The following is a 142,374-nucleotide window of genomic DNA, read 5'->3' on the forward strand; positions in this document are numbered from 1 at the left end:
CCCCTTTGCCACAAGGCTGTGATCCATGAAGGGGAAGCCTTCCATACTTCAACAGAAAAACATCCTCCTGTGGTTTCTTTCTGTACATGTCTGTTTCTCTTTTGCATTTAGACTCTTGACCTTTCTGAAATTTACTCTGATGAGGTATAGACCTAACTTTTTAGTTTTCCATGATGTTTGCCCACATGACATCATTACAGGAAAATCATGTTGCCCAATGATTCAAACACTTTTATCATAAATTACATGTATTTGGGTCTGTTTTGGACTTCTCAATTATCCATTTGCCAGTAACAGAAGCTTAAAATGTAACTTCGCAATGTGTTTTAACATCTGATGGGACTAATTCCTCCATTATTTGTTTTTTCTTTTAGGTTTATCCTGCCTATTTTTTCATACAAATTTAGACTTTATCTAGCTAAAAAGGGTCAACACTTCAGTTGGGAGCGCATGATGTGTACAGATGAACTTGCAGCAACTGGCCCCTTCACGACACGGGCTCCAGCCCGAGTGCACAGGCGCTGCTTTCTGTCCCTATTTCTTATCTCTCCCTAACCACAGCATCAGATAGATATCTTTTTTTTTTAATGCTATGATAAATGAAGCCTTTTTTTTTTTTTTTCCTATCATAGTTCCTAGTGGTTTCCAGACAGGGAGGCTCCCGATTACTTTGTCAGATTCTCTTTTATTTTGTACATTTTTTCCAGCTGCTTCTCTATGGTTTTCTAGATACACAATGAAATAATATATAAGAAATCACTTTATCTCATCCTTTCCCATTGTGGTACTTTGTTTCTTTCTTTTGACTAAACCGCATGAGCTGGAGCCCACAACAGTGTGAGGGTGGCCATTGGATTGTGTGGTCCTGCCTTCTTTCCGATGTTGGGGGGGTGCTGTTTCCAGGGTCCCCAGGGTGCAAGATTTCAAGCTGAGACAGCATTGATGACACTAAAGATATGCTCATCAACCTCTATTTTATTAGGAGCATTTTAAAAGCACAGAGTGTGTGTGTTGAATTTCATTCAACGTTTGTCAGCATCTACAAAGACATTATTTTTATCTTTTGCTCCACTAAATGGTGATTTATATCTAAAGACCTAGTATTGACCCATTCCTACTTCATTGGGAAAAAACACTTAGTCACTCACTAGTATATAATCCTCTTAATACACTGCTGGATTCTGTTCTCTGATTATTTATTTAGGATTTTCACACTGCTACTTATACATTAGCTGACAGCTTTCCTTTTGTTGATCTCTTTGGTGTCAATACTATGTTTGCTTTCTTCCTATGTCTGCGATGGCTTAAACACTGTTGGAACAGACGGGCAAGTGGCACGGTGGGAGTTAGCCTTTTCCACCCTGTACCCAAGTAACCTGGAAATGGGTCTTCTATGTGCAGCTTTTGGACATCAGAAGGTACACAAACTATGAGAAAGAAATTTCTATTTTTAAAAGCAGGTGAGATAATAAAGTCTAAATAGGAGTTCCGCTTTTGGTAAAATTCCAAGTTTGACTTGCTCATAAGGCCATTTGGTATCCAGCAATATTTGTTGATTAATTTGGAAGCTGAAGGCCAGATTTTAATTTTATTTAAATAACACTATGCTCTCAAGCTGCAATGGTGAATGGCCGAGAAAATGTAATTTATAAGCAGCCAAGCATCCGCTTTCCTGTGTCCAGAAAGCTGTAGGACTTGCTTGCTGTCGAGCACCAGGTAGTACGTGTGTTGTGGGCTTTGGAGAAGTCGGGTGATCGGAGGTTGAAGAGAGGCGGGAAGGAGACAGCTGGGGGCCGAGTCAAAGTGCGGCCGGTGAGCCCTGGTGGGCCATGTGATGGGGAGGCTAGGCTGATGAAGCAACCGTGGGACTGAGAACTCGCAGTGACACCAAGCCCCTGGGTCTCAGAGGATGACACATTCTAGAGCCACAGGTGAACCTTTACAGCAGATTCTGCGAAACTTTGGGGGCCCTGCCCCCAGATCCTGGTGCACACCAGGCAGCCCAGGGCTTGATGCTGGGCAGGCACTTCGGGAGGGGCTTGGGGATGACTCTGGCCACAAGGAGATCACTCATCCCAGAGGTGGCTTCTCCTTAGCCCGCGTGGACTCTCTTGGGGGCCCTGACTTCCCAGTGACTCACGAAATGCCCCAGGTCTTGCCTGGGCATCCACTCCTGCCCACACAAAGCACTGAAGGGCCCCAGAAATCCCAGCGTGGACCTCGTGCAGCCCTTCTGAGTGGTTCCACCAACACAAGAATATGAGGGAGGGGCTGCCACGCTCTGCCCTCTTCCGATAAACCTGGGGGTGTTGCTCCACGGGCAGGTCTGAGCAGGGCCAGTGGCAGCACCTTGGACACACATGCCCGTCCTGATGGACACAAGCAGCCCGAGGCCAGAGCTGGTATCCCCAAAGAGAACCAGTGGGAAAAACAAGCAACTCAGTGTCCCTCAGTTCTTAGGGCTCAAAGAAGAAAGTTACTGTAAGCAGACAGGGGGGGGCTTCCCAGGTGGCACTGCTGGTAAAGAACCCTCTTGCCAATGCAGGCAGATGTAAGAGATGCGGGTTCAATCTGTGGATCGGGAAGATCCCCTGGAGAAGGAAATGGCAACCCACTCCAGTATTCTTGCCTGGAGAACCCTATGGACAGAGAAGCCTGGTGGGCTAGTCCATGGGGTCACTAAGAGTCAGACATGACTAAAGTGATTTAGCATGCACGAACAAGCAGATGAGGCAGAAATCCCAGGAGAAAGAACCAGGCATGGCTTTCTCACATAAGAAGCCATTTTTGGCCCAAGTCTTTTGTGATCTGAGTCTGGACACAGTGCCTGCCTTCGAACAGGTCTCAGTCTTTAATGATCTTCATGAAGGTGGGGAACGCAGAAACAAAGGGAAAGCAGCCAAGAAGCAACAGTTCAAATAAAACAGTCCATTCCTCCTGTGAAATATAAGGGACAACCTGATACAGGCTTTGAACTGCTCTGCAGGAACTGAGGCCCCCACCCCGGAGCACTGAGGGATGATGCTGACCCTCCCGACCTCAGTCAGCCGAAGCCCGGCCTGTGTCCAACTTCGTCCCAGTGCTGTGCTGGACTCTCTGTTCCAGCCACGTCACGAAGGTGCATGGGCACTTAGCTTAAAGCTCCCCGATTCTGCTGCTTTGGGAAGGATCCCTGGTGTTTTCCTGACTTGGTGGAAGTAATAAATCCTTCCTTATTTTCTGACACAAATGCTCACCAGGAGAGGAACCCAGTCTGGGGGACTTAACAGAGGTCTGGTTTTGCTTCAGACCCCTCCTTCCCGCTGGGGGCTCTCAGCACTAACACCCGGAGGAGGGCCGTGACTCCTGTGGGGGCTGGGACACCCTCACCCCCTTCAGCAGCGTCTCAGTTCCACCTGAAAGCACCAACTCTCTCAGGAGGACCACAGCTGTGCCCCCAGGGGACCTCCTCTGGAGGGATGTGGCTCCACGACAGGGCCTATGAAATGGTCCTTCTAACGACTGACGAAGCTCACCCATTTGTTCCATTAAACCAGCTCCCTGAACTGCACGGGTGGCAGACGTTCCCTGGCCGAGGGGCAGTGTCCTGGCAGTTGGCGCTCTCCCTGCGGGCAAAGACGCACCCTCAGACACGGGCCTGAAATCTGGGGAATGGTCCACTCTGGAGTCACCGGCCAGGTGCCAGGTGAAGAGAAACACGCTGCCACGCAGCTCTGATTCGTTAACTCCCACTCCGCACGGGGTTGGGGGGAGCACTGGGGGAGGGGGCCGGACCCCTCCCAGCCCCATTCCAGAGCACAGATAAAAGTGAAACCTGAGCCGGGAGTGTTTTTGTTGCCACCGCCAATCAAGGCCTCTGTCGTCATGGTAACAGGGACACTTCAGCAACTCGAGCAGATGGTCAGTGAGCAACAGGCAGCATATGCTCCGCAAGCCCGGCCACGGCACAGATGGAGGCTGGGGGGGCACTCCTCGGTAACCTGACGTTTCCTCCTCTGCTCCCCGTCACGGGGATTAGCGCCGTGTGTGCAGCTGGGCCTCAGCTAGCAGAGCCGGGCCGCTGCACGGCCAGGGCCGGGAGCTGAGTTAACAGTCTTGTCTCTCCTGGGCTGGTTCCCGCGGCCTTTACAGCAGCAACGCACTTCCCTTCGAGATGGGGTGGGGGGACAGATTAAACTCCTGAAGCATTTCCAGGGCAGGGGTGGGGCAGACAGGTGCTTGTGGGGACTTTTTAAACTCAAGGTTGGGAAGCACGTGGTCAGCCACTTGGCCACTAGCTAGTGCATGACCCTGAGATTCTGTGTCTTCTGCTGTTTGTAAACAGTCACTGCGTTTGATTATTAAACCTCCTTTCTGGGAGGTTTAAGTATCAGCCTCCACCCTGGCCTGCAGAATACCCCTGTGCCGGGGAGAAAGGGCCTCAGAGTGGCTGGTGACGACCGATAGCATTACAGCAATTGCTCTTCAGGGCGTACTGGCTACACCCAGATGCTGGAGATGCCTTGGGCCACCTGAGGCAGGGGCGAAGCTGGGATGGCCATGTGGGCCCCAGGGCTTAGGGTTACGGGGCACGTCCTCCTGGACAGCTCCCTGGGGGCCTCTCCACCAGGCCCGGGCAGCAGTCACACTGTCACCTGGCCCCAGGTCTCATCTCCTGCAGCCCAAGCATGGGGCGCACAGTAGCTGCTCATCTGTTGTTGTTTAAGTCTGACCCTGCGACCCCACAGACTGCAGCCTGTCAGGTTCTTCTGTCCATGGGATTCTCCCGGCAAGAACACTGGAGTGGGCTGCTATTTCCTTCTCCAGGGATCAAACCTATGTCTCCTACAGTGACAGGCATTATGACTGAATGAACAAGGGACCAATCTCAGGGTCCCTAGAGCTATGCTGAATTAGAAACGACCATCACCAAGAGAGATGTGCTGTGACTGAAGTGAAAGTTGTGGAAAGCAGACATAACTCAGGCATCCCAGCCACCGCTGTGAACCCACCGGGACTGGAACCCTGCGTGGGCCAGAGGCAGGGCAAGAGCAGCCGTCAGAAGGCCTGAGCGCTGCCGGCTAGAAAAATGAACAATAACATTTATTCCACGTAAAGAGGAGGCATGTGTGGTCCCCACAGAGGGAGGCTCACTTAGACAGAGAGACAGGAAACAGGAGGGAGCTGAACACCCACCAGGCAATCAGGGAGTGTCCATCAACACGTGCTTGTAATACGCCTCCGTGTCAATGATTTCAGTAAACTCCATCACACTTACTAAAGCTTGACTTTAAAAGCATGCTATAAACTATTATATATTGGATGATAAACAAGATCCTACTGTATAGACAGTGAACTATATTCAATATCCTGTGGTAAAGCATAATGGAGAATGTGAAAAAAATTTATATAAACATGTAACAGTCACTTTGCTGTATACCAGAAACTAACAACATTGTAAATCAACTACACTTAAATTAGGAAAAAAAAAAGCATGTGTTGCTTTCTTACTGGTTTGTTTTAAATGGTTATTAGGCTTTGCAAGCAAAAAAAAAAGGAACCCACAAAATTTTACTAATATTCATCCCTAGTAAAAATGATGCAAATAAAATGCTTTGAACTCAGCAGCATGCGGGAGGAAGCAATCTTGGTGCGGCTGGCACTGGGTCGGAAGGCGGACTATTTCCCAGTTGCCACAGGGCCTATGTGGAGGGGTGCATGGCCCTCCACAACCAGACAGAATATCTGCCCCAGGGCGAGCTCTCCAAGCAGAAGTGAGGGCCGAGCAAGGCAGCAAAACCAGATGGATCTAAGGGCTGGGCTGTCATGGTTGATGTGCTTTTTTAGCAATAAACTTACCTGCATAAAAGTCTGAAGTCGTAGGTGGTTCTGAATCAGTTGCCCTAGATCTCTCATGTAACCTGACCCATTTCACAGCCCATCAAAGGTCCCCGAGCTTGAGCTGAATTTACTCCAACTCGATGTGACCAGGAGACAGAGGAAACTGCGGCACAGGATGATCACCTTCTGAGAACAGACCAGAGCTCGTGTCCCATTTCCTTCCTCGGCTCCTGTGGTTGAGGTCGCTGCTGGTGAGGTTTCGGGGATGCCTTCTCCGCAGTGAACTGCTTGCTCCTCCCTTGCCCTCAGTTCTGATGCTTTCTGACCACAGAAGCCACGGAACAGCCTCACGCGCTGTGGGCTGTCAGAGCCGAAGGGAGAGAGCCGACCCTTCACAGCAGCCCTGCGGCAGCATGTGGCCTCGGTGGACATGGCCCCCAGCAGTCACCGACTTCTACAGGCCCTGCCGAATCCGCCCAGCGGCTGACGGGCCTTGAGTGCAGAGGGGACGTGAGGCCTCAGGCCAGGCTCAGAGGCAAGTCCCCTGGAAACTCCTGGTGGCCCCAGCACCTGCAGGGCGAGTGGAGATAAAACCTGACCCCAGCAGCCCCACCTCAAGGGGCTCCGAAACCTTTGCTGCTCAGATAGCGTTTGTAAGATTCAACTCTCCTGAGAAACTCTAGACAACTGGGAGCCCAGGTCTCAGGCATCAGGGCTCCAAGGTCAGGAGTCAGCAGCCACCCTTCCAACGGCGCCCTGGAAGCAGAACACGCCACACATTCCTCTGTTCCAGTCACTCTGAACACGTCCTGAGCCCCAGGTCGGACACTCCCTTCTCTCGGGCTACCTGGCTCAGAAGCAGCTTTGCACAGACAGGAGAGTCAATTCTTACCTGGTCCCTGGGGACAGGGTCTCCCACACAAGCTTCACGTCGGCGCGGCTGCCCACAGAACAGCTGCCCCACGCATGTGGCCCGCCGTGGTCCTGCGCCCTGGGGCTCCGACCCCTCCATCCAGCCTCCTCCAGGTTGCCCTGCATTGTTACAATTTATACCCTATAACTCTTCCCACGTTCCATCTCTAGAGGTGCTAAAGTTGTCATTTCAGGAAAGCAATACAAAAAGTTTTGTTGCCAACAATGAAATTTGAGATTTCAAGCAAAAATCAGAGTTTGGAGTTCTTGTGAGAGTCACAGCTGCCGGAGGCTGTCTACATGGAAGAGACCTCAGATGGGGCTGCCGACAACGCGGCCGGTGTGACTTGTGAGGGAGCACAGTGGCGTTTGGAGCCGCGGGACTCAGTGAGCCCTGTTTTCCACGTGACCAAGCAGGTCACACACCTGCGCGCCCAAAGGGCAGGGCAGACCAGCGGCCGTCACACGCACTCGCCGAGGTCCGCAGGGCGTTTGGGTTCCATGGCAGCTGCCTCCAGAGAACTCCCGCCGGCAGTTTGGGGCAGTTTCCAGGAAGACTGTCGACACGCCTCTGAACAGGCCACGAGGGCCACCTGCCCTCCCCTCAGAGAGCAGCACGCTCCTGCGGGCCGGCGGTTGTCTCTCCTAAACCCAGACACTAAGCGCGTCTGCAGAACAGCAACTGCCGCTCTTCTAATCTCGGGGGCAACACAGGGGTTCCACTGGGAATAAAACAGTTCTCATGTAGTTGGGGTGTTTTTATTTTTAAATGAACTAATAAATACACATTTAACGTTTTTATCATTTTAAATTTCTAATACGGTAACCGAGAGTCCTCCAGGTTCCAGATGTGAAGGGGTCTAAGACCAGCAAGAAGAACTGCCCCTAAGGGGAGGAGAGGCAGGTTTTCCATGATCTCCGTGCACTTGCTGGGGCCCAGCAAACCTGGGAGCCCACCGTGATGACAGCTGCTGCTCTGTGAATGAGAGAGCTGTCAGTATCCGAACATAAGGCAACTCTCCTGACACCTGTCCACACAAGCTCAGAAATACTGTCTGACAGCCAGTTTTTTATAATGTGCTGTGAGCACGTTCATGAGAGTCCAAGACTGAACCTCACTACACATCAGCCTGGTTAAAAACAACTTTAAATCAGCTTTAAGACTTCGAAAGGTCCAATTTTTAGAAGGAATTATGCTCAAACCTAGAATATCAGAAAAGAGCAAAGAAGAGAAGGATTTCTGAGGGGGAAAAAAGGGTATGACTCTTTGTGGAAGCCTTTTCAGAATGAAATAAAATTCTATAACCTTAAGTTGATGATTGTCCTTTAGGACATAAAAAATACTGCTGAGTCACAGCCCCTTCAGCCACTGCAGCACTGTCTTCTCAGAGGCAGCTTGTCTCAGGGCTAACACCAAAGCTTCTGAAGACATCCCTTCTTTGGAGGCGAACGTGCACCCCCCTCCCCTGGGCACACGTGACCTGTCACCATGCTGCGCCTGGGACAGGAAGGTTGGGGTCACACCAGATGCAGGTCAGCAGCTCAGACTGTCTCAATATCTCACCACAAGCGAAAGGCTTTTATCTTCATTTGGATCTGAAGTTAAGGGCTGTGGCTTGATTCAATAGACAGATTGGTGGCCTAAATTAATAAAATTATCTGCTTTTCCTGTATTTCAACAACTACACAGATCAGAAAAGGAGAGTATATCTCATGCCATTTTACACTAACTTATGAGTCAGCTGCTAACACAGAGGGCTGACAGGATGATTCAAACCAAGAAACAGGTCTTGGACAGTGTTTCACTCTCGATCCTAGACGTGCCTCAAAGAACACAGGTTTAGAAGACAAGACTGTAGAAACAGCCAGTGATAAAGCCCACCAAACCTGCCCTGGACTGTGAGTTTTACTGAGTTCAGCGGCTCTAGTGGAGACCAGGGCCCACGTTTGAGGCTGTAGCCAGGGGGCCTGCCCCCTTCCCCTCGCACCCCCTTGCCTCCAGCTCCCATCTCCAGGCAGAGGTGGGCTCTGAGCTGCTGTCTGTGGAGGCCAGTGGGCACCACCGGCACGTGGACCCTTCGTGACCACCCCGTGTCTGGTGGGCCTCTGACCTAGATCTCCAGGAGAGGCTTTCCAGGAACCACGGACAGGGAGACCAATCTGGTTTGCAGAGGCGGCTGCTTCTCCTTCTTTTTAGAACAGATGACTTACCCAACAGAGAAGGCTCAGGGTAGTTTCCCATCTAACCTCTAATGAAGCTGGCGTTCACGATCTGCTTTCTCTAACCTCTAATGAAGCCAGCGTTGACTATCTTTCTCTAACCTCTAATAAAGCCGGCTCTCACTATCTGCTTTCTCACTGAGAACTACACACGTCCTGCAGACCAGGGCTGTTTCCTCAGGAGGCAGGCTTAGCTGGAGGCTGCTTGGCCTGACCTGGGCCCTGGGGACAAGGCACAAATCACCGGCTGGAGTGTCACCGGAGATTGTGAATCACCTAACACAGGACCTCCTTGTGCACGTGGCTCACGTGAGGGAATGTTTGCCAACTGTAGGCTCTGTCACTTTCGTGTGATGGGACTTCACACCAACTCTGCAGAGCCAGCCTCCAAGGCCTTAACACTTCCCAAAGGGCTCCCAGAATGTTTGGGAGATGAAGCCATGGAAGAAGAGACATGAGTCAGCTTTTGCTAAAGTAACAGGGAGGCAGCCAGCTTGGCTGTCAGGCATGTTGGCATCAAACAGGAGGAGGTCACCGCCAGGCCCCTGAACACACCTGGCGGGCAGGCTGGGTCCGCTCTGCCCACATGGAGCTGCAGCTTTCCCAGGGATGCAGCTCCTTGTCTGACATCACGGTCTGCACAGCCTTGAGCCTGCTCCAAGCCGGCGGGATGGGTGGGGTGAGGAATCCACCGGGCACCAAGCCACGCAGACACTGAGGACCTGGTGAGGATGTCTGGCCGACTGCGTGTTGCCTGATGAAGCTTCAGCACCACAGACAAAACACAGACTCGCCTCACATGTGTTTTGTTTTCCTTCTGCAATTTTTTTTTTTTTTTTTTTGTGAACCAGGAAATATTGGTTCTTACTTATTTTTCTTCTTAAGTAGTGACAGAGGCCTGGAAGAGCTTTAAACTTTAAACAAGTTCAAAGAATGGGAAAAAAAATGAACATAACCAAGTTTTGGTTCTGAAACCTGAAATCAGATTTATTAAATCCAAATAATGAGTACTTTGGGATTCTCTGGTGGCTCAGCAGTAAAAGAACCCACCTGCAACGCAGGAGGTGAAGAGACGTGGTTGGATTCCGGGGTCAGGAAGATTCCCTGGAGGAGGAAATGGCAACCCACTCCAGTACTCTTGCCTGGAGAATCCCATGGACAGGAGAGCCTGGCGGGCTACATGGGCTCACAAGGAATCAAGACATGACTGAGGGACACCATCCCGATGAGTACTTTAGAAATACACACTCTAACTGAGATGGACACGGCGTCCCTGCCCCTCAGGTCCCACATGCACCTGCGGCAGAGGATTTCGCCGCACGGCTCCGGGAGGAGCCCTTCTGAAACCCGGGCCCCGAGCTCTCCAGTTCAAGGAAGAAGCAGCGAGGCCGCAGCCCGGGTGCTGAGGGGACGAAGTGAGGATGGCCCAGCACCCCAGCTGCAGGGAGCACGGCCGCTGGGCGGGGTCAGCCCAGCCCCCATCCTGGCACCACGGCTGAGCCTCCGCTCCCTGCAGGGCCCTGACCCCCCAATGCTGCCCCTGTGGCCCCTGCACGAAGCTCACCATGCCGTTCCATAAAAGCCCTCCTCCGAGCACGGCCCACGGGGAGCTGCTGGGGTTGTGACACTGTCTGCTTTGTAGCTCCCTTCCACACATAGGCTGTCTTAGACAGAAAGCTGTGTGAGGGAAGAGCTGCTGAGCCTAGAGAGTCTAATGTGTGTCTGCAAGTATTCAAATAACGTTAGAACAATAAATTGGCACAGGAATCACCTTTTTATGCTTATGGAAGAACACGTGACTTACAATTCTCTCCAACGGTGACAGAAGAGGCAGGTGTTGACCAGACCACCTGGAACACAAGCCAAGTGTCTCCCTGGCACCTGCATCTTCTGGGGCTGCCGGCCCTTCCTGCCAGGACCTGATGGCTCCCTAAGTGGGAGGGCCTGGGCGTGCAGGGGGTGGGCAGGACAGGAGGGACAGGAGGGTAAGCTGCAGCTCCTCCTCGGGGAGCGTCATGCCCGAGGGTGCGATCCATGTGTCTGCACATGTGCTGCACGTGTCTGTGTGTACTGTGCACATCTGCGTGTGTGCTACATGTCTGCATATGTGCTGCACGTCTGTGCTTCATGTGTCTGTGCACGTGCTGTGCACGTGTCTGCATCTGCTGTCAGTGTGTGCTGTGCATGTGTGCGCGCGGCACGTATGCATGTGCTGTGCACATCTCCATGTGTGCTGCCTGTGTCTGTGCGTGTGCTGTCTGCATGTATGTTGCACGTCTGCATGTGCTATGTGTCTGTCTGCTATGCACATGTGTGCTACACATCTGTGCATGTGCTGTGCACGTGTCTGCGTGTCCAGGTGGACAGACGCATGCCCACACCCTCCTACTCCACATCTTCCCTGACATCACTCTCCTCCCATGAATTGCGGAATGTAGTACTTTCATCATTTTTAAAAGTCACTTTGCTTTTTATTTCCTCAATAAAAATGTACTTGCCCTTCAAAGAGGGCGTGTGTGTACAGAATACATAGCAAGCAGAGCTGTCACCTGTGCTTGGGATCAGGGAGCATGGGGAGCTAAGCAGAGAGGCCCAGGAGACCATGTGGCTGGTGGGGCCCGGGACCAAATTCCTTGAGGCTGGTGAGCACTGAGTGTATGGCAGGGTTGGCAAAGGTCGCAGAAAGGGAGCGCGAGGGACTAACTAGGCTGCTGGATGGACTATCGAGTCAAGGCTGTTCAAATCATCCCAAGAGTCACACTGGGAAGACTGAGCCAGGAGCCCACATCTGGAGAATCTGAAGAACAGGAAGCATGGTGGTGGGGTAGATGACATGAGAGCTCAAGTTCATTGTTTTTATGGGGGGGGGCGGGAATGCTCCGTTCAGGAGACTGTTTCCACAAATGGTCACAGCAATACTCCTGTCTCCTATGCTCTTCCAAAAGCCCACTCCTTTCCCACTGATAGTCTACTTCATCTCCACCTGAAGCTGGATGACTTTCTGGCTACTTTATTGGACAGAATATGGCAGAAGAGCATGACTTACTAGGTTATAAAAGGTGATGTGGCTTCTGCCTGGTTCTTTAGCATGGGGCACTTACCTTGGTATCCAGTTGCCATGCTGGGAAGAAGGCCAAACAAACCCTACTTGTGCACATGTCTGCCTGTGTGCTGTGCACGTGTCTGTGTGCTCTATATGTCTGCCTGTGCGCTGTGCACGTGTCTGTGTGCTCTATGTCTGCCTGTGTGCTGTGCACGTGTCTGTGTGTGCTCTATGTGTCTGCCTGTGTGCTCTATGTGTCTGCCTGTGTGCTGTGCACGTGTCTGTGTGTGCTCTATGTGTCTGCCTGTGTGCTGTGCACGTGTCTGTGTGTGCTCTATGTGTCTGCCTGTGTGCTCTATGTGTCTGCCTGTGTGTTGTGCACGTGCCTGTGTGCTCTATGTGTCTGCCTGTGTGCTGTGCACGTGTCTGTGTGTGCTCTATGTGTCTGCCTGTGTGCTGTGCACGTGTCTGTGTGTGCTCTATGTGTCTGCCTGTGTGCTCTATGTGTCTGCCTGTGTGTTGTGCACGTGTCTGTGTGCTCTATGTGTCTGCCTGTGTGCTGTGCATGTGTCTGTGCTGCATGTGTCTGCCTGTGTGCTGTGCACGTGTCTGTGTGTGCTCTGTGTCTACCTGTGTGCTGCGCATGTGTCTGTGTGCTGCACATGTCTGTGTGTGTGCTGAACCATCACTTCACATAGTTATCATTTGTGTGTGTGTAGGGGGAGTGAGAACACTCTATTAGCAAATTTCAAGTATATATTATATTATCATCAACACGGTTGCCGTGCTACCCGTCACATCCCAGGAACTCATTCATCTCGTAACAGAAAGTTATTCATTTTGACATATATCTTCCCATTTCCCCAACCCTCCAAATCCTGGCAACCACCCTTCTATTCTCTTCACAAGTTCAACTTTTTTAGATTCTACATGTAAGTGGTATCATGCAGTATTTGTCTTTTTGTGTTTGGCTTATTTCACTTAGCATATGACCTAAAAGTTTATCGACACTGCCACAAATAACAGAATTTCCTTTTTTAAAAAAAGCTGGATAATATTCCTTTCACATATCACACCATAATTTATTCATTCATTCATAAAATGAATGAATAAAGGACACTTAGGTTGTTTCCATTACTTAGTTCTTGTGAATAGTGTGGAAATGAACGTTGGAATGGAGATGTCTCTTTGCAATACTGATTTAGTTTCCTTTGGATATGTACACCAGAATTGTGACTGCTGGGTCATATGGTAGTTCTATTTTTAATTTTTTTAGGAAACCTCTATACTGTTTTCTATAGTAGCTGTACATTTTACATTCACAACAGTGTACAAGATTCCCTTCTCTCTACATCTTCACTGACATCTGTTGTCTTGTCTTTCTGATGACAGCCATTCTCACAGTTGTAAGGTCGTATCTCCTTGTGGATTTGATCTGCATTTTCCTGATTAATAATACTGAACATCTTTTCATATACCTGTTGTCCATTTGTATGTCTTCTTTTGATAAATGTCTATTCAATTCCTTTGTCCATTTTTTCAATTATTTGCTTTCTTGCTAATGAGTTATAAGAGTTCCTTATATATTTTGGATATTACCTCCTTACTAGGTATGGTTTGCAAATACTCTAAACCATTCTGTAGGTTGGGTTTCATTTTCTTCATTATTCCTTCTGCTTTTGCTTGATGTGCTTCCACTTGTTTATTTTTACTTCTGCTGCCTGTGCTTTTGGTGTCATTTCAAAAGAAAAAAAATGTCAAGATGAATGTCAAAGTTATTACCTACATTTTCTTCTAAGAATCTAAATTTTAGGCTATTTAAGTCTTTAATCCATTTTTTAATTGATTATTGTGTATGGTGTAAGGGTTTAATTTCATTGTTTTGTTATGTGACTATCCAGTTTTCCCAACATCATTTATTGATGAGACTTCTTGGAGACCTTGTGGAGATTAGTTGATCATGTATGAGGGTTTATTTGGGGGCTTTTTATTTTGTTCTACTGATCTATATGTCAGCTTTTATACCAAAACTGTAGTTTTGGTTACTTTAGCTCTGTAATATAGTTTGAAATCAGGAAATGTGACCCTCCAAGCTTTATTCTCATTTCTCAATATTGCTTTGACTGTTTGGGGTATTTTGTGGTTCCATGCAAATTTTAGGATTGCTTGTTCTATTTCTGTAAAATGCCATTGGAATTTTGGTAGAGACTGCATTGAATCTGTAAATCACTCTGGGGGTAGAATGGACATTTTAACAATATTAATTCTTATAATCCATGAACATGGGCTATCTTTCCATTTATTTGTGTCCTCTTCAATTTCTTTCATCACTGTTTCATAATTTTCAGTAAACAGATCTGCTACCTCTTGGTTAAACTTACTTCTAAGTACTTCATTCTTTTTGATGCTATTATAAATAGAATCATTTTCTTAACTTCTTTTCTTGATACTCTGCTGTTGTTGTTCAGTTGATAGGTTGTGTCTGACTTTTTGCAAGCCCGTGGACTGCAGCACACCAGGTTCCTCTCTCCTCCTCCACTATCTCCCCGAGTTTGCTCAAATTCATGCCCACTGAGTCAGTGATGCTATCCAACCATTTCATTCTCTGCTGCCCCCTTCTCCTTTTGTCTTCAATCTTTCCCATCATCATGGGTCTTTTCCAACGAGTCGGCTCTTCACAACAGGTGGCCAAAGTATTGGAGCTTCAGTTTCAGCATCAGTCCTTCCAATGAATATTCAGGGGTGATTTCCTTTAGGATTGACTGGTTTGATCTCCATGTAGCCCAAAAGACTCTCTAGAGTCTTCTCCAGCACCACAATTTGAAAGCATCAATTACTTGGCACTCGACGTTCTTTACGGTCCCATTCTATTGTCAGTGTACAGAAATGCAACTGTTTTTTTTGTATGCTGATTTTATATCCTACAATCATTTACTAGTTCTAACACTTCTTTTTATTTTATTTCTGGGGGGGGGGGGTTCATTTATTTCTATTAGCTGGAGGCTAGTTACTTTACAATATTGTAGTGGTTTCTGCCATACATTGACATGAATCAGCCATGGATTTACATGTGTTCCCCATCCCGATCCCCCCTCCCGCCTCCCTCCCCATCCGATCCCTCTGGGTCTTCCCAGTGCTCCAGCCCTGAACACTTGTCTCATGCATCCAACCTGGGCAGGTGATCTGTTTCACCCTTGATAGTATACTTGTTTCAATGCTGTTCTCTCAGAACATCCCACCCTTGCCTTCTCCCACAGAGTCCCAAAGTCTATTCTATACATCTGTGTTTCTTTTTCTGTTTTGCATATAGGGTTATTGTTACCATCTTTTAAAATTCCATATATATGCGTTAGTATACTGTATTGGTCTTTATCTCTCTGGCTTACTTCACTCTGTATAATGGGCTCCAGTTTCTTTGGTGGAGTCTTTAAGGTTTTCTCTATATGACATCATGACATATGCAAACAGGTTTTACTTCCTCCTTTCCAATGTAGATGTCTTTTATTTCTTTTTCTTGCCTAACTACTCTGGCTAGAACTTCTAGTACTATGTTGCATAGAAATAGTGACAGTGGGCATCCTTGTCACGTTCCTGGTCTTAGAGGAAAAGCCTTCAACCAGTCACCATTATGTATGATGCTAGCTGTGGGTTTGTCATATATGGCCTTTATTATGTTGAGGTACACTCCTTTTATACTTAATTTGTTGAAAGTTTTTATCATGAAAGGATGTTAAAATGGACATATATAAATATAAATGTATAAATGTAAATATATAAGGAAAATATTAACAAAACTAAAGAGAGAGACAGATAGCAATGTAATAATAGCATAATATTAGTATTGACAATAATAATTGCTTTTAACAATGGGTAGTAGAATCATCCAGAAAGAAAACCAATAAACACTGAATTTGAACTGTTTTATATCAAGTGGGCTTAACAGACATATGTAGAACATTTTCATCCAATAGCAGAATATACAGTCTTCTTAGGTAAAAACAATATAATATTCACTAGGACAGATATGTTAGTCCACAAAACAAATCTTAAAAATCTAAGGCTAATGTTACATCAAGTGTATTTTCTGATAACAATGGTTGCTGTAGCTCAGTCACTAAGTCATGTCCGACTCTTTATAATTCCATGGACTGCAGCACACCAGGCTTCCTCATCCCTCACCATCTCCTGGAATTTGCCCAAGGAAAACAACAGTATGAAACTAGAAATCAGTAAGAGGAGGAAAACTGGAAAATTCACAAATCTGTGGAAATTAACACATTCTTGACCAAGCAATCAGTCAAGGAAGAAATCAAAAAGAAAATCAAAATGTATCTTCAGGCAAGCAAAAATGGAAATACAACTTATAAAAAAAATGCAATAAAAGCAGTTCTAAGACTGAAGTTTATAGCAATAAATCCCTATACTAAAAAAGAAAGATCTCAAACCATGTCATGTTACACTTGAAGGAACGAGGAAAAGAACATACTAAGTCCAAAGACAGCAGAGTATGCGTGTGCACTGTTTCCGTCGTGTCTGACTCTGTGCAACCCTGTGGGCCACAGCCCGCCAGGCGCCTCTGTCCACGGGATTCTCCAGGCAAGAGTGCCCGAGTGGGTTGCCATGCGCTTCTCCAGGGGATCTTCCAGACCCAGGGATCGAACCCACATCTCTTATGTCTCCTGCATTGGCAGGCCAGTTCTTTAACGCTAGCACCACCTGGGAAGCCCCAACTTATCAAGAATGAATTACAATGAGACAGACAATCAGAACAGACCAATGAATCAATAACTAAAAACATTCCACCAAAAGCTCAGGACCAGATGGCTTCACTGGTGAATTATACTAAACATTAAAAAAAAAACTAATGCTAATCCTTCTCAGACTCTTTAAAAAAACTGAAGGGAAAGGAACACTTCCAATCTCATTTTACAAGGACAGCATCACCCTGATACTGAAAACAGCCAAGGACACCACAAGAAAAGAAAATCACAGGCCAATATCCCTGATGACTACTGATGCAAAAATTCTCAACAAAACATGTGTGTGCTCAGTTGCACAAACGTGTCCAACTCTTTGTGACCCTATGGATTGTAGCCTGCCAGGTTCTTCTGTCTATGGAATTCTCCAGGCAAGAATACTGGCATGGGTTGCCATTTCTTACTCCAGGGGATCTTCCCGACCAGGGGAAGTATTGGCAGGTGGATTCTTTACCACTGTGCCACCTGGGAAGTCCTCAGCAAAGTTATTATGTTGGTGCTAAAGTAATCGTGGTTTTGCATTGTTGAACTTTGCCATTTGATATTGGAATACGTTCTTAAATAAATGTGGTTATGTTATACATCATTTTAATGTGCATTTCTCACTTCATATTTTTTGCTAATGACTTATTACTTGCTGTTTATGGCAAAAACCACTACAATACTGTAAAGTATTTTATACTTATTTTAGACTATAGAAATGATGCTGGAAAAAAGCAAATTTGAGCAATTTTTTGTTCAAAATGGCTCACAAAGCAGGGCAGAGAACTCGCCACAGCAACACATTTGGCCCAGGAACTGATAAGGAATGGACAGTGCAGCAGTGATGCAAGAAGTCTGCAAAGGAGACGAGAGCCCTGAAGATGAGGAGCGCAGGGGCCCACCATTGGGAGTTGACCATGACCAACTGAGATCCACCACTGAAGCTGACCTTCTTACAACTACACAAGCAGTTGCTGAAGAACTCAACATCGACCATTCTACAGTCATTTGGCATTAAGCAAATCGGGATGGTGAAAAACACGATAAATGGGTGCCTCACGAGCTGACTGAAAATTTAAAAATCGTCATTTTGAAGTGTCATCTTCTCTTATTCTGCACAACAGTGAACCATTTCTTGGTTGGATTGTGACGTGTGACAAAAAGTAGATTTTATACCACAACTAATGATGTGTTTCCCAAAGCCAAACTTGCACCAAAAAAAGGTCATGGTAACTGTGGTCAGCATTTACCATAGTGATCTGCTGCTGGTCTGGTCCACTACAGTTTTCTGAATCCTGCTGAAACTATTACGTCTGAGAAGTATGCTCAGCAAATCGAAGAGATGCACCAAACACTGCAATGCCTGCAGCACACACCAGTCAACACAAAGGGCCCAATTCTTCTCCACAACAATGCCCGACTGCATGTTGCACAATCAACACTTCAAAAGTTGAAAGAACTGGGTTATGAAGTTTTGCCTTACCCGCCATGTTCACAGCAGGTGAATATCAACCAACCACCTACCACTTCTTCAAGCATCTCAACAATGTTTTGCAGGCGAAACACTTCCACAGCCAGTAGGAGGCAGAAAATGCATTCCAAGAGTGTCAAATCCCAAAGCATGGATTTTTATACTACAGAAATAAGCTTATTTCTCACTGGTAGAAAAGTATTGATTGTAATGGCTCCTATTTTAATTAATAAAGATGTGTTTGAGCCTAATTATAATGATTTAAAATTCATGGTCCAAAACCACAGTTATTTTTTCCATCAACCTAATATTAGCAAACTGAATTCAACAGTACGTTAAAAAGACTATACACCTTGGGCACCTGGAACTTATCCCAGGGATGCAGGGATGGTTCAACATTCCCAAATCAATCAATATGATATAACACATTAACAAAATGAAAATGAAAAAGTATATGATTATCGCAATAGATGCAGAAAAACCATCTGAAAAAATTTAACATCCTTTTTCTTCACAAAGATCCCAATATGTTGGATGGTAAAATGCCTTCCAAATAATTTTTTTAAAGTGAATTGTATTTCCTTATGAATAATAATACTTTTATTTTCATTTTAAAACTGATATGTGGAAATTTCATCAGAAGACTTAACTGCAGAGATAATATAACACCAAAATAAGAAAAAAAAAATCACTGCACTGGTTTTCCAAATGTAGTAAAGATTTTATCAACTCAATGGCTTTATTTAAGCTTGCCAAATGAACATAAACATTTTTTTTTAAACATAAACATTTTACTGACAAGTTAGAATTTATTTATGACGGGGGGAAATGATATTCATGGAAGTCTATTCTTCTAGTCTAAGGAATGAGAGATTTATTTTAAAGTTATGCAAATAAGCAACAAAGAAATGAAACTTCTAGAAGCAGTAGTGGTCTCAAATTGGCAAAAACAAAACAAACAGAATGTTAAAAATTTAGACAGGAAATCTACATATAAAAAAAACCTATTTCCAAAACTGGGAAATAAGGCTATAGGTCCTACATGACTGCATGAAAAGTGACTAGACATGCGGATGTCCTGAAGAAGGACCTGTAGGAAGTGAATGGGAGACTATATTTCTTTTTGGTACATATTACCAAACGGGATTCTAAAATAAAGTAAGGAGCCTGCACACAGAGCTGTCAGTCAGGCTAAAGCATCAAGTGCAAAGATACAAACTGCACTGCAATTCGTTTAGGGTTTATTTTGTTTTAATGACATCAGCTGAAGGACATGTCTTGTGAGTGCCAGCAAGCACGACTCAAGAGGCTCTCCTGGGTGTGGGTGCAGCCTGGAAGGTGGATTGGCAGTCACAGCAGCTCCAGGCCAAAAGGAGACAGCTGCTAACCTAATCCCTAATCTAGATTATTTTCAATTATCAGAATACCCAGGGGCTGAGATCAGGACAATCTGGGGCTTAAAATTTCAATTCTTAGATTATGTGAAAATTCTTTCATGAAAAGAATGTCTCTGAACTTGGATTCATTTAGAATATTTTTTAACAACAAGAGCCCTTCAGGGCTCACTGATAAAGAGCAACAGATGTCCCACTTGTTAGCGGCATCATAAATTAGGCTTCCTGACACTCAACCACTGCCTCTCTCTACAGTTTGCAGGCTTCCTGTCTGATGCCTAACGTGTGCTGAATCCAGGTGTGTCTTCACAGGCACAGGCTCTGGGCTGGAGCAAATTCTAAATGAAAGGGTGACCCATGCGTCACATGCAATGTCAAGACCATGCAGCCACCTCTCCCACCAAGAGGGTGAGAAGGAAGCTGGTACATCTTTCTCTGTGAAGACATAGTTGGAAACTTTACTTCTGGTTATAATTTATAATTAGTAAATAATTCCTGGAAAATGATATAGCTTATTAGACATCATGTCTTGAAAGATAAAGATCATCTGGGAAATGTCCAAAGTGGGACATAATAAGATTCCAGTTCATTAAAAGAATCAACAGATGCAGACCGGCGTGAAGATGTATAACCATGGCTGTTTGGGGATGTGGAGTCAGGATGACATCTACAAGTAAGCCAACAAAGGGGTTTTAAAGTCAAATGAGGAAGAAGGCTGAAACAGACGCTTTCCCTCTTGATGTGAGTCTGGGTCAGGAACCCCCAGAGAGCCTCTCCTCAGATGGCGTAGCTCTGAAGGACGGTCCAGAGGGTCCAGAGGCTCCACTCTGGTTTGACAGCCAGGCCCTGCGGCTTCTGCTTCTGTGCACACTGCTTCTGGAAGAAGCAAACTTGCCTTGAAACCAAGTTGGGAGGTTTTAACATCTGAATTCCTTTAAAACTTTGGTACTTGATATGAAAGATTTATGTTATAAAGACAGAAGTTTTACTTCAATCTTTATAGAACTGATTAATACTGAAGATGTTAAGTGGTGGACTTACCCAGATGATGACTAATATCTTCTCCACTGGTCAGGCTCATACTGTCTACTTCCTGCACCAAACAGATAACAAAACAAAAAATAAGAATTAAATTTCTCTAAAAATAAAACAGAAAAAAAAGACACATTTCTAAGTACGTACAAAAACAACATCTGAGTTGTATTTGGGCCAGAACTTTATTCTCTTTTTAGCTGTGGCCACCTGTCATTAAAATTTTGTTCCATAATTATGCACTAAAGTAGGAAGCAATTAATTAAGAGGCAGTCCTGTTGGTAGAAGGAAGCACTGTCAGAACTGCTCCCCTCAACTCCAGGGCCACCGCCTGCACGGCGTCTACATGGCCACTGCTGCCAGGGATGTTTGCAAATGGCCCTTCCTGTGCAGATGGCGCCTGGGATGTTCTGCCAAGAGCAGGAAAGCGCGAGGGTGGCTCCCTCTGCAGCAGAGCCCAAGGCTTCCCTATCCCCGCCCTTGGGGCTGCTGCCCACTTTCTGGCATCGCTAGGGTCAGAAAAGAACCATTCTACAAGTAAAACAGGTGATGGCTTTTCACATTTAAAATGTAACACTTCTCCAGCAAAAGGGACGGGCAGCCTTGTCACCTGCACCCCCCAGGAGGGTGACAAGAGAGGGTCACAGCAGTGGCCAGACTGAGGTTTCCAGGCAGCATCTTTGTTATCACAGATGATCAGAGGCAGCTTTACAACAGCCCAGGCCTCCTAGGAATCACCAAGAAGTGAAAATCTGAAGAAATCACAGGCAAATTTGTAGCTACTAACTGTGGAATTTAACACATCATTTCTCACCAACAGCACGTAGAGGTTAAACATTCTCACTTTAGCTGCCGGCTAGCATTTTAAAAGTTTCGAAAGCTTTGATGTTCACCCCTTGGTGAATAGAGGTTCACACCTCTGCTGGTCCCAGGTCCCCACCCCTGTCTCATTGGCTCCCAGCCCAGAAAGGCTCCCAGCCCAAATGGAGCGGCTCACCTCTCATCAGGTCAGGGGGCCTGGGGGCGGCCATGGGAAACCTGCTTGTTAACTCTGTCCTGAAAATAGTGACAACATTCTGCTTGGACTGCTTGAGTATCTCCGAAAAATACTATAATAGGGGCTCAAAAGTAGATAAAACACAGCAAAAAATGTGCTGGCTAAGTAAAGATGACATAATTCAACCACAGAAAGGAGATAAAAAATGGATTACCTGACCTGAAAAAACATGTTCCTGTTCTAATAAAAGACTTAATGTACACATGTGTGCATATATAAAATATATTCTGTGTGGAAACATACGTGCACTGCAAACATTTTTTGAGCACCTTCCGTATCAGGCAACATGCAAGGACACACAGTCTGCTCGCTTTTATGCGTCCTGTCAGACCTTCCAGTTTCTCGCCCATCCCAACTCCTGAATTCCCAAGTCCGACACCAACGTAGCACTCACCACCTCACTCTGCCTCCAGTCTGAGGCCCCCAGAGAACTGTTTCAGCTCCAAACCCTCTGGCACCAGCACCCCTGGACTTTGGAGGGGCTCCTGCAGCCCCCACAGAGCAGGGGTTTCCTCAGAGACCACCTAGCAACTGTATGCCCTGAGCCTGCAGGGAAAGCACCCCAGGGTGGCGACCAGCTCAGGAGCCACCGGCACCCGGCGTCCAGCCTCGCTCGTCGAGCTGATGGTCCCTCAGGAGGTTTGGCACCGAGACCCACGGGGCCCAGAGCTCAGGTCACCAGCGGCGTGGAAGGACCGGGGAGACAGCACATTCCCCCCAGGACCTCTGCTCTGCCAATGTGCTTGATGCCCATGAGCGGGCTGGACGACTCACCAGACACACAGGCCTTGCTGGCATACGTCCTCGAACCCTCTCGTCAGCCCGAAGTGGTGGCGGCCCTGGCCTTGTGCTCCTGCAGGTGACACCTCCTTCCCTTGCCTCCCAGACCTACCCCTTCCCAGAACCTCAGACCCTGCCAGACCGACAGGGAGATCACCAGGCACCAGCTGCCTGCCTGTCCTCTGGTCCAGGCCCAGGGGGACACCAGGCCCTCAGCGCGACCTGCTCACTCTGACTTGCATCACTGACAGCACTCACCTGACCTCAGCCTCCACGGGCCTCGGCCATACACGCAGGACACGGTACATTGGCAGCCCCTGGGGCTCCGCATGGCCAGCCGCTCCCCAAGGGGCCGGCCATCTAGTTACGAGGGCTCCAAGATAAGACCCCTGCTGTCTAGTTACAAGGGCTCTGAGAGAAGACCCCCACCATCTAGTTATGAGGGCTCTCAAGAGAAGACCCCTGCCCAGGGAGCCAGGGCTGACGTGAGGGTCTGCTCTTCCACCCTAAGAAAGTCTGTTTTCTAATTTGCCTGAGGAGAGATTTCCGAGACACCACCATCTGCCAACAGAATCTGAAGAGACTGTTCACTGTAGATCCAAGGAAAACAGTTCCTCCTTCGATGTTAACATGCCCCTGACAGCTCTGCTATCACAGGGAAGTAAGGCGGAAGCCAATATTCACGCCTCTTCTTCCTTGGCCAGCGACCAGAGGAAACTCTGGCCAGGCTGAGGACAAGGGCCTGGGGAGGGCTTGGTGTTGAAGCGACGGCTTCTGGTCACGTGCTCAGTGACGGCAGAAACCACACAGGCCAAGCCCGCAGTCAGTGTGCTCTGTTTCCTTGCTTTACTTTATGATTAAAAAACAGCTTTAACTGAGGTATAATTGACTTTGCTTTTTAACAGGAAAAACTCTAATAGGACAGGTCAATGTAAGAATATTAAGAGAAACTCTAGAATCAATGCAGGAGAAGAGCAACATCAAAAAGGGACGATGGTGACCTGTGGGCCCAGGATATCAGTCTCTTCCCTCCAAGCGAGAGGTCAGGGAGAGTGGGGGGGGCTGCCTTTGCGGGATCGGAGGCAGCATCTACTTGTCTGGACTCGAGTGAAGTAAGAAAAGAAAGCTTGTAGCATGTACTGTTCTACAGGCTTCAAATTCAAGGCCCACCGGGTCCAAGTCCACCGGCGCAGGCAGCACAAGGCCTGCTCCTGACAGTGTGTCCCCAGGACACGGCCTGCCCCCCACACTCACCCTGCAGGCCCACCGTCCAGCTGCAGAAGAGCAGCAGCGGAGACCTTGGGGCTCGGAGCAGAAGGACCCCAGGGCACCAGGCTGACGCCCATGAGGAGACCCAGGGCGGCGCAGGAGCGGGCTGAGGGGAGGCCCGACAGTGGGCTGCTGGGGTCAGCCACACGTGCCCACAGGCACTGCGGGTCACGGGGGTGCATGCCCCCCGTGGTCACAGCCTTGCCCATCTGTGCCCGTCTTGGCCTGCAGCCTCCCCATGGGGCTTTCTGGAAGCCGGAGCCAAGAAGCGAGGAAAGTGGCTGTTCTCACCCACTCCCGGCCACCACGGGGAGACGGCCAGGCAGGCGCTCTGGGCGGCCCTCCCTCTGCCTGGGACACGGGGGTGCAGGCTCTGGAGAAGGGCCGAGCCGGCCACATCAGGCCAGGCAGCGGAAGACAACTGCGTCTCCACACGCTGCACCGCAGGCTCTAGGCGTGACTGACCACCGCCTCTCCCACGTCTGCCTGGACCCCACAGCAGCCGTGGCCCCGCCCCCACCCGTCTCCTCAGAGCCTGTCTCCTCAGAGCCTCGTAAGGTGCCGGAGGCCGGGGTGAGCCCCGCCTTTCTCCTTCCGGGCCTACACTTCTCCAGGTCCCTCTTTCTCTCAGAAACACCTTCCCTGGACTTCCCTGCTGGTTCAGCGGTTAAGAATCTGCCCGCCTATCCAGGGACGCGAGTTCGACCCCTAGTCTGGGAAGACCCCATGAGCCGCGACCCGAGCCTGTGCCCTGGAGCCCGCGCTCCACATCAAGAGAAGCCACGCAGCTCGCCGCAACTAGAGAAAGCCCTCTCTCAGCAATGGTGACCTAATGGAGCCAAAACTAGATAAATAAAATTCAAAACCAAAACGAAAACCACCTTGTCCTGGCTTCCCTGAGGAGGGCCGTCAGTCTTAAAGAGTTACCAGCTGAGATTCTCCACGCACCACTGCCCAACTGGGGGCCGTGTCCCTACACACGTGCGGGTCTGACAGACAGACAATGACCCCCTTCCACCCCCACCCCCATGTCTGAGGGACTTGCCCTCAACTGTGAGTCCACAGCACTGGGGCCCCTCTGATTCCAGGGTGGACACAGACCTGCCGACATGTGGGGGCCCTGTCTGTGGCTTAGTCCAGTTAACCTCAGCCCTTTCTCAACTGGAAATCCCCTCAGACACACTTGGAACCATGGAAAAGCTGGTATTTCCCGACTCTTGGTGACACTGCACTACGTAACTGTTCAGACTACTTGGCTGGCACCGGGGGAGGGAATCCACACTTGCCCTGGACGGTGGCTCCTCAGGTGTGGGCGCCACCGACTGCTCAGCCAGCCCGCCCAGAGGCCTCAGGGGGCACTGGGAGGCGTGACTGGGGAGCAGACGCTGCAGGGGAAGTGGGGTCAAAGGACAGCTGCAGCAACTGTGACTAACTGCGGGGGCTTCTCTCTCCTCCAGGGGTGGGGCCTCATGGAACCCTACTGTGGACCCCAAATATCTGCTAAGTGTGCAGATCCTTCAAGAACCAGCAGAGGAACACAGCCTCACAGGCCACCCGCGGGACCAAGGTCACACCGGGAGTCCTGGGTCACGCCGCCGTGATGACCGGCAGCAGTCACGCACAGCAATGAGAAGCCGGTGCAGGGCATGCATCTCACAGGTTGCAAAAGTAACAGGAAAATTACAGGTGTTTGCATTTGGAAAGGTAAAATTAGAAATCTTAGGTAATTCAAAAGTCTGTGCAGTTTGGCTCTCAAAACTGCAGAGAATCTGAATTTAAATACTGGTATGAGGTTTTTGGTGTATTTAAAGTATAAATTATATACAAAATTCATCCTCATGTTTTAAACCAGGCGTCGGTATCACACGTGTAGGAAAAGACTCACCATGCTTCCCAGGTCACATTCTGAGGCTCCTGGGTTCCTCACAGGACGTAAGGAAATGATGATACTGGCAGAATGCTACTTTCTGTGTTATTTCATTAGAAGGATGTACGTGTACATAGGGGTTTCCCAGGTAGTGCTAGTGGTAGAGAACATATCTGCCAATGTAGGAGACTCGCGTTCCATCCCTGAGCCAGGAAGATCCCCGGGAGGAGGACACGGCAGTCCTCTCCAGTATTCCTGCTGGAGAGTCCCATGGACAGAGGAGCCTGGCAGGCTACAGTCCATGGGGTCACAAAGAGTCAGACACGACTGCAATGACTTAGCACGCACGCAGGCACATGTGTACGTAACCTTCACAGGAGCCGTCTTCTCAGTAAATTACGAAACTGGGTCTTGGGCAGCTGAATGAATTGACAGAAGATGAATCAGGTGGCAGGTTAGCGCCCAGCACGGCGACTGCCTCTACACTTGAGCAGGTGGGGCTCCCAGACCTGTGTATTTTCCTGCTCACTTGCTTGCAAACATAAAACCTACTCCCAAGTAGCCACGAGGCAGGCCCAGAACACTGTGGGCCTCTTACCTGGCCCCTGGTCCCTCCAGTGCTGTCTGTGGCCAGCCCGGCTGCACCCGGAGCTTGTCCCGTGGGAGCTGGATCCCGGTCGGCCCCACCGTCCTGTGGGGACACGTGACGGCATGTCAGCAGCTACACGCGCCTGATCCCAGGTGGCAGCTGTTCTTAGGAGTGAGCAAGGTGGCCCTGGCTGGTAGCTTTCAAACTCCCGGCATCCCTTCCATCAGAGGGAAAGCCCATGAAAAACACAGGCTCTGGGGCCGGCTTTAAACCTATGCCCAGGAGAGTCTGTGTTGGTGCCGAGCAGGGTGTTCTGTTAGGTGCCTCCAAGCAGGACCTCCTCGATCAGCTGCCCTGGGCAGTGGACCAGACACTGCTGTGCCCGGAGCCAGAAGCCCAGGTCCGCATTGCTGGCCACCAGCATGCAGGCTCTGGGACATAGTAGGCATGCCTGACGGGGCCGCCCTCTCCCAGTTCTTCATGAACTTCATCAGCACGTACCCTCTCACTCTCACTTCCTCTCCTAAAGTCCTAAACCCTGATGCCCTCTGTTTGTCTCTATTGAAACGCAGCACTAGCAAGTCTAAGTACAAATTTAAATGTGATTTTAAACAGTATCTTGGTGCTTCCTGCTGCTCTATAAAGAAAGGAGGCCGAGCCTACCCAGTACTGGCCCCAGGGTGAACCAGCACTCGGTGGACACAGGCAGGCAGCCCCTCACTGGCCCAGCACTGTGACCCCTGCCCTCCACACACACTCTGACCCGGGCGCTGCCTGGAAGGTACCAGGAGAAGTGTGACTGGCACAGCCCTGTCCAGGAGGAGGAGGCAGCATTTGGTACAGGTGACCGAGGATGCTGGGCTGGGTTCAGGGGGCTGAGTTCTGCCACCAAGAACCTCCATGGTGTTGGTGGGTCACTGGGGCCCAGGGGACTGAACCAAAGAACCTCAGGCTGTTAACACTTTCCTCCATAACTGGGGATAACAAGACAGGCCTGCCCTGGTCTGCCATCTGTATGGACACTTCACCAGAGAGCAGTCACAGTTTCCTATCCCTACCAGGAGACACTGGATGGCAGCTTTAACACACCTGACATCTGAGAGACCACAGGCTGTTTTAGGGCCTTAAACAAAACCTGTCCCACACGTGGTCCTCCTGGGCCCGAGCACCCGACTCTGACATACAGAAAGAGCTTCAGGAGTTCACCTCCCAGCGACCACCGTGGCTGAAGCAGGCTGCACCCTGCCGTCTGCATGTCTGTAACCAGCCCGTCCCTGCTCTGCGGACAACTGCACCACTGACGGGAATCCTGGGCCAGGGCTTGCAGGGCACATGCTCTGAGTGATGCTGCCAAGAGATGCGGGGAACAAGTGATCCAGAGAGAACGCTGCCTATTTATTTTGCAAGGAAAAAACTTCCGCTTTGCTCCAGGCGGCAGGAGAAAGGTCACAGACGGCGAGAGGGTGAGGCCAGGGGGGTCTGTCCCACAGGAGCCAGGAGGGGCTGAAGCCACTGCCCACGGCGCTGACCGGCAGGAGCAGGACGGGACCCTAGGCCTTCCTTACTGACCTCAGGGAGGGCACAACATCTCTCGGAGAGAAACGTGCAAGGCTGGTGTGAGAACCAGGACAATCTGGGGGGAAGGAATTGGGGTAATTCTCTAATTCCATCACTGCAGCACCAGGACTGCTACAGTGACATTTACAGATCCTACCCAAATGAGGACATGGGAACATGTTTAAACTGAACTCATTAACACAAGTTACTGAACAAGATGCCCGACTTCACTGATAACAAAGAAGCACCCAGTGAAGGAGACAAGCTTTTTCATCTATCAAATTAGTGAGAAAAGCAAATATAAGTGATGTCAAGGATGCACCCAATGGACACTCTTAATCCTGCTGGTGAAGGTGTGAAGTGACCATGTGCTTTTAGAAAACAAGTTGGCAGCATGAATCTAAAACCTGATTATGTCTGGATCTGTAATTCTGTGAACAATGGAACTCTACTCTAAGGAAACACACACACAAAACCATCATGTGTAAAAAGAGAAAACCAGAAACTTGAGGCGGGGAAGCTATTAGGCGAACGCAACACGTGCAGAGGTGGGGATTCTGTTAAGGGGAGCCTGAGCACCGTGACTACGTGCTGGAAGGCGAGTGCCCTGGAGCAGAGGACACGCACCAAGTACACTCGCAGTGAGACAAACACAGAGAGACGCTGTCAACAGCAAACATCTGTTACCTTCAGGGACAGGTTCAAAGGTTGTTTCGGTTTCAATATAATTAAAACAAAACTTTTTAGTTATGTTCTTTGTATTCTGAGTTCTCCTCATATCATGAGAAAAAATAAACCCAACCTTTGTCAAATAAAGACCCATCAGCCCAGTGGTGCACACTCGAGGGCCGCCTGGAGCAGGCCCTCAGCCTGCACCCTCTGCAGACTCTCTCCAACGGGGCCAGAACCTAACCGCTCAGCAGTGCACGAGCACCTCAGTTCTGCTGCTTCTTCCCGCTGCGCCAGCCGCCCTGAAGCTGCACGCAGGGTGGAGGGGCCAAGACCCACCTGTGTGGTGTGGACGCCAGTGCCGCCTGCTGACGATCGGTCTGCTCTCCTTCCCACAGGCTTTGCACACAACTGACTTCAGGGTGTGGAATCTGGTGACGTGACACCTCTGCAGACAGACACGATGGCAGAGCAGCGTCAGACACAGCAGGTGCTCAGGAGACGCGGTGACGGGGAGGGCAGCAGTCTGGGGCCGCAGGGCCGTGGGGAGTGAGACTGCGGTGGGCAGCAGTCCCAGAAGCTGGTCCTTGCCTGCATGACCTGACGGTGACAGCGGCGGCACCTCTGTCTGCAGTGAGACAAGTGTCTGCAGAAGGGCCTCAGGTCTGCAGCAGCGTCTACACCCTACCACCAACTGCACCGAGGACACCCCTGCTGGTGACGTTGTCACTTCAGTCCCAGCCAGCTCCAAGACAGCAGGCAGACAGATGCCGCCGACAGTGCAGGGACGGGCGACCTTCCTAGCTGCCTCTGGACGGCTGGGTGCTCGCTCCGCCTGTCGTGGAGTAGTAAGTGTAGCCCCTGACCGTGTGCACTGGCTCCAGACATGAGGCGGGTCTGCGGGGGTGACGTGCAGGCAGTGGCATGAGCCCGGCCTCTGGTTATCTCTCACTGATTCAGTACTAAAGCCACGGTCATGGGACATTCTCGCCAGTACTCTGCTTTTGCTGACTGTACCTAATTTTGGCTGCTTCTAAATTCTGAACACTACACTACTGTGACACCCTGAATTGTCTCTGTGCATGAAACAGTGATGCCAATACATAAACGTTTTCTGTCTGACGTGTAAGGTGTGGAGTGCCACCCCGTCACTGACCAGTCAGCTCTCGCCCATCACAGGGTCCCGTGGGTACTGACACTTGTTCCAAATGAGCCAGGCTGTAGCCTGACTTGGAAATCTTCCAGGAACCATGCAGCAACCGTACTTACAGAGCCAGGGTGGTGGCGACCAGCCCCACTAAACTGCCGGCCTTCAGGGAATGACTCAAGGGACACATCAGCACCACGCCAGCTGAATCAGCCCGACACCTGCAGAGCGGGTCTGCAGGAAGTGCACGCTTTTCACTCAAATGGGGAAAAGGAGAAAAGGCGCTCGGAAATATAGAATGTGGAAGACAGTGGGATGCCGTGGCCTGCCTCTACAGAAGCTCAGGGAAGCTCGCGATGCTGGGGGCACAGCCGGACCTGGGCGGCCCCCAGCAGCCTTGCCGATTTCTGGGTCAGTTTCAGAACTCCTCAGTGTGGGTTTCTGGGGTCTGCCCTTGAAGGAGTGACCGAGAGGACAGACAGTGCTGCTGACCCCTGTGACCTCCAGCCAAGGACCCTGAGTTTTCATGATGCATTTTAACAACTGACTTCAAACCTACTAACTTCTCTAATGTGAACAAGACTGTGGACTCACGTTCTGCTCCACGAGCACCTCCGCGGTGTACCCTTTCTCGGACTGCAGGTACTTCTGATGAAACAGCTTCCCATCGAACAGGTGCCAGGGCATGAAGTCGGCCATCTCCCAGGGGGAGCCACAAGCACCGTTGACCAACACCAAGGTGGTGAGACCACGCACCAGGAGGGTGGCCAGCTGCACAGCTCTGGGGTCAATGTGGTCAAGCTGCAGAGGCAAGACGCAGGGAGGTGAGGAGGCAGCCTTCACATGGGGAACCAGAACTCTCCCCAGCGTGGCTGGTGGCTCAGGCACTGCGCCCACAAGGTCAGGACCACCTCTCCACACAGACGCCCTCGGGGCAGCAAAGCTCCATCCTGCCAGGAAGGTGACAGGATCGCAGCCTCAGGCCCACCGGGAAAATTTCTTTAAAAGCAAAGGCAGGAACTTCCCTGGTGGTACAGAGGCCGCCTGCCAATGCAGGGAACGTGGGTTCGATTCCTGGTCAAGGAGAGTCCACATGCTGCGGAACAACTCAGCCCGAGCCCCTCACCATGAATGAAGAAAACCTGTGCGTAGCAATGAAGACCCAGCACTGCCAAAAATAAACACAAAAAGATAGCAAACTTTGCAAGGGGAAAATAAAAAAAAGGAAAGGCGGAGAGGCCAAGACAGAGTCATTCTGGATACTGATGAGTCAAGAGTTCTAATCACGAGCATTACTATAAAAATTTCACATAAATGTCTGTCATTTAAGAACAAAATGGCTTATTATTGAACAGGGTTGATGGGCTGGTTCAGTTCAGTCGCTCAGTCGTGTCCGACTCTGCGACCACATGGACTGCAGCACGCCAGGCCTCCCTGTCCATCACCAATTCCCGGAGTTTACTCAAACTCATGTCCATTGAGTCAGTGATGCCATCCAACAATCTCATCCTCTGTTGTCCCCTTCTCCTCTTGCCTTCAATCATTCCCAACATCAGGGTCTTTTCTAATGAGTCAGTTCTTTGCATCAGGTGGTCAAAGTACTGGAGTTTCAGCTTCAGCATCAGTCCTTCCAATCAATATTCAAGACTGATCTCCTTTAGCATGGACTGGTTGGATCTCCTTGCAGTCCAAGGGACTCTCAAGAGTCTTCTCCAACACCACAGTTCAAAAGCATCAATTCTTCAGTGCTCAGCTTTCTTTATAGTCCAACTCTCATAAACATACATGAATACTGGGAAAACCACAGCTTTGACTAGATTGATCTTTGTTGGCAAAGATGGGCTGGTACCTCTTACAAATTAACATCACACCCATACAAAATTTTTATTTTGTTGTCAAACCTCCTTCCTGTTCTTGGACACTGTGGGGGCTCCATATAGTAAGAAGCTGCAGAGACATCCTTCGCCTCAGCCACTCGTGTTTTTGACATTTGTGGCCTGTGCTGACCATAAACAGTGGACTGACCACAAGCAAGTGTCCACAGGGTTTTGTTAATACAGGAAGTTCCACTCAGTCTGTCAGCATCAGGTGGATCTACGTTGCGCAAAATAAATAGCAGTGATTTTCAACATCACATAGCTCACAAAACTGAAATAAACCAGGAAAAGGGCTGACGTTTCATCCCTTTTCTAAGTCGTGTTTCATTTCCCTATTGAAAGAAACGTGGTTGCGACGTTGGATTGGGGTTGCACCAGGCTACCAAGCCCTCGCTGCCATCAGCACTCTGCCCCCACCACCTACTTCCAGCCACGGGGTCCCGCCCTGTGTGCCCACACATGGCACTGTCCGGCTCGAAAGGCACCGCCCAGGCCAGCAGTAGGGCCCCAGGTGGGGCTTGAATTGAAGTGCAGTAAGCTTAACTGCACCGTTTCGCAGATGCCCCAGCCATTTCAAGTGTTCAGAGGCCTGCCTGACCCTGCAGGATGGTTGTGGTCTCGGGCCCCTCTCTCTCCACCGACTTCAGCCCCTGCAGTGCCCGGCCCTGAGGCGGCACCGTGGGCCCCAGGTCAGCGCACCCACCAAGGCTGCTCAAGGTCTGCTGAACCAATGCAGACATTACGTACTTACTGAGGGCTGGGGGCAATTCTCCCATGAAGCAGGCTTTCCTGTAAGAGAGTCAATTTCTTAATTTCTTATACACTTCTCTGTCACTTTTAAAGTAAATTTTAATAGAAGTACACCACCTCCCAAAGCAGAGATCCTCTGCAGACCATATGAATTTTCAAACAAACCAGGTGACAAGCACCTGGGCCACAAAGCAAGTGTCATCAGCACCGCAGAAGCCCCCAGTATCCCCACAGCCTGAAGGTGGTGCTACAGATGACTCAAGTGTGGACGGGCCTGCTCACCAGCGAGTGACGAACGAACTACAACACACGCAGGCTCGGGCTTCTCTGGGCTGAAACTGGGGTTTCTCTGGCTGTTCACCCTCTGCGCTGTTACCCACCACTGTGTGCAGGGCTGGGGTTTCTCTGGCTGTTCACCCTCTGCGCTGTTACCCACCACTGTGTGCAGGGCTGGGGTTTCTCTGGTTGTTCACTCTCTGTGCTGTTACACACCACTGTGTGCAGGGCTGGGGTTTCTCTGGTTGTTCACCCTCTGCGCTGTTACACACCACTGTGTGCAGTGCTTGGGTTTCTACACTGTTCACCCTCTGCGCTGTTACACACCACTGTGTGCAGGGCTGGGGTTTCTCTGGTTGTTCACCCTCAGCGCTGTTACACACCAGTGTATGCAGGGCTGGGGTTTCTACACTGTTCACCCTCTGCGCTGTTACACACCACTGTGTGCAGGGCTGGGGTTTCTCTGGTTGTTCACCCTCTGCGCTGTTACACACCACTGTGTGCAGGGCTGGGGTTTCTCTGGTTGTTCACCCTCTGCGCTGTTATATGTCACTGTGTGCAGGGCTGGGGTTTCTCTGGTTGTTCACTCTCTGTGCTGTTACACACCACTGTGTGCAGGGCTGGGGTTTCTCTGGTTGTTCACCTTCTGCGCTGTTACACACCACTGTGTGCAGTGCTGGGGTTTCTACACTGTTCACCCTCTGCACTGTTACACACCACTGTGTGCAGGGCTGGGGTTTCTCTGGTTGTTCACCCTCAGTGCTGTTACACACCAGTGTATGCAGTGCTGGGGTTTCTACACTGTTCACCCTCTGCACTGTTATATCCTGCTGCATGCAGTGCTGGCTGGGGCACTCTTAGCGTGTAATCACTCTGGAGACAGTACCACCTTTCAACAGGCAGCCTGTTCTCACACAGAAGTGCATTCTATCAACACAGCTTTATGGCTCTCAGAGTGGGATTCTGTCCAACTGCTGCTTTTCCTAAATGTTTCACATTTTTCCTTGTATGTTAAGTGTAAACACAGCAAATGTGGTGGTTAGCTTTACTTGTTTCTGTTTTTGTAGAATATACTTGAATTATGCATGTCGACTCTGCACCATCCCCTGATAAATCTGTGTAGTGAGTCTAATTGTTGCTCTGTAGATTTGGATTCCCATAAACACAATCACACCACCTGTCAATAATGACAGTTTTATTCTGTTCTTTCAGTGTAAGGCAAGTTGGTGAAAGCAGGCACCCCTGACTCACGCACACCATAGTGGAAACACTTCCACTATTTTACTGTGAAGTCTGACTTCTGTTGTAGACACTCCTTCTTAGATTAAGAAAACTCTCTGCCAGTCCTAGTCTGCTGAGACTGTTCACCACAAACAATAACTGAATTCAACCAATACTTTCTCTACAACATGCATGGTGCTAATGAAGGCAATCACACTGGTTTTCAAATGTTAAACTAAGCCTGTATTTGAAAAATAAACACTTGATTGTGTCAAAAGAGCAAAATGAAAATATGAGGCTTGAGGGCCTCTTCCAGCAACTGGGAGAGTCACACAGCAGCTCTTCCCGAAAGAACCAGGATTTGGGGACAAGTCAGTGTGGCAGAAGGCTGGCCCTCAATCCCGAGTCAGTCTCTGGTAAGCATGGGCTAACTCCATGTGGCTAAGGTAAGGCTTCACCAATAAAATGATAAGAGGATGTGACCCACCTTTTGGAAATAGGAGTTAAGCATGTCTTCATGCTTTGGAATGAAGACAGGGAGGAGCTGATTCCTGAGCACTTCCTGTTGAGGTGATGGACATAGAAACCAGAAAAGCCAGTTCTACTGCTGCAAAGCCTCAGGGTGAATACTGAACAGTAAACACTCCACTGTGTGGTGTTTATCACAACTGGGGCTCATTTTGTATACACTGAAACTGAAGCCCCTAAGTCAGCCATTTCAGGCATTGCTTCACCAGAGCGACTATCTCAAAAGCAGGTGGAAACCCAGGCAGGGAGAGGAGAGTACTGCAGACATTGGACCACTCACCAGAAAACAAAACAAGAGCAAACTCTTGAGTTTTCCTGGTCTGAAAGGCCGGCTAGACTTTGGAGGTTCTACACCGAAGTTCTCTGTGGCTGTGGTTGGGCACAACTGTCCCACACAAGCCCGAGGAGGCCTGAACCTCACCAGGCAGGCTCATGAGGAGCAGCGGCTGCTCCCAGCCCTCTGCCACAGCTTCTGAGGGCAGAAGCCACCCATCCACCGAGCTCCTCCCCTGGAGGTTTCCCATGTTGTACCTGTCCCTTCTCCTTATACTTTTCATTCCCCAAAGAAAGCTTTTATTTGCTGAAGGACACTGTCTGGCACATGCCCACCTGTGTGAGTCACACTCAGACCCTCAGACACTCTGTCTTCAACAGCGGGCACATGGGCTAGAAAATACTGCTGGCTTGAACCAAAGACTAGTATTCTCCTGGAGCCCAGCAGCTCCCCAACTTAGACTTTCAAACCTCCCATCCCTGTCCGGGGCCGCCCCCTGCCAGGAAACAGGATGTGACGCGGTGAGAAAGCGGTGTGCACAGCAGGAGGAGGCGGCCTGGAAGCCGTGGGGCCAGTGGCAGGTGTCTGAACTCCAGTCACACAGCCATGGCCTAGCACGCATCCTCAGGACAGGGAGAGCTGTGGGCCAACAGGCAGGTGTGTGAACACGCAGGAGATAGGCTCATCTGCGTGACACGTGACGAGTGTGTAGGGGAGGAAGACATGAACCATCAGAGCAGAGCCTGTGTCTGTGCCGAGGACCTGGACATGATGTGGTGGGCCCAGGATAACTATGTAATTGTGAGTGAAGAGTAACTCGTCCACGTCTGTCTGACACACGAGCCTCTGAGAAAACGGTGGGGCAAACGTGTCAGCCAGGTCACTGCAGGAGGAGTGCCCACACAGTGGGTACTTTAAAAATAGCTGTTGGGTTCACATGTAAGTAAGTGACACATGAAGGCTGTGTGGGGAAACCCTGTCTGATTCTGTCTCAGAGGGAAAAAGAAATCAGATCGAGGTTTGGCTTAGCAAAGAACCCAGCAGGAACGCATCCAGAAATCTCTTCTTCCTCACAAGGCACCGGGGTAGGGCTGGGTGTGGTGAACATGGCACCTCCATGAAGGACAGGCGCTGCCATGAGAACGCTGAGGCCTGGGCAGGCGAGTGCCTGTTACGCGGCTCCTGCCCCCAGAGAGCAAAATAAAAACCAGCTCTCCTCTGCGCGGTCCGTTCCCATCCAAGGTCACTTTTATGCTTCACCTTTAACCCAGGTAAACGCAAACTGTGTTGAGATACACTTCTAGAATTTAAATGGATACCTGCGAGGAACAAAAGGTGGAGAGGGTAAAATGAAGTAAGAGACACACTGGCAAGGGCTGCCTGTCCTAAGACTGGGCTGGCGGCTGCACCCTGAAAGATCACTAAAATACCACAGTCCCAGCAGACACAACTGCAAGTTTTCTGAACTCACCATACGCAGCAACAAAATCTCCCCCCAGCCAAAGTCAGTGGCTGTCTCAGGCGAGCTGGGTCTACCAGGACTGACAGGCCTCCCAACCGTAACTGTCTTATCTGCAGCCTGATGGTGCAGGACACTGAGGAGGCAGCTTCTGAACACACATGACTTCCAACTTAGTCCTGACCCATGTCTGAGGTTCAGAATGGAGGACTCTGGATAATAAACAAGAAAAACAACTTCTACTGGAGTGTCTGCCCGCTTATAGAAAGAACCCAGGAACACAGGAAAGAAGAGAGCATGCAGCTTGGCCTGAGGTCGAGTGTCTTCCTCATGAAAAATGACATGAAAGAGGAAATAACTTGGGAGCAGTAGAGCCCATGCATGTCCTGCAGCGTGAAGCCTGCCCTCTTAACCATCTCCTCAGCCCAGCTCTGACTCAGTCACCTGAACACACAGCGTCCGAGGGCTTCAGAGCGGGACTGACCTTCTCCATCACCTCATCCCAGGCAGCTCTTCCAGCCTCACATGCCCCTGTCAGAAGGAAGGGAGACCTAGGGCCATGACCACCATGAGACCTACCATTAGGTTTACAAGTAGAGAGTTGCAGAAAGGATCCAGGATTCAAAGGATGGCAAAAGGCAAATCTTTACAAGAAACACAGTAAGATCAAACCTGAACCACTAACCATAATCCCACCCTTCTCCCCTCTCTGTAGTCACCTAAGACTTGGTCCCCATCAATAAACACATGGGGACAGGAGAAGGTAAAATCGTCAAGTTCTGACCTCTGAGTTTCAAAAGCCTCACCACTGGGAGAACCTGAGATACCTCAGACCTGCCCCAGGTGTGAAGAGTCTGAGCAAAGGGCAGGGGCAGGAGCACATGGAGCTCCGAGCTCAGAACAGTAAGTCCAGGCAGCCAGCGAGCTCTGCCTCCAGCCCTGGAGCTGAGAAGAGGCTCTGCACGTGGGCTGGGAGCAGGCATTCCACAGGGGCGGGGGCTGGGCAACAGGCTCCCCCAAGCACAGCAAGTAGGGCATGGTGTCTTGGGATGCCCAGCTGCCCAACCCAGGACACATACCACAACCTACAGGAGAGTGTTTGTAAAAGAAACAAGTGAGGATACCTCAAGCTAAAATGCTCCTGCAGATTAAAAGATACAAAAAAAAAAAAAAGATACGAACTACTATGTACAAAAATAAATAGGCTACAAGGATATATTGTACAACACAGGGAATAAAGCCAATATTTTACAGTAACTATAAAAGCTATAAATGGAGTATAACCTTTAAAATTGTGAATCACTATGGTGTACACCTGTAACTTACATAATATTGTACATCAACTATACCTCATAAAAATGGAAAGGAGAAAAGGAAAAAAAGGCTTCTGCACAGCAAAGGAAACCATCAACAAAATGAGAAGAAAATGCACTGAATGGTAGAAATTATTTGCAAAACATCTGTCCTTATCAAGGGGTAAATACTCAAAATACATAAATAACTCATACAACTCAATAACCAAAAAACCGAACAATCTGATTTAAATTGAGCAGAAGACCTGAATAGACCTTGTTCCAAAGAAAACATATAGATGGTCAACAAGCAAATGAAAAGATGTTCAACACTGCTAATCATCAGAGAAATGCAGATCAAAACCACAGTGAGCTATCACCTCAGATCTGTTAGAATCACCATCATCAAAACGACAAGAAATAACAAATGTTGGAGAGAATGTGGAGAAAAGGGAAGCCTTATGCACTGTTGGTGGGAATATAAATTGGTGAGGTCACCGTGGAAAATAGTATGGAGGCTCTTAAAAATTAAAATAAGAAATACTATATGATCCAGTAATTCCACTCCTAGGATTTATCTGCAAAAAATGAAAATACTACCTCAAGGAGATATGCACTCCCATGTTCACTGCAGCACTATTTACAACAGCCAAGACAAGCAGGAAAACCTAAGTGTCCATCAATGGGTGCAATGGATAAAGAAATTAGCATGTGCATGTACACAGGTGTGTGCATGTGCACACGCGCGCACGCACACACACACACACACGACAGAATATTACTCAGCCATAAAAAAAATGAAACCTTATCATTCGTGACTACATGAATTGAGGGCATGATGCTATGGGAAATAAGTCAGAGAAAGACAAATGACACACTTTCACTTCTATGTGGAATTTGAAAACAAAACAAAAAACAAACAAAAAAAACACAAACTCACAGATACAAAGAAGAGAGTGGCGGTTGCCAGAGGGAGGGGTAGGAGGTGGGCCAAATGGGTCAAGGGGATCAGAAGGCAACCTTTCCAGTTACAAAGTGAGTGAATCATGGAACCTTTCCTGTGAAACAACCAAATTTACAGAACGCTGGCAAGTATGCCGCCCCTGTGGTCAGGCAGGCCATCCCCAGGGTGTTGACAGTCAGTACCTGCAAGTCTGCAAGCTCCACGGTGGGCTTTCCTTGGAGGCACAGGGCCTGCGCAATGAAGGCATGCAAATCCTCCAGACAGAGAGTGTCCACCTGCATGGAGAGAGAGCCAGCATCAGCCCTGGAGAACACAGGCACAAACACATACGCGCACGCGCGCTTGGCAGCAAAGTGCACACACACACACACCAGGGCTGCATGTGCACATGTACAAATGCACGCACACATACATGTGCATACACGCTCAGAGCAGCAAAGCACACACACTACACAATGTGTGCACATGTATACACACACAGACGCGTGTACACACCCAGAACAGCAAAGTGCGCACAGAGAGCTGCATGTGTGTATGTACAAATGCACAGACACACACGTGCATACACGCTAGAGCAGCAAAGCACACACACCAATGTGTGCACATGCACACACACACACACACACACGTACACCCAGGGCTCACACAGAGGACAGTGCATGCACATGTACACACAAACACATACATGTGTACACGCTCAGGGTAGCAATGTGCACAAAGGACAGCATGTGCACACATACAAACACACACACACATATCCATGCACACATACACATACATATATGCATGATCAGGGCAGCAAAGTGCACACACACACAGGACAGCACATGTACACACACACACACACACAATTATACACACAGATACATGCACATGTGCACATGCTCAGGGAAGTAAAGTGCACACATATACACACACAGGACAGCATGTACCCACGTGCACACAAACATGCACACTCAGGGTGGCAAAGCACACACACACACTCTGGACAGCACATGGGTGCACACACATACATGTGCACATGCTGAGAGCAGCAAAGCAAACACACCTCCCTGGGGCAGCAAGGCACACACACACTCTCACATGAGCAGCCGAGCACACACACACACACACACACACACACACACACTCACACCCAGGGCAGAAGAGACATCCCTGAAGGTAGGCGGGGTCTTTTCTCCCCTCATCCACAGCCCCTGGTGTATAAATCTTCATGTCAACCAGAGCCAGGCTGGGAAGCAGAGCCTGGTGCTCATGAGCAAGGCAGAATGCTCCAAAACGCCTATGGGAAGCCTGAGCTATGGTCAAATCTGAGCCTTGGAGCAACGTAGGTCAAGTGTTAACACAAATTTCCAGAGACGACAATTGCGGGGTTTGCAGACAGAAAGCACCCACAGCTAGCCTGAGCTAGGGTGATCAGAGCTGGGACAAACACCCACCCTTGCAAGCCCAACTGTGTCTTTGGATCCCCATTTAAAAGAAACCAGGATTCCCCAAATATGCATCACCTCCCATCCTTTGTGGAATCAAAAAGTCCAACCAAAGTGTGACTAAGAAGCAAGGAGAGACAGAGACACAGAGAGAAAGAGCCTAGGTGGGTGACGCCGGGTCCCAGCAGCACCTCCATGCCCTCCTCACAGGGTCGGGGCTCAGCCACCAAATGCTGCACTGGTCCTGTCATCATCCATCTCCACCTTTATTCCAAAGTAGTTGTTGCCTTTGTATAAATGAAGCTATAATTATGTCACAGAAAAAGCAAGAAATCTACAAATGCGCAGCACTCATGACCAAGAAAAAAGATCTCAACCTACAAAAGCAAGACCAAGCAGAGAATATTTTGTTTTAAACTCATAAGCCCTCACCTCTCTCTTAGACAGGTTTGTTGGCATACAGTTAGTTCTACTTCTTGCCATTAGCATCTTTTGCAGAAAGCTGAGTTTAAAAAACCAGCCTACAAAAAAAGAATCACTATTGGACTTCCCTGGGGATCCAGTGGTTAAGACTCTGTGCTACCACTGCAGGGGACATGGATTTGATCCCTGGTCGGGGAACTAAGATCCTGCATGCCAACAATGCAGCCAAAAAATAAAAAAAAGTAACATTTCATCATACTTTTTCAGTTTATCGATTTCATACTCTTCCACCATCTTTGTAATTAGCAAATATACGCTTACTCCTTGGCAGGAAAGTTATGACCAACCTAGACAGCATATTAAAAGGCAGAGACATTACTTTGCCAATAAAGGTCCATCTAGTCAAAGCTATGGTTTTTCCAGTAGTCATGTATGGATGTGAGAATTGGACTACAAAGAAAGCTGAGTGCCAAAGGACTGATGCTTTGGAACTGTGGTGTTGGAGAAGACTCCTGAGAGTCCGTTGGACAGCAGGGAGATCCAACCAGTCCATCCTAAAGGATATCAGTCCTGAGTGTTCATTGGAATGTTGAAGCTGAAACTCCAATACTTTGGCCACCTGATGTGAAGAGCTGACTCATTTGGAAAGACCCTGATGCTGGGAACGATTGAAGGCAAGAGGAGAAGGGGGTGACAGAAGATGAGATGGTTGGATGGCATCACCGACTCAATGGACATGAGTTTGGGTAAACTCCAGCAGTTGGTGATGAGCAGGAAGTCCTGATGTGCTGCAGGCCATGGGGTCGCAAAGAGTCGGACATGACTGAACAACTGAACTGAACTGAACTGATAACAGACGAGACAAGATTCTTAATAATACCAATTTTTTAAAACTTCACATAGTGGAGATTATTGTGATAAAGTATTTGCTCTACCATAATTATAAAAAATATGCAAACTTTCTATGATGCAATACCCTTCCAGAAAAGTTTCTCAAATAAGCCTCTAATAAAAAATGTTAACTTGGAGGTTGGACTCCAAGTGAAAAACGAGTTAACCAAGCTAAGACTCAAAAAGTTAACAAATGAGGGTTTTGTTTCTTTGCACGCTTTGTACACTAAACAGTATGCATTAATCCTCTGTGGCACCTAATTTAAGCTTAACTATACAAAAGTATACTATTTTAGCCTTATTAATCTAAAGAGAGAATAGTTATCCTTATGAATAACAACACAGTACAGTACCTTTTAATCTAAGGGATAACACTGATGCATTGACTTGTTTTCTACTTTAAAAGTTCCAATTTGAATGTATCCTTTAAAGTCAACCAACAATGAGTCTATCTTTTGCTGACTTATACTAAAAAGACGTCATTTAAAAGGTATTTACTAGTAGTAAGAAGGTAAAAGTGGAAATTTTCCTTCTGATACTTGTCTAGCCTCAGGTTTATATAAATACGTGAGATGTAAAGTGACTATTCTGTGATTTGGGATATTTTCCCGCTGGAAGTGGACTGTCATAGCCAATGGTCACTTGCACAGATGACAAGAAAGCAGAGCTGTGTCAAGTGACGACGAATGGGCTCAAGGACCTATCTCTCCCGCTGGAAAAAGAAATGCAAGACGTAGTCCTAAGAGTGCTAACACAAGGCTCTCCAAGGATCCATCCATATCCCTATATTCACACACAGTCCTGAGAAGAAAACCGCTTATTCTCCTAGAGGAGAAAACTCAGCTGCTCGTCATTGACCAGCTCCCAACTCCCAATATGTCCACCTTAGACGCCTGCAGATTCATAAACAAGGGAAAGAAAGCATTACCTGATAATACATGTATGCACATTTAGTAAAAGTAGCAAAAGAAATGTATTTTTCATTTAAACATTAAATAATCCTGCTACCATTTACTGATTTATACTTTGCTGAGTTTGGTGCAAATAAAGCAAAGTTCTACTGAAAACAAAAGTTCGTCCTGGTGCATGTGAAACCAGTGAGGAGACAGTAAAATTAAAACTCACTAAGGGTGGCTTAACTACACCATGTTTGTGGTGACCACCATCCAAACAGGGACACAGGACAGTCCACGCTCTACAAAGCTGGGCAATTGTGAGAAAGTGCACCAGGGCCTGGACCTGTCAGACACCTCAAGCTTCTTTCATAGGTAGGTGTAGAGCCCACTTCTACGCTGGCAGCTGACAGGGCTCCTCAAATGTACAGCCACACAGAACCCTCACTTTTTGTGAAACAGACACTGGGCAGAGATGGGGCAGGGGACCAACCCTCACACCTCACCCCAGACCACCACACCCCCTAAAAGGTGAGGGCCAGGAGCAAGGGGTGACTGCAGCAGCAACAGCCAGGAGTGAGGTTACCTGCACAAACAGGTAGACCAGGAGGCAGCACAGTGCTTGAAAGGGGCTCTCAACTGCCTGCAGTTCTTCTCGCGAGGATGAAAGGTCAAAGCAGGCCAGGAGTGTGTCCAAGCGCTGGGCCTGGATTCCTGGCTCTTGGCTCAGCCACAGTTGTCTCAAATTAGGTGTTCCCCCTAGTTTAAAAAAAAAAGTCCATTTACCATTATTCTTTGTACTAACAAGTTATAACACGCTTCTCAGAAACAAAGTAAAGAAATAAAGGGCACTGACCTCTTTCCTGGCTGACTTCTTTGGGCTTTCACACTTAAAGCAACTGGAAAGTAAACATTAACAGAACTTCCTGGTTTAAACAAGCAGAAATCCTAAAAGGTCAGCATATATGTATTTCATTGAAAACATTCCTCTTTCTTTAAACGGCTATACTGTGCGGGAAAGGGAGGGTTTTCTCCTGCTGTGCTCAGCTGTGCTGTCCAAGGGAGTGAGACAGACACAGCTGTGATGGGGTGCTTGGTGAAAACACCACTGGTCTACTCAGGTAGTTGGCTCTCTTATTTTCCTGGACTAATGGTTTTCAAAGCACACTGTGCAAAAGAAACAGCTGCCAAAATTGTGTAAGATACATTTTCCTGGGTTTTATATGCAGAAATTATGAATGAATGATTTTCACATTTCGAAATAGTCAAAAACAGCTAAATGAAAATATTTCATAGTATGAGAAAATTGCATGACTCTGCCAGAAAGGATCAAGGGTGGCACCCACACTTGATCCAGAGTCCCGTGGGCAGCTGAGATTTCATCTGTAGGTCCCAAATGCATTGTTCCTGAAACATAACAGCTTCAAAAGTCAAATTATGTCACTTGGCAAAGGCTTCTGTGTGAATTCACGGACAGGAAAGTCTCAGAGCTTCTCAGAAATGAGCAAGCTCCAGAGTGCCGCCCAGAGAAACAGGGAAGGAGGTAATTTCTGTGAATGACAACTTGTTTCATTTTATAAAACAATCGTCTAAGAGGATCTGCAAGGTGCTGGTGAGTCACGTCTTTATACAGTGAAGAAATACTAAGCTTACTCTCAGATTCTTCAATGCTTTAAAAATCATTCCAGATGGACAAACTACCAGTTAGATGTGTGCAAGCAGCTTTCCTAGGTTTATAAAATAAGGATACGCTTAAAATGACCAAAATGAGGCTCTGTGAAGACAGAAAAAATCAACTACATGCTGCCTAAAGAAGAATCTCCAGTTTTGGAGATAAAAACCTATGTCAGACGCTTGCCTGCTGTGTGGTCCGAGACTTGCAGCACAAAACGCAGCATGTTAGTAAGGGAGGCAGCTGAGGATGACGCACAGACACAGGGACCCTGTAAGGGGCAGGTCGGGGGAAAGGAAGCTAAATTTCAAGGTACACCCTTCCGAAGGCCTGTGGAAGGCAAGGATCAAGCAGCAGGAATCCACTGCTCTTAACATACATGTTGTCAGGGTGATGGAAAACCATGAGATAGGCACCTGGATGATCCAGCTTCCAAATGAGTCTAAAAACCACCTGGCATTTTTCCTCATGGACATAGAGATGATTTATATGTAAAAATCCTATCATTTTCTATCGTTATTAACATAAGTGTGAACAGAGCCATTCATCTGAATCACCTGCAACACAAGTTCAAGACCCCACTTCCAAGGTCCTAGTGATGGCTGACGCGTGCCCGCCCTCTGCCGGTGGGTAGGGCTCCCGCTGCTTCTGGAAGCACAGGCCCTGTATGCTGAGCTCAGCAGTGCCAGCAGCCTGTGTCACAAGCCTCAGAAGCAGCCTCTCCAACAACTGAGTGAACTTCAGAGTTTATTAAAACCTTATATCGAGTGGCCTCTAAAATTAATTCATGATATAATAATGAAAGGCCAAATATGGGAAGTGATTTTGGGTATTCTTTAAAAGTACTTCTTGCTGTAAAATGTGTCAATTCATCTTAAATTGTTTTCGTGATAAGTACCTTTAGGTCTGAAATACTGAAATACTAATATTTAGGGTTAAGTATATATCACTTACCAACTGAGAGAAAAAGGAAATACTCCCTCAACTTCTCTCCTTGTACAATTCCACTTATAATGTTTCTTATTTGGTAAATTATAGGCTTGAGTGACAGAACACAATAGTGACTTGAGAGAATTTAAAGCATATAAAAATGGAACATAAATATTTTGGAGAAGTATTTGTTTTGTGAAACAATAAGAAAGGCCACTAAAATAAACCTTAAACTCTGTCCTCTCTTCAAGTGTCTGTGTGCAGAACACTGTCTCCTACAGACAAACATGCTTGACCTTCAGATACTAAGAACTCACAGGAAGAATTTACTTCAACTAATTTTTAGGAGAACTCTGTTTTCTCCCCTCCCACTATGTGTTTTAAGATATGGTCCTTGAAAAAAACTTATTTTTACAGTTAAACACTTTCCTTCACCTCCTCTTCCCAGTTCATCAAGCCCACTTTCAATCGTGGGCTTGAATCTAGATTATTCTTGTCGTGAAGCAAGACAAGAATCGACCCAAGCAGAGCAGCAAGAATCCAACTGTGCTAATTCACAGCTGCTTACTCAGGGGTCCAGGTTTCCTTCTCCCCCTGACGTGACCTTGGGCAGCAGGCAGGGGAGTGAGGCAGGGTGATTCAGCAGACTGGGCCTGGGGAGGTCTGTATAATGCCCTTTCCTCTGCTGTACTAGAACTTCATTATGTACACTGCTCCTGGACCCATGGTAGAAATGAAAATCAGTGTGTGTGCAGTGCTGGAAAAGTATGTTTCCACAGAGATCATTACTGCATCATGTGGTGAACAACTCTGACATTTAATCAAGGAAGTCTGTACCTGGAATGTTCATCTGCAGAGGCCTGACGAGGTCCGGCTGCCTCAGTGGGTTCCCGGAGTACACAAACCACTCCTTGACAGCGGGGCCAGTGCTGAAACCACCTGAGTGAAGACAGCTGCATCAGTGGACGTGCGTACCAATCCATCACCGACACTGAACGAGAACCCCTCAGCCAGACCGATTCCACGCTGGAGAGCCCAGTGAGTTCTCACATCAAAGGTCACCGAGGGGCCTCGGGCATCCACCAGTGGGTCTCTACCCTCTGATCGGATGGTCACCCATCCATTCCCACCAGAACGATGACCTTGGGTGGGGGGTGGCAGGACAACCTGGGTAGGTGATCACTGGGGGCAGAGGTGACCTCTTGATCACCACCGAGACGGCTCCTGTAGCATCCTGCTTTCCTTCCCCACCACCCTCATGCCGTTCCAGAGAACATTTAAGGAGCAGGAATATGACAGTCCTTTCTGCTTTTAAATTCACTACTTTACACAACTATTAAAACTAGTGTTATGTCAGACAAATCAGAAAGCTGGTAGGAATAATCTAGAATAAAGGCACTTCTGTCTATTGCTAGGTTACTAACTGCTACGGAAGTTCAGGCGGCCCAGTCAGCTGCAGTGCTCCACTCAGCCGCACACTCACCGTGCCCTTCCTCACCTCTGCGTTTGGCCACGCTCTGCTCTGCTCCCGCTCCCCTCCACCACTCCCCCAGCCCACCGCAGACGCCCACCTCCTGTGCCCACACTTGGCGAGCCCCCTTTCCTCCCTCTCAGCAAAATCTCCCATGCTCCCCAAACACTGCAGCTCACTCAGCCAGCACTCTGGCTGGAGTCCCAAAAAACTGAGCTCCCTAGAGCAAAAACCATTCTCCATAAAACACAAGGCCCAGAGCAAATGCTCATTAACTGCAGGTTTAGGAGCAAGTTCATCTTAGCCTAAATTTCATACACACAGAAATAATTTAAAAAAAGAAAGAAGATCTGAGTATTCTTAATGTTGTTAAAAATAAAACAACCCAATTTCTATGTAACCCTCTTGGCCAAGGTTTTTATTGCATTAAAAAATAGCCAACTGAGTGAATGCTGCCCTGCTCATGCCAAGAGACAAATGTTACTAGGTTCTGTACTCCTACTCAACCACTGCTATTAAGGGACCTAGCCTGCCAAGTGACTCCTTGGGAATCACTAAAACATTCACAAAACCACATCTGACATTGCATGCAAGTGACCACCTTTTATCTAAGACTGTTCACAGCATAGAGGTTCAGAGGCAATGTCTCAGAGTTTTAACTCTAAGTGACACACACAAGAGAGAGAGGCTCAGGGTGGGCACCGGAGCCTAAATACACCCAACAGTCCTCCTAGCTCTCCGCTGTCAGGACCGAGGGAAGCAGTTTTTGGACCAATATTCCAAGAGACACACAACATCATCTCAGTTCAATTCAGTCGCTCAGTCATGTCTGACTCCTTGCGACCCCATGACTACAGCACCCCAGGCCTCCCTGTCCATCACCAATTCCCGAAGCTTGCTCAAACTCATGTCCATTGAGTCCGTGATGCCATCCAACCATCTCATCCTCTGTCGTCCCCTTCTCCTCCTGCCCTCAATCTTTCCCAGCATCAGTACTCCCAATGAATATTCAGGACTGATTTCCTTTAGGATTAACTGGTTTGATCTCCTTGAAGTCCAAGGAACCCTCGAGAGTCTTTTCCAACACCACAGTTCAAAAGCATCAATTCTTCAGCGCTCAGCTTCCTGTATGGTCCAACTCTCACATCAATACATAACTACTACAAAAACCATAGTTTTGACTAGACAGATCTTTGTCAGCTAAGCAATGTCTCTGCTTTTTATTATGCTGTCTAGGTTGGTCATAGCTTTTCTTCCAATAAAAAAGTGTTTTTGATTTCATGGCTGCAGTCAGCATCTGCAGTGATTTTGGAGCAAAAGAAAATAAAGTCTGTCACTGTTTCCATTGTTCCCCCATCTATTTGCCAGGAAGTGATGGGACTGGATGCCATGATTTTCGTTTTTTGAATGCTGAGTTTTAAGCCAGCTTTTTCACTCCCCTCTTTCACTTTCATCAAGAAACTCTTTAGTTCCTCTTCACTTTCTGTGACAAGGGTGGTGTCATCTGTACATCTGAGGTTATTGATATTTCTCCCAGCAATCTGATTCCAGCTTGTGCTTCATCCAGTCCAGCATTTCTCATGACGTATTCTGCATATAAGTTAAATAAGCAAGGTGACAATATACAACCATGACGTACTCCTTTCCCAATTTTGAATCAGCCCTTTGTTCCATGCCCAGTTCTAACAGTTGCTTCTTGACCTGCATACAGACTTCTCAGGAGGCAGGTAAGGTGGTACAGTATTCCCATCTCTCTAAGAATTTTGCACAGGTTGTTGTGATCCAAACAGCTAAAGGTTTTAGCATAGTCAATGAAGAAGAGGTAGATGTTTTTCTGGAATTCTCTTGCTTTTTCTATGATCCAATGGATGCTGGCAATTTGATCTCTGGTTCCTCTGCCATTTCTAAATCCAGCTTGAACATCTGGAAGTTCTCGGTTAACATAATATTGAAGCCTCGCTTGGAGAATTTTGAGCATTACTTTGCTAGCATGTGAGATAACTGTGTGGTAGTTTGAATGTCCTTTGGCATTTGGGATAGGAATGAAAACTGAGCTTTTCCAGTCCTGTGGCCACTGCTGGGTTTTCCAAATTTGCTGGCATATTGAGTGCAGCCCTTTCACAGAATCATCTTTTAGGACTTGAATAGCTCAGTTGGAATTCCATCACCTCCACTACCTTTGTTTGTAGTGATGTTTCCTAAGGCCCACTTGACTTCACACTCCAGGATGTCTGGCTCGAGGTGAGTAATCACACCATCATGGTTATCTGGGTCATTAAGATCTGTTTTTGTATAGTTCAGTGTATTCTTGCCACCTCTTCTTAATATCTTCTGCTTCTGTTAGGTCCATACCATTTCTGTCCTTTATTGTGCCCATCTTTGCATGAAATGTCCCCTTGGTATCTCTAGGTTTCTTGACGAGATCTCTAGTCTTTCCCATTCTATTATTTTTCTCTATTTCTTTGCATTGACCACTTAGGAAGGCTTTTTACCTCTCCTTGCTATTCTTTGGAACTCAGCATTCAGATGGATTTATCTTTCCCTTTTCTCCTTTGCCTTTCACTTCTCTTCTTTTCTTAGCTATCTGTACGGCCTCCACGTACAACCATTTTGCCTTTATGCATTTTTTCTTCTTGGGGATGGTTTTGATCACCGCCTCCTGTACAATGTTACAAACTTCTGTCCACAGTTCTTCAGACACTCTATCTATCAGACCTAATCCCTTGAATTTATTTGCTACTTCCTCTGTATAATCATAAGGGATTTGATTTAGGTCATACTTGAAATGGTCTAGTGGTTTTCCCTACTTTCTTCAATTTAAGCCTGAATTTGGCAATAAGGAGCTCATGATCTGAGCCATAGTCAGCTCCTGTTCTTGTTTTTGCTGACTGTGTAGAGCTTCTCCATCTTCCTCTGCAAAGAACATAAACAATCAGATTTCAGTGTTGACAATCTTGTGCTGTCCATGTGTACAGTTGTATCTTGTGTTGTTGGAAGAGGGTGTTTGCTCTGACCAGTGCGTTCTCTTGGGAAAACTCTATTAGCCTTTGCTCTGCTTCATTTTGTACCCCAAGGCCAAACTTGCCCATTACTCCAGGTATCTCTTGACTCCCTACTTTTGCATTCCAGTCCCCTATGATGAAAAGGACATCTTTTTTTGGCGTTAGTTCTAGAAGGTATTGTAGGTCTTCACAGAACCATTCAACTTCAGCTTCTTTGACATTAGTGATTGGGGCATAGACTTGGATTACTGTGATATTGAATGATTTGCCTTGGAAACGAACAGAGATTATTCTGTCGTTTTTGAGACTGCCCCTAAGTACTGAGTTTTGGACTCTTGTTGACTATGAGGGCTACTTCATTTCTTCTAAGGGATTCTTGCCCACAGTAGTAGATATAATGGTCATCTGAATGAAATTCGCCCATTCTGGTCCATTTTAGTTCACCGATTCCTAAAATGTTGATGTTCACTCTGGCCATCTCCTGTTTGACCACTTCCAATTTACCTTGATTCCCGGACCTAACATTCCAGGTTCCTATGAAGTATTGTTCTCTACGACTTTGGGGTTGGTACTTCTATCACCAGTCACATCCACAACTGGGCACTGTTTTTGCTTTGGCTCAGCCTCTTCATTCTTTCTGGATTTATTTCTCCACTCTTCTCCAGTTGCATATCAGGCACCTACTGACCAGTGGAGTTTATCTTTCAGTGTCAAATCTTTTTGCCTTTTCATGGGGTTCTCAAGGCAAGAATACTGAAGTGGTTTGCCATTCCCTTCTCTGGTGGACTACATTTACTCAGAACTCTCCACCATGACCCGTCCATCTTGGGTGGCCCTACATGGCATGGCTCATAGTTCCACTGAGTTAGGCAAGGCACCTCAGCATTATCTGCCCAGCTACAATCCAGGAGGACGGCGCTGCCCGTGGAGATGAGTCCAACAGGAGCGGCAGGCCTAGCAGAGAAAATAGGCTCAAAACCAGCACCAACACCAGGACCTCTTCTCTCAAAATTTAGACCAGCACATAAGCCTGATCCCCTCCTTCCTCACTGTGCAGACCAGCGCTGACACCAAACTCCCTCTTTTCTCCATAACTTGGACAACAGAGGGTTTATTTTCTTGGGCTCCAAAATCACTGCAGATGGTGACTGCAGTCATGAAATTAAAAGACATTCGCTCCTTGGAAGGAAAGTTATGACCAACTAGACAGCATATTAAAAAGCAGAGACATTACTTTGCCAACAAAGGTCTGTCTAATCAAAGCTATGGTTTTTCCAGTGGTCATGCATGGGTGTGAGAGTTGGACCATAAAGGAAGTTGAGTATGGAAGAATTGATGCTTTTGAACTGTGGTGTTGAAAAAGACTCTTGAGAGTCCCTTGGACTGCAGGAAGATCCAACCAGTCCATCCTAAAGGAGATCAGTTCTGAATATTCATTGGAAGGACTGATGCTGAAGCTGAAACTACAATACTCTGGCCACCTGATGAGAAGAGCTGACTCAATAGAAAAGATCTTTTTTTTTTTTTTTTAATTTTACTTTACAGTATTGTATTGGCTTTGCCATACATTGACTAGAAAAGATCTTGATGCTGGGAAAGATTGAAGGCAGGAGGAGAAGGGGATGACAGAGGATGAGATGGTTGGATGGCATCACTGACTTGATGGACATGAGTTTGAGAAAGCTCCAGGAGCTGGTGATGGCCAAGGAGGCCTGGCGTGCTACAGTCCATGGGGTCGCAAAGAGTCAAATACAACAGAGCGACTGAACTGAACTGGGGGTTAAGTGCATATTAATTCCAAAGTATTTCTTAATTAACAAGCTAAGAAAAGCTTTTGCTTTTTAAAATGATTAACTGAACACCTGATGAGCTTAACTGAGCAGAACACGAGTGAGCTTCGCTGCATGAACTGTAGCACTTGCAGCTATCCGCTTACAGAGCCTGGACCAGGAAACTCTCAGCTAGCCAGAAGATGAAACTTCAACTGGAACTGCTGATCTTAATTTTCATTCCCTACACAAAATTTTATCAGAAACTGTGCGGAAGGATACAGGAAAAGAGACACAAATGAGCATCTTTTCTGAAGTGGAGGCCAGGTGTCTGCAGGCTCTTCTGCGTCCTGCCACTCCCCTGGTGAGCAGGCAGGTGACAGGGATCCTCAGGATGCCTGTTTCCTCCTTCTGCCAGAAGAGGGTAAAGGGCAGCGCGGAGTGGCCAGAAAAGCCTATCAACATGCAAAGAATAAGTCTTTAGTCTGAATGAAGTCTCTATACAAACCGAGACATTCACTTGGAAGCATTTTCACTGTTAATTCAGATTATCCCTACCACAGACACAGTTACAGCTCCCTGCTGCTACCAAAAGCCACGGCTAGATGTAAAGTGTTACCTGAAATCTTCTTAAAATAAATGCATTTTACTGGAAAATTAGCCCATTCTCTGGTTGCTGTTGTTCAGTCACTAGGTCAAGTCTGACTCTTGCAATCCCTTGGACTGCAGCACACCAAGCACCCGCCAGGAGTTTGCTCAAGCTCATTCCCACTGAGTCGGTGATGCCATCTATCCGCCTCATCCGCTGCTGCCACCTTCTCCTTCTGCCTTCAAACTTTCCCAGCATCAGGGTTCAATGAGTCGGCTCTTCAGATCAAGTGGCCAAAGTATTGGAGCTTCAGCTTTTGCATCAGTCTTTCCAATGAATATTCAAAGTTGGTTTCCTTTAGGATTGACTGGTTTGATCTTGCAGTCCAAGGGACTCTCAAGAGTCTTCTTTAGCACCACAATTCAAAAGCAACAATTCTTTGGCACTCATCCTTCTTTATGGTCCAACCCTCATATCTGTACATGACTGCTAGAGAAACCACAGCTTTGACTCTATGGACCTTTCCTGGCAAAGTGATGTCTCTGCTTTTTAATATGGTGTCTAGGTTGGTCATACCTTTCTTTCCAAGGAGCAAGTGTCTTTTAATTTCATGGCTACAGTCATTTTTGGGGGGAGCCCCAAAAAAGAAAATCTGTCACTGCTTCCACTTATTCTCCTTCTATTCACCATGAAGGGATGGGACCAGATGCCATGATCTTAGTTTTCTGAATGTAGAGTTTCAAGCTAGCTTTTTCACCCTCATCAAGAGGCTCTTTAGTTCCTCTTTGTTTTCTGCCATTAGAGTGGTATTATCTACATATCTGAGGTTGTTGCTATTTCTTCCAGCAATTTTGATTCCAGCTTATGATTCATCTAGCCTGGTATTTAGCATGAAGCATTCTGCAGAGAAGTCAAATAAGTAGGGTGATGGTATACAACCTTGTCACTTTGTACTCCTTTCCCCATTTTGACCAGTCAGTTGTTCCATGTCCAGTTCTAACTGTGGCTTCTTGACCTGCATACAGGTTTCTCAGGAGGCAGGTCAGGTGGTCTGGCATTCCCTTCCCTTTAACGACGGATGTTCCAGTTTGTAGTGATCTACACAGTCAAAGGCTTTAGTGTAGTCAATGAAGCAGTTCATGTTTTTCAGTCACTCAGTCATTTCTGAATTTTGTGACCTCATGGACTACAGCATGCCAGGCTTCCCTGTCCTTCACTATCTCCCGGAGTCCACGGGAGAAGGGAATGGCAAACGACTTTAGCATTCTTGCCTTGAGGATCCTATGAAGAGTATGAACAGACAACGAGACAGAAGTAGATGTTTTTCCAGTCCTCCCTTGCTTTCTCCATGACCCAACAAATATTAGCAATTTGATCTCTGGTTCCTCTGCCTTTTCTAAACCCAGCTTATACATCTGGAAGTTCTCGGTTCATGTACTGCTAAAGCCTAACTTGAAGGATTTTGAGCATGATACTTGCTAGTATGTGAAACGACTGCAACTGTACGGTAGCTGGAACATTCCTTGGCAATGCCCTTCTTTGGAAATGAAATGAAAATTGACCTTTTCCAGTCCTGTAGCCACTGCTGAGTTTTCTCTGAGGTACCACATATTTTCAGAGGTTTAATCTGGCATGTATTTTGAAATAGCAGAAATGTTTGCAATAATCTAGTTTGTCTGAATGAAAATAAAATCATCTTCTTAGATGCCTACATACGAAGAAAAAGAGAAGAGGGGATTGAGTTTGATCATTCCTAAAAGGAAAGCTTGATTTTCTCATTTGAACTTTCAATTTGCTGGTTTCCGAGTTCAAGGAGCAAAGTAAAACTCAAGTGAAAGTTCTTTGTTAGTTTTACTCTCTATTCACACTATAACATTTTATATGAAAAATGAAAAATAACAATCAAAGTTGTTCTTCTGCTATTTCCACATTATACCATTTATAAAAGCTTCTGTGTATAACCAAGAAATGTTACCCTGGGAGCAAAAATGTGGGTCTGTCTACATGTCCAACCTTTCTCCCATTAAAAACTCTTGATTATTTCAACACACAAAGCCTCAAAAGTGCCCACTCCTCTCACAAGATCTGGCAGGTCTGTGAGCACTGGGAAGGGAAGAGAATGAGCAGAAGCAATGTCAACTATAACCTCTCAGTCACAGGGATTTTCAAGTTTGATAACAACTCTCCAGGCTTTAAAAAATATATATTTAAAAAATAATAATAATTAAAAAAAAGTATATATGTGTCTTTATGATCCTACATTTTTTATATTGCTGGATTAATATATAATTATGAGTGGCATTAGTGCTTAAAAAATAGAAAATTCCCCCAAACTTTCTTTTTTATATCTATATTTGGGAAAAAAGGATTACTTTTAGGTCAACCTCTTGGACTGGGAGGAGCTGATGCCCTGCAGGCGCTTTGCAAAGGTGCCCGTAACAAGTCTTATCAGCCTCCTGCAATTCCCATTGGATTCCTGGAATGTCTGCATGGTGAAAATGAGGGGAAAGTGACAAGGAAAAAGGACAGTTAATATTAACAGTTAAAGGGGGCCACAGGCATGGGCTATTCTGAGCTGCGAACCAGTGAGATGGGAGGGGGAAAGCAGACAGAGTCTGCCTTCTTGCACCTTTTTGAGTTTCTTTTATTTCTTAAAATGCATCAAGCTTCCTGATGATTTTATCTAATCTTATCACTAGGGAGACTAAAAAACAGACAGTGTTAAAATCAGTGGTAAGAACAGGCATGAAGCCAAGGACAGGCTGAAGACTGAGTGACTTCAGGGTTTCTCCCCTGTTTTGGCCAAGATGCCACTGAGTTGTCTAAACACCATATGCTCCACTATATAAATACGGGGAGGAGCGCAGTGACCAAGCACTCCCTAAAGAGGCACCCTCCAACATTCCAGATGAACTAGAGCATCCAACAGATCTGTTATCCACACCCTGCCCATAATTAGGGACTTTGAGGGATGAAGTCATCAATTTGGTGCCATGCTCTGGCTCAGACCTCCAGTGTCCACAGCTGCACACCTGCGGGAGCTCTGGTGCGGAGAGTCAGTGACTGCGGAGCTAAAGGCACCTTTGATTCTAAACCTCACTCCAAACAAGTAGCTCCCTGCCTGCCCGTCAGACAGGGTTTAGAGACAGCTGCTCGTGTAGCAGCGTTTGAGGGACCATCGCTCTCCCTCGGTGTCTGAAATTCAACCATCAGAGTAACCCTTTTCCAAAGAATGCCTTGCTAAATGCAAGCACTTCTGAAGAGGCAGTATTTTAAACACACGTATCGGTCACTAACTCACACTGAGACATCTGCCAGGTGCAGCAGGACGCCCCTGACCAGGCCCCGCTTAGCCTGGTGGGGAGGTGGCCACGGACGACGTGCACGGGCAAGTACAAACAGTAATGGGCTGAAGAATGAAGAGTGCACGGTGCCCGCAGAGAGGAAATTACTTCTTTCCAGGGAGGGAGAGGAGACACTGGGTCAGTGGCCCTCTGGGGCACCTCCTTCCTCCCCCGCTTCCCCGCCCAACCACGCCTCTTCCACACGCAAGATGGTTCCTGTGAGTGACAGGAAATCACTTTTGATGAGGGAAGAAGCGAGGAATCAGGGGGAGTTAGAATTTAAGGGCCTGAGGAATAAAGAGAACTGATCAGAAGGATGGCTTGAGTTGGAAAATGCATTTTGTATCTGTCAACATGGATTTGATTCTTAAAGCAATGCAAGTGAAAGAAAGCACATGGGTATAAAGGGAGCAAACCCAGCTCTGCCAGCCTCCCACCAGCGAGGTTCAAGGCTTCCAGCAGGAATTCCACTTCATTGGAGAAGTGTCAGGAAGACGAGTGAGGTCTCAAAGGAGAGAGAAATGAGACAGGAAGGAGAGAGGGAAACCTCTCAAAGAGCTGAGAATGAAGTGGTGAAATGTTCCCCAAATGCAGGAAAAACAAACCAGGAAGTAAGGATGAAGAAACAAAACATCAGCCCAGGAGGTCCAGCATCATCTCTGAGCAGCTCCAACAACGGACAATAGACATATGGATGGGAGAAAGATGTACCAACATGCAGGACAGAGCTCTCCAAGGGCAAAGAAAAGCCACAAAAAAGGTACAAGCGCCACACCAGCACTCACCACCACCGGCACCCACAACACGGGAGGAGGCTGGGTGTGGCCGAGGCAGGGGCTGCGGGCTGCAGCCACGGCCCTTCCTGTGCCAAGGACCCGAGAAGCCCTGGCACCCTCAAGCGGACAGCTCTACCCCAGGGCGCTGTGCAGATGGCAGCCTAGGCTGTGAGAGCCCAGCAGAGCAAGAGAGGAGAGAGGAGCGGAGCGGGGAGCAGAGCAGGGCAGAGCAGGGCTCGGAGAGGACAGGCTGTCCCCGCGGCAGGGCTGCATGCAGAGCCAGAGCCGGCGCCATGCAGAGAAGCACCCTGAGGCCCTGAGGGACGGAGCGCGGCAGGTCCAGGGCAAGGCTGAACGGGGCCAGGCAGACGGCCACGGGCTGTGCGACCCTGAGGCCCCCTGAGGCCGCACGTGCAGGGGCTGGGCTGTGTCAGACGCCGGCACTCGGTGACAGCCCAGGAAGCCCCAGCCTCAGGAACAGAGCCCCTCCATCTCCTGAGGTTCCCCAGACCACCTAACGAGACTTCAGGCAAACCCTGCAAGGATCAGGTAAATGACCCCTAGAGGACAAAAGGCAAGACCCTTCACAGATCCAAAACCTTTTCAAAACAGTGAAATACTGGACACGAGAATAAGCAGAAACACGTGGACCCACCAGAAGGAGAAAAGACAAGAAACAGGCCCAGCAATGACAGGATGATGGGATGAGTAGACAAGGACTTGAAAACAGGTACTGCAAACAAGTTTAAGGATTTAAAGGAAAACATGAAGACAGGGAAAAAAGAAATGGAAGACTTTTTACATGCTAAAAACCCAATATCTGAAATGACCATTTCACTGGATAGGCTAGTAGCAGACTAGACACTGCAGAAGAAAGGCTCTGTAAATGTGAAATTAGAGCAACAAGAGGGATGCAAATTGAAGCACAGAGAGAGGAGGCTTTAAAACGAGCTTTGGTGCCTGAGGGGCACTGTGAGGTGTGAACCAGGCATGTGACAGGGGCCCAGAACGACAGAGAGACACAGACAACAGTGCTCAATGAAATGGCGCTCTCTCAAAGTCAACAGGGAGTAGAAACTCACAGACCCAAGCAGCTCAACAGCTGCAAGCAGAATAAACATGGAGGAAATGACTCCAAAGTTCAGCTTAAATAGGGGCTGAAAACCAGCAATCAGCAGAAAACCCTAAGGACAGCCTGAGAAACACACACTCACAACCTGCGGACCCAACAGTCAGAAGGACCATGGTCATCTCAGGAGAAACACAAGCTAGAGACAACAGAATGACACCCTCAAAGTGCCGGACAAAAGCATCTAAAATTCTGCCGCCAGCAGAATTATATTTCTGCAATAAAGAGCACCAGAAACGGCACACACAGCAGACATCAACTCACCGATTAACTCCTTTCCAAAACAACCAAAAGCACGGCTCACAGGCCAAATCTGGCTGGCTTGCTTTTATTCAGTCTGAAAGCTAATAATATTTTTCATATTGCTTTAAATGATTAGAAAATTAATGAAAGAAGAATATTCTGTGACACAGACCAGTGACATACAATTCAAACTTTGCGACATGGGAAAACTAGACAGACAGAGCTTCAGTGGCACAACCATGCCCTTCTGGATTTGTGTCTAGGGCACCGACTCAGCAGAGCTCATTAGCTGTTACTAACTGTGGGGCCCTCAAAGCCTAAAATATTTATCATCTAGTCCTTCACAAAAATTTTCGCCAACAGCTTAAAGTAAAAATAAGAATCACATATTTATGCTTAAAACATATGCATAAATCTCGAAAGGTTACCTACTATATTTCCATTTATGTGACACTCTCAAAATGACCGAGGTGTTGCATTGGAGGACCGACCAGTGTTCACCAGGGGATAGGGACAGAAGGTGGGCACCAAGAGGCAGCAGAGGGAGAGCCCCTGCGGCCATGGAACACGCCTGGATCTGGTATGGGTAATACATCCATATCTGTACATGGGTATCTGTATATCCACGCCTGGATCTGGGATGGGTAATACATCCATATCTGTACATGGGTATCTGTATATCCACGCCTGGATCTGGGATGGGTAATACAACCATATCTGTACATGGGTATCTGTATATCCACGCCTGGATCTGGGATGGGTAATATATCCATATCTGTACATGGGTATCTGTATATCCATGCCTGGATCTGGGATGGGTAATACATCCATATCTGTACATGGATATCTGTACATCCACGCCTGTATCTGGTATGGGTAATACATCCATATCTGTACATGGATATCCATACATCCACACCTGTATCTGGTATGGGTAATACATCCATATCTGTACATGGGTATCCGTACATCCACGCCTGTATCTTGTATGGATAATACATCCATATCTGTACATGGATATCTGTATATCCACACCTGTATCTTATATGGATAATACATCCATATCTGTACATGGACATCTGTACATCCACACCTGTATCTTGTATGGATAATACATCCATATCTGTACATGGATATCTGTACATCCACACCTGTATCTTGTATGGATAATACTGCACAGAATTATACACATACACGAATGAATGGGTATAAAAATCCTGAAAAGTGAATGACATCTATAGTCTGCTTCACAGTACTGTACTAATGTCAAGTTCCTGACTTTGATATTATACTTTATTATATACAATGTCATCTTATAAAGGGTAAATGAAATCTTATATGCTATTTTTTGCAACTCCCTTGAGTATATAATTATTTCAAAATAAAATATTTAAAATAAACTGAATAGCAAAAATGATGGGGGGAATGGAAGTATACTGTTGTAAGGTTTTTACAGTATGCCTTAACATGGTATAATACTGAAGCCAAATTCTGACAAGTTAAAGACATACATTATAAACCCTACAGCAACTGCTAAAAAAATAAGCAAACACATAAAAACAAGTAAACCTAATAATTCAAGTCCAATAGTAAGCCAATATAAAGCAAAATACTAATAATTATTCAACTATTCCAAAAGAACTCAGAAAAGGGGAAAATAGGGAAAAGAGGACAGAGCAAAGAGCACAATGAAGACTTATTAAACCCAGTCATGTCAGTCAGCACAGTAAATGTAAAGAGCCCAGACAATCGAACTAAAAGACAGAGACTGAAAGACTGACATGCTGCTTAAAAGAGAAATGCTTCAAATATTAAGAAATAGTTTAAAAGTAACATAGAAAGATATACCATAATCATAAGAAACTGTCTTCTAATAACAGACACACCCTACACTACACTTCTACAGGAGGAAAGGGTTTCCAAAATTTTTAAAAAGCACAAATCCTTTTATGGAATAAAAATACAACACTTTACAACAGAAATAACGCACTTCTCTTTCAATGAACTCTGGTCAACTGCATGCTAACCGGATATATAGACATCCCATGCGTTTACCCTTAATCCCACACAGGCGTCAGTGGCATTTTCCATTTCAGACTTTACAGAGAAACAAATCCTGAGTCCTGAAAGCAGGCACTCGTTCCATCTGGCCAGTTGTTAGAATCAGCTCCAGCCACACGGCCCCTGGAGACCACGACTCACCTGTGCCGCCCCCCAGCAGGAGGGAGTAGACGCGCTGCCGCACGGGCCGGTAGACAAAGGCCTGGCTGGGCAGGGCCTGGTCCGTGGCGTCCTCCAGGCTGTTGCTGCACTCCACCTCACCGCTGCTCATCACACCGTACACCAGGTAGCTCTCCGCCTGGACGTGCTGTGCTCTGGCGACCTGCCCAACGGTTAAATGTAACTGGTTTCTCCTTGAAAACAATACCATGACCTCCAGCAGGAAATCCAAGGCCTTCTAGGGCTCAGAGGTAGAGTAAATGTCACTCAAACTCAGGACGTCAAGCTGGCCTCTGTGTTTGCAGCTCAGAACTTTCTAGTACCACTTTCCTCCTCCAATTTCCACCCCCCAACCAGACATGTGACTAAACTCTGCCGTCACTCAACATCCTGTCCACCCGACAGGGACAGAGGCTGCCCAGCACTCCAGCCACCCCGCTCCAGGCTCTCCAACCCACCTTTCACCCCAGCGACACCGTCTTCCTGGAAACAGAGGCCCAATCACTGCACTCAGGCCAGCTCCCAGACTCTTCAGCCTGAGTTGAAGAAGTCCCGTGAAGACCTCCATCTCCTCCTGTGTACCCCTCGTGGACACTCTGGGGCCCAACCTCCATGATGGAAACTGACCTCTTTCAGCCCTTCCCAAAAGCCACTTTCCAGTCTCTGCCCCATGAGGTTCCCCTGAAGTGTCATCTCTGCAGAACCCTGTCATCCTCTTTGAACAAGAACTCACCTCCCCGACCTGAGGGGCTCAACTCACATTTACCGTACACTCGTTACCTTGCCTCATCTCTATTAAACCATAAATTCCCTGGGATTAGAAACTGCATCACCTTCATTCACCTGTTCAGTACTGTTTCACTGAGCAGAAACTGTGCCCGAGCACTCGCTTCTTTCTGCTCTGAATGCAGTGCAGTGTCAGTACTGGGAGGTGACAAGATGGATGATGAAACGGATGCCACGCTCCCATTCAATGAGGAGTTGAGATCAGATGGTCTGTAATAACCGACATACAGGTTTCATGTTTCTGCAAAGAACACTCTTACCACTGCAGGATTACTCTTCATAATTTAAATCCAGCCTACGCCTGATGGCATGTAAAATGTGCTCTGACAACCTGCAGGATTACCCTTCATAATTTAAATCTACCCTACCCCCGATGGCATGTAAAATGCGCTCTGACAACAGCCTGGAGCATCAAAAACTCTGCACATCAGTGTCCTGCTACTGACGCAGGTGACCCGCTCGGTCACGCCCATTCACTCTGGTGACTTGAGTCTTAATGCCTTCAGCGCCTGCCTCCTTCACGTGTAAAATAGGTTTAACAAAGGTGCTATCTTCACACAACTATCCGTGAGGATTAAATGAGCCAATACAGAGGCTGGCAAATAATGCATGGCCAACAGGTGGCCACGACTGCTCTCTGGCTGGACATACTCCAGGGTCTATTTCATGGCAAAACGCTTCTTTAAATCAGGATGGCAGACAAGCCAGCAGCTTTAAAGTCAGCAATGACCCCAAAAGAGTTATTACTTGATGCTCTAACCAATCAAAGATCATTAGAAGTAACATATTTCTCTATAATGTTCCTTTTGATACAGAATCTATCAGAAACAATATGGTTAGATATTTCATGATTCTTTTAAGGTACAAGACCCTCTAATGTATTTTCCTATACCTTCTTACATTTCTTACTCTTTTTTTATTTCAAAAGAGTTAGAATTTTGACAAATTTATCTATAAAGTTGTAACAAATTGCATATTCACTGTATCAAAAAACTTTCAATTTTGGCAACTATACAGAGTTGAGATGTAACATTCTTTTCTGGGTGTACCCAGGGTTTTCAGAGAAGTTTTCTACAATTATAATATCACCTCAGCATCTTTTATCTCTGCCCTTACTGCAGATATTATATAGCATTCCACACTTGGAAAAACTTTAACATATTCACCTAATCTGAAAATTCTAAAGCAAGAATCCAGTTTATCCAATTGCTGGAGGAAACAGCAATGGTTGTGTGCATGCACCCAGGTAATTGCTACATTCAGCTACTTGGCAGGGAAGGACATCTAGGATAACCACATGTGGCCAAAATGCACGTTTGAATTCTGGTTATCTATTGTCAGTGCTGGAAGATGCCACTGCAAAAAATTTTTTAAGGAATTTTTAAGGGGAATGTAAGAAACTTCCAAGTTATTTTCGAAGCGACCTCTAAGCTCAAGAAGTCCGGGTGTCACTGACACAGGACACACTCTGTCCTTCCCTCCCCCACCCCTCACCCGCTCACAGGCCCAGGAGACTCTGCTGGGCTTTTTCTGCCAGACTTCCAGAAAGAGCAACCCCATCCCCAGCTTCTGCCTTTTTTGCCTCCAAATTGCCACCAAATTCCTGTAAACTGACCTCCACCAAGCCCATGGTGACCACAGCTCTGTAGGCCCCCCAATCCTCCCACGTGCCAATCCTGACAACCTCTGAGACCTGTTTATGGCCGCAGCGGCAGCGGGCAGACCCGCCTCCCTTCTCACCTGTGAACCTGCCTCCCTGGGTCCTTGTCAGGTTACTCTCACCTCGCTCTCCTGCCCCTTGGACACCCTTCACCCCTCAGGGCATCACTGCTTCTACCTGGAGGGTCTCCACTACACGTACAGCACACATTTTACGCCTCAGATGGTCCCTGTGAAGCCTTCCTTCTGTTTAGCTCAGGCCAACCCCCACCCCCACAGCCTGAGCACAGGAGCTTCACCTGCACAGCAGGATTCTCTTCTGAAACACTGCCTGAGTTGCTTCTTTTACTCCAGTTCCATGTCCCTAATTCCAGCTCATAGCCACACCGGTCCAGTCTCTACTGTTTCAGAACCTCCACTTGCTATCCCATGCCTCCTAAAAAAGGATAAGAACTAAGTCCTGAACTCTCTCAGGACACACATGCTTGCTCTCTGTGGCTGGACCTAACTTTTCTGGACTTCCCTTGGAGGAAACTGGGTGAGACGCCAGGCTGCCCGTGAACACAGTGGACGCCCAGTGGGTATGGGGCAGGCACAGGGAACGCAGTCAGGGTGTGTGAGGCAGAGCCCAGAAGGGACAGGTGCAAGGCACACAGACGGAAGTGAGATCTGGGGACCGGCAAGAACCAGAGCAAAACAGAAGCGAGCCTGGAGCGGTGCTGGAGGTGTGGCATGGGAGTTCTCTGAGTCCTGGGCTGGACAAAAAGCAGATACCACCCAAGTCTTGAGTAAGACTCTGAGCAGGGCGGCTCCCTTTCAGACTCTTCTGTTCTCCCACTTCCCAACTCCTGACCACGACACGTCCCTCTCCCAGTACCGATGGACTTTCAGACCCCAGGGAATGTGGGTTCGATCTTGTGAAGCGTGGAAGGCTTGGGCTCAAACTCGGGGTCTACAAGAATTAGCTGTGTGATCACTGCAGACATGTCATTTAGCCTTTGCACACCCACAGCCTCATGTGAGCAGGAGACCAGGGCGTCCAGCAACAGAGCTGTCTTAGTGGAGACAGTGAGGAACGGCCCGAGAACCAGGAACAGCTATGCAGAGGCGTGTCACTGGAGAGCCAGCGGCGTAACCAAACTGAGCACGGACGCCGAACGCCTTCCTCTCCCTCCTCCGAGGGCTGTGCTGGGGCCCTCCTGTCTCCAGGCCGCCGCGCCCCACCGCCCACCGCCTGTCGGGAGCCCCACCTGCGGGCCCCCTGCCAACCTGCCCTGAGTGTCCACTCACATTCTCTTCCCTAAGAGGCAGTTAAGAATGTTCCAGGTAGAATAAATTTCTTAACTTAATACTTTTTCACGTACAACTCTCTTGAAACATGTATCACATTCTACCTCTCACTGTAATTGCCCACGATAAGAAGCTACCCTGTCTGTTACACGGTGAGTGACCGAGAGAGGGGCCCACTGCTTGCAGCTGTACGGGAGGGAGGGGAGAAGTCCTGAGAGGGAGCGCAGAGGCACCAGAGGCAGAGGACACTCCCTGAGACGCGGCAGGGACGACAAAAACAGAACCGCCCGGTCTGGAAGGAAAGACCGGAAGCAGAGAGGGCATTCCGGGGCACCTGCGGCAAACATCAGCCACTCACACAGGGTGGGCAGCCTCTCTGGGTGTGTGACGGGAAAGCCCAGCAGGCACCGACCAGCGGACGGGCCAGAGGGCCATACAGGAGAGGGGCAGGTACTGTATGGCTGGAGCAGCAGGCAGCAGCCGGGGACAGACCCGCTCTGTGCAGGTCACCACTTCCCTCTGAAGAGATAGGAAATGCTAATCGAGGCTTTACTTCTGCGTGCAGCATGACAAAGGGGCTGCAAGGGCCAAGGTCTATTTAGGAAGGGTTCTCAGATGTCTACAGTCATCCACGCAGGGCAGTGAGAGCTCAGGCTGGTAAGAGCCACTGAAGCGATCAAAGTAACAAGACTTGAGAGACTGGTTATGAAAATGGGAGAGATGTTCCCAGGTTTTTAACTTGTGAAAGATGGCGACCCTCAATGCAACAACAATGAAAAGCTGTAAGTAAAGTCCTATTTGGCTCTGCACTTGCTGAGAAGCCTCAGGGCATTAGTGTCCACACGCACTTTCTCTGTAACCCAAGGATAACGAGAGGTTTCAATAAGATAACAGATACACTGCAAGTAGACAGAACTTACACAAAGCAGGCAGTTCATGAACAGTGGCCCTCCTTCAAAAACTATCAAGGCTCTATATCACTTTCAGGATTACCTTCAAATCCCTACGGTGGCCTGCAGGAATATCCACCATCTGGTGGCATCTGTGCTTCCCAGTTATCTTCTCCTTACTTAGCCCTTCACACCCCAGGACTCAGCTACTTGTCCCAGGGCTCTGCTGAGGGCACAGGTCCCATCTCTGCCTGTTCACAGCAAACCTCGGGAGTAGGAAGGCCTGGCTCCAGTTGTAACTACTCCTCTGGGGACTTCTCTCTGTCTTTAACCCACAGTGATCACTCTCTTTCAAGTCCCTAGCACTCTGTAACAGCCATGGAACAACACGAGATGGAGTTCACAAGGTAGGTTTTCACATATATTGTGAAGCTCCTACCTAAACTCAAGGGTTTGGCTCTGTGGCCCCCACTGTGTCTTAACCACTGCAGGCCGTCAATAAATATTCACTGACAAATCCATCACTGGGTACATTTTCAATCATGACATATTAGATTTGGGTGGGCACGTGCACCTACCTTTAAGATTTCAGGATCTGAAACCATAGTTACTTGATGCTTGGCTTCAGGCCTCGCATTTACAGGGTCTTCTTGTTTAACTTCAGTGTTTGTACACATGGGTGCTTCTAGGTTAAATTCAGGGTCTGTATCTACAGGTAATTTCTGCTTGGATTCAGGGTCCATACGCATGGGAACTTCCTGCTTAGATTCAGGATCTGAACTTATGGACAGTACCTGCTTGTCCAAAGTTACTATATCTTTAGGTTTTTGGATAAACCATGGAGATTTCTGTCCTGGCAAAAGATATGATGCTACTCCTTTATAAAAAAGAGCTTTGTTTGGTCCCAAAGGTAGCATCTCTTCCAGCTTTTTCTCACCCTGATGCAACCGAAGAACCTTAGATATGTGGTCTGCTACAGCTAAGATAATGTTACCTCTTCTGTCACAGTTCTCTTTCACAGAGGTATAGGACGTCAAACACTTGTACCGAAAGCTCTCGAACATGCCTTCGGGGACGACATCATTGCCAAGCAGGCAGGCCAACAGGGGCAAGTCGGCCAGGCTGAGCCCGAGGCTCTGACAGAGCTTCTCCCGGCAGAGCATGACGGTGTCCAGGCTGTCCAGGGAGAGCTCACTGATGGAGAAGTAGGGACAGGTGTCATAGATTAAGTAGTCAGTGTCTTCTCCAAGAATCCCAAGACAGTTGTTCTGGAAACCATAGGAGGCCACCTCGTAGTCGGCCTCCTGTAACGAGCACAGAGTTTCCTGACCCAGGGCCTTCAAAGCAAACCGCGTAAATATGGCCAGCCCCGAGGGGATGAAGAACATGTTTCTGCCCGGCTGCTCCCTGTGGGACTTGATGTAGTGGAAGATCTTGGCTATCTCCCTATTGTTTTTGAGTCTGCGTTTCACCCACTCGTCTCTCTTGGACTGCTCCACCATGCCATCAAAGAAGAAGATCAGCTTGATGCCAACAGCGGTAAAAGTTCTCACAAATTCTCGCAAAGAAGAATAGTATTCCCTCCACTGTCCACCGCAGATCCAAGACTCCGGTGTGTACCAGTACCTGAGGCAGCACATGGCATCGACCACGACGGTAGGGGTCCCTCCAGGGTGCTGGCTTCGGTGGCGTTCCGCCAGCTCCTTGAAATTTACTACCGTACATACATGTGGGCAGCTACTTGCCACAAACCCATGCAAACCTCTCACACCCATAATGGAACTCCTGGGAAGGATCTAAAAAGGAAAAGAAATGAGTGAATATGGTGTCATCATCAGACACATGGCACCTTTCAAAGCAAACACAGTCAGTCTCACATTCCCTCTGCTCTCGTCATAACACAGGGCGTGTCATGCTCTCAGGAGCCCGAAAGCCCTCCTCGCACATGCCCGCGGGGCTGGGCCTGAGGGAGGCTCTGACTCAGACTTCTACCAGGACAGTGCGGGGCAGGGCTCTCTTACGATTTTTACTATGATTATTACTCAAGAGATGTCTCAACAAAGTTTGAAAACAGGTTAATAGTTTCAAAGAAGCAATGCTTCGCATCTAGGAGTGCAAACAGAAGTTAATTTTGAAAACTTAAAATGTAAAACTGGTACATGCAATGCTGATGTTTCTCAAAATAATTTTGCTGAGTGAAGGAAGTGGACCAAGGCGTGCACGCTGCTGTCAGCGCCTAGCCGCCTGAGCGCCGAGCTGTCGCAGGGGCCAGAGCCCTGGGGTTGTCTGCGGTGGGGCAGGAGGGGGTACAGACACCGCAGAGGCAAAGTATAGACATGTTCACTACTTTGGCTGTGGGGTGGTCTCACAGGTGAACACAGGCTTGAAGCTTCCCGCACACCAATGTACCTCAATAAAGACGTTAAAAGGACTACGTGAAAATTCTCTAGGGCAAATACCTGCAACAACATTTGAGATGATGACTGACTGACGTTAGATGAAAAACTATCTGTTCTAAAACGTAAAACACACACAACAAAATAGTTCAAAGAGTTAGAATTCACAATCTGGAAAAAAAAAAAATTTAAGCAGAGTCCTTTATATGAGTACGATGTCCTTGCACATAAAAAAAGACACCCATTGTGGTCAGACATCCTTTATCTTAACAGCCTATTCTTCTCATCAAGGCTTCATGTCCCCTGATAAAACAAAACAAAAGAATCCTTATCATGCAAAGAGCAGCAGAGAGGAAAATGGCCCTCTCCCAAGCCAGGGGCTGAGGGCAGCCGCCCCAGCTGCCTCCACACAGCAGAACCAGCTCCTGCCCACCGCCTGCCAGACAGCACTGGGCACTCAAAACACACATCTCTACTCTTCAAAACCACCCTGGTGGGTAAAAATAATAAGCCCTATTTCACAAATGAAGAAACTATTAGCAAATTACTAGGCTGGGAAAAGGCCCCCTTGTGGACTCCCTTCTAAGAGGGCACACCTGTTAACAGACAGTGGCCTCTGACAGAGTTTAAAGCGATCTACTTAACTGCTACCAATAATAAGCACAGGGCTTCCCTGGTGGCTCAGGCAGTAAAGCATCCACCTGCAATACAGAAGATGTGGGTTCAATCTCGGGCTGGGAAGATCCTCTGGAGAGGGGAATGGCTACCCACTCCAATATTCTTGCCTTGCCTGGAGAACTCCATGGGCAGAACAGCATGGTGGGCTACGGTCCACAGGGTCGCAGACTCGGCCATGACTGAGCAACTAGCACTTCCACTCTCCACTGGTGGCTCAGCAGTAAAGAATCTGCCTGCCAATACAGGAGACATGGGTTCAATCCCTGGGTCAGGAAGATACCCTAGAGATGGAAATGGCAACCCACTCCAGTATTCTAGTCTGGAAAATCCCATAGACAGACAAGACTGGCAGGCTGCAGTCCACGGGGTCACAAAGAGTCGGACATGACTTAGTGACCACACAACAGTAATAAAGAGTATCTAAAAACCGAGTGGACACAAATAGCGCATTTAAGCTGAAACTGAGTGAGGCCATCTCAGTAAGCTGTCAGACACGATGGGCCCACATATCCCAAACCACTGCAGACCTCCTGCTGGCACTGGGCTGGCCTGGGAAGCTGTGTGTGTCTCTGATGCAGAAGATGGACTTCACAGAACAACCACCTCAACCACAACGCAGTTCCCCAGGCAGGGTCCTGGCCTGGGGGGAAAGCGGATATGATTCAGAACACAAAGAAGGGCTGTCAGACTGGACAAAAACCAAACTGGAATTTTTTTTAAAAAAAGGAAAGGTTTGTGGAAGATGAGAGGACCCAAGGCAGACCTTACCCAGCGGGAGTTTGACTCTTCCTCTACTGTGAAAGGAGATCTGCTTCTTCCTTGGGCCGTGTGGGGTCTGGGGACCCTCCCGCCAAGCCCGCAAGGAGACGCGCAGGCCTGCAGGCACCAGGCCGCCTCCTCTCCCACCCACAGACGCAGCCCGTTTGTCCAGCAGCCCTGCTTCGTTTGCCTTGGCTGCCTTCCCTCACTAATAGAAAGACTATTTTGTTTCAAGCATTTTTCTACTAAAACTGCAAGTGACAACACTGAGTTTCTTGAAACACTCTCCTCTTTATTTTGCAAGAAGTCAAGCTCAGCCTCTGCTTTGATTTCATTCAAATGATTTTCCTCCTCGCTTACCCCAGTAGTAAAAAGCTCACTATTTTTTTAAACAGGTACTGGTTTTTCCTGTATTTTACACTGCCAATTTCCCACAGTTTGAATCACAAATTACCTCAAGAATGAGCTCTTCTAAGGTATTTACAAAGAAAATTTTGGATAGGCAAAGATTTGGGAACTTGGGACATTAGAGGATGCCTTCTGGCATTTCAGGTCTCCAAAGCGTGACTGCAGTTAACCTGCCATCAATGCAGTGTGTGGTGTGAAAAGAAATGCTTAAAGAGAGAATCTGTGAATATTACCTTGTTAAATAACTTTCTTCTTAAGGATTTACACTCTTTAAAGGTAGTTTTTAAGATGACTGCAAATATATATAAATACGTAAAATACACATTGCAAAATTACATATATATACACACATACACATATATAAAGTTTTACTTATTCTACCTGCAAAGTATACAGGAAACTGCCATTACCTAGATAACTAATGTTTGGAAAGAAAACAAAAGTTAGTCTCGTCAGGGAGGAGTCTTACTGCCCAAAGGAGAATCTGGGGATCCCGCCCATCAGTGTGGGCCTCGGGGCAGGTGTCACTCCATTATCCCTAACACCCAGCAGAGGCAGGGACATGAGGTCTGGCAAGCATCTGTGAGGAAACAGACAGATGAAGGCATCACAGGGCAGGTACATAAAGAGAAACCAGGAATCAGCAAGTTTACAGACTCCAGCTGTGGGCAAAGAAAGACTGCAAACCAGAGTCTGACTTGGAGAGAAGGAGTCAGGGCAGGAGAGTTCAGGAAGAAGCCACGCGGTGCACAAGCGGAGCAGGGTGGGGGCCGCAAAGGGGGACCAGGGGGACGCCTTCCTCTGCTCACGTCCAGCTCAGTCCCAAAGTCCTGGGTGACGAGTAACTGAGGCCTGGAGAGAAGAGGCGAGAAACCCAGAAACTCCTTTATTTACCATCTTTCTACTGACAACACTTAGGAGAAATGGAGAGGCAGGCCTCACCAAACAACACATAGACCCCTACCTGCTACTGAGAGATCAAAGGTGACACATGGAGGGTCACTCAGAGCACAGGACAGTGTGCCCACGACAGCCCCGGGCACACTCCCCATGGACCACGGACAGTCCAGGGCACAGAGATAAAACCATAACCTCTCGATAGATCTATATCAGACAAAAATAATGTCTCTACAAGACAAAAATCTACAAATTAACATGTAACATCATGATATTAAGGTGGTAGCGAAAAAATACCACAACTTTGACATTCCAAAAGGAATGACTGGCATCTGGAGATACCTAACTAATGCCTACAGTAGGGATGAGTTCACCAACACCTGCCCCAGCGATAAGGAGGTTGAAATAGCATACAGTGAAGTAGCCAAAGGACTTAATAAGTAAAAGAGCACTTACGAGAGAAATGTCTTCACATCTTCCCCTAACTAATATAACATACTTTTTCTAACAGACTGCTCCTCTTCCTAGAAAGTAGAAACTTTATTTGGTACAAACATGCAGTTATTCCAGATTAGGATAAAGGATAGACAAGGTATAGTAGCTGTCTTGAAATATATATACTCCTAGCAGTAGTACTTTGAAATTCCTTTACCCTGCCTACATCCCCTAGCCCATATCCTCCTCTCTTCCAATTTGGAGACACTCCATCACAAACTCTCACTTTAAAGATAGCTTGCCATCTCTCTGGAGCCTCCATCTCTGGAGTCCATTCACTGTGTGTCGATGACAGAACTTTTGAGGTGCACTGTTCAACTGTTAAAATAGTAACTGTAAAAAAAATTAAAAAAAAATAGTAACCGTGACCCCTTCAGTCAGGCCCAAACTGGTGCATAATGCATGGTACAAGGAATATTTATGTATTTTTGGAATTTTATAATATTTAGTAAGAGTATATGAAAGGATTGCTACTGTATCAAAATATTCTCTTTCAGTTTAGTCTATCCTGGATATGTACTAAAGGATGTTACCACCCGAGAAGAGTGCTTTTACAGAAAGTCAGTGCAGATTTTGTTATTTTACTTTGTGCATGGGTTTTTACTTTTGCCTGAAAGCATTTTTCTTTCATACTAATGATAACACCTGACACTACTTAGAAGCTGAAAGTTTAGAGGGAAGGATGGTATTTTCAAGACCTTCTCAAGCATATTATGAATATGAGAGAAACCAGTGGGCACCTGATATGCTCAGTCTAAATATGTTACTGGTTATATGTATTTTGTCCAGTGCCATTCATTTGGAACATTATTGCTTTCTTCCTTTATTTTAAAAGTGCTCTTTTTTAAGGTAAGCATCAGCCTTGCTGTCTGTAGATCTTTTGAGCAACACTACATAAACTGATATTTAGTTCATTTAGCTCTAGCAGTACAGTGATTAGTAAAAGTTAACCTAAGGAATATTGCATGGGTTTGTCAAAATATCAAGCATATTTAATGTGGATAATCTAAAGAGTGCAGCATAAATCCTATATTAAAAACAAGATAAAACAGGTTATTATTCCACTCCATTTACTGTTAGACTTCAGGTAGAGGATGGTTCACTTCTTTTGGACTAAATTATAGTTGTGATGGTGACTTCATATTTACTGCAGTTTTGCCTAATCTCAATCATTGCATTTCCTTCAATTAAATTTTTCTGAAGCTACACTGAGGAATAGCACTGTGCATGTTTGTTTCTTAAACTGACGTCCTAAACCAGGAAGTTTTTTTGTGTTGTAACAAGGGAGGACAAACTTGATGAAAATAAAAGTTTGCTAAGTATTTATTCACTTAAAAGAAGAAAAAAATGATTCTCTGTGTACTACTCCAAAGACTGTGGTTGTGACTGTAGTTAATGTTTTTGGTCATTTTTATACCTAACTTGTTTAAGAAGTGCTACTTCTCATAGGCTGTTTTTGGAAATTTTAAGTATATTGCCTTAAAATGGCAATTTTTTTCCCTATGATATGCTAACATTTAGTAATCACTGGCTTTAAGGAAGCAGCCTGATTTTTTATAATCATTATGCATTTATTTAAATCTATCAGTAATTAGCTTGGTATAGAAAGATAAGACGGAGAAGGCAATGGCACCCCACTCCAGTACTCTTGCCTGGAAATCCCATGGACGGAGGAGCCTGGTAGGCTGCAGTCCATGGGATCGCTAAGAGTCAGACACGACTGAGCGACTTCACTTTCACTTTTCACTTTCATGCATTGGAGAAGGAAATGGCAACCCACTCCAGTGTTCTTGCCTGGAGAATCCCAGGGATGCGGGGGGGGGGGGGGGGGGGGGGCCCTGGTGGGCTTCTGTCTATGGGGTCGCACAGAGTCGGACACAACTGAAGTGACTTAGCAGCAGCATCATGATATTTGGGCTGCATCAAGAGTAAACAGCAAATTAAAACAGAGATGGACATTCTCTTAGAAAACTGAATTATCTCGGGTGTAACTCTTGGAAATGGCCTATGATTCGGGGAAGGATGACTAGTCTTCCTTGCCCTGGCTTCATGTCTGAGTCTTGAGTAACTGCTCTCAGCAGGAGCCTGCCGCCTGGGCCCCCAGAGCTTGAAGTGCAGGATCTGAGGTCCACTCTCTCCTCTTCTCCCCACGAGCCCCAGCTAAAAAGAGGAACTTACAGGGACCCTTACTACACAGCAGGGTTTAAGAAAAAGGGCTGAAAATTCAGAGATGAAAATGTGTCCCAGGCCAGTACAAGACACTGCAACTGCTCAGCTTTTACCGGAATTCAGCAGTGCAGCCTCAGGGGAGTGGGCGGGCCCCGGGCAGCCCCGGGCAGCGGCTCCCAGGTGGGTCCCTGTGTCCGAGGCCCCACAGAGGGCACCGCACTCCCGGCCAAGGCAGCGGCCCTGTGACCACTCCAGCGGACGTGACTGACCGAGACAGACCAAGACAGACGGGGCCCTGGCCTCAGCAGCGTACACTCCAGCAGGAAAACCCCCAACAAGCGGTCGTCACTGGGGCATCACTTCAGAGCAGATAAAGCAGACAAGTGTGCGGGATGGTCAGCAGGAAGACTCAACCCATCCTGGGATCCGCAAGGGCCACTTGAGGAAGGGCGTGCCACCTGAGAAGGGGATGTCACCTGAGGAAGGGGACGCCACTTGAGGAAGGGGACACCAGCTGGGGAAGGGCGTGCCACCTGGGGAAGGGGACACCACCTGGGGAAGGGAACACCACCTGGGGAAGGGGACGCCACCTGGGGAAGGGCGTGCCACCTGGGGAAGGGGACGCCACCTGAGGAAGGGGACGCCACTGAGGAAGGGGACGCCACCTGGGGAAGGGGACGCCACCTGGGGAAGGGCGTGCCACCTGGGGAAGGGGACACCACCTGAGGAAGGGGACGCCACCTGGGGAAGGGGACGCCACCTGGGGAAGGGGATGCCACCTGGGGAAGGGCGTGCCACCTGGGGAAGGGGACGCCACCTGAGGAAGGGGACGCCACTGAGGAAGGGGACGCCACCTGGGGAAGGGGACGCCACCTGGGGAAGGGCGTGCCACCTGGGGAAGGGGACGCCACCTGAGGAAGGGGACGCCACTGAGGAAGGGGACGCCACTGAGGAAGGGGACGCCACCTGGGGAAGGGGACGCCACTGAGGAAGGGGACGTCACCTGGGGAAGGGGACGCCACCTGGGGAAGGGCGTGCCACCTGGGGAAGGGGACACCACCTGGGGAAGGGGACGCCACCTGGGGAAGGGGACGCCACCTGGGGAAGGGGACGCCACCTGGGGAAGGGCGTGCCACCTGGGGAAGGGGACGCCACCTGAGGAAGGGGACGCCACTGAGGAAGGGGACGCCACCTGGGGAAGGGCGTGCCACCTGGGGAAGGGGACGCCACCTGAGGAAGGGGACGCCACTGAGGAAGGGGACGCCACCTGGGGAAGGGCGTGCCACCTGGGGAAGGGGACGCCACCTGAGGAAGGGGACGCCACTGAGGAAGGGGACGCCACCTGGGGAAGGGGACGCCACCTGGGGAAGGGGACGCCACCTGGGGAAGGGGACACCACCTGGGGAAGGGGACGCCACCTGGGGAAGGGGACGCCACCTGGGGAAGGGGACGCCACCTGGGGAAGGGCGTGCCACCTGGGGAAGGGGACGCCACCTGGGGAAGGGCGTGCCACCTGGGGAAGGGGACGCCACCTGGGGAAGGGGACGTCACTGAGGAAGGGGACGCCACCTGGGGAAGGGGACGCCACCTGGGGAAGGGGACGCCACCTGGGGAAGGGCGTGCCACCTGGGGAAGGGGACGCCACCTGGGGAAGGGGACGCCACCTGGGGAAGGGCGTGCCACCTGGGGAAGTGGACACCACCTGAGGAAGGGGACGCCACCTGGGGAAGGGCGTGCCACCTGGGGAAGGGGACGCCACCTGGGGAAGGGGACGCCACCTGGGGAAGGGGACGCCACTGAGGAAGGGGACGCCACCTGGGGAAGGGCGTGCCACCTGGGGAAGGGGACGCCACCTGGGGAAGGGGACGCCACCTGGGGAAGGGGACGCCACTGAGGAAGGGGATGCCACCTGGGGAAGGGCGTGCCACCTGGGGAAGGGGACGCCACCTGGGGAAGCGGACGCCACCTGGGGAAGGGGACGCCACCTGAGGAAGTGAATGCCACCTGGGGAAGGGCGTGCCACCTGAGGAAGGGGATGCCACCTGAGAAAGGGGACGCCACTGGGGGAAGGGCGTGCCACCTGGGGAAGGGGACGCCACCTGGGGAAGGGGACGCCACCTGAGGAAGTGGACGCCACCTGGGGAAGGGGACGCCACCTGGGGAAGGGGACGCCACCTGGGGAAGGGGAAGCCACCTAGGGAAGGGGACGCCACCTGGGGAAGGGGACGCCACTGAGGAAGGGGAAGCCACCTGGGGAAATGCGTGCCACCTGAGGAAGGGGAAGCCACCTGGGGAAATGCGTGCCACCTGGGGAAGGGGACGCCACCTGAGGAAGGGGAAGCCACCTGGGGAAATGCGTGCCACCTGAGGAAGGGGACGTCACCTGGGGAAGGGGACGCCACCTGAGGAAGGGGAAGCCACCTGGGGAAATGCGTGCCACCTGAGGAAGGGCGTGCCACCTGGGGAAGGGGACGCCACCTGAGGAAGGGGAAGCCACCTGGGGAAGGGCGTGCCACCTGGGGAAGGGGACGCTACCTGGGGAAGGGGACGCCACCTGGGGAAGGGGACACCACCTGGGGAAGCGGATGCCACCTGGGGAAGGGCGTGCCACCTGAGGAAAGGGACGTCACCTGGGGAAGGGCGTGCCACCTGAGGAAGGGGACGCCACCTGGGGAAGGGCATGCCACCTGAGGAAGGGGATGCCACCTGGGGAAGGGCGTGCCACCTGAGGAAGGGGACGCCACCTGGGGAAGGGCGTGCCACCTGAGGAAGGGGACGCCACCTGGGGAAGGGCATGCCACCTGAGGAAGGGGATGCCACCTGGGGAAGGGCGTGCCACCTGAGGAAGGGGACGCCACCTGGGGAAGGGGACGCCACTGAGGAAGGGGAAGCCACCTGGGGAAGGGCGTGCCACCTGAGGAAGGGGACGCCACCTGGGGAAGGGGACGCCACTGAGGAAGGGGATGCCACCTGAGGAAGGGGATGCACCTGCAATTCCAATGCAGGGGACCCAGGTTCAGTCTCTGTTTCGGGAACTAAAATCCCATAAGCTACATACTGTGGCAAAAAAAAAACAACTTTTTTTTTTTAAAGAAAGCAGGCAAATCCTCTATTTTAGAAAGATTTCCATCCTAAATGTGAGATTTTTCTGCTTAATGGGCAAAAACCGAAAATTAAATTATCCAGAAAACTCTGCTGTTCAGAGCTACTAGCCCCTTATCCAGATGGCCGACCACTTTACCATACATGACTTAAAATAACTTACAGGAATCTGTACTGGGCTAATTATCTGAGCTAAAGTACTGATATGGAGAGCATCCATCGCTGCTGTGTACCTTCCAGAGCCCAGCGTGCATGCGGGCATGCAGCTGGACAGGTGTGTGTTGAGAGCAGGTGTTCTACAGTAAGAGCTGACATCAACAGACTCCTTGAGTAACACTTGTTTATAAGGAAAAGGGTGCAGAGGACCTGGCTTTTTAGCTAGTAATGGCCCTGACTTACTTGCTGACTGAAGAGAAATCACTGACTCTTTGTATACCACTGACTTCTTTATTTGCACAAATAAGACAATGGTTTACCTCTCAATTTGGCAGATTTTAAACGAGTACTACAAAATCCTTTAGTAGTTTATATTATTATATGTATAAATATAATTTAAACCTTAAATAACATGTTTTAATTCTCTGAAGACTTTTCCAACAGAACATCTTACAAAGAAATAGAAAGTTACTATAAAAGCAAATGAAAATGTAAAAGTTATTCATACTTGTTCCTCTATAAAAGTAACTGATAGTATAAAGTCGCCTCACTTTCAAATAAAATTAAGATGAAATTAATTTCTCTGAGTGAATTCCCAGTGTGTGATCCTAATTTCAGTGGAGGTTAGAGCTGCTTTTATGATCTTAATTAAGTGGACTTCCCTTCCTTTCAGCTTTTTCTTGAAGGAGGTGGCAACACAGCAGCAATGAAGCAACTCAAATGCAGATATTGCTGCAAACGTTCTGCCCTCTGAGCTCAGCTGTTAATCTCTGACCTCATTCTTCCTGACGCAAGAGAAAACTAAAGCCATGTGACAACAGCAGTGTGACCAGCCCCACTCATTCATATTTTCTTTTTGGCATCATTCAGTTGCTAAGTCACGTCTGACTCTTTGCACCCCATGGACTGTAGCACACTGTCCTTCACTATTTTCTGGAGTTTGCTCAAATTCATGTTCACTGAGTCAGTGATGCTATCGATCCATCTCACCCTCTGCCTCCCCCTTCTTTTGCTTTAAATCTTTCCAGGCATCAGGGTCTTTTCCAATGATTTTGCTCTTTACATCAGGTAGCCTAAGTACTGGAGTTTCAGCTTCAGTCCTTCCAATAAATATTCAGAACTGATTTCCTTCAGGCTTGAATGGTTTGATCTCCATGCAGTACAAAGGACTCTCAAGACTCTTGGCACACACCACAGTTTGAAAACATCAATTCCTCAAAGAAAGTGCTCAGCTTTCTTTATAGTCCAACTTTCATATCCATACATGACTGCTGGAAAAACCATAGCTTTGACTATACAGGCTTCTTTGGCAATGTCTCTGCTTTTTAATACACCGCCTAGGCTTGTAATACCTTTCCTTCAAAGGAGCAAGCATTTTTTAATTTCATGGCTGCAGTCACCATCTGCAGTGATTTGGAAGCCCAAGAAAATAAAATCTACCACTGTTTCCATTGTTTCCCCATCTATTTGCCAGGACATGACGGGACTGGATGACATGATCTTAGTTTTTTGGGTGTTGAGTTTTAAACCAGCTGTTTCACTCTCCACTTTTACTTTCTGCCATAAGGGTGGTGTCACCTACAGATCTGAGGTTATTGGTATTTCTCCCGGAAATCTTGATTCCAGCTTGTGCTTTATCCAGCATGGCATTTTGTATGATGTACTCTGTATATAAGTTAAATAAGCAAGGTGACAGTTACAGCCTTGACATACTCCTTGCCCAATTTGGAATCAGTCTACTGTTTCATGTCCAGTTCTAATGGTTGCTTCTTGACCTGCATACACATTTCCTAGGAGGCAGGTAAGGTGGTCTGGTATTTCCATGTCTCTAAGAATTACCAAGTTTTTGGTGATCCACACCATCAAATATTTTAGCATAGTCAATGAAGTGGATGTTTTTTCTGGAATTCTCTTGCTTTTTCTACAATCCAACAAATGTTGGCAATTACATTTCTGGTTCCTCTGCCTTTTCTAAATCCAGCTTGAACATCTGGAAGTTCTTGGTTCATGTACTGATGAAGCCTAGCTTGGAGAATTTTGAGCATTACTTTGCTAGCATGTGAGATGAGTGCAATTGTGCAGTAGTCTGAACATTCTTTGGCATTGCCTTTCTTTGGGGCTTCCCTTGAGGCTCAGTTGGTAAAGAATCCACCTGCAATGCAGGAGACCTGGTTTTGATCCCTGGGTTAGGAAGATACACTAGAGAAGGGAAAGGTTACCCACTCTAGTATTCTGGCCTGGACAATTCCATGGACTGTATAGCCTATGGGGTCACAAAGAGTCGGACACGACTGAGTTTCATTCACTTCTTTGGGACTGGAATGAAAACTGACCTTTTCCAGTCCTGTGACCACTGCTGAGTTTTCCAAATTTCCTGGCATAAATGAGTGCAGCCCTTTCACAGCATCATCTTTTAAGATTTGAAATAGTTCAGTTGGAATTCCATCACCTCCACTACATTTGTTTGTAGTGATGTTTCCTAAGGCCCACTTGACTTCGCACTCCAGGATGTCTGGCTCTAGGTGACTGATCACACCATAGTGGTTATCTGGGTCATTAAGATCTTTTTTGTGTAGGTCTTCTGTGTATTCTTGCCAACTTTTCTTAATATCTTTTGGTTTTGTTTGGTCCATACCATTTCTGTCCTTTATTGCGCCCATCTTTGCATGAAATGCTCCCTTGTATCTCTAGGTTTCTTGAAGAGATCTCTAGCCTTTTCCATTCTATTGTTTTCCTGTATTTCTTTGCATTGATCACTTAGGAACACTTTATCTGTCCTCCCTATTCTTTGGAACTCTGCATTCAGATTAATATATCTTTCCTTTTCTCCTTTGCCTTTCACTTCTTTTCTTTTCTCAGCTACCTGTAAGGCCTCCTCAGACAACCATTTTGCCTTTTTGCATTTTTGTTTCTTGGGGTTGGCTTGATCACTGCCTCGTGTACAATGTTACAAACCTCCATACATTGTTCTTCATGCACTCTATCTATCAGATCTAATCCCTTGAATCTACTTGTTACTTCTACTGTATAATCGTAAGGGATTTGATTTAGGTCATACTGAATGGCCTAGTAGTTTTCCCTACTTTCTTCAATTAAAGCCTGAGTTTTGCAATAAGGAGCTCATGATCTGAGCCACAGTCAGCTCCCACTCTTGTTTTTGTTAACTGTATAGAGCTTCTCCCTCTTCAGCTGCAAAGAATAAAATCAATCTGATTTTGGTACTGACTATCTTGTGATGTCCATGTGTAGAGTTGTATCTTGTGTTGTTGGAAGAGGATGTTTGCTCTCACCAGTGCATTCTCTTGGCAAATCTGTGTTAGCCTTTGCCCTGCTTCATTCTGTACTCCAAGGCCAAACTTGCCTGTTATTCTGGGAATCTCTTGACTTCCTACTTTTGCATTCCAGTCCCCTATGATGAAAAGGACATCTTTTTTTTTTTTTTGGTGTTAGTTCTAGAAGGTCTTGTAGGTCTTCATAGAACCGTTCAGCTTCTTCGGCATTAGTGGTTGGGGCACAGACTTGGATTACTGTGATATTGAATGATGTGCCTTGGGAACTGAAAAGAGAGCACACCGTCATTTTTGAGATTGCACCCAAGTACTGCATTTTGGATTCTTTTGACTATGAGAGCCACTCCATTTCTTCTAAGGGATTCTTGCCCATAGTAGTAGATATAATGGCCATCTGAATGAAATTCGCCCATTTTGGTCCATTTTAGTTCACCTATTCCTAAAATGTTGATGTTCACTCTTGCCATCTCCTGACCACTTCCAATTTACCTTGATTCATGGACCTAACATTCCAGGTTCCTATGCAATACTGTTCTTTACAGCACTGGACTTTACTTCCATCACCAGTCACATCCATCCACAACTGGGCTGTTTTTGCTCTGGCTCAGGCTCTTCTTTCTGGATTTATTTCTCCACTCTTCTCCAGTTGCATATTGGGCACCTACTGACCAGGGGAGTTCACATTTTAGTGTTGTATCTTTTTGCCTTTCATTCTATTCATGGGGTTCTCAAGGCAAGAACACTGAAGTGGTGTGCCATTCCCTACTCCAGTAGACCACATTTAGTCAGAACTCTCCACCATGACCCATCTTTCCTGGGTGGCCCTATACAGCACAGCTCATAGTTTCACTGAGTTAGACAAGGCTGTGATCCATGTGATCAGTTTGGTTAGCTTTCTGTGATTGTGGTTTTCAGTCTGTCTATCCTCTGATGGATATGGATAAGAGTCTTGTGATACTCCCAGATGGGAGGGACTGGCTGTGGGGGAATCTTGGTCTTGCTCTCATGGGCATGGCCATGCTCAGTAAATCTTAACCCAATTTCTGTTGACAGTGGGGCTGTGTCTCTCCTTGTAGTTTGTCCTGAGGCCAATCTATGGTAGGGGTAATGGCAACCTCCTTCAAAAGGACTTATGTCAGCATGCCAGGACTCCCAGGACTGTTGTATTCAGTGCCCCTGACACTGCAGCAGGCCACTGTCCACCCACACCCCTGCTGGAGACTCCTAGACACCCACAGGCAAGTCTGGCTTAGTCTCTTGTGGGGTCACTGCTCCTTTCTCCTGGGTCCTCGTGTGCACAAGGTTTTGTTTGTGCCCGCCAAGAGTCTGCTTCCCGAGTTCTGTGGAAGTTCTGTAATCAAATCCCACTGGCCTTTAAAGTCAAATTCCCTGGGGGCTCTCAGTCCCTTTGCAGGATCCCCGGCTTGGGAAATCTGTTGTGGTCCCTAGAACTTTTGCAACAGTGCGAGAACTTCTTTGGTATAATTGTTCTCCAGGTTGTGGGTCGTCTGCCCAGTGGCTCTGTGGTGGGGCTAATGGTGACCTCCTCCAAGAGGACTTAAGTCACAAGCTGCACCACCCAGGTCTGCTGCAGCCAGAGCCCCTGTCCCTGTGGAAAGCTTGCTGATCTGTGCCTTCACAGGAGACACTCAAACACTCAAAGGCAGGACTGGCTCAGTCTTGTGCGGCTCACAAGGTTTTGTTTGAGCCCTCTGAGTATCTCTGGTGGGTATGCAGTTTGATTCTAAATGTGATTTCGCCCTTCCTACCATCTTGTTGGGGCTTCTCCTTTGCCCTTGGATATAGGGTATTTTTTTTTTTTTTTTTTGGTGGGATCCAACATTCTCTTGTCCATGGCTGTTCAGCAGCTAGTGGCAATTTCGGAGTTCTCACAGAAGATAAGCGCACATCTTCCTACTCTGCTATCTTGAGAGTATCTGAGCCACTAAGGAAGCCACCAATGAAGCAGAAATAGATGATTTTCTGGAATTCCCTTGCTTTCTCCATATCCCAAGGAATGTTACCAATTTCTGGTTCCTCTGCCTTTTCTAAACCCAGCTTGTATATCTGGAAGCTCTCAGTTCACACACTGATGAGGCCTAGCTTGAAGGATTCTGATCATAGACTTCAGTCAGTTCAGTTGCTCAGCCATGTCCAACTCTTTGCGAGCCCATGAAATGCAGCACACCAGGCCACCCTGTCCATCACCAACTCCCAGAGTCTACCCAAACCCATGCCCATCAGGTCGGTGATGCCATCCAGCCATCTCATCCTCTGTTGTCCCCTTCTCTCCTGCCCCCAACCCCTCCCAGCATCAGGGTCTTTTCCAATGAGTCAACTCTTCACATGAGGTGGCCAAAGTACTGGAGTTTCAGCTTTAGCATCAGTCCTTCCGATGAACACCCAGGACTGATCTCCTTTAGGATGGACTGGTTGGATCTCCTTACAGTCCAAGGGACTCTCAAGACTCTTCTCCAACACCACAGTTCAAAAGCATCAATTTTTCAGCATTCAGCTTTCTTCACAGTCCAACTCTCACATCCATATATGACCACTGGAAAAACCATAGCCTTGACCAGATGGACTTTTGTTGGCAAAGTAATGTCTCTGCTTTTTAATATGCTATCTAGGTTGGCCATAACTTTCCTTCCAAGGAGTAAGCGTCTTTTAATTTCATGGCTGCAGTCACCACGTGCAGTGATTTTGGAGCCCCCCAAAATAAAGTCTGACACTGTTTCCACTGTCTCCCCATCTATTTCCCATGAGGTGATGGGACCAGATGCCATGATCTTAGTTTTCTGAATGTTAAGCTTTAAGCCAACTTTTTCACTCTCATCTTTTACTTTCATCAAGAGGCTTTTTAGTTCCTCTTCACTTTCTGCCATAAGGGTGGTGTCATCTGCATATCTGAGGTTAGTGATAGTTCTCCTGGCAATGTTGATTCCAGCTTGTGCTTCCTCCAGCCCAGCTTTTCTCATGATGTACTCTGCATATAAGTTAAATAAGCAGGGTGACAATATACAGCCTTGATGTACTCCTTTTCCTATTTGGAACCAGTCTGTTGTTCCATGTCCAGTTCTAACTGTTGCTTCCTGACTTGCATACAGGTTTCTCAAGAGGCAGGTCAGGTGGTCGGGTATTCCCATCTCCTTCAGAATTTTCCAGTCTATTGTGATCCACACAGTCAAAGGCTTTGGCGTAGTCAATGAAGCAGAAATAGATGGTTTTTTGGAACTCTCTTGCCTTCTCGATGATCCAGCAGGTATTGGCAATTTGATCTCTGGTTCCTCTGCCTTTTCTAAAACCAGCTTGAGCATCTGGAAGTTCACGGTTCATGTATTGCTGAAGCCTGGTTTGGAGAATTTTGAGTATTACTTTACTAGCGTGTGAAATGAGTGCAACTGTGTGGTAGTTTGAGCATTCTTTGGGATTGTCTCTCTTAGGGATTGGAATGAAAACTGACCTTTTCCAGTCCTGTGGCCACTGCTGAGTTTTCCAAATTTGCTGGCATATTGAGTGCAGCACTTTCACAGCATCATCTTTCAGGATTTGAAACAGCTCAATTGGAATTCCATCACATCCACTAGCTTTGTTCATAGTAATGCTTTCTAAGGCCCACTTGACTTCACATTCCAGGATGTCTGGCTCTAAGTGATCATAGCCTTACGAGCATGCAAAATGAGAGCAACTGTACAGTACTTGAAACATTATTTGGCATTGCTCTTCTTTGCGACTGGAATGAAAGCTGACCTTTTCCAGGTCTGTGACCACTGCTGTTTTCCAAATTTGCTGATATATTGATGCAGCACTTTAACAGTACCCTCCTTCAGGATTTTACTAGTAAATAGCTCAGCTGGAATTTAATCACCTCCACTAGCTTTGTTTGTAGTAATGCTTCCTGAGGTCCACTCGACTCCATTCTCTAGGATGTCTGGCTCTAGGTGAGTGACCACACTATCATGGCTATCCAGGTCATAATAGCTTTCTTGTATCAGTCTTCTGTGTAATCTTGCCACCTCTTCTTAATCTCTTCTACTTCTGTTAGGTCCTTAGCGTTCCTGTCCTTTATCATGCCCATCCATGAGTAACACGTTCCCCTGACATCTTCAAATTTCCTGAAGAGACCTAATTTTTCGTATTTTCTATTGTTTTCCTCTGTTTCTTTGCATTGTTCATCTAAGAAAGTCTTATCTCTCCTTGCTATTCTCTGGAACTCTGCATTTAGTTGGGTGTATCTTTCCCTTTCTCTTCTCATCTTTCCTCAGCTATGTGTAAGGCCTCCTCACATAACTGCTTTGCCTTCTTGCATTTCTTTTTCTGGGGGTGGTTTTGGTCACTGCTTCATGTACAGTATTATGATGTTCCACCCATAGTTCTTCAGGCACTCTGTCTACCAGATTTAATCCCTTGAATCAAATCGTCACTACCACTGTATAATCACAAGTGATTTGATTTAGCTCATACCTGAGTAGCCTAGTGGTTTCCCCTACTTTCTTCAATTTAAGCCTGAATTTTGCAATAAGGAGCTTATGATCTGAGTCACAGTCAGTTTCAGGTCTTTTTTTTTGCTGACTGTATAGAGTTTCTCCATCTTTGGGCGCAAAGAATACAATCCAATTTTGTAATCAACCATTTGGTGATGTCCATGTGTAGAGTCGTCTCTTGTGTTGCTGGAAAAGGGTGTTTGCTATGACCAGTGGCTTCTCTCTAAGCCTCAATAAGAAGCACACACAAGGAGGAATGGGAGGTTGGGAAGGGAAAGTAAAGGACAGGAACACAAAACCAAGACAATAGGAGGTAACTAAAGGAATCCAAGCACTGTGGGGGGCTGAAACTTAATAATTTGAGGCCCTTCTTTAAAACACACACACACACACACACACACACACACACAATTATAAACTAAAGACCACTGAGGCCCTTCCCAGTGCCTTGGAAGGGGCCTGTGAAAGTGAGAATGCTGAAGTCTGAACTTTATTAGCTTTACAGTAAAATCTGCCCCATGAATGCCACTGATTCAGGCTCGGGGAGTAGGCAGAACCTCAGAATAATAACAACTGAATGTGACCTCAGCCATCACCTACTTCAGTCTTCTCATTTCTCAGGTGAGAAATCTGTCGGCCAGAAGTGATTAGATACTTTAGTGTCTGGAAGGCTGAGTGGTTAGAAGTTACACAAAGAAACTGGGAGGTAAGGTGGTCAGAAGGAACGTGTGGCGGTGAGCAGTGTGACACAACCAAGGAATTCTCACTGCTTTCCACAAACACAACACACTAAGGAAGGCTCTGCTAGATTTCTGAGTGAGGAATGGCCAGGTTGGGAGAAAGCCACTCCAGTGAGCAGAGAGATGGCAGATGCTGGGGAAATCAATACAAAGAATGTGTGAAGCTGCGGTGGGGCAGGGGGTAGCTCCCAACAGCAAGGTCCAAACACACGCAGGTCAAACAGCACATGATGCTGGGAGGCCATGGTTCAGAAACAACAGCAACAAAGCACAAGGATCACACTAGACGCTGAGGACTCACAGAGCACAATCTCTTTGGGAGGTGAGAGGTGAGGAGCCTGATGCTGCAGACCTGCTTCCCGTTCTCTGAATTACCTCAAGTGCTCAAGTCAAAAATGTGGAAGTCACTTGAAATACCACCTCACTTTTCCCCGCATCAAACTCACTTCCAAGTTCTCCCCAATACCATTTCCAAACTTACAGTCCTAAAACTTCTCTTCCGTATATGACTGCAAATGCCATCTTATCACCCATAGACATCCCAGACCACCATCAGTACACCTGCCAGATGACTCTTTTAATACCAAGATCTAATCACTTATTTGATCACATCTCTTGTTGTTCCTAGTTCTGCCAAAGGGGCTTCCCTGGTGGCTTAGTGATAAAGAATCCGCCTGCAACACAGGAGACTCAAGAGATATGGGTTTGATATCTGGGTTGGTAAGATCCCCTGGGGGAGAAAATAGCAACCCACTCCAGTCTTCTTGCGGGAGAAATTCCATGGCTAGAGGAGCCTGGCTGCCGGGAATATCCCATGGACAGAGGAACCTGGCAGGCCATAGTCCATAAAGTGGCAGTCAGACAAGGCTGAGTGAACACAGTTCTTTCAAGCTTCCTGCCAACCCCAACTCTAAGCAAATATTTTCCAGAATACGTCCGACAGTCTCAAACCTGCATGTGGTAAGCACCGTTCCTGCTGCAGTAATGAATGGCTTCCTGCCCACAGGACCTCTAAACTTCTACTTATTCGAAGCTCAGCTGGAATCCCCCCTCCAGTACAGAGACTTCTGTCCCCTCCTTGGCCGTCTAGGATAAACCACGTTCTCGGCCACCTAAGCATCATCCCGCCGGCCTTTCTTCCCCCGAGGGCATGGTGCTTGTTGGGTGCTGGAGCCCCAGTTCAGGACTGAAGGGTGACTGGGGAGAGGCGCCCAAGTTCGGAGACGCACGTGCAGAGGTCAGAGGACGCCTCCCCGAGAGACGGCGGACAGGGTCACCGGGGACCCGGAACCACACGCCTCTTTCCTGAGTCGGGCCAGGGTGGCACCGGGGGAAGCAGGCAGGGCGCACAGCTGTGGGATCGAGCGGTCAGAGAGACGCGGCTCAGGGACCGCGACGGCGCCGAATCGCGAGTGCACCCTCAGCGCCGAGGCGACAGCCCCGCAGGCCCAGCCCTACCTAGAGATGCGCCAGGACACCGGAGACGCGCCCGCGCAGCCCTCGGCCCTCAGCAGCGGTCCGCACTTCCGTTTCCGGTCGCGAGAGCGCCCCGCCCACACGGGGGCGGGGCCTGCGCGGCCCGGAGGCGACGGGAGCGCCACGCGCAGGCGCCTGAGAGCGCGTGGCGGCGCCGGGTCCGCGCCCGTTGCCTCGGAAACCGTGCTGTGCTTCCGAGGTCGGGGTCACGACTCGCTCGGCTTCCGCAGGCGTACCCGTTGGTGCTGTGGGCGGCGCGGCTGTCGGGGTCCTACGCCGCAGTTTTGCATGAGCGCGCTGAGAGGGTGGGGTGAGCTGCCGGGAGACGGCAGGCTGGACCTGAGCCCCGGGCCCGGAGGAGCAGGCGGCAGGGGGTCCTGAACGGGTGGACTTTCAGGCTTGGCGCTCTGTCCACCTTGCCATCTGTCCGATTGGGAGGAGGCCGGCGCTTCCCAGCTGGGGCTGAGCAAGGACACGGTGGAGCATAGCAAGCCCTAGGTAGAGAGGAGCCACACTAACATGGCTGTGACGGCGACTGTCCCCCGAACTATTCTGGAGCCTACGGTTCTTCGTAGGCAGACCTGCGGTCTGGAATGGGGCGAGAGCCCAGGGCGGCCGCCAGGGCAGGGGAGGAAGCGAGGATGCGTCTCACGTTAAGGAATTTGGACTCTGGAAGCCATGTTGTTTAGTCCGACTCTTTGTGACCCCATGAACTGCTGCAGGCCCGGCTTCCGTGTCCTTCACCGTGTCCTGGGAGTTTGCTCAAACTCATGGCCATTGAGTTAGTGATGCCATCCAACCATCTCACCCTCTGTCTCCCCCTTCTTCTCTTGCCCGCAGCCTTTTCCAGCATCAGGGTCTTTCCCAATGAGATGGCTCTTCCGGAGCCAGTGGCCCGAGTATTAGAGCTTCAGCATTAGTCCGTAAAGAAGGCTGAGTGCTGAAGAACTGATGCTTTTGAATTGCGGTGCTGGAAAAGACTCTTGAGAGCCCTTTGGACTGTATGAAAGTCAAACCAGTCAATCCTAAAGGAAATCAACCCTGAATGTTCATTGGAAGGAATCCGCCATCTCGACATTGTTTTGGCAGCTGCTTTGAGGCCAGTAAGGTTCATGTTAAAGACATGCTTCCCTGGGTTGGGAGATAAGCAGCCTTCAGATTATACACGATTCCCATTCCTCTAGCCACAAAGCCAGTCTTTTATTTACAACCAAGAGAACATTTTGGTAGCCAAGTGTGATGACAGAATAACTTTGAAACCAATCTAATTTATTTTTAAATATGTGCCAAACTTCAATTAATAATATCAAGTTATTTAAGATGCATTTCAAAACCTATCTTTACACATGACATATCTCAGGAGGGCTGCTGCAAGCCCCAGAGAGCTTACTTTTCCTCTGGAAAGTAAGATGGTCAGATATTGTTCCTGCAAAGTCTCTTGCAGATCAAGCAGTCAAAAAACATTAACAAATTGATGGGACTTCCCTCGTGATCCAGTGGTTCATCCTCTGCTTCTACTGCAGGGGGCACAGGTTGGATCCTTGGTCAGGGAACTAAGATCCCAAATTCTGTGGCATGGCCAAAAAAAAAAAAAAAAAAAAAATACCAAATTGAAGTAACACCATATGTATGTATTAAACAATTCAGGAAGGGCTCTCCATTCCATCTACAAGACTTTCATTTCTTGTTGATATTTTTTTCTAAAATCAAACAGTACTCAGCACCTTATACTGGTTGGGTGCCATAGGGTCAGACAAACAGTATGTGAGATGGTCTCTAGTCATGAGTGCATGTGTAGCTGAGGAGACAAACACTTCAAATATCAGAACAAGTGAAACAGAGTGGGTTTTATAGCATGTGGATGAAGAAGACAGGGAGGAGACAATGTGAGAGTTGAACCTGGAAGGGAGGGTAGGATCTGAGGCTGGATGAGAAGAGGAAGGACTTATAGGCAGAAAGAGCAAACCTAGGAAAGAGATGGAGGTAGGGATTCAGGTGTTGTGAGGGAGCAGCCAGGCACCCCAGACTTTAGGAGCAGGAAACACACACAGTGCAGACACGGGGCCAGATTATGGAGGCCGAGGCAGCAAGCTGACCAAAGCTCCCTCCCATTGCCCTGTGTCAGTCCTTATGACTTAGCAGCACTTGGTTCTACCCCACAGAACTTCAAATAAACACCTCTGCCTTTCTCCTAATACAGATGATCAAGGGTCAACAGACATTTGAGAAAGACAAGAAGGAAAAAGGAAAAAACAAATTTGGAAGAGGAAAAAATATTAAAAACTTCATTATCTGTGCTTTTGGAGATAATTTATCAGTGAAAGAAAAAGAAAAGGTATATCAAAGAGCATTCAGAAAATAAGAGCTCTTGAGAATTTTTTTAAAAAGCAATAAGTTAAATGTTAAAAATTGATTAAAGAGAAGATAAATTTGATGATGACTCTTGGATAATAGAACAAAAAGAAAAAGAGATAGAGAAAGAGGAAAACATAAGAAGGAGACCCAGCAATGCCCAGCACAACAAACCTATGAAGATTCACAAGATGGCACAGTATCACTAAATGTCAGGATACCAGGGACAAAGGGCCTTAAAGAGTTTCCATAAGGAAAAACAGGATACATTTAGGGATTGGAAACCAGGATGGCATGGAAAGTCTCAACAGAATTCCAGGAAACTGAAATTCAGTGGAGCACTAAGTTTCAAAATTCTGAAGAAAATAAAACATGGAATTCTACTCAAAATCAGAATATTATAAGTGTGGGGGTAAAGATTTTTTCAGATATACAGTTCAAAAATATTATCTACCAAATACTTTATCTCAGATACCTGCTGGAGGATACTCTCCAAAATTTAAGAGGCCAAGAAAAAGGAATATTTAGGATCCAGACAGTAGGGAATCCAAGTGAAGAGAGGTGGGAAACCTCAGGACAAAATCTAGACACACATCTCCAGGAAAAGTCAGTCCATAGAATGCTTGGGGTGTTTGAGTATTTTAAGAGGAGATCTACAGAGTTTGGTGACAATATGTAATAGATACATAGAAAAGTCAATAAGCAAATTAGGCAATTGTTGAATCCAGTAAAGACAAATTGTACAAAGAAGAAAATGTAATCATAGCATATGCCTCAGCTGTGAATAATGATTCCATAATTTTAATGAGGTAAGTAATGGTAACCTAATGAAAAGGGTGCTGTAACTTTTTGAAAAAATGAGAGGTGATCATCTATGGATTCGTAACTGTGTGTGTCTAGGAAATCCTGTGGAAGTGTTAAACCTTCAGTTTCTAGAATTGGAAGTTTATAGACTGTACACAACTGAAAAAGATACAGCGTTAGAAAATTTCTTTTAAAGAAATATTAGTAAATTTCAAACAAAATAGCTATGAGGTAAACAGAAAGGAAAAAATTGAAAGTGGGAATGCATGGTGTGGGGAATTCCTATGTTTTTGTTGTAAATCTAGAAGTACTATTTAAATTTTAAAATCTGTAGGCATATTAAAAGGAAATATATAATTAAAAGGAAACTACACTGTTTTAAAAAGTAAGTTGCATGTACAGTGATAGTAAGTTGCACAATTATTACTTAAATCTGTCTAAATTCTAACAGTTTCTTAAAATATTTTATGACGGTAATACATTACAGTGAAGGGGAGGAGAAGCCAAAGATTATTTCCATGTCTCTTTCCTGGGATATTAAAAGAAAAATTGTACATAGAAATCAGTCGTAAAAGGAGCACAAACATTTACATGTGACTGTTCGAATCCTTTTCCCCGCCTTCTGCGTCATACCACCTATAAACACTTTCCTGTGCTCTATTGTACACATCAGATTTATCAGTTTGGGGAGAATCTAAAAACAGAGGATGAAGGATTTACATAAAAGAGAAAAACAGGAGAAAACGGAAGGAAAAAAACTGCAGGTTGAACGTAGGGAGAAGTTAAGGGAGAGTATGATGTTTCCAAAAATTTGGGCAAGAAAAAAGGCCACAACCTTGAAAACAATTCTACATAGGTGATTGATGTTAAATATAGAATTGCTTTACCGCTGAAAAAGAGTGTCACTTCCTCTACCAGCTATCCTCATGTCTGTTTATGACTGCTTGGATCCCTAAAGGTTTCATGCGGCCACAAAAGAGAGCTCATCCATGTTGGAAGCCAGCAAGACAGGAAAGGTGGAGCAGACAGATGAGGGGTACTCTGTGCCTTGACGATGTGGTTGAGCCAAACTTTAACTCAGACCACTCTACCTCCTTATCCTATGAGATGAAGTCTTTTCCTTACAGTTAAGAATATTGAATTAGAGTTTTCTGTTACCTGCAGCCCAAAGTACTGTTAACTGTTCCAGTTCTGTCCATGAAGGAATAAATCCTACAGAACTGTTCCTTCCACTCTAAACAACTAGAAAACTAGATAAAAATATATGAAATTACTCTTTTCAGACACTAGGCAATAGGAAGTGAAGGATGAAGATTCTTGAAGACTGATCTTTGATAAGATCGATTAAACTGATAAACCTTTAGCTAAATTGATCATGATAGAAAGGAGACATGGGTTACCCATAATAAGGATGGGAGATGGTATCACAGATTTACTAACACTGAAGAGGTTAAAAGGAGGCTATCTGAATACCTTTAGATGAGATGAAGAAATTCCTTGAACCAAACGAATTACCAAACCTGACAAAAGAACAAATAGAAAATCTGGGTAACTTTGTATCTCTATCTCTTAAACCCTATATTTATTAAGTTGAATTTGTAAGTAAAAATATTCCAACAAAGAACATTCCAGACCCTGGTGGTCTCAACTGGTGAATTCTATTCAAACATTGAAGACATTAATCCTACACAAACTTTCTGAAAATCAAAGACCAGGGAACATTTCTTTCCTTGTACCATTCATCTGGTGGCAGAAAGCAGGTCTGATTTCACTTTAGACCTCCAGTCCCTTGAGTGGTGAGTGGGTGAATGAATAAATGACTGAATTGGCCTTCTCATTGCCATGTGCTTTGGGTCTGAGAGTAGCCCCAGCTGTGAACGGTGATTGAGATAAGCCAGTCGTGGTTTCCCATGTGCCTTGACTGTCTTTGGTTCAGTGGTGACCTATGACTTTGTTTAAACCCATGAGAAATGCAGGTGGTGGTGGTGGGTCATTCCCTAACGTGCTCAAGCTGTTATTTGACCTGAAAACAGCTACATTTCTTGCTTCAATTAACCTACCTATGTTAATAGGAACAGTTCCAACTACACAAGAACAATTTATAGTTTATGATTGTTCCTTAAGTATTGAGACTCACCAACCATACCGCTATGTACCTGGCAACACCTCCGTGCATCCCTTTGGAGAGCAGTTTACAATCATAGTGATGATTATTAAGAAACAGCCCTGGGCCCCATGTCTATTTTCCTACGACAAAATAGAATTTTGAAAACAGATCTTGATGGTGAGCCAGTGCTGTCCCCACTCCGTGTTTCCTGTGAGGTGGGGGAGGGGAGGGAGCAAGAATTAAAATGACAAGCAGGAAGGAAACTGTTGAAAAGCTTTAAAGTATTTCTTACATTTGGAGATTAGGAAATGTGCTGATGTGAAGGTGAAGGAACATTTGCCTAAATTTGTCCCCCTTTTTTCTCCAATACTTAGGCTGTTTATTGGGGTCCCTTTCTCTCCAGCCCATTTACTGGAGTAGGGCTTTGCAAAGCTGTTTCCTAGCAGCAGAGTGCAGAAGGCCCATTCACAGTACAATGGACGGGAGAGGAAAGAAAGAGCTCCGTTTGTTTAAACTGCCTCTGTCTTCATTCACAGCCTGATGTCCCTCTGCATTGTGACACCCACAATGGCACTAAGGGAATCATTGTGACCGAAAACAAACCAAAACAGAATACGAGATGCTGAAATAAAAGAGTCATACAACAATATTGCTAAAAGGAATCTAAGTCATACATCTGAGATTTACGTTCGCTTTGGGCTATTGGCCGGTGTTTATAATAACCATTAGAGTTTAATAAAAAGGTAAACGGGAACTTGTACATTTTTAAGTTGCTTCCACAGAGAGGATGAATATGCTGAAGGCTGTTTAATAATCATTGGTCTTTGTTTGCACAACATTCGTGAGCCACCCTCGCACGCTGTGTTTATTTTCCTTCTAATACTCGTGCCCTGGCGGTGCCATGTCGCCCAGCACCGTCTCCCGCACAGTCGCCCCCGCCAGCTCCCACCCCCACCGCCACCCCCAGCCCGGACCGACATCAGACGTTGCAGGAACCCACGCCCAGTTCAGCAGGCAACAGGTGGAAGGTTGAATAGCTTCACACGTTTTTCGGGAGGGGGTGGGGAGAAAGAGGAGAAAAAGGAGGGAGGGAGAGCAGGCTTTTGGGAGCCGATTTAAGGATTAGATCAGATGTTATTGCTAGTGAAAAATTAAACAGCCCGGTGCTCTGGGGAGTGCAGATTAATATATTTAGTGACTGTGCGCACAAAGGCCGCTCATTGTGGCCACGTCTGAATGCCTGTGAATAGGATGGAACATATGCGGCCTGTCACCGCAGGTGCCCACATCTGTTCCTTTGCGGGCAGATGCTCGCAGAAAGGAGGTGGGAGGCCGGGCAGGACGGCGCAGCCGCGCGGAGCCGCTCGGGTCCGGCGGGGACAAGCGGGCGGGGCGGAGTCCGGGCGGTTCGGGCCCAGCCTGCGCCCCGCCCCGCGGGCCGTTGATTGACGGGCGCCGGGACCGGCGACAGGTGCCGGCGACCTCCGGGCGGGGCGTGTCCTGGAGCGAGACCCCGGGCGGGCCCGGGTCGCTCTCGCCGCCCTTCCTTTCCCACCCGCATTGTCTGTCGCGGCCTCGGGCCGGCGACTCCAAGGTGGGGCCGCGCCTCGGTGCAGGTGACCGCGTGCGCCCCCGTGCCGCGCGCCCGGGGACCAGGGCTGGCCCGTCTACCTCGCCCTCCCAGCCCGCGCGCGTGCCCCTGCGGCGGGTGCCCGGCCTGCCGCCGCCACCCACTCCAAGCCGCTCTCTGGAGCGCCCACCGGCGCCGCACCCCCTCCAGGCAGTCCTCCGGAGCGCCTGGCCCGGCGCGTTCAGTCGGGGGCCGTTCGGGCGGGAGCGCGGAGCAGCTGCGCGGTCATCTGATCCGGACAAAGGCGCCCGGAGCCGCGCCAGGTAAACAGCGCTTTGTCATGGAGATGAGCGCGGACCGCCGGGCAGATGATCCCGGGGTCGGAGGAGCGGCCTCCGCGCCGCCAGCTGAGCCACGCGACCGCCTTTCTCATGCAAACCAGCGCATGCCTCCGCAACCCCGGCCCGCGCTGCGCCTCTGGGCTTGGGGGTCCCCGCTCCGGACCACGTGGCCGAGCCGTCCTTCCACCCGCGGCGAGTGTGGAAGGGAGGGTGGAGGGGAGGCCTCAAGTCCACTGGGTTTTCCCTGGGCTCTGTCCTCCTGTCCTCGTGGCCTCTGCCCCGCGCCAACCTGCTAACCACAGGTCATGGTCCTGGGTGTCTGCGGGCCGCCCCTCGTCCGAGGGACATGCTCCTGCGAGGGCAGGGGAGGCCGAGCTGCGGGGCCTCCCTGGGTGTGCTGTGTACATTTTTATCCTCAGCGAGAGGGAAGCCTGGGAGCCTGAGTATAAACTAGATCGGCCTCTCTTTCCCGCAGTGGACCAATGGACGGCTCGGGTTACCGTGTATCTTCTGTAGAGTGATCCAGACGCAACGGAGTGATCAGGTGCGAACGCCGTGCTACATTCGAGTCAGTGTGTCTTGTAAATATCCATGCGCCTCTGGGGTTCAGTCCTTAAGAAGTAAGGAAATATCCCTAACAGCTACCCGGCACGGATGAGGTTTTACACACAGATATCTGTAAGAGCTCCCTAGACGCCCAGCAAGCAGGCCAGTTCTCTGTTCCCTAAGGGCTGGACGATTCCAAACCTGTGACTGATGGAGACTGGGCAGAGGGCGTGTTGGTGGAGATGTGATACTAATACCAATTAATAAACTTGCTTTAGGTTCCCTTCATCATCTTCTTCTTTTTCAAGTAAGCTGGCATGTTTGATCAACACCAGATTTGCTGCCTGGAAGTTTTTCATTTTCTTGTTCTGAACAAGGACCCTAATTCTTCTTAGGAATAACAGAACTTGTCTGTTGGGTATACAGTATTCACTTGGCCTAAGAAAATACAAACCCCCTCAAGTCTCCAGACTTGTTTACACAGAAAACTGAACCTGGGTCTGGCTTAGAGTCTGGAGCCTATTCTGGGCATTGTTCACTGCAATCTGCCCAGACCCTCCTCCCCCAGCCACAACCTCCACCACACATGTTCCGCAGGAACAGAACCTTTCTTTGGGCAAGGGAGATGGAAACAGGATTGGGTGACCACAGTGTCAGCTCACACACTGCTGAGAGTGGCATATTTAATTTGATAAAATGATGGTCATAAGCTTTTATTCCCATGAGGCCTAGTAAATGGTGGGTAGAATAATCAGGGTCTCCAACAAATAGAGAACTCAGTTGCAGTTGTTGTAGCCATGGTTCTGATTATACAACTGAACATACCCTGGTCACTGGGGTCATTCAGGCTACAAGCTATGCATGCCTGGCAAAAATAAAACACCAACACCAGGCGGCAAATCCCTCTCTCCACTCCTGTGTCTAATATATTGGGTGCCTTCTAAGCCCTAATGAGCCTCACTTTGTACAGTAAATTTGCTGAGACATCAAAAAGTATTTAAAAGAAAGTTTTCTGCTTTTTCCTAATGAGCTAGGTGAGGATTTATGGAGTGTGGGGGAGGAGGGAATCTGGCTGCTACAGCCAACATGGGGCAAATCTATTTAACACAGTCAAGCTTAAGCTCCCTCCTGCATTTAGGGGGTTCAGAGCACTTAGTTGCGGGAGTATACAGACATGCAGTTAGGGAGTGAAAAAACGCCATTTGGTTCAGAGCAGATGGCTGGCTAGGGGGCTGATGGCGTCTAAAGGCGTGTCATCCCCCTTCAGCCTGGATCCCTAAGGGCTCCCCTTGTCTTCCCAATCAATGAAAATTAAAGAGCAAAGAAAGGGTGAATAGTTGGACCTCGAGTCTCTCTTTTGTTCATCTCAGCTACTGGTGTGCAGGAGTTAAACTACAACAGACTCCTATAGAAACACTGAAGTTAAACAGTCTCCCGTTAGCTCCGCTTTGAAAGGAAGAGGGGGAGAGTGACCAACGTGGGAGGGGGGAAGAGAAGGAGAAGAAGATAGAGAGAGAATGGGAGGAAGAAAGTGGAGGAAAGAAGAGCAAGAAGAAGAGAAAGGACAAGAAAAGGGCTTTCTGCTTGATTTCCCCAATACAGAATCGCGTGGCATAAATTAAGCTGGAAAAGAATGAACGCTTTGGGCAGGATTCTGATGGATTTTACGATGCCTTTCAGTTCCGCTTTGCCGCTGTAATCGAGAAATCTGTGCCATGTCAATTTAACAAATACTTGATACTGAGGGGGGTTTGTTAAAGATTTGGGGCAAGTCTTCCCCCCACCCTAAGGTTTAAGCCCTTGCGTGTGGAACTTTTTATTTCCAGTTTTCTAAACAGTTATTCAAGTGAGCCTGTTTCTCACTTCCATTTTCTAATTAAAAGGTTCCTGATATTTCATTTCTTACTGAAATCTACTCTCAGTCTGGAAGCACAGAGGACTTAGATCTCATGTTCCTTTCCTTGGCCCCCTCCTGCTCCCTGAACCCTCTCAGCTCTCCCCACCCACCTCTCTCCCTCTCCCTCTCCTCTCTCTCTCCCTCTCTCACGTAAACACACCAGCTTCCATGCATTAGGGAGCAGAGTTCTGAGAAATTAGCGTTCAGAGGAAACATGGATGTAGTGAAAAAAGGATGCAGACACTAGGTGGCAAGATTAAATTAGGATTCGCGCTGGTCCAGCCGGGTGGTGATGCAGTGAGTCCTCAAAAAGTCCCCAGCGGGCGGCCACACTGGGGTTGCCACCATCGTGGGGCCACAAGAAGGTTTGAAGTCTCCATTTGTTCTGAGCCAAACTGTAGGGGGTTCTGGTGGGGTCCAAGCCTGCCTTTCTCACCTCAGCCTTGGATTACATTACTTTTGATTAATTCTTTGCTTCTCTGGCAACAGTGGAAAACCTAAAATCTGTCCTGAAACTTGATAGGTATTTGGGAGCCTGTTGCCTAACAGCTGGAGGGATGACCATGGAGGACTTCAGCTTGGTCTTTGAGGAGTTTCCCTCTCCCCGGGCGTTCTGTGATCTCAACATCTGCCACAATGAAAGCCACATTTTGCCAGAACAGTGAAGTCCCTAGCAATAAGCCGGCTACGGCACACCTCTGGCGAGGCTGTAGTGACCCGGCGCCCTGCGCGGTACTGCTCATCAACGTGACCTTTACTCCACACTCACACCTTTCGCCCTGGATGACGCTGCGCGGGTGTTGGGGGTTGGGGAGACGGAAGGAGGAGCAGATAGGGGTGGGATAGAGACCTCACCGTGAGCCCTGCGCGAGGCTGGATGCCAGAGTGGGAGTCCCTGCCCCACCTCAATTCTGCACTGTGCCCGCAAGCTTGAAAGCAACTTAGCGCATTGTGAGATAACGTGCGTTCTCGGCCCTCCCAATAAACTCATTTCCCTTAAAAAAAAAAAAAAGAAAACAAAAGTTCTAGTGTCTGATGGACGCGTAAAAACCTAATAAGGTGATGGTTGTGCGAAGGTGGCGGGCTGGGGGGGCCATGCTGGAGAGGCTTTAGAACATGTGCCGGACATTGTTGCAGAGGCCGCCGCGCGCGCGGAGGGGAGCTCTTTCTCTCTGCATTGTGCGGGGAGCAGGTGCGGTCTGCATTACCATACAGCTGAGCGCACAAAGAGCCACTGATTCAGCCGCGCACAATAACAGACTGCCTTAATGACAGCCACGCGAACGACACACACCAAACTCACTTTTTACCAAGCAGAGGGAGGCCGAGGGGGTAATACCCAGGAGAGAGGGGCCGGAGACCCAGGAAAGGTGGCGGAGGCCGCGAATCGCGCCCAGAAGGGTGTGTGTGTGTGTGTTGGGGGCGGAGGGGGGGCGGCGGTTGGAGACGTCAGGATCCCCGGCGCTACCCGGACCCCGCCCCCAGCGGCGGCCGACCCGTGCGAGGACACCCCGAGCTCGAGGAAACGGGGTCCCCGAGGGCGCCGCGCTCACCTCTGCGTTTCCAGACGCAGAGTCGCTGTCCGGGAGGCGTCTGGGTGTCAGAGCTTTCCAAACTTCCCGAAACTGCCGCTGCCCTTTGGCCACCGTCTGCCCACTGCTCACACCCTCCCCTCCCTGCGCCCCGGTCCCCCGCCCCAGAGACTCCTCCTTAGGAAGAGGCTGCCTGGGCGGAGGGGCGGCACACTGGGGACTGGGCTTCCGACTTATCCCCCTCCCCCCACACCCCAGGACCCGGCCGCGGCCGGAGAGGGGACGGAGGCGGGCGCCGCGGCGACCGGAGGGTTCCCAAGGCCGGACGCGGCCTCACCCGCCGGGCGGCTCTCGGCCGGGCCGGGGCACAGCGCCGCCCCCGCGCGTCCCGGGCCTCTGCGGGCCTGCGGCCGGAGGGCAGCGCCAAGGAGCCCGGGCGGCGGCACCCGCCTCGGGCGCAGAGGGGATTCTTGCGGTGAACGTTTTGCAGGAATGTAAATGAGTGCGTTTCGGGCGGCGGGGGCTGGGGGCGGGGGCAGGGGAGGACCGGGGGCGGGGAGGGTGGGGGCGGGGAGGAGGGTTGCACATTTTACAGCTCACTGACCATTTGGCGATCCATTGAGAGGAGGGTTTGGAAAAGTGGCTCCTTTGTGACAGCTCTCGCCAGATTGGGGGGCTGCTCATTTGCATCTCATTAGCCATGCGGGCGGCCAGCGGGATATAAGGCGGCGGCGCCGGGAGAGCCCGAGCCCCTTCGCGCCCGCGAACCCCGGCCGGCGCCGCACTGGACGCACAGCCAGGCGCGCAGCTTCCGCTTCGACCCGGTCCGGGACCCCGGACGTTGACCTGGATGGCATTGGCTGGGTCCCTGGGAAAGCCTCGGGTCCAGGGCGCTCCCGGGACCGCCGCCCCCGAGTGAGCCGGCCGGGCGGCTCCCGCTCCACGGCCCCGGATTACTGCCTCGCGCGTGGGATTTCCAGACCACAGCTCGATAAACGGACTCGTGGGGAGCCCTGCAGCTCGTTGGGAATCGGGCTGAATATCTGGACGCTTTCTCTCCCCTCTTTCTTTCTTTTTTTTTCCCCCGGCCAACAAGCTTGAGACAAAACCAGGAAGCAGACGACCCCTACCTACTCGCTCTTTGGAAGAAAGAAGGGAAAACCGAAAGTTGCCGCGCCAGGAGCTGTCTTTCCGGAGAGACTCCCCTTTATCTCTCGCGCATCCCCGGGGCCGCTGTCGCCTCCTCAAGGAGGACCTAAGGCACCTCGGCCTCCGAAAGAGCCGGAGCCGGACCCTTCAGGAGAGAAGTCCGGATTATCTCGGCCCGAGGCAGAGCGGCGGCGCTTTCCTGCCCGAGCTCCCGGGGACACCTTCCTCCTCCAGCGTCCCCTGACGACTTCGGAAGACAAGGCGGGAGGACGCGAGGAGGGCCGGCGCCGCGGGCGGTGCACCATGGGCGGGCGGTGCGCCCTGGCCCTCGCCGTTCTCTCGGCCCTGCTGTGCCAGGTGAGCTGCCACGCGGGGCCCCGGGGCCGCGCCGTCGGGTGGGCTGTCAGCCGGACGCCCCGGTGGCCTGTGGCGTCGGGGGGGGGGGACCCCGGGGAGCGGGCCGCGCGGGGGGCAGCGCCCAGGGAAGGACGCGGCCGGAGGGGATTCCCGCGCCAGGCGCCCCACGCCCTCGTCTCGCCCGCAGGTCTGGAGCTCCGGGGTGTTCGAGCTGAAGCTGCAGGAGTTCGTCAACAAGAAGGGGCTGCTGGGGAACCGCAACTGCTGCCGCGGGGGCGCGGGGCCGCCGCCTTGCGCCTGCAGGACCTTCTTCCGCGTGTGCCTCAAGCACTACCAGGCCAGCGTGTCCCCCGAGCCGCCCTGCACCTACGGCAGCGCCGTCACCCCGGTGCTGGGCATCGACTCCTTCAGCCTCCCAGACGGCGCGGGCGCGGACCCCGCCTTCAGCAACCCCATCCGCTTCCCCTTTGGCTTCACCTGGCCGGTGAGCGCCGCACCTAAGGGCGCGGGGCGGGCGGGGAAGACCGGGAGGCCGGGGCGCGGCGGGGGAGTGCCCGGGCCGGTGGGCGCCACGCTCTGCGGGGCCCTGGGGCACCGCCTCCACGCCCGGGTGACTTACAGGCGGTGGCAGCGGCGAGGGGGTGGTGCGCGGGGTGACAGCCAGGGTAGAGTGAGGCGGAGAGGCCGAGGTCCTGGGACATTTCCGTGTCCGGTCTGCGCGCCGAGCCGCGGAGTTGAAAGGACCCCTTCACGTGGGAGAATCCCAGTTCCGCAGCTCTTGGACCGGCCGGTTGTCAGTCGCCCTCGCAGCCTGGCCGCCCCCAGCGCCTCTCCCTGGCTCCTTCCCCAGAAGACTGCACACAAGCCCCTCCAACCCCGCCTGCTCCGCGGTCTTCTTTCTTTTCTTTCAAACACGATATCCTGTATTAACAGGCTGAAAAAACATGTTAGGAAACCACTCTTGAAAGTTGTTCCATATCCTTAAGGAAAGTGAAATCAGGCAAGAGAGGTACACAGACCCTCCCCAGGACACGCTGCGCACGGATCTGCAGCCACTGGGTTGCCCGGGATCCTTTGATTCTTTTGTAAACAGTTCTGGTTTGTCTTCTGTCGTTCTGTCCTTCCTCCAGGGAACCTTCTCTCTGATCATTGAAGCTCTCCACACAGATTCTCCTGATGACCTTGCAACAGGTACAAACAATCCCCCCAAACTCCCAAACTATGTGAACTGCTTCCCTAGTTAGTATTTATTTGACTTCAATCTTCCTGGAAACAAGTGTCTGCGCCTTTCATTCTGCCAGTCCCTCTGGGAGGTCCAGGAGAAGGGTTAAGCCTCCCTGCCTGGCATCCTTTCCTTCTCCCCAGTTCCCCAAGCTTCGGGGTTCTCAGTCAGAACCAACGGGGCGTCCTCTTTCTACAGAGAACCCAGAAAGACTTATCAGCCGCCTGGCCACGCAGAGGCACCTGACGGTTGGCGAGGAGTGGTCCCAGGACCTGCACAGCAGTGGCCGCACAGACCTCAAGTACTCCTATCGCTTTGTGTGTGATGAGCACTACTTCGGGGAAGGCTGCTCCGTCTTCTGCCGCCCCCGAGATGACGCCTTCGGCCACTTCACCTGCGGGGAGAGAGGAGAGAAAGTCTGCAACCCTGGCTGGAAGGGCCAGTACTGCACAGAGCGTGAGTCCCAGGGAGGGAGGCCACCGCCCTCAGCTTGCTCCCCCAGGCCTGCACTCCTGAGCAGGGGGGCATATTCTCGGAGCTGCTGGGATCCTGCGATTTTAGCCCCAGGGAGACGTTCTGGGGGGTGGAAACTGGGCCAGGGAGCCAGAGAGATTAGTTGAGACCTCATAGTCAGCCAGAGGCGGGTTGGGGTCGACTCAGACGTTGTAACTTCCGCAATGGGAAGCTGCCTTTCTTAATCAGGAGGATTTTGGACACAGGGCCAGGGGTCAGGAAGTAAGCCAAAGGGAAGGGAGGGAGGAAGGAAGGGAGGAACAGAGAGGAGGCTGTGTGCAGGGCATGCTTTTACCAAAGGAGTTCTCTTTGCGAGACAGCGTCTCATTGAAGAGAGCTTCATTCTCTCCAGAGTTGGTGTGCTCGGCCTCTCTGCAGAGCCAGTGTATTTAAAAACATCCCACTGTTTGTGACAGTTTCACTTCTGGGGGACGTGAGTCTGCCAGCTCTGCCTGGGGAGGGGCTCGCTTGCCCTGTTGTGGGGTGCTCACAGAGCGCCCTACCCGGGAAGGAAATACCTTCACAGGAGTGACTCCGGCCCTGCCTGCCCACAGCTCTGTGTTCTCACAGGTGCAGGCTTCGGGACCCGGCTGGCTCCTGGGCCTAGTTCAGCTGGACCCCAGGTGCCTCACTGCCCCCCGTCTCACTCCACGTCTCCCCAGAGTCGGGTGGGGAGCCTCCCCCAGAAACCCCAGGGCTCCTCCTCCTGCCCTGAGCCCAGGAACCTTCTCCTGTAGGGTAGAACCCCTCGCTGGGAGGGGCACTTTCTCAGTTCTGATTTGGTCCTGCCTCCAGCGTCATGGTTGCTCAGCCCGCTCAGCTTTCGGCTCCTTTGAGCTTGCCTTGGCCCGAGCTGGCTCTGTTGTCCTGAAAACTTGTGGGGCGGCTCGTTAATGAGTCTCCTCGCCAGGAGAAGGAAGCCAGCCCCGAGCCTCAGCCTCCAGCACCGCCCCCTCCCCCTGCCTCCGGGACTTCAGGCTTGCCTGCCGCCTCCCTCCTGGCTACCCGCCCTCTCCTTCGCCGTGGGGTGGCCATAAACTTAAACTTTTTTCTTCTTATTCAAACACTGGAGTCTCTCCCTGCCCCCAGCTCGCGCGTGCCATCGATTAGATCTCTCCGGGGATAGGCGGCTGGGACGCACGCCTGTTCCCATTGGCGGAAAGGGTGCACGTGCGTGTGTGTGTGTGTGTGTGTGTACATGCTAGGGGTGTGTGTGAGGGGTGGGGGCATGGGGTGTGAGGGGGAGGCCGGTATTGTTGCACTGGGGCAGCTGCTGGGAGAGAACAGACAATAGAGCAGCTGTCTTGCCCTGGTACTCTGCATACCAGCTGTCCACCCTTATCTACACACACACTTTCTGGGTATTAAGAGGTGGAGCTTTGTGCATAGAATTGGGAAGTGGGGGAGGAGGAGGGGGAAGGACTTCTGACCCTCTCTTAGAAGAAAAGGGGCCTGTGGGGGTGGGGGCTTCCGCGCTCTTTTGTCCTTGAGCTGCTGTGTTAAGAAGAATGCTCCTCTCGCTAAGTAAAGTCCGATGCCAGGGCCGGGGGCTCGCTGGCCCGCTGGGCACGGCTCACAGCTCCCTCGCGTTGGAGCGCTCTGGTGGGCTTGACCCCGTGCCTTTCCTCCTGCAGCCATCTGTTTGCCAGGGTGCGATGAGCAGCACGGGTTTTGTGACAAGCCAGGGGAATGCAAGTAAGTTTGCAAAAGTTGCTTCTTTCTTTTTCTTGTTGTCCTTTTACACCTAGTGTATTAGCAAAGTGTCTCTAGATGATCCTTTGAAAAACTCAGGTAAGATTAGCTGTTTGCGGGGTGGGGGAGCTTTTTTTCCTGGTGTTTCTTCTTAATACATACCTGGACAGTTGTTGAGTCAAGGTAGTCATTCACCTAAGCTACTCAGTGGCTGTAGAACTTACAGATGAGATTTTAAAAGAATTGGCAAAGAAAAGGAGAGTGTTTAGTAGGTTAGAATCACCTAGAGATGTTGCCCTGGTTGACCCTCATGCTGAATCAGACCCTCTGAGGCAGGACTGAGCTATCCTTGGGGTTTAAAGATCTTGAGGACTGCCCAAGCCTCATGAGGACAAGCAGTGCTGGTGCTGTTGGAGGTGACGTCTTGTGCTCAGGGAAGGTGTTGCTGTGAACCCAGCAGCAGCGTCCACTGACTGTCCTCTCTCCTAAGGTGCAGAGTGGGCTGGCAGGGTCGGTACTGCGACCAGTGCATTCGGTACCCAGGCTGTCTCCACGGCACCTGCCAGCAGCCCTGGCAATGCAACTGCCAGGAAGGCTGGGGGGGCCTTTTCTGCAACCAGGGTAAGCTTCCGCCCCCGCAGCCTGCCTGCCTGGGCTCGGTCACAGGCGAGGACGTCTCCCGCATCTCTCCTCCTCTCCCCATCTCCACCCTTGCAGACCTCAACTACTGCACGCACCACAAGCCCTGCAGGAACGGGGCCACCTGCACCAACACGGGCCAAGGGAGCTACACGTGCTCTTGCCGGCCTGGGTACACGGGGGCCAACTGTGAGACAGAGGTGGACGAGTGCAGCGCCGGGCCTTGCAGGAACGGAGGGAGCTGCACGGTGAGTCCAGCCACCGCGGGCTCTCGCGTCGAGCCGGGGGCCCTGGTTTGAGACAGACTGTGTGAGCCGGCAGCCCTGGTTTGAGGCAGATCGTGTGGGTCCTTGGGAGCGACTAGGAAAGCTTTCTTTGTCTTCTCCGTTGCTCAGGACCTTGAGAACAGCTACTCCTGCACCTGCCCACCTGGCTTCTACGGCAGGGTCTGCGAGCTGAGTGCCATGGTGTGTGCCGATGGCCCCTGCTTCAATGGGGGCCGGTGCTCCGACAACCCCGAGGGAGGGTACACCTGCCACTGCCCTGCGGGCTTCTCCGGCTTTAATTGTGAGAAGAAGATGGATTCCTGCAGTTCCTTGCCTTGTTCCAATGGTAAGGGGGCCGCCTGACCCACCTGAGACTATGTCCGGGGGTCCACACTGATGAGAAGCATGTGGGTTTAGTTTCAAGCTGAGTTCATCACTGTGAGCTGCCTTGAGTCTCAGAAGCCTTTTTGTCTGAACAATGAGAAACTTCAGAGTCTTATCCTTGAGTCTGGAAACACCCAGGGAGCTAGAAAGGCAGGCAGGAGTGTCCCTTCCGGGCAGGACCGGCTCAGGCGGAGATGCAGTGATTCACGTGCAGTCCTGCGCTCCTCAGTGCCTCGAGACCCCAGTGTTGGCGGGCCCACCCTCGCAACAGCCCAGCCGCTGCATGTTTAGGGCCCAGCCCAACTCCCCTCAGTCAGCAAGCAGAGCCGGCTGGTGAGACTGCGTGGTCTCCACGAGTGGGCGGGATGCCCCACAGAAACCCCCGGGCGGGGACAGCGGGGCCCAGACAGCCCGGACTGGCTTGGGCGCTTCTGCGCTGGGCGTGGCCGTGGACGAGAGAGGAGTCGCCTTGCTTTGCTCTCCATGTGCTCTGCAGGCCGCCCTGGGTCACGCTCTTTCTCCGGTTTGTTTCCAGCCATTGAACCAATAGAGCATTGGATGCTTAATCTTTAGAGAGGAAAAATAAGGAGGGTTAGCAGACTTGGCTCTGGAAGGACAAAGACACATCCCTAGCCCCCTCCCTGCCTTTCTTCTTTTCTCTTTCTTTCTGTTTCAATTCTTGCTCGTCACTAACTGAAACCACGGCAAGCGCATCATCCTCTTTAAGCCTTGGTTTCCTCATCTGTGAACTGGGTCCTCTCCTGGCTTGCTGTGAAGATGAATTCAGCAGTGCAGGCGAAGCGCTTTGCCTGGGGCATGTCAGGAGGTGTCAGCCTGTATTTTTTATGTAATGTGCGAATTTGGGCCAGAACCCTGCCCCCTGCCCACCCCTGCCATGGGCTGGCATGTGACGCGTGTTGTCTCAGTGCTGGCCTCCATCTGGCCCACCTCTCTCTGCTCTGGTGTGTGGCCTGGCGGCACAGGCAGCAGATGCCCCAGGACGTTTCCCAGGTGACAAGCCGCCGCCCTGTCTATGTCCCAGGTGCGCAGTGCGTGGACCTCGGCGACACGTACGTCTGCCGCTGCCAGGCCGGCTTCTCCGGGAGGCACTGTGATGACAACGTGGATGACTGTGCCTCCTCCCCGTGTGCCCACGGGGGCACCTGCCGGGATGGCGTGAACGAGTACTCCTGCACCTGCCCCCCCGGGTACACGGGCAGGAACTGCAGTGCCCCCGTCAGCAGGTGTGAGCACGCACCCTGCCACAACGGGGCCACCTGCCACGAGCGGGCCTTCCGCTACCTCTGTGAGTGCGCCCGGGGCTACGGGGGCCCCAACTGCCAGTTCCTGCTCCCCGAGCCGCCCCCGGGCCCCGTGGTGGTGGACCTCACAGAGAAGTACGTGGAGGGCCAGGCCGGCCCGTTCCCCTGGGTGGCCGTCGGGGCGGGTGTGGTGCTGGTCCTCACGCTGCTGCTGGGCTGTGCCGCCACGGTGGTCTGCGTGCGGCTGAGGCTGCAGAAGCGCCGGCCCCCCGCAGACCCCTGCCGGGGGGAGACAGAGACCATGAACAACCTGGCCAACCGCCAGCGGGAGAAGGACATCTCTGTTAGCGTCATCGGGGCCACACAGATCAAGAACACCAACAAAAAGGCAGACTTTCACGCCGAGCCCGGCGCGGAGAAAAACGGCCTCAAGGCTCGAGATCCCGCCGTGGGCTACAACCTGCTACAGGGCCTCAAGGGTGCCGCAGCCACGGCGGACCCCCACGGCAAGCGTGATGCCAAGTGCCAGCCCCAGGGCTCTGCGGGGGAGGAGAAGGGCACCCCGACACTCAGAGGGTGAGTGCTTCGGTCTGGAGGGGGCACATGGGGAGGCCAGCTGGGCAGGGGTCCAGCTGGAGAGGGTGCCCCGACACCCAAGGGGTGTGCAGGACAGGCTGGGCAGGGGGCCAGCCAGGGAGGGCACCCTGAAATCCAAGGGATGGGCAGGAAAGCCTGGGCAGGAGAGCCAGCTGAAGAGGGCGCCCCGACACTCAAGGAGTGTGCAGGACAGGCTGGGCAGGGGGCCCAGCCGGGGAGGGCACCCCGAAATCCAAGGGATGGGCAGGAAAGCCAGCTGAAGAGGGCACCCCGACACTCAAGGAGTGTGCAGGACAGGCTGGGCAGGGGGGCCAGCTGGGTGTGTTCCTCCAAGCTCTGGTCATTTTCCTGTTCAAAAATGCTCTTGTGTGTTGACTGTGGCTCTTTCATTTTCCCTCTAGTGGAGAAGCATCTGAAAGAAAAAGGCCGGACTCTGTGTATTCTGCTTCAAAAGACACAAAGTACCAGTCAGTGTATGTCATATCCGAGGAGCAGGACGAGTGTGTGATCGCCACTGAGGTCAGAGAGGGCTGCGGGGCCGCCTGCCGCCGGGGAGCCGGGACGGAGCCTCCTGCCTGCGCTAACCGCCCCTGTCTCCTGGTCCCTCTAGGTGTGACGTGGAGGTGACGGGGCAAGTTCCGTTTCTGCAGAACAAGGTGTCGGCCCCGACGATGCTGCTGGGAGGAGCGGGCATGCTCCTGACTGCTGCTGGAAGCCAGGTCCTCTTCCTGCCAGGGTGGCGGGTGCTCCCGCGGCTGCTGCTCTGCCTCTAGGACGTTTCCATTGCACTATGGACAGTTGCTTTTAAAAAATATATATTTAAATGAATGGACTTGATCACTACATAAGAAGCACGCACTGCCTGAAGTGTATATTTTGGATTCTTATGAGCCAGTCTTCTCTTGAATTAGAATCACAAACACTGCCTTTATTGTCCTTTTTGATACTAAAATGTGTTTTTCTAGGTGGAAAAAATGTGCGTTATTTTTTGGACTTGTAAAAATATTTTTCATGATATCTGTAAAGCTTGAGTATTTTGTGATGTTCATTTTTTATAATTTAAATTTTTGGTAAATATGTACAAAGGCACTTCGGGTCAATGTGACTATATTTTTTGTATATAAATGTATTTATGGAATATTGTGCAAATGTTATTTGAGTTTTTTACTGTTTTGTTAATGAAGAAATTCCTTTTTAAAATATTTTTCCAAAATAAATATTATGAACAACATCCAGAGGTGTGCTTACTCACCTTTAGATGAGTACACTCATCTAAGACCCGGAGGACAGACGCGGCCTCTGCGGTTTTCGTAGTTTCATTGAATTGATGACGAGCAACTTCCCTTGCTCCTCTGCCCCTCAAAGAGCCCTCCAGGAGCTGCCAGCAGGATGAAGAAGGGGCAGGTGCCTTGCTGTGGGTTGTCTTGCTCCTCAGCAGCCCCTGGACTCCAGGGCAACACGAGGCCCGAGCGCCTGCACCTCGTGTCTGGTCAGAGCCGAGAACCCTGGAGCTGGTCGCCTTCCTCTGAGCCTTACTTTCATCAGGATTGGAACAAGCCTCATTTTGGATTAAATACCTGTGAAGCACTTCAGTGTTGCCATGGCAAAAGCTTTTGGTCCTAGAATACTACTTACCCATCCATTTGTTTGTGGGTTTATTTGTAGCGAATTCAGCCACAGGACAAACAGCAAGGACAGAAATCCTGTCTTCCTGAGTGGTTGGTCACTACCTGCCAGGTGCCTGCTCCTCCTGAATTGTCTCATGGATCCCCCAAGAGCTCCATTGTGGCTTCCTTGTATGGCCGAGGAGACGGAGGCTTGGGGTGTGGAGTTACTCGGGGCTGGTCAGGGGCGAAGTCGGTTCAGATCTGGGCATCTGGCTCTAGACCCGAGTGCCATCATTGTTTGTCACAAATGCAGCTTCTTGTTGAGAATGAGATGGGAGTTAACAGACCCCCACCGCTGGAGCAGTTTGGTGGCTCTGAAGGATCTGTGTGGATGGTCAGCTCTCTAAGACAAGTTAGTGTTGGGGAGAAGTGGTTTATTTCTGGAGTTGGAGGGAACAGTCAGAGGAAAGAGGTTGCCTTTGCCCAGTGACCATGATGAATTTATTTCTGGACTCTTCCTGCGGAGGATGGTCAGTCTTCAAGCCCACCCTTGTGTGCATAGAGGATGGAGACCAGGAAGCTACATCAGGCCAGACAGTACTCAGAAGCCACCTGGCTGGGGCTCCTGCATCCGAGACACAACCCCATCCATCCCATCGCTCTGTCTGGTTATTGTGGAATAACTGCTCAAGGAGGGACTCCAGCAGAGTGACCTCATCCATGGAGAGATATCAGCATCAGGCCCGAGTGTGGCCAAGGAAGACTTAGGCTTCAAAACCTCCTCTGCCTTCGAACTGCCCCCTGCTTCCTCTAAGGGGTAGCAGCATATTCTGAAATAAGTGAGGTTTCTTTCAATAGTCTACAGGATCTGGTGAAAAAGTGGGGTAAACTCAGTCCCATTGACTCTTGTTAACCTGGAGTCATTGATAGCTTCCTCTCACCTTCAGAAGTGACCTGACTTGGATAATAAATGCATATCTATTTTCAAGAGTATGGAATTTTCTGGGATTCTTGTGAAGTCCATTCAATGAAAGAGCCTCCGTGTACTTAAAAATAATCTCACTTTCATCTTCCCCACCTTCTAATAAAATCAGGGAATAAATTCATCTTTCATCTGGGCAAATAAGTAACCTGACTGAGAGCAAACTGGAGACTTAAAGATGCAGGTTTGGAATTGCCAGCTGTCTGGGCACGTGCTTCCCTAGGTCCCTTCTGAGACTGACGTTTTAATTTGACATTTAACCAGATGGTCCCTCAGCTTTCAGGGTTTATGTCATTTGCAATGGGAAATTTAGGTACATTGATGAAAAACATCCATATAAACACATGGGTATTTATAGACCAGCTGTGATCCATCACACAAGCGACGCCCAGCATGATCAGCCTTGGGGCACGTCCTCCAAGGAGCCCGCTGGGAACCAGGCAGGAAGGAGCAGTGATGACTGAGATGAGGAGGTGAAAAGGTGGGTCCCTGCAGCAGGGGTGAAGCTGGTGCTGGACCTGGCCCTCGAGTTTTGAGGAGCACCCGAGCGTGGGTGACCCCCGCCCAGGGGCCTGCCTGCAGACCTCAACCCCATGTTCCACATGCCACCTTCTGGGGCTGTAGTGAGACCAGTAAGTAAGGTGAGGCTTACATCCTTTTCCTTAGGCCTTTTCCTTTAACTTTTCATATGGACATACTTTTGGACTTACGGAAGTGTTGTGAGTGTAGTGCAGAGAGTTCTCATTATGACGACGGTTGTCACATCCATCCTCCTTCCATCCGACCCGGTCGGCCTCTGCAGTGACAAGTGGGCCCTTCCTATCCTCAGTGTAGGGAGAATAACTGCTGTTATTCTTATTCAGAGGCTCATGGGCCGTTGCTGCCCAGGGTGGGGTGGTTCCCGTTCCTGCCGGCTCCTCAGCTGACCCCATGTTCCCGGGTGTGTCTTACTTTCAAGCTCACAAACCCTCCTGGCTCGGCCCTAGAACCAGCTCCTCTCAGTAACCCTGGTTTCTCGTTTGCGTGTTTGTGAACCTGAAAGCAGCCAGTGGCTGAGATGTAAACAGTATGACCTGTGCTCAAACCCCAAACAGGCCCAGGAGAGAGCAAAACCCACACACCTGCTCTGTGTCGTTGAGCAGTCAGCCAACAACACCCTTGTTCAGTCGCTCAGTCATGTCCGATTCTTTGTGACCCCATGAACAGCAGCAGGCCAGGCTTCCCTGTCCTTCACTATCTCCTGGAGTTTGCTCAAGTTCATGTCCCTTGAGTCGGTGATGCCATCTAACCGTCTCATCCTCTGCCACACCCTTCTTCTTCTCCTCTTGCCCTCAATCTTTCCCAGCATCAGGATCTTCTCCAATAGTTGGTTCTTTGTATCAGGTGACCAAAGTATTGGAGCTACAGCTTCAGCATCAGTCCTTTCTTCCAGTGAATATTCAAGTTTGATTTCCTTTAGGATTGACTGGTTTGATCTCCTTACTGTCAAGGTACTATCAAAACTCTTCTCCAGCTCCATAGTTCAAAAGCATCAATTCTTCAATGCTCAGCATTCTTTATGGTTCAGCTTTCACATCTGTACATGACCACTGGAAAAACCATAGCTTTGACTATAAGGACCTTTGTTGGCAAAGTGATGTCTCTGCTTTTTAATACATTGTCTGGGTTTGTCATAGCTTTTCTTCCAAGGAGCAAGTGTCTTTTAATTTTGTGGTCGCGGTCACCATCTGCAGTGATTTGGGAGCCCAAGAAAATAAAATCTGCCATGTTTCTACTTTTTCCCCTTCTATTTGCCATGAAATGATGGGACCAGATGCCATGATCTTAAGTTTTTTGAATGTTGAGTCTAAGCCAGCTTTTTCACTCTCCTCTTTCACCTTCATCAAGAGGCTCTTTAGTTCTTCTTCACTTTCTGCCATAAGAGTGGCATCATCTGCATACTTGAGGTTACTGATATTTCTCCCTACAATCTTGATTCCAGCTTGTGATTCATCTAGCCTGGCATTTTGCATGATGTACTCTGCATAAAAGTTAAATAAGCAGGGTGACAATATACAGCCTTGATGTACTCCTTTCCCAATTTTTAGTCAGTCCATCATTCCATGTCTGGTTCTAACTGTTGCTTCTTGACCTGCATACAGGTTTCTCAGGAGACAGGTAAGATAGTCTGGTATTCCCATTGCTTTAAGAATTTCCATATTTTGTTGTGATCCACACAGTCAAAGGCTTTAGTGTAGCCAATGAAGTAGTGGTAGATTTTTTTTTAATTCTCTTGCTTTATTTATAACCAAATGGATGTTGGCAGTTTGATCTCTGGTTCCTCTGCCTTTTCTAAACCCAGCTTGTATATCTGGAAGTTCTTAGTTCATGTACTGTTGAAACCTAGCTTGAAGGATTTTGAGCATTACTTTGCCAGCATGTGAAACAAGCCCAACTCTGTGCTAGTTTGAACATTCTTTGCATCGCCCTCCTTTGAGATTGGGATGAAAACTGAACCTTTCCAGTCCTGTAGCCACTGCTGAGTTTTCCAAATTTGCTGGCATATTGAGTGCAACACTTTCACAGCATCATCTTTTAGGATTTGAAATAGCTCAGCTGGAATTCCATCACTTCCACTAGCTTTGTTCATAGTGATGCTTCCTGAGGCCCACTTGACTTCGAACTCCAGGATGTCTGGCTCTAGGTGAGTGACCATACCATCATGGTTATCCGGGTCATTAAGACCTTTTTTGTATAGGTCTTTTTCAACACCATTGAGGAAATATTTTGTCAAGAAAACTGAACTTGAATCTGACCAGACGTCTTGATCTAGTTACCAGTTTACAGGAGTTCAGGGGGCTGAGGACACAGTCAGGACATCACTAGGATCTACTCAGCAAAAGGAGAAGGACCAGGGAACCCACAGATTAGAAGCAACTTGGTTAAAAAACAGTTTAAAAAATTCACAAGCCACCTGGATGGATGTAAATGCTGATTGGGCATTTTAATGATATTAAACAGCACTTGTAAATTACTGCTACACTGAACAGAGAAGGGTAGTTAACTTTTAGAGAAAACTCTGAAATATTACGAATGAAACAATACTGTGTCTGGGATTTGCTTAAAGACAACGAGAAATGCGGCTGGCAATGGGTGGGGAGCCCGTGAAACGAGAAGCCCGGCAGCGGGCAGCAGAGGAGCGGAGGGGGTGCACGTGGGGCTGCACCGTCCTCTCCTCCTGTGCACGAGCAGAAACTCACCATGAGGGAAGCGTTATGACGACACGTCGCTGGTGTGTGCGCAGCGCTGTCTCTCATAGAAGTCGTGCGCCGCACAGTGGTCTTCAGAGAGCCTTTCTGTCTCTGACAAGAAGCCTTGTGAGACCAAACGATTGAATCCAACAGATAGAGATGCAACGGGTTTGCTCAGGGCTTTCGGGCTAGATCCAGGCTCTGCCCTCACTGGCTGGGCTCGGAGACAGCCTGCACTGCTGAACAGTGATGCTCTTCCTCGGGCAGTTCTGCAGGACCCTGCTCTCCATGCACCTCCGGAGGCTCCCAAAGCACAGACCAAGAGCGTTGCTCCTGCTAAAACCAGCTAATGTCTTCCGGCTGCTTTTAGCATAATCTGCACAGACCTACCTTGGTCTGTCGTCTCAGTGTGACCCAGCTCCTGACAGTCTTTCTGCCTCCCTTTGTATTGTCCTCCCCACGGTCCATTCAGCTCACAGCTCTGGCCACTCCGGCGGCTGGACGTGGCGCTGCACCACCCCCCACCCCCACCCAGTCCCAAGCCTCCACCGCCACCTACCACCTGCGGGCCCTCTAGGCCCTCGAGCTGGCAGAGCCTGTGGGCAGCGGGAACCCAACCGGGCCGTCCGCCAAGGCACCTGGACTGGCCCAGCAGTGCCCTCCAGCTGGCCTGCAGCTGAGGTGTGTGAGCAGGGACTGCGGACGGTGTGTGTCCCTGGGGCCAGCCAGGGCTCTCGCTGCCTCCAGGCCCATCTTGAAGCTTGAGCGAGTGCTGTTGTGTGTGTGCACACTCACCTGCATGGGAGGGAAGTGTATCTGAGTTTGTGAGGACTGATCATGACAGAGGTTTTATTCCTCCTGCTGTCACTGGTACTTTGGGACCACAGCATGAAGCCAAACATAGATGTTATCTGAGGGGGAGACTATATTCCTTTGTTTTTATATAAATAAATGGTCACCTAGACACAAATGTGCTATGAGGATATTTGCTTGGTGTCCAGCAAACAAAGCCATATGCATTTAGTAATTTCTCAGGGTATGAGTTTTGTAGAAAACCTGTAGGGAAGTTAAGCGTTTTTCCTAACGGGCAGCTGGGTGTCTATAGGAACATCCAGAAGAGCGGGACTGGAGCCTGGGCTGAGCTGGGGCCTCGGGTCTGGGGCGTACAGGCTGTGCTTCTGTTGACATCAGGCCTCTCGCGACAAGCGTAGACTCCCCAGTGCACTCGGCAATGCTGGGTGTTGGTTGTTTGGAAGTACTTCAGAGGTAAACTTCTTAAGGATGGTATGTGTCCAAGCAGAGTATTAGCATTTCCCCCAGAACTACCTTGAGTGACATCCACTTGCTCGAATAAGCACTTCCGTTTTGGAGACACTTATTGGCTGGCATCGCCCTGGGAGGTGCAGCTGACGTCATTCTTGCCTTTTTTTGCTAAAAAAACTTGAAAAACAACACTCTCCCTTTCTTATCTTTCTCGTTTCTTAAGGAAACATCCACTGCCCCGCATCTGGCTTCTCCAATTCCATATTCTGGAGATTACAGGCCTAAAAGAAATGAGAATGGGGTCCCTGAAGGTGCCAGCATGACGTAGTGCTTAAGAAGTACGGCAACACAGACTCAGGGCCTTCCTTTCCTAATGCACACAAAGAAGCAGCAGAGTGTCGTAACAGCACTCCCGACACGGGCACTGGGTCAGGGTAAGAGGAGAGAGTCCAAAGCTGCGGGGAGATTTGTGTGGGATCGGAAGACTGGCTGGCCTGGCAGCAGGTTGTTGGGGTGACTGCATTTCCTTGTGATGTGACCTCTGAAAACCCCAGAAATGTCGAGTGGGAAGAAGCATGAAGACCTAGAACGCTATGAGGTCAGGTTTGAATTCTCTGCCATCAACTTCTGCTGGTGACGTCTGTGCTGTGTGCATACTGGGCTTTGCCTCTCACATGCTCACGTCAATATTAACAAAACGTTAGTGAATTTTTAAGTTAACTCGAATTTTAACATGACTGGATCAGAAGGGAGAATGTGTTCGTCTTGGGCACTTGACAAAAGCCATCATGACTGTGCACTCACCTTTGGAGACGGAACTGGCTGGGGCTTTCTGCCACTTTCAGGGCACAGCAGTGCCGCGTATGGCTTTGGCCAGACGTCTCAAGTCACCTGCACTTGCACAGAAGTCACCTGTGATGTGCTCTCACAGCATCAGTGATATTTCCACGGTCCCCTCGGGCCGTGCTCCTGCATCTCAAGTGGGAGGAAGTGCCTTCTGTGTTTGCCACTCACAGACGCGTGGCCTGTGCACATGACTCCAAGAGTTAGAGTGGATGCCTGGGACTTGTGGCTTTCAGCCCTCCCTTAGAAGCTTAGAAACAACTTGGTAATAAAAAGTCAAGTTAAATGCAACATTTAAAAGGGCATGCTTATGAGTGGAAAACATCTGAAATTCAGGAGGAGTTTCAGTTGAGGTGAAAAAGGCAGGTGAGGTTCCTTTCTGTTTCTCTTGACCCAGGAGAGGGAAGGAGGCTGGTGAGCCTTGAACTGCTATCTGGGCCAGCAGAGGGAAGGGTCCCAACTGCACAATCCTGGCCCGGCAGAATCATGGGCACTGGGCTGTAGGGGACGTTCTGACCGGGAGATGCAGGGCGATGGGTGGGGTCCCCTCTGAATGAAGCAACAGCCCCTCTTGGCCACTTCTGCCTTCCTGGAGGAGGCGCTGCCCTTGGTCCCAGTTTTCAGGCCTCTCTGCTGACTCTCACCCTGTTCTGATGGCATAAACTTGCTTCCCAGCCCCAATCGGACTCTGTGGAAGGTAGGGCTGTTCCATGAGACTGAGAAAGGGAGGTGGGCTCTGTCCTCCACAGCTCGTGGTGAAGCCACCCTTTGAGTCAGTCCTGGTGGCTGCGTTTCCCTGAATGGATTTGGTATGTCCCCAGGTGAACACACTGATACTAACAAACCGACCCAAACAGAACTTGGAGGTTATGTGTTCACCTTTCTTCTCTTCCTGCTCATTCCAAAGCCAAGGATGCTACTTTTATTTATCTGCAGTTTCAGGTGATCTTTGGGTGGCTCTCTTTTGACGGCCTGGGAGGTGTCCCTTTGGGTGTGAGGTGGCTGGACCCTCCTGGTCTCCGAGGCTTTCTTCTGTCCTCAGTGGGATGAGCCTGGCTGTTGGAAGAAGACTGTTCTACTCTTTAGCTGTGCCCTCATATATTTGCTCTACCCTGTTTGTAGACATTTGATAGCTGTCAGTCTAAATAATCTTTCATTGAACATCTTTGTGCATAAATGCTTGTGATTGTGTCATTTATTCATTATGATAAATTTCTAGAATTGAAATTCATTTGCCAAAGGAAATAAACATTTAAAGACTCTAACCATTCATAAATTTCCACTAGAAAATTTGTACCAATTTATAATCCCGCCAGTTCTTCAGCAACAAAATGAATCATGATTAAGAAGTTAATTCTCCAGTTTGATTAGTGAAAATAGTGATCGGAATTAATCTACTTTATCTATTCAGTGGTGGCACCTGGCACCTGCTGTCCACAGGGACGACCCACTGTGTGTTGGGTGTTTCATAGACATTTTAAAGGGTGGAATAGTTCCTTCCTTTCCCCATGACAGAGAAAGGTCACGGGTTCAGTGAAGGACCTGGCAGGCCAGCCGTTGAACAGTGAGGGCTGGCATCCCGCGACAACATCCCTTCCGCAGACCCTCCCAGCGTGTCTATAGTCCACAGTCTGTGTGGCTTACATTTTCTTCATAGATGGGTGTACTTTTGTCTTAATTTTTCTAAACAACTATACTTGCAGTATAATTAATATGTGATATGGCACACACATGGTAAACCCTCTGTTGCATGAGTATTGAGAAATGTGCACATTCACGAGAACAGCTGCATAGTCAAGATGGAGGACCCGTACACCCATCACCCCAAAGGGTCTGTGCATAACCTCTGCTTTGGGTCAGCTGACTCCAGTAACAGAGGTGCTGGGAGCTCACGCATGTGGACCCTTCCTACTGTGCTGGCTCTGTCTCTGCTCACATGTATAGTATGTCTCTTTTCATTGTTTAGAAATTTTGTAAGAATTTTTCCACCCAAGCCTCCCACCTGGGGGAGGTAAAAGGACTCCTGCTTTACCTATGCCCATGTGGAAATTGGCCACTGCACAGTTTGTCCTTGGCCAGCCTGGCCACCAACTCAGTCTTGGCTCAGAGAAGCTGCATGCAGCATGGATGCTGGCCCCTGGTATGGGTGCTGGTCCCTGGTGTGGACGCCAGTCTCTTGGTATGGACGCTGCCCCCAGAATGGACACTGATCCTTTGTATGATTGCTGGTCCCTGGCATGGACGCTAGTCCCTAGTGTGGACGCTAATCTCTGGAATGGATGCTGATCCCCAGTATGGATGCTGATTCCTGGTATTCACATTGGTCACTGGTCTGGACACTGGTTCTTAGTATGGATGCTGGTCCTTGGTATGGGTGCTGATCCCTGGCATGGATGCTGGTCCTTGTCTTGGATGCTGGTCTCTGGCATGGATGCTAGTCCCTGGTGTGGACACTGATCCCTGGTATGGATGCTAACCACTTGTTTCAGCTTTCTTTTCCCATCTGTGCCTACTTCCGGGGGCCTGTCTGTGGCTGCCATCAGTACCTTGCCTATTGGGCCCCTTCTGCTTCTGAAGCCAGCTCCTCTCTGTTGAGGGCCAGCCCTTGGTGGAAGCAGGGTTTCTGGTGCGGTTGGGAGAATAGGACAGGAGTGGCCGAGGAAGTGGCCTCTTCTAAGCACTTCACAGAGGGATTAGGAAGCAGGCGTGGCACCCCGCTGGTCCTCATGGTGTCTGGGTAAATCTTCATCAGTTGGCACATGGAACAGGGTCATGGGGTCAATGATTGGGAAATGGTTGGGGGGTAGGATGAGGGCTCCAGCTGAGGGCGTCAGGGCCAGTGGGAGGCCCAGAGAGCAGTTTTCTTTGGGTGAAATAAATGACGTTCTACAAATCAGCCAGCTCCCCACCTGCCCCCAACCCCTGCCCTCCTGGTTGTTAGCAGAGAAGATATACAGCCACTCCTGCAGCATAAAGCAGCTGCAGTTCTGGGTAGCGATCCCAGAGAGCTTCTCCCAAGAGTGCTGCCTCACCCTTCCTGGCCTTGCTCCACGCACCTCATATCCTCGGGAACTTACAGTTTTTGAGACATAAAGTTGCCTGTTTAGACAGACCATCTGGTGAAAGAAGAGTTCTGCCCTGGTTCATTTCATCTGAATTCAGTTTGCATCAGAGTTCTTGGGCTCCCCTGCCCCTCCCGCCGGGGCCCAAAGCTCTGGACACCTCACTGCAGGCAGCAAGGGTCGGCCGTGAGGCTGCCTTTGGGCCTCAGACCCGGCATTGCTTCACTGGTTTTTAGGGTTCCGCTGTAAGCATAGGCTCAGATTCACAGCCTGGTCCTCCCGTGGACCTCGAGCCCGGCTGCTCTGGGCTTTGCCGACCCCAGGCAAGCGCAGAAGACAAGCCCCTGGCCCCTGGCGGCATCAGAGCTCCCGGCCTGTGGCTTTTGCCAGCTGATGGTGCGACACAGGGCTAGGTCTTCTTTGCTGGAGTGTCAGCAACAGGAGAGCTTGGAAATACTCGCTGGACAGAGAAACAAGTGAGATTTGGTGGCCTGTCATCCTACCTGGGCCTGGATGGCAGTTAGATGGCAGTTTTGTCTTTTGGTCAGAAAAGGAGCAAACCTGAGGGCCAGGAGTCCTGTTCCAGCAGCGCTGGCCACACAGTCACTCCTTCTGAGAAGCCCTCGAATGCGGGGTGAGGGAAGCATTTCACCGCCCCTGCAGCTGGGGCAATGGGCAGACGTCAAGCCCACACCTGGAGCCCAGAGGAGCTACCAGGTGGGCTCGTGAGCCTAGGATGGCCGTGGCACCGGCCGCACGTGAGGTGGGGACATTGGTCACTCTCACGGGATGCTGGCTTGAGTTCTGGTATACTGAACACCTGCCCCCAGGTTATTTGCACCTGATACAGTGAGATGCAGTTTGAACAATTCTTCATGCACCATTATGGTTCAAAATATCTGATCACATTAATTATTAATAAATTTGGCTGTTATCACAAACCACCTTTTGATGTTGTGCCATGAAGCCCCACGTAAGCAAAGCATTACTATGCAAAAACAGAAGGTTCAGGAGCGGGCACTGAGAACTGCACGGAAGTCCAGTTGTGGATTGACAGGTGTCTGTGGCCAGAGGGAAGCGGTTTCAGAATGACAGTGACTGTCAGCGCCGGGACCAGAAGTGAAAGTGGCAGGAGCTGCTGCACCGTCAGCGAGAGGAGGGTCAGCTGCTCGGCGGCAGCTTCCTGCCCACCGTCCTGAGCTCAGTGAGTACACAGGGGTGATGCCGAGGGCCCCGCCTGGGGCCAGGGCCTCCCTGCCGCCCTTTTAGGGTCGAGCCTCCAACCTGCCCTTCACACAGCCACCCAGAGCCAGGGCCCCTGCTCTGCACTGAGTGTGTTTCATTTAATCCTTATTCTCACATGTGGAGGTTGAAGTCCAAAGTCCCAACGCCAAAGAGACCAAATCCCAGAGGTTTCTGAGCCTCCCTCACCACACAGCTTCCTGGTGGCCAGTGATAGTGTTAAAATAAGCACCTTTCCAGAAGGATTTGGATGCAAGGCCATAGTTCTCAGATTCTAAGAGGGGGACACAGTTTCCACGCCATCAACAAGGAAACAAGACTGGTCCGCCCACCCCTGTCCACGGTGACTGCCTGGCTCCTGACGGCCCCACTCATCTGCAGACCCCCCCATCTGGATGGAGCGGCCCAGGGGAGCTGCCACTTTGTAACTTGTGCAGCAGGTCTCCCCTGCCCAGGCCTGGCCTCTCTGCGGAAAAGCGCTCTCTGGTGCCGGTCTGATCCTGAAGAGAGAAGAAGGGGCCTGGAGCGAGGCCAGGATATGGGCTGATGGGAACTGCTTCCCTCCCACTGCAGCCCCAGCCTCTGTGCTGCTTCACGGGCAGTGAGAGGTCACTACTGGTCCCTGCCTAGTTAGGTGTGTTGAGTGCTCTGTCTGTTAGGTGTGCTGAGTGCAATGCATTTTCAGGCTAGTCTTCTCAGCAAGTCTTCCTTCCAGCATCAAAGCCCCTTGGGTCTTGGGATTAGCCTCCTGGAAAGGTCCAGACTTTACTTGGAGTAACAATAGCTCTTGCCCTGGGCTGTGCTGGGCTGGTACTCGGCCCTGGGTTAAGGGCTTTATAGATGAAAAATTGAGGTGCACGGGGGTTCAGTCACCAGGTTTCACAGCTCATGAGTGTCAGGAGGTCATGAGACCCAGGCCCTCCAGACTTGACTGGGAACCACACGCGCGGGCGCTGAGACGCCGTGATGATCCCGGTCGTTGGCTGTACACTCCATGCTGACAGCCTGCCGTCTGCACAGGAAATCCAACAACCTCTAGAAAGTTGGGAAATTCTAGGAAATAGGTTTTGACCTCTTGTTATACTTTCACTTTCTCGCTTTGGTTTACTGAGGAAGTGAAAATTCCAAATTAGCATGTGACACTCATTCAGATCATTGGGGTTTGTGTTTGTGCATTTTCCCACAAAACTGGCAAGAAAACACAACCCACAGGAAACTTCATAGCTCCAGGCTCACTTCGGGGGAAGGACATGCGCCCCAGGAGGCTCCATCCAAGTGGCTGGACCAGACACAGTGAGAGGGCCTCCTGGTGGCCATTTGCTATTCCGCCCGCCTGTGACCTCGTGACCTTCCATGGTCCTGGTCACCCTGAACTTGGCGTCTTCCATGGTGGGTGCTCAGCAACAACTGGCAGAATGATGCAGGTGGAAAAGACTCCTTCCCGCCGTCCTTTCCACCTCCCAGCATCCTAGAATTAGAACCCAGTGACCGGTCAGGTGAAGGGCATCAGCTTCATGGATGATAGAAACTGGGGCAATTCAAAGAGATCATTAAAAAATTACCTAGATCAAGGATGTGGTGGACAGAAGAAGGCCCAGAGTTGTCGGCCTCCGGAGCCCCCGAACTTGTGAACATGCTGCTTCCTGTGGCAGCAGGACCTACCCTTGTGATCAGCTGAGAACATCGGGATGGGAGGTAATGCTGGGTCACTGGGTGGCCCAACGTAATCAGTTCAGTTCAGTTCAGTCCCTCAGTCATGTCCGACTCTTTGTGATCCCATGGACTGCAGCATGCCAGGCCTCCCTGTCCATCACCAGCTCCCGGAGTTTACTCAAACTCATGTCCATTGAATTGGTGATGCCATCCAACCATCTCATCTTTTGTCATCCCCTTCTCCTGCCTTCAATCTTTCCCAGCATCAGGGTCTTTTCAAATGTGTCAGCTCTTTGCAACAGGTGGCCAAAGGCTTGCAGTTTTAGCTTCAACATCAGTTCTTCCAATGAATATTCAGGATTGATTTCCTTTAGGATGGACTGGTTGGATCTCCTTGCTGTCCAAGGAACTCTCAAGAGTCTTCTCTAACACCACAGTTCAAAAGCGTCAATTCTTTGGTGCTCAGCTTTCTTTATAGTCCAACTCTCACATCCATACATGGCTACTGGAAAAGCCATAGATTTGACTAGACGAAACTTTGTCAGCAAAGTAATGTCTCTGCTTTTTAATATGCTGTCTCAGTTGGTCATAACTTTGCTTCCAAGGAGAGAGCATCTTTTAATTTCATGGCTGCAGTCACCATCTGCAGTGATTTTGGAGCCTGAGAAAATAAAGTCTGTCACTGTTTCCACTGTTTCCCCATCTATTTGTCATGAAGTGATGGGACCAGATGCCATGATCTTAGTTTTCTGAATGTTGAGTTTTAAGCCAAATTTTTCACTCTCCTCTTTCACTTTCATCAAGAGGCTTTTTAGTTCTTCGCTTTCTGCCATAAGGGTGGTATCATCTACATATCTGAGGTTATTGATATTTCTCCTGAGTATCTTGATTCCAGCTTGTGCTGCATCCAGTCCAGCATTTCTCATGATGTACTCTGCATATAAATTAAAAAATTAGGGTGACAATATACAGCCTTGATGTACTCCTTTCCTGATTTGGAACCAGTCTGTTGTTCCATGTCCAGTTCTAACTGTTCCCTTTTGACTTGAATTCAGATTTCTCAGGAGGCAGGTGAGGTGGTTTGGTATTCCCATCTCTTGAAGAATTTTTCACAGTTTGTTGTGATCCACATAGTCAAAGACTTTAGGATAGTCAACAAAGCAGAAATAGATGTTTTTCTGGAACTCTCTTGCTTTTTCGATGATACAATGGATGTTGGCAATCTGATCTCTGGTTCCTCTGCCTTTTCTAAATCCAGCTTGAACATCTGGAAGTTCATGGTTCATATACTGTTGAAGCCTGGCTTGGAGAATTTTAAGCATTACTTTGCTAGTGTGTGAGATGAGTGCAACTGTGCAATAATAGTTCAAGCATCCTTTGGGATTGCCTTTCTTTGGGATTGGAATGAAAACTGACCTTTTCTAGTCCTGTGGCCACTGCTGAGTTTTCCAAATGGGCTGGTATATTGAGTGCAGCACTTTCACAGCATCATCTTTTAGGATTTGAAATAGCTCAGCTGGAATTCCATCACCTCCACTAGCATTGTTCTTTGTAGTGATGCTTCCTAAGGCTCACTTGACTTTGCATTCCAGGATGTCTGCCTCTAGCTGAGTGATCACACCATCATGATTATCTGGGTCGTGAAGATCTTTTTTGTATAGTTCTCTGTGTATTCTTGTCACCTCTTCTTAATATCTTCTGCTTCTGTTAGGTCCATACTGTATCTGTCCTTCATTGTGCCCATCTTTGTATAAAACAGTCCCTTGGTATCTCTAATTTTCTTGAAGAGATATCTGGTCTTTCCCATTTTATTGTTTTCCTCTGTTTCTTTGCATTGATAGCGGAGGAAGGCTTTCTTATCTGTCCTTGCTATTCTTTGGAACTCTGCATTCGAATGAGTATATCTTTCCTTTTCCCCTTTGCCTTTCACTTCTCTTCTTTTCTCAGCAATTTGTAAGGCCTCCTCAGACAACCATTTTGCCTTTTTGCATTTCTTTTTCTGGGGGATGGTCTTGATCTCTGCCTCCTATACAATGTCACGAACATCCATCCACAGTTCTTCAGGTACTCTGTCTATCAGATCTAATCCCTTGAATCTATTTGTCACTTTCACTGTATAATCATAAGGGATTTGATTTAGGTCATACCTGAATGGTCTAGTGGTTTTCCCTACTTTCTTCAGTTTAAGTCTGAATTTGGCAATAAGGAGTTCATGATCTGAGCCACAGTCAGCTCCCAGTCTTGTTTTGCTGACTGTATAGAGCATCTCCATGTTTGGTTGAAAAGAACACAATCAGTCTTATCTCGGTGTCACCATGTGGTGACGTCCACGTGTACAGTTGTATCTTGTGTTGTTGGAAGAGGGTGTTTGCTATGACCGGTGCGTTCTGTTGGCAACACTCTAGAGGGTCCTAATACAGGAGGAGGGGGAAGGGGGTCAGTCAGGAGGTAGATGTGACTGTGGGAGCAGAGGTCAGGACCAGAGATGGGACGATGGAGGGGGGCCAGGAGCCAAGCCAAAAGTGGCCTCTAGGAGCTGGAGGAGCAGGAAGGACTGGACCCTGGAGGCCCCTGAAGACCAGCCCTGCGGACAGTGGGCCTTAGCCTAGGGGCCTGTCTCTGCCCTTCACAAGTGTGGGATGAGGCTTTGTTTGTTTGGAGCCATTTGTTACAGCAGCAAGAGGAAGTGAGTACAGGCTTCAGCTGGGGGCTGCAGACAGACAGGGGCGGTGAACCTGGCCCCCCACCCCCGCTCTGGCCTCACCAGCAGCCAGTGTCTAAGGTTGGACCCTCAGAAGGTATGTCCAGTGCCCCGGAGACCCTCACTCCAGACACCCTCTGGCAGGGAGAATTGCAGATGGTCCACTTTAGTCTTTGCAGGAGCAGGCCGGGAGCAGGGCGGGGAAGCCAGAGGGTTGCGGGAGGGGGGCTGGCTCGGGGCTGGGCTCTGCTGGCCTCGGGGAGGCTGGCCCTGCTCAGACGTCCCAGGAGCCTTTGTTTCCACAGCAGTCAGATGCAACCAAGCACACGCTCCAGAACCCAGAGCATTTCTGCAGGAAAATGCTCAGTTCTTTCCAAAACACCACGAGAACACTAATGATGGGAATAAATAACAGGTGCAGGGAGCAGCTGCTACTGATTCATGACACGTCTTTAAATATGTTTTCTGTAGAGGAACCAAGGTCTTTCAGAAGCATTTTGCTCCGAAATATTCAAGGAATGTTTCTTGCTTTTCCTTACGACAGAAACAGTTTTAGTATTTGTAAGCTGACTCATGAGACCTGCAGCAGAGCCAGAGAGGTGACGAGCTGGCGGCACCAGGCCGCGGCTCCTGCAGTTGCTGTGGAGTGGCATCTGGCCCTTCACGGCGTCTTTCTGAGACGGCGGTTGCCTCCTCTACAAGCCTAGGCTGAAACCACCGCCCGGAGCCACGTACTCTGTGTGGGAGACACGTGCGGGTGTGGCTGGGTGACTTGGAGGCGGGTCTTGGTCTGGAGGCTCAGGCATGGTGTGCCTGGCTCCTGAGCTGCTCCCCTCCAGCCTGCGTTTCTGGAGGGGTCCGTCCTGAGGGAGGGTGGGCTGCAGGCAGCACCCTCTCCCCGCCCACCAGCAGGGCCCTTTGTGTGGGCACTGGATGCGCAGAGCCAATAGCACTCTGTGCTCCTGGCAGAGATTTACGGCCATGAGGCAGCTGTGAAGAGCCCTGCGCTCCCCGCATGGAGACGACAGTCCTCAGTGTCCGCTGAGCTGGTCCCTGTGATCAGCTGGGTTCTGTACTCTTAGATGCTGAGCTACCAAGTGCCAAGAATTTCTACAAGATTTTCTCATTCACTTTTTTTGTACCTCCTGGAAGTGTGATTAAGTTACTGATTAAGTTCTTTGGTGTGAAGACTGTGAACAGGGCCCTGGCCCTGCCCGTGTTCAGAGTGAGGGCCGCACACACCCTCCTGGCAAGTCCTAGGCCGGCTCTCCAGGTTTGCAACAGCAGGTCTGGCTGCTTGCTCACTGCGGGTTCTAACCTGCTCAGAGCCGCGGGGTTGAATGCTTGAGACAGAGCCAGGAGCGTGCTCACCCCGTGGAGTTCACGCGCCAGGCACCCCGGGTCTCCACGCTGTGTTGTGCAGATAATAACCAGCGGCCAAGTCTCTGAGTCAACACCTCCGCGCTTCCTCGGTGTGGAGAGCAGAGTCTAGTCTTGCCCTTGTCTGCTGTTTATCAGCTCAGCATGAAACGGGAAGCTCTCTCTTTGGTTCAAGCCACAAAGTCCCCCATTCCTGCCGAGGCTGTGTCCCTCTGGGGCCCAGGGTAGTCCCGTGGGCTCCCCTCACCAAGCCCACTCGGCTTGTGCCCAAGGCAACTCACAGGGCAGTCCACAGGGGGACAACATCCTGGGGCCCTGGGCAGAGAGGCCTGGCTGCAGGGTTTCCGGGCGGGGGCGGGGGGGGGGGGTGGGGGGGAGGCGTGGCCTGAGGGCCATTCTGAAAGTGACTCTAAGACGCTGGTGCATCACAGGCTCTTGCCTTGGGGCAGCTGCCCTCCTTAGAACTGACTTGACGCTTTTCCCCTCCTGGGTCCTGGACCGAGTCCTGGGGCCGCCAGAGCATGCCCCTTGTGCCGGGCAGGTTTAAACGACAGCGGCATGGTCTCCCACCATTCTGCAGCCAGAGTTCAGTGTCAGGGCTGCCAGTGAGCACGGTCCCTCTGGAGGCTCCGAGGGTTCCTGTGCGGGCACCCCACCCTGGCACCTGGGCTTCTGGGCTCGCGTGGCGTCACCGTGGCCTCTGCTCTGGCTCCATCTCCTCAGGGCCCCTCCCTGTGTGTCTCTCCTGCTACTATGAGGACACTGGTCTCTGGGTCGAGGGCCATCCAGGGAGTGTGGGCCCCCCTCCATTCCGAATTGTCTGTAAAGACCCACTTTTTGCACAAGGTCAGGCTCTGAAGTGCTAGGCTTGAAGGAAGATCATTTAAATTACTGTAGATGTTGTGATTATGATTGATGAAATGGCTTTGAAAAAAAGAGTATCTGCTTTAAGGGCTTCCCAGGTGGCTCAGTGGTAAAGAAGCCGCGGGCTAATGCAGGAGATGCAGGAAACTTGGGTTCAATCCTTGGGTTGGGAAGATCCCCTGGAGTAGGAAATGGCAGCCCACTCCGGTATTCTTGCCTGGGAAATCTCATGGACAGAGGAGCCTGGCAGGGTACAGTCCATGGGGTGGCACAGAGTCAGACACAACTGAGCATGCATGCCACGAGATCTGCTTCAGATTTTCCTCAATATTTTCTGAGAACCTATTTGTCCAAAGCCCCCAGGGAGTGGAGATGTAATAGAAACCAGCGCCTGAAAGGACAAGATGTACATGCTCTTCATGAAACCGGGAACACATCCCGAGACAGTCTATGTGATCTGACGCATGATAGAATGTTCTACTGGACACCAACAGAGCAGGAACGACTGGGAGCTTCTAAAGTGTAAGATGGATTTTATATGGAGAAAAACCCCTCGACGGAACAGGCAGTGACAGCGGTCCTCAGCTCTGCTCTGCTGAAGGACCCACTGGTTGCTGTGGGATTCTTCCAGGGAACGCCCCCCCTTCCCCCGTCACAGGCGGGAGGCGGGAGTGGTCCTCCAGTCTTGGGACCACATGCAGGGAGCAGGGAACAAAGTCACCTTCTCCTGGTCTAGAAGAATCCATCCCACAGTTTTCCCCAGCCCTTACTGACAAATAGGATTTTAAATCCCGTTATGTGCAGACAAACAGAAAGTGTGCGCTCGCGGTGAATAACCTGAGCTCATACTCTTGCCAGCTGTTAAGGGACACATGCAAAAAAAAAAAAAAAATCAGTGACATCTGGTCAGCACTGATACTTCGTGACAGAAGTATTTTTTTCCTGGGGGTATTTTCTAAGAAACCACATTTCAGAATCCCAGTCTCCTCAGCCCCTGGCCCCCGACCTTTGACCTCTTTGAAAAACAAAGAGGAAAGTGATCTTGTTGACCTGAGCCCCCTGGCTCAACCCTAGCGGGTCGCTGGGTGGGGGCGGCGGGGCAGCCAGGAGAGGGCCCAGTGCTTGCCGGAGGTCTTGCTGCCCCTGGGGGGGGGGGTGCAGAGAAGCCCCGGGTCCTACACGCCGAGGTGTCTCCCCCACTCCAGGGGGCCTCTCTCCCTCCTCTGCCCTCCTAACACTTACGTTCTGGGGGTTTAGGCTTTCACTTTTTTAAAGTAAATAATGTCCAGTAGATGCATTCATTAACACTGAATTTTCTTCTGTGAAATTTTCTTCTTGGCCAGATTTTTCCAAGAATGCCAAGGACCCAGGACAGTTTTGAAAGGGGGGTTTAGGAGAAGGCACTGCTTCCAGGCTGGAGAGCTCCCCTCCCCAGAGCCAGGCCCTCGCAGACCCATTGTTGGTGGTGGTAAGGGTGTGAACTTTGCTGGGAGGGAAGCTCTGGGGGGCCAGGCACCCCCTCAGGGACTGGGGTCCCCTTTCAGAGGGCCCCCTACCTGCCCTCTCACTTCCTTCCACTGCTCTGAGGTCCTCGCGGTGGCCGTGGCCTGCAGAGCCCCCTGCCTGGAGCCCTGGCTGGGTCTTTGCACAGAAGGGCACAGGCCGCTTGGTGGACGGCAGAAACTGTGGAAAGAGCTCCTTCCTGGGGTCAGCACAGGACAGGAGAAGAGCTGGCAATGACTTCAGCAACATAGAAGAGAGAAACACGAACCTCCACACACTGACAATTTCCAAGTCCTGGTTTCAGGCACTGGGGAAGTGGGGAAAAGTAAACAACCCAACATTTCTGCCTTGTTACCTGGGGCAGAATAGCAGCTGAGCGACTGCTAACATCAGGTGGCTTGGAAAATGGTGATGGCCCCGTGTCTCCGCCAGTGCTGCTGCTGGAAGCCCGCTCCCAGGCAGTGGCTGGGTGGGCCCTGCACCCTCCCTCCATCCCCCACTGCCAGTGCTGTCCCTGGTAAGGGCTCCTTGTCTCCCCTTCTGCCACTGCAGACCCCCTAAGATGCCCCGATGGAGCTTGGCGAAGCGATGTGAGCTCTGTGTGTGAGGACCTGAGAGAGGGCGTCACATAAAGAGGTTCAGATCCTGAAAGAGGCCCCATGCCCTCAGGATTTTGCTCCGAAGATGGAGCCGTGGGCTCTTGCTCTGAAACAGATGGTACAGACGATGCACAGTGGGAATAAAGCTCCTGCCTCATGTACCAGCAGGCCGGAGCAGAAACCGGGGTGCGGCAGTCCCAGGGCCACAACGCTGGGACCCTGTGTGCCAGGCAGGGGCCTGCTGGCAGCTGGTTGGGAAGATCTGCTGCTCTTGTTGCTGCAGCTCTTGAAGCTGTGACCTCTGATGACTTGAAGCTTCTCTGAAGGTGTGACTGCGCTGTCGGGGCTGGAGTGTGGTGGGCGGGCATGTGAGGGAAGACATGCAGGCCTCTGCCGGGATGAGGCCACCCTCGCTGTTAGGAAGGTGCGCGGGTGGGGTGGGGTGGGGTGCATGCGAAAGCTCTGCCCCTGGCCACCTCCTGGGAAGACGGCGCGAGTCAGCCTTCAGGTGTTGTTTCAGGCTCAGGAGCGACACTCAGCTTGCTGTAGCTGAGCCGCGCCCCGAGCCGTGACGGCACCCCGAGCTCGCGACCGGCACCTCTTGCTCCTGCAGGGCCGTGTCCACCCGCCCGCCATGGGGAGCCCTTGCCCCTCCCGCTTGCCTGGGCCTGGGCGGGGGGACCCTCAGACACCCGCTCTCCCTGCACACCCTGGCCCTGAGAATCCCAGAGAGAGCCAGGCTCCACCCCACCCCTGGGGCAAATCACCGATGTCTTCCAGGAACTTGTGTTTCCACACTCCTCACTGGTCGTCCTTTAACTGCTTTCCTCCAGGCTTTGCCCAGGTTTTAGCAGAGATAGGTGCCTAATTCCGGCCTGTGGAGTCTCCTCTGTCCCAGCGACAGGACACAGACAGCTGGGTGAAACTGTGACGTCGGTGTCTTTCTGTTGGACCTGGGAGAGGCCTGTGTCCCTGGGACCTGGGTGTCCAGCAGCAGTGGCCTGTGCATGTCTTAGTGTCCAGAGTCACAGTTTCATCTTGCTTTGTTTTTTATGAATTACTTTGGGCTTCCCTGGTAGCTCAGACGGTAAAGCGTCTGCCTACAACGCAGGAGACCTGGGTTTGATCCCTGAGTCGGGAAGATCCCCTGAAGAAGGAAATGGCAACCCACTCCAGTATTCTTGCCTGGAAAATCCCATGGACTGAGGATCCTGGTAGGCTACAGTTTATGGGGTCGCAAAGAGTCGGACACGACTAAGCGACTTCACTTTCACTTCCACTTTCTGCGTATTTTATCTCATCAATCTCAGGAAAACCAGGGTCTTCAAAATCAGAAAGAGCCGACGGGGGTGAGGCAGGGCGGGGGGTGGGTAGAGGGAGATGTAAGCATAGGAAACGTGTTTCTACAGACATTTGAGTTGGTGAATTTTGGGGAGAAGGTACAGAAAAAGGTCTTGCATTATTTTTTGCTTATAACTGTCACTGTGAAAAGAGGTGTTGTTTTATGGAGTGATATAAATTTGAAAAAATAGTTATGATGAAGAAGATAAATGCAGCTCTGAATTGTAGGTCGAATGTTGTTCAACCTGGTGGACTGTGTGGGCAGTTTTTCAACAAGGCTTTAAGTTGTAGGTCAAATGAATTGATTTTATAATGGCTTTCTCTAGGTGCTGCATTTGTATTGTGTAATATTTATTTTCTCTTATCATGATGTTTTTGAAGGTGCTGCTTACTTCTGGTCCTCAAGCAGAGGGGGTGTCTCTGAAGCCCCGTCTGGAGGGGCTGCTAGGCGTCACCTGGAGTCCCGCCGGGAGCTGCTGTGGCCAGCCATCAGCCAGTGTGCAGTCCCGGCTTGGAACCATCTCTTAGCACTACCCAGAGGGAAAACCAAGACGCCCTTCTGTTGGAAGAAGTAATTTTAGTTGGAAAGTCTGAACTGATAAAGCCAAGGTACAGAAACTTTGGTAAAACGACTTAATCCTACCATCCATGTCATTTGCTGTGTTTTCTCATCTCTTTCCTAGTATACTTTATATAAACTTGTAATCATGCTCTGAGAACAATTCTATATCCTGCTATCTTTAATCAAGTTTATAAGCAATCTCTTTGTTACTACATAGTCTTTAAAACCATAATTTTAACAGGCTGCTTAACACTCTATAAAATGTTTATTTGGAAAATTCTCACTACTGTAATGACACTGGCCAACAGCTCCTGCCACCTGCCACACAGACCCGCGTAACAGAGCCTAAGCTGATCCTGTTCTCAGAACTCTCACCAAACTCGAATCTCTTCCCCCTAAACGGAACCAGTTTCTGTGCCCTTGACGGATGAGATGCCTGTTGTACCACAATTTATCATGGATGTTTTATAACAAAATGGGTCAGCAATCATTTTCATTACACAATCTGACCATGAGCAAGGTGGGTTATCCTCTCATTGAGTTATAATATTCTTTCACCTTCATCGAGCAGAATAGTAATGGTTTTCCTATCAATCTGACTGATCTCACTACATGATGAGATTCCTCAGCCTCTCTGGGGTACCAGAACTTAGCAAGAACAGTGATACTCTCAATCTTTCTATTATCAAAGACTTTTTTTTTTATTGTTTTCCCCATAAAGCCTATGTTCATTTGTACTTTGATGCATTTTACCACCTTATTAATCAAAGGCATATTTAATTGCCAAAGAGCAGCTTTGTGAGTGAGTGTGGAATGATTTGATGTAATTCCACCAAAAGTAAAGACTGTTTTAGCTGATTTGCGCAGTTTAGGTGATTGCTTGGGGGTCCCCGTGACAATTCCCATTTCTCAGATGGTCTGAACCTGCGCCACCTTCTTCCTGAAATCATGGCAGGGCCCAGACCCTGCTGGCGTGCCAGCTTCCTGGGAGTAGGGGTTATGGAGAGGAGGTGTCTCTTCATCTACCCTGCTTCCCAGGGCCTCAGGCACCTCGAGCTCATCCACTTTTACAAAGTCACATTAGGATTCAGAGCTCTGAGGAACTCACAGAGATTCTCCATATGATGAGACGGGTGGGATCACAGCTGGTTTCCTGTGGGTGGTGGCCAGATTTCCACAGTGTGATATCTTTGGTTTGTGATATTCCCGTGGGCCCAGCCTTTAGCAGTTGAAGTGCTTTATTTTGCTTAGGTGTTGGGCCTGGACCCACAAGAATCAGAATTTAATGACAGTGGTAGCAGGTGGGCCAGACTGGCACGTATGCTGATGGCCTGCCCATTGCGGGGGCCCTGGACCAGGCAGACCTGCTCTGGGCATGGCTGCACCTCATTCAGGGTATTTAGATTCTCTGGCCGCACTGTTCCCTTCTGCAGAAGGAGACAGCAGCTCTCCCTTTAGAGTCGCTGTGAGGTTAAGTGGAACAGTGCTTCCTTGGTGGCCCAGAAGGTGAAGAATCCGCCTGCAGTGCAGGAAACCTGTGTTCAGTCCCTGGGGAAGGAAGATCCCCTGGAGAAGGAAACACAACCCACTCTAGTATTCTTGCCTGAAGAATTCCATGGATACTACCTAAAGGAAATAAACACTTATAAAAGTGCTCAGTAGAAGCATGTGTAGTATTAATTCTTGTCAATTTTGTTTCTGCCATCCAGAGAAAAAGAGTTATCTGTTGAATCCAATTTTATAGATTTCTGAAGGCTCAGACCAAGGCAAATCCCAAGGGGTAACAAGTTTACAGGAAAACTTGCTGACATCCCAGGTAGAAAATTTTCTGACTAAATCCTTCAGCAGTTACATCTGGCCTCACCCTGTCGGGTGCGGGTCTGTGTCTGCACTAACCAGCAAGTCTAAGGCAGTGACTGTCAGTGCTTCTGAGAGACACAAGGCCTTTAGTGCAGGGTCTGGTCCTCTGTGTCCGTGCCCCGTGAGGTGGACGGCACACACACTATCTCTTCTCCTACCTAGATTCTTGGGGGCTGGAAGAGGGCAGGACCAGGTGTGGGAGCACTTGTGTCAGCTGATTCTTTGTGTGGCAGCGATGAACCAAGAAAAGAAATTCTATTTTGATTTGGTCACTTATTGTCATGAGGTTTTATTTTTGCTGCGTTGTGGTGAACCAGACCACTGCTTTGTGCTTGCCTGGGGCACAGAAGCCCCACCGTGCCCGGGACCCAGGACAGGTGGGTGCAGCTGACTGTGTGGAGCCCAGACCCAGTTTCCAGTCAGATGAAGTCACCACAAGCGTCCACTGTTTGCAGCTAACATCACTGGACCTTAGAGTTGCGATAAGGAAAGCGCGAGGCGCCCGTGAGGACCTGGGAAGGGTGTGGTGACACCCTGCACACATCTTTGTGTGAACAGAGGAGAAGAAGGAAATAAGAGGAGGAGGAAGAGAAATCGAGAGTTAATAAAGGACTGGTGATTCCAGCTTCCAATCTTTCTCTTCTTTGAAATCAGTGTCCCTGGGGCTGCTGACCCCCTGGATGCCAGGATTTTCGTGAACAGGATGGCAGTTCTAGAATATAATAGATTCCACATATAATAGATAACCTACCTTCATCATTCTTCCAGCACATGTAAAGTATGCTGAAGATTACACCCCACGACCTTCATCCTCTTCGGTGATAGTCAGGTAATAGGTGCTGTTCTTCTCGGCGTCTGCAAGGGGATGAGTGTGAGCCAGTGGGGACGCTCCACACTGACTGGTCCTCCTGGGGTGCCTGGGCCTGATTTCAGCAGTTCCCGAGGCTCTGGCACCTTCCCGTAGTCGGGATCTCCTTCCACCCCTAGCGCTGAGTTAGGGCAGGTACCAGGTCCACTGTCCTCACCTGACATGCTGGAAGTAGGAGGACTGGGAACATTGTCGGTCTGTAGACTTTGGGTGGACTAACTTCAGGACCGCAGCAGGGAGCTTGCCTGACGTCGTGTTGTCCATTCTGGTGAGCTTTCCTCCCCTGGTGGCTGAGCTGCAGAGAGGTCCCTCTGCCCCTGGGCAGCAGTAAATGATCAGGACCTTGGCTGCTGGCCCCACTCTGGCCCCAGAAACGTGGCCAGCAAGAGCATCTGACGCAGACAAGCAGGCCCGACGGAGACGAGCAGGCCCGACGCACACCGGCAGGCCCGACGGGGACGAGCAGGCCTGACAGAGACAAGCAGGCCTGACGGAGACAGAAGTGCTGTCTCTGCCAACAGGCTGGCGGGAGAAGAGGCCCCCAGAGCCTGCCGCACATCCTCCGGGTGGAGGTGGCAGGGCGTTCTCAGCCCAGCGGCAGGAATCAGGAAGTGGTGACCTTGCTGTTTAGCTCAACTTCTTCCTCTAATTATTCCAGAGCAGCCACCCTAGAATAGAACAGTGAAAGTGAAGAGCATGGACAGTCACTCTGAGTGGCTTCCTGAGTGGCCGCCCAGAGGACAGTCCTTGTGGACCCTGGGGACGAAGGCCCAGCCTGCGTCTGATTCGTGGTCTCTCTGGGGTAGATGCCTCCCCCTCCCCACCAGGACACCGAGTTGACCTCTGCCTGGCAGGGTCTGGTGGACGAGCCAAGTGTTGCGCTGGAAGCAATGGGGCCCTTGTGTCACAACACTAGGGTAAGCCAGCAGACACTGGATGGAGCAGCACACGCACTGGCCTGGGAACTGGGGCGATTCTGCAGCTTGTGGCCGTGTTGGGAGGGAAGCTGACAGGCAGCTGCTGGGGCCACGGAGGGCAGAAAGCAAGGGAGGCCCTCAGCAGCCCCAAGGCTCTCGGCATGGAGGCAGGGCCCTGAGTGCCCTGTGGTCTTGGGGGTGGAGGACAGGGCCTGGCCTGGCCACTCCTGGAACTGGCCTCCTCAAGTCTAGTGGCAAAAAGCAGGGTGTGTGGCCGTTGCTCAGTCTGACGTTTGTTGCCCAGTGGGCTGGCCCTCGCTTCCTGGCCTGGGTCCTGCCGATGTGGACAGCAGACCTTCCCGGCATGAGCCATCTCCCGCACTGTGCGGCTTGCCATTTAGTAAAGGAGAAGGAACGCAGTGTCTTCGGGACCTGGCCCCGTGAGATCTCTGCATCCACCCTGACCTGAAGGAGGGACCCCTGGACGCTGAGAATCAGTAAAGGCCTTGTGGGGCCACGCTCCCAGGTAGAAAGAGGAGGTTCAGCTAAACCTGAATTTCTGATGGACTAGAAATTTTGTTACTAGAAAGTGTGACCTAGATATTGCATGGGATGAAGCTATGCTAAAAAATTCGTTGTTTATCTGAAACTCACATTTAATTGTACGTCCTGCACTTTTATTTGCTAAATCTGGACACAATCCAGAGGGCCTTCTCTGAAGCTTCATTTTGGGAGAAAATGGCCCAGAACAGAAAGCTGGCCCCAGGGCTGGGGGTGGGGCGGGTGCAGTGACAGGTGACAGAGGCGCGTGCAGCTCCAGCAGGCCAAGCCGTGATTTATCGTAACACAAGGGGAGGTATTTTCGGCGCCGGCCTCTGCCAGGGCTTAACTCGGGCTTCAGAAGTTTCTTCTCCGAAGCAGCTGGTCTATTTCTAGGGAGCGACTTGCTCGCGTCGTGAGGCTGCCTGTTACTTTTAAGGGTGTTGGGCGGATGGCAAGGAGCAGCGAGGGTCAGGACTCAGGGTCGGCAGAGCGCTGGAGGCTCGGGCAGCGTCGTCAGCGCCAGTGGCCCATCCCACTCAGGAGGTTGGCCTCCCGGGGCGGCTGCGCAGACCGGCATCTTCCGCTGACTTGGCAGGAGCTGAGCGGGTCCTGGCTCTCCTCGGGCGTGGAGCCTGCCGGGCTCCGCGGAGCTTCCGCTCTGAACCTGTCCTATGACAATCAGCTCCAGGAGAGGGTGCTGAGCGGGCTGTTGGTCTCAAACGCTGTGTTCACTGAGCGGAGCCTTTAGACGGCCGCGTGTCCATCCTCAGGGCAAGCTCACAGAGACAGTGGGAAGTCACAGACTAGAGACCCTGATCAAAGTCGGTGCCAGGACACATGGCTGAGCCACAACAACAGCCTGCATCCAGCGATGTCTGTCCTATGGTGGAGAGACAGGGAGACAGAGAGACAGAGAGACAGAGAAATAGAGACAGAGAGGGAGATAGAGAGAGAGACAGAGACAGAGACAGGGAGAGACAGGGAGATAGAGAGGGAGAGAGGGACAGAGAGACACGGAGAGAAGGAGACAGAGGGAGACAGGGAGAGGCAGAGAGAGGCAGAGACGGAGAGGCTGAGTGTGGGGACGGAGAGCCCTCAGAACGCTGGGTGCCCCCGGCCTTTGCCCCTCAGACACCCCAGGCTCGGGTTGGCCCCCACTTCCTGGAAGGACCTGGCTATCCGAGGGCCCTGCTGGCCAGACTCTGAGCGAGGAGCGTCCTGGGGGCTGAGCCCCCGAGTTGCTCCCCCCCAGGACCCTTCCCGCCAGCCTCTCTGGGAGCCCTGGGCTCCTGACCCTGAAGCTTTCTGGTCTTGCCTTTACAGCACGCTTCCTGGGGTCTCTGAGGCTCAAAGCCCAGGAAGATCCCAGTTCACACTCCTAGGGCCTCTTGGTCTGTCTGTCCTGGGGACGGCCCGGTTCATCTGCTCAGAGGCCCATGTGGTCGCCCGCCTCCTGATGAGGTTCTTCTGGCCCTGAGCCCCCTCCTCATGAGACGATGATTTCTCCTTGGGGCTTAGTTATTTTTTGTGTTTAATCTCCAGTGTTCCCTGAAATGCTGACATAGTAGGTGCTTAATAAATGCTGGTGGACTGAGTGCCCTCCGTGGCGCCCTCCTGCTAGGCTGTGTAGAGATGTGACTTAAGTGTCATGCGTGTCCAGACACTGTGTGTGCCCACGGGGCTGCAGGGAGGCCCTCAGCTCTGCGAGAGGGGGCGAGGCTTCAGAGGCGCCTCCCGGGGCCAGGGACAGGCTGGTCTCGGTCTGGAGCCACCCGATCCGAGGGCTGTTGTGGGGGGCAGGGGGCACAGAGGGCCAGGAGGATGCTGAGGGCAGTTGTGGGGGTGGGGGGCACAGAGTCAGAGTCGGGGGGTGCTGAGGGCCATCGTGGGGGGCGGGGGGACAGAGACAGAGTCGGGGAGGGGCCTGATGGCCATCATGGGGGGCAGGGGCACAGAGACAGAGTCAGGGCAGGAGACCTTCTCGGCCTCTCAGGAGCAGCGTTCAGCCTGCTGGCCCCTCCTGAGGGCCCCTGGGAGCCACGGGGGACCCTGCTTCTGTGCCACACATGCTCCCCTCCTACCTGGTGTTTGTGCTCCAGGACAGGAGGGGGGCAGCCCTGCAGGTCTACATCTGCCCACTTGTGCTTGAGGATTCATTCAAAGGGAATTTTGCCAAATCTCATTAGGTCTGTTAGTTGGAGGAAGACTGTGGCAAACTGATGAAAAGCTAAATAGCTTGACATGAAACATATATTTAAGAAAAAGCAGTTTACTATTTCAGGTATTGTAGAAGCAGGTAAAAGAATGTTTTAAGAAAATTAATGTGATTTCAAAAGGAACAGTAGGTGATACTTGGAGTGTCACTTATTGGCACATTGGTGTCAATACTTCTACAGTTGACTTTCTCAGAAAAATTACACTTGTGCTTTGCTTTTCCAGGGGAAATCCGAGTAAAAGTCCACCTGCCACGCTGGGTGGGTCAGCTCCCTTCAGGTGCCTCACGACCTCACTGGCTGCAGGAGGAAACCATGTCCCCCTGGTCTGTCTTTTCCTCTCACTCTATCCACAGTGATACTGAACACAACTCGCACCTCATGGAAAACTACTGGGTCCTTCAAGGCCCAGATCACAACACCTCCTCCAGGAAGACCTTACTCCTCTGGAGTCTGTCTCCTCTCCAGTCTGCAATCTTCACTGGGGTTGATGTGTCTTTCATCTCTTTCCTCTGCTTCTAGCATATTCCTGGCACATGTTAGGTACTTATTGAATTTACACATGGTCAATAAGTTTAGAAATGTAAAGAACTGAATTTGTATTTGCATCAGATTTTCTCTGTATCCAGTTTACGGGATTCACGACCTCTGTCAGGTACAGCAGAACAATGGCTGACTTTGTAAGACATGAGCCATCCTTGTTTAACTCCCTGTCTCCCAGGGCCCAAGTGGCAGGCAAACAGCGGGAAAATGCTGTTTCCGCTGAGCTTCTTTCCTGGAATCATTAGCCCAGTGTCGTCCGCTGGGTGAGGGTGGGTCCTGGCCGGCCACCTTCCCTCCGCCACAGATGACAGTGGTCCCCGCATGTCCCCTTGATAGTCACAGTTCTGCCTCCTGACGCTGGCTGAGAGCCAGGGCGGGGGAGGCTGGAAGCTGGCCCCACCCTGCAGTTTTCTTGTGTCAGAATCTCATTGGCAAATAGGGGAGAGTACACTTTGTTTTTTTTGGAAATTTCAGCTAAGAATCTGTTAGTGTCTTACAAAGAGCATACTAGCCCACAGAGGCAAATCATCACCTCAGGCTAGCTAGCTAGCTAGCTAAGTCACTTCAGTCGTGTCCGACTCTGTGCGACCCCATAGACAGCAGCCCACCGGGCTCTCCCGTCCCTGGGATTCTCCAGGCAAGAACACTGGAGTGGGTTGCCATTTCCTTCTCCAATGCATGAAAGTGAAAGTGAAAGTGAAGTCACTCAGTCATGTCTGACTCTTAGCGACGCCACGGACTGCAGCCTACCAGGCTCCTCCGTCCATGGGATTTTCCAGGCAAGAGTGCTGGAGTGGGGTGCCATTGTCTTCTCGGGCAGAGTGACGCTTCTCAGGGTCACAGTGAAAGCCTGAGCTCCTGCTTCCCACTTACTCAAAGACCACTAGTCACGTGGACTTGATCTCTGCAAACCCCGGTGGCTTCGTCGGTCGGAAGGTGGACTGCCATGCCGGCCTTGAGCGGTTTACATCCTGGCGGCCCTTGCGTTAGGCGGGTTTGTTCTGCCCTTGGGCCGGGTCCTGAGGCTCTAATGGCAGAGAGCCAGGCCGAGGGCGCTCTGTGCAGCGGAGGGCTCACTCAGCACCAGGGGCCTGACCCAGCGCGGCGCGATTCCACGCGGCCACCTGCATTTCCTTCCTCCGAATCGTCTTTGTTGCAGCTTAAACTTGCCCCTCAAAGGCTGGTGGTCTGGGGCTGTATATGCAGACTTCCAAGAAGTCTGTTTAGGGTCAAGTGGTCATTTTAATAGAGACTCTGATACACACGCTAAACAATCAATGAGCTGACTAATGATGAGGATGGCAGCGTCGCCGGGGTGAACAAAGGCTGGAGAAAGGCCATCTTAGGTGCGTGTGTGCGCTACGTGTCTGTCACGTGTCACGGTTTGTTCCCGAGGGCCCTCAGCTTCCGAGGGCCCACTCCAGCGACGCTCAGCCTCTGCCGGTGTGTCCACTCCCTGGTTGGTGGGGACAGGAAGGCCTCCTTGGGCACTCAAGAGAGCCGTGGTAGATGGTCCCAGCTGTCCCCACAGTAAACACCGCCCCCCCCCCCCCCGTGGGGTCCCGCTTCACAGTAACGGGGCCAGATCTGAGAGCCTGTTGGCTGTGCAGCACAAGCTCCTGGGCGCAGTGGCGTCCCCAGGAGCCCCCCTCACTGAGGGCCCCCTGGCCAGCTGCAGGGCGGGCCTCCCGCCCCATCCGACGTCTTCTGAGAGTCCATCCCGTGTTGGGGCCTCCCTCACGTGGCAGACCGGACTGTCCCTGGGACACAGCCATCCCTCCCGGGGCAGGACCCTCCATCCCGGGCCCTGGAGCCCTGCCGGCTGCAAAGGCGGCTGACAGATGGCCAGGACGGCCTCCAGGGCAGCAAGAGGCTCGACGAGACCTTCCTGGTAGAGATGCCGTGGCTCATGTGCTCGAGTGATGACCGGCAGGACCCCGGGGCCCCACAGCCAGGACACCCTGCGCCTCTCCAGGTGGGGGCGGGTGAGCCGCTGTCTCCCGGCTCTTCTCGCTGCAGCCAGCCTGGTGCCTAGCCGAGAGTCCCTGCTGCTCACGTGCTCACCCTGTGCCTCAAGGACTGCTGGGAGGGACCAGAGCCTCTGGGGTCCTTGTCCTCTCGGGTAGAGCCTAAACGGGGTGTGTGGGTCCGGTGACGGCGGGGGGGGGGGCGCAGTGAGCGTGTCCCCACCTGCGTGGACGATGTGGGCCGCAGGCTCACCGTGAAGCAACTTCTCCTGTTGGACACATCTTGCCTTCGAGGGCCCCAGTTACATCAACCTGGAGAGGGTGGAGGGTCACACAGGAGGTGTTCCACATGTTCTCCCCAGACAAATGCTTCTGCTTCTTAGTGCCATCATGTCCTTTTCCAGATGAGAGGCATCCCTGGTGAGTCAAGAACGAAGCGGCCCCAGGAGCAGGAAGCCCAGGAGAGAAATAGAAACGGCGTCTGAACAGCAGACCCGGCTCAGCTGTAGGAACAAGCTGTCATCTGGTCCCGATCCAGGCAGGGCCTGTTGGCTTCACTTCCGTTTTAATTTTATTTGAAGCAAAGAGCTATCATTGGTGTCTGTTGGTCCAAGAAGCTCCCCGCGTTTCCTACTGGGGTTGAGCACTGCCAGCCCTGCCTCCAGGCCTCTTCCTTTCCTCCTCTTTCACCTGAGCGTTCGTACAGCCACGTCTGGAAAGAGGGTTAGAGCACAGGCCTCACTGTCATGGGAGGAGCTGTGAGGCTTTTAATTAAAAAGAATTGGGCTCGGAGAGGAAAGCCCCAGGGCGTCATGGCAACCAAGGATCTCCTTCCAGACTCAGTTAAAAGGCCGTGCAGCAGCCCCTCTGCATCTGGTCTTAGGAAATCCACCCGTTCTCTGGGCTGTTTCTCCCATTCAATATTGCTTTTATGAAGTAGTCTGCCTCCACACCTTGAGGGCCTTGGAACAGGTGGTGTCATTTTGACACACGGCACAGAGTCTAGCTAAGAGTCGGATGTGGTTTGTGCATCCTTGTTGGGGTTGCCCTGGCCCCTCCGGCACCCTGAACCTTCAGCAGTTCTGGGCACGTGGTGGGCCTGCCCTCTGCCCAAGGAGCACCAGCCCTAGGGCTGGTCTCTGTGCCTTTGGGTTTATGGCTTTCTGAACTGTTTTCTTAAAAGTAAAGTGTGCCCAACGAGAGCATTTAAAAAGATGAGTAAATAAGAATCATTTTTCTTTAGATAAGCCCTTAAGGAAAATGCAAAAGCCCATGGTCCGCAGACCAGGCCTTGGGGTGAGTGCTTGTACAGGGTCCTCCTGGAGCCCTGTCCCGGTGTCCCACCGGCGGTGGGCAGCTGTGGTCCCCCCCAGGGAGGGTGCGGCACGCTGTAGGTTCTGTGCCTCAGGGGTGACTCTGGCAAAGCTGCTGCTCTGTTGCGAGAGGCTCTTAGAGAAGCAAAGAGAGAATCTGCCTACATAGCACCCAGGACAGGCAACTCCCAGTGTAGAAAAGTGAAGCTCCAAGACTCTGCGACAGCCATGGCCGCTGCCCTGGCCCCCGACAAACAGATGTCTCAAGGTCACGGCCGGGCGTCTCAGTGCTGCTGCCCCTCCTGAGCGCGGGCGTCCGCGAGTGTTTGCACCAGAGGCGGTGAGTGTAGTGGTGGTCCTGCCTCAGGTCCCCCCAGCTGTCTCGAGAGGCATCTGAGCCCCTGTGACTCAGTCGCTCTCAACTTCAAGGGAGGAGTGTGTCTTCTGGGTGAGAAGCAAAACTTGAGTCAGAGGCTGGATTTCGGTCTGGGTTTGGGCTTGGCCTGTGTCTCCCGAGGTCTGACCATAGTAGGGAATCTGTGTTCCCACCGCGGGTCCAGTCAAGGGCCTTTAGTGGCCAATGTAAATCAGGAGATGGGACCGGGGCCTATCTAGAGTCTGGCAGAGGACGGGCCCCTCTAAGCCCTGGTGGTGTGACAGAGGCTGCCTTCCTGTGTCAGCTCCAAGCATCTCCTCCCCTCCAGGCTTAGAGGCTGATGGCCATGTCCCCAGCCCACGACCCCAGCCACGGTCCCGTCCACTAGATGGACAGCAGGGGGATGGGGCGCCTGAGAAGCTGTGCAGCAGACCCTCTGCCCAGGGTCACCAGTGCCGGCCTGACTTGAGGGCTGGTGGCCAGAGCAGCAGGGCGTGGGCTCAGACCCTCCCGGCCACCCTTTCTCATCCTCTGCATCCCACCTCTTCCCTCCCTCTCTGGGGGCCAAAGGGAGAAGATACCCAGGCAATGAAAGGTGAGAAGGAGTGACGGGCGGGTGGAGGTGCCTGGGGGTGTGCTCTGCACCGGGAAGGCCTGAGCCCCAACATCGACACTAGAGGAGAGAGTGCATGTGAGCGTGAGTAAGTGAGTGTGTGAATAAAGGGAGTGGGGACAGGCGGCTGGGGACAGCAGGGAGTAAGGGGAGGTTCTGGGTGTGAGGAGAGAGAAAGCTGACAGAGACTGCAAGCGCTCAGTGGGCTGAGGCCCCCGGGCCCCGGTGAGGCCCCCGGTGGGCAGGGCTGGGCAGCATCAGGCCTGCTCCCTGAGAGGAGGAAGCCAGCCCTCTGCTCCCAGCTCCCCCACCTCACTTGTCCCACTTGCCGTCGGCCACGGTGGCCTCGGCTCAACCTGACTCGGGGTGGAGTGTGTGCCCCCCGCCCCCGCGGGGCTTCAGGGAGCCTGTGGGTGCAGTCAGCATTCCCAGAAGTAGGTCTTGGCCCCTCCAGCCTGGGTCAGGTGAACGCGGCCTCACGGATGGATGGGCAGCTGTGCCGTGTCTCTGCACGGCCACCACAGTCCCAGCCCCACCTGCAGGCCCCAGCCCCGAAGCCTGCTGTGTGCCAGGCAGCCGGACGCCCGCCAGTGAGCCCCAACCACGGCCCCCACACAGGCTGCCCAAGGTTCCAGCACAGCGCGAGGTGGCCCGGCTGTCTTGGGCAGCGTGGAGACGGGAGAGTCAGCCCAGGACTTGGGTGTACACCGCAGGCGGGCCATCTTTCCTGGGAACTCGTATCTGACTTTTCTGTTCCTTTCTGTCCAGAAGACACGTGGCGTCACCAAGACAGGAGCAAGGTGGGCAGGGGGTGCAGGATCTGCGAGTCCGCAGGCCCAGGGAGCGTCCCTCCCAGAGACCGAGACGCTCCTGGGCTCAGCCTTTCATTGGCAACAAGATGCCAGTGGGGATTGGGCACTTTGTAGCTAGTAATAGGAGAAGGGGTGACGACACACCTGGGTTTGAGAGGTAAACCGCCGAACCTGCAAAGGTGGCATCTCACCTGGGAGGGACGTACCCACTGCACAGATTCCTTGCATGCTTGCAGGGCACACTGGCCCCAGGCTGGGGGCTCCCAGGGAGTCTGGACTGGGGCACAGGCAGAAGTCACTCTTGGAAATGGAGCCACATGGGACAACACAGCCCAGACCCTCGAGGGTCGTTCCTGCTGTCTTATACGTCTGTAAGACAGTCTGAGAACACCCCGATTAGTCTGTCAGAGGACAGCTACATTCCTGCTTGCTGTTCCGTGTGATCTAACTTGCTGCAATCGCCCTGAATTCTGTGGATTTGTTTTTTTCTCATCCATGCTTGCAGTCAAAGACTTTGAGGAGTAAGCTGGGTTCAGATGTGGTTCCTGACCCCACTCCGTCCCTTACAGGCACCCACGCTGGGCACGCCCCTCTCTTTACAAAGTGCCAGTTATTTGCAAACGTAGAGAATCCAGAATCACTGAGCTGACACTCAGTGTGGTAGTACTTAGGAACATTAGAAATGCTTTAACTTCAGGAAATCTATTCCTGCTCAGTTCTTTACAAATCTGATTCCTACGGGACCCTGCAGCTTAAAACAAAGGCCCACACAGGTGGAGGTGAGGGGACCTTGGGGTGGCAGCAACGTATCAGGCTGGATGAGCTCATGCTACACTGGGGACGCGGGGCGGAGCAGAGGGGAGTGCGTGGGGGCCCACGGACGCCTGCTCTCCTCATCGCCCAGACAGGCTGAGGGAAGGAAGGGCGGGTCCCCGCGGAAGCACACTGACGTGCGGGGTTGGACAGAAGGACACGAGAGCTGACAGCCACAAGTGCCAGGCTGCACCCCATTAGCAGGAGGTGCTTATAGAGCAGACGCGTAAGTAGCAGCGTCCACACACATGTCTTATCACAGCGCTCAGTGGTACATCAGGACCAGGAGGAACACAAGGCGTCCTTTCACAGCATCTTAAATTACAACATGAGAGAGGAGAAAGCTGCCTGTCAGAAAGCATCTCTGTTTTTCTGAGAGCGAGTGCTGTTTTGACAGCGCCCACTGGCTAGTGTCATCGGTGTCCTTGTAAACTTCCCTAGAAATGGGCCGTCCCGCCCACCCAACGGCCCTCCCTCTCAATCTGCTCCCCCTGCAGGGCTTAATTGAATGTCCTAATGCGGACGAAAAGGGTTAATGGCAGAGCCCAATCGCACAATATCTTGGATTACAGACAGCCAGCGAGCACAGGCCGGCAGCATGGCAACGGGCCGCACCGTGGGAACGCGGCCGACAATGACGGGATTGACAGTGAGCGTGGAGAGGCCACCTTTGGGAGAGATCGCGTCCCACAGCGAGCGGGGAAAGTGAGAAATAGTAGCAGATGCCGCGGCAAGGAGCAACAGATGCCTCCTGGCCGGGGCGGGCCGGCCAGCCCGCTCCCGCCGCCCGCAGGGAAGGGCCTCCCGCCCCGCCTGTGTCGCAGGGAGGCCGCAAACACAAATATTGCAGAGGAATTAAAAACAGCAGATGGTGGCAGCAGGATTTGATGAGATCAGGGTCAGGTACGGCACACATTTGGTGGCAGCATTAATCGCTGCCCTGGGGGAGTGGGAAGTTCAGGCCCTGCCCGTGTTCAGCCGCTCAGGTTTGCTTGCCCTCCCCCTCCCCACTACCGCAGGCTGACCTCTGGACTGGCTCTGCGCGTCCCATCAGGTTTAGCAGAGTTCAGAGAGAACATATGTTGATATTTTGTTAATTCAATTTGTGTTTAAATAATTGATATCAGCCAATTCCAAAAGGGGAAAATGTAAAAGCCTCCTAAGTTTGGTTTGATACATTGTCTCCCACCCTGTTGTATGCAGTCAGTTGTTTTCATCACAAGACAAACCTTTGCCTTGTTATCTCTGGCTGCCATGAGGGGCCTGCAGCCTGCCCGCCCCCTGCCTACTGCTGGCATTCAGGACCCCCAGAAAGTCTGGGCAGAGGGGGTGGGCACCCACCTCGGAGGCCTCCTGTGGGGGTGGTGTGGCTCTGAGGGGCTCGCTCTATGCCCGCTGCCACGTGTGTGCAGGGCCGCACAGGCCGGAGCAGCTGGTGTGTGTGCCCGTGTTGTGTGAGGACACGTGGACACGTCACAACGTGCCTCACAAAACCCAGTTTGAAAACCTTTCAGAAACGAGTCAAGAGACCCTTTGAGCTCACATCCACGGTCCACAGTCAGCGGACCGCTCACAGGTTTGTCCAGTATTTCCTCCTCAAGCAGGGACTCCGGGGGCGAAGGCCTGCGGCTGTGCGAGCTGGGCGGGTCCTCAGGCCTCCGCCCTGGACGGTGCAGAGAGCGCGCAGAGGCTGAATCCTCGCCCAGGCAGAGAAAGCTTCTCTCCTCGAGGAAGGAAGCCTAGATATGGTTTTTACACTTAAAAATAAAAAGTATGGTTTGTTTCAATCCAAAAGTAATAGCCCCTTACTTAGAAACAGAAGCAAGTAGGAAGCAGTTGGTGTTCACCATCCACAGACTGTCTCGGTCACATTGTGGTATATGTTCTTTCCGCCTTTTCCTCCATGCACGTTTACTGCTTATAGATTATGTATCATTTTAAGGTATTTACTGGATTATGATTTTATATCTTGATGTTTTGCTTTATGTTATGATGTAACCGCTTCTCTGCCCTTCAAGTATTATCTTGTTTGTATAATATTCCATTGAGTTGATAGACTTTTAAACATTTTCTCTTAAAAATATTTATTTGAATATTTGAATTAGTAAAATTATTTAGTTTTATAGATAATGCTGCCATGAATTTGTTCTGTAAAATAGTCTTTTCTAGAGCTCAATTTATTTGCTTAGGCTAATTTCCCAGGAGTAGAAGAGGGTAGATGTACAAACATGAAAAAACTAGTTTCCCTTTATTCTTGTTCATAAAGGCAACACATATTCATTGGAAAGAAGAGAAAAACTTTAGATCAACGGGAAAAGGAGAGTGAGAAGCAAGCAGGCTCCATTCATGTTACATAAATTTTCATCAAAATTGGGGTTGTCCACTTTTGCAGTCAATTTTTTAAAAGAATTGTGGCAAGAAACCCTCATAATGTGAATTCGCCCTCCCGATAATTTCCAAGTTGTGTCACCATACACACTGCAGCACAATGAGCTTTTTAAGCACATCTCAGGTCACTGACTCTTTTCTAAAGTGGGATTTTATTAAGTCTACAGAGTATTCTTTTATACAGATGTTTTGTAATTTTTAGCTACTCCCCTTTTGTTGGTTATTAATGTCCTGTCTATTTGTTAATATTACTAAGTAAAATCATAAAGAATGTCCTGGTATAAACATTGTTGTAAAAAACTTATTATTTCTTTGAGATCCATTTTAGGAAGTGGAATTAGTGGTTTAAAGCAGTATTGCATTGTTTTATTGTCCTCCAAAATGCGAGCTTGTGCATTTTTCCTAGCAGCGTTTGACAATGT

At 50.0% G+C, this 142,374-nt stretch overlaps 3 protein-coding genes across 12 annotated transcripts; 2 read left to right on the plus strand and 1 right to left on the minus strand.

Moving 5' to 3' along the window:
* Positions 1-15,808: 15,808 nt before the first annotated feature.
* On the minus strand, positions 15,809-95,956 carry FAM120B (family with sequence similarity 120 member B). Of its 9 annotated transcripts, none has more exons than XM_070461413.1 (11): positions 95,835-95,956; positions 64,193-65,410; positions 58,972-59,152; positions 45,284-45,385; positions 42,431-42,603; positions 38,390-38,482; positions 30,161-30,367; positions 28,759-28,867; positions 26,203-26,295; positions 20,641-20,692; positions 15,809-20,475 (listed from the first exon to the last, which is right to left on the minus strand). In XM_070461413.1, the coding sequence occupies exons 2-10, from the start codon at positions 65,387-65,389 to the stop codon at positions 20,652-20,654; spliced, it is 2,196 nt and encodes a 731-aa protein (XP_070317514.1). In that variant the 5' UTR covers positions 65,390-65,410; positions 95,835-95,956; the 3' UTR covers positions 15,809-20,475; positions 20,641-20,651. The 9 variants fall into 9 exon arrangements, 7 of the variants coding, with proteins under 7 accessions (XP_070317514.1, XP_020745527.2, XP_020745526.2 ...); XM_020889868.2 differs by lacking the exon at positions 95,835-95,956 and adding an exon at positions 84,647-84,743 and having other exon boundaries at positions 15,809-20,472; XM_020889867.2 differs by lacking the exon at positions 95,835-95,956 and adding an exon at positions 84,647-84,743.
* On the plus strand, positions 90,829-94,789 carry LOC110135059 (putative hydro-lyase KRH_21160). The gene is made up of 3 exons (XM_070461423.1): positions 90,829-90,955; positions 91,178-91,820; positions 92,314-94,789. The coding sequence occupies exons 1-3, from the start codon at positions 90,829-90,831 to the stop codon at positions 92,357-92,359; spliced, it is 816 nt and encodes a 271-aa protein (XP_070317524.1). The 3' UTR covers positions 92,360-94,789.
* DLL1 (delta like canonical Notch ligand 1) lies at positions 95,433-105,125 on the plus strand. 2 transcript variants are annotated; one of them, XM_070461416.1, is made up of 12 exons: positions 95,433-96,315; positions 96,910-97,319; positions 97,507-97,803; positions 98,450-98,510; positions 98,740-98,997; positions 100,689-100,749; positions 101,237-101,367; positions 101,464-101,633; positions 101,781-101,997; positions 103,078-103,873; positions 104,296-104,413; positions 104,505-105,125. In XM_070461416.1, exons 2-12 carry the CDS (start codon positions 97,266-97,268, stop codon positions 104,508-104,510), a joined length of 2,169 nt encoding a protein of 722 aa, XP_070317517.1. In that variant the 5' UTR covers positions 95,433-96,315; positions 96,910-97,265; the 3' UTR covers positions 104,511-105,125. The 2 variants fall into 2 exon arrangements, with proteins under 2 accessions (XP_070317517.1, XP_020745525.2); XM_020889866.2 differs by lacking the exon at positions 95,433-96,315 and having other exon boundaries at positions 96,393-97,319.
* Positions 105,126-142,374: the final 37,249 nt, after the last annotated feature.

Source organism: Odocoileus virginianus, chromosome 34 (assembly GCF_023699985.2).
Source record: "Odocoileus virginianus isolate 20LAN1187 ecotype Illinois chromosome 34, Ovbor_1.2, whole genome shotgun sequence".
In the NCBI taxonomy this organism is placed as follows: domain Eukaryota; kingdom Metazoa; phylum Chordata; class Mammalia; order Artiodactyla; family Cervidae; genus Odocoileus; species Odocoileus virginianus.

Bases quoted from the DNA above. Each gene is read 5' to 3' on its own strand.
- FAM120B (XM_070461413.1), bottom strand. From the start codon at position 65,389: ATGGGTGTGAGAGGTTTGCATGGGTTTGTGGCAAGTAGCTGCCCACAT. The intron at 28,868-30,160 runs GTGAGTCCACAG...GTCTGTCTGCAG, and splicing joins AGGTGCTCGTGGAGCAGAAC to AGGTGTCACGTCACCAGATT. The intron at 26,296-28,758 runs GTGGGTCTTGGC...GTGTCCCCACAG, and splicing joins CTGGCGTCCACACCACACAG to GACGGTGGGGCCGACCGGGA.
- LOC110135059 (XM_070461423.1), top strand. From the start codon at position 90,829: ATGTCGCCCAGCACCGTCTCCCGCACAGTCGCCCCCGCCAGCTCCCAC. The intron at 90,956-91,177 runs GTTGAATAGCTT...GCCTGTGAATAG, and splicing joins CAGCAGGCAACAGGTGGAAG to GATGGAACATATGCGGCCTG. The intron at 91,821-92,313 runs GTAAACAGCGCT...TCTTTCCCGCAG, and splicing joins GGCGCCCGGAGCCGCGCCAG to TGGACCAATGGACGGCTCGG.
- DLL1 (XM_070461416.1), top strand. From the start codon at position 97,266: ATGGGCGGGCGGTGCGCCCTGGCCCTCGCCGTTCTCTCGGCCCTGCTG. The intron at 98,998-100,688 runs GTGAGTCCCAGG...TTCCTCCTGCAG, and splicing joins GGGCCAGTACTGCACAGAGC to CCATCTGTTTGCCAGGGTGC. The intron at 101,368-101,463 runs GTAAGCTTCCGC...CCACCCTTGCAG, and splicing joins GGGCCTTTTCTGCAACCAGG to ACCTCAACTACTGCACGCAC.